At 35.5% G+C, this 144,179-nt stretch overlaps 6 protein-coding genes and 1 long non-coding RNA gene across 15 annotated transcripts; 3 read left to right on the top strand and 4 right to left on the bottom strand.

The window, feature by feature from the left end:
• Positions 1-2,797: 2,797 nt before the first annotated feature.
• On the bottom strand, positions 2,798-37,037 carry LOC125671577 (uncharacterized). The gene is made up of 16 exons (XM_056162037.1): positions 36,780-37,037; positions 23,949-24,200; positions 19,608-19,859; positions 17,475-17,732; positions 16,534-16,785; positions 15,231-15,323; positions 14,507-14,745; positions 14,326-14,407; positions 13,039-13,137; positions 12,793-12,960; positions 9,054-9,152; positions 7,617-7,882; positions 6,797-6,887; positions 3,765-5,777; positions 3,509-3,633; positions 2,798-3,435 (listed from the first exon to the last, which is right to left on the bottom strand). The coding sequence occupies exons 1-16, from the start codon at positions 36,925-36,927 to the stop codon at positions 3,352-3,354; spliced, it is 4,521 nt and encodes a 1,506-aa protein (XP_056018012.1). The 5' UTR covers positions 36,928-37,037; the 3' UTR covers positions 2,798-3,351.
• Positions 37,038-75,999: 38,962 nt separating this feature from the next.
• On the bottom strand, positions 76,000-77,544 carry LOC125671575 (cholecystokinin receptor-like). 2 transcript variants are annotated; one of them, XR_008802249.1, is made up of 2 exons: positions 77,166-77,544; positions 76,000-77,056 (listed from the first exon to the last, which is right to left on the bottom strand). XR_008802249.1 is itself a non-coding variant. In XM_048907365.2 (2 exons), exons 1-2 carry the CDS (start codon positions 77,364-77,366, stop codon positions 76,320-76,322), a joined length of 882 nt encoding a protein of 293 aa, XP_048763322.2. In that variant the 5' UTR covers positions 77,367-77,513; the 3' UTR covers positions 76,000-76,319. The 2 variants fall into 2 exon arrangements, 1 of the variants encoding a protein (XP_048763322.2); XM_048907365.2 differs by having other exon boundaries at positions 77,222-77,513.
• Positions 77,545-84,197: 6,653 nt separating this feature from the next.
• Positions 84,198-85,846, top strand: LOC125671580 (dynein light chain Tctex-type 5-like). Its single transcript, XM_048907370.2, has one exon. The coding sequence runs from the start codon at positions 84,460-84,462 to the stop codon at positions 85,105-85,107; it is 648 nt and encodes a 215-aa protein (XP_048763327.1). The 5' UTR covers positions 84,198-84,459; the 3' UTR covers positions 85,108-85,846.
• A 3,550-nt stretch (positions 85,847-89,396) lies between these two features.
• Positions 89,397-123,593, bottom strand: LOC125671573 (terminal uridylyltransferase 7-like). Of its 7 annotated transcripts, XR_008802248.1 has the most exons (32): positions 123,422-123,567; positions 117,919-118,288; positions 117,648-117,709; positions 116,867-116,980; positions 114,322-114,451; positions 113,989-114,062; positions 113,491-113,607; positions 112,659-112,842; positions 111,306-111,446; positions 110,931-111,127; positions 110,708-110,818; positions 109,936-110,016; positions 109,636-109,807; positions 108,448-109,160; positions 107,075-107,222; positions 106,142-106,228; positions 105,858-105,958; positions 105,545-105,706; positions 105,235-105,324; positions 104,619-104,732; positions 104,173-104,250; positions 102,852-103,029; positions 100,338-100,385; positions 98,032-98,123; positions 97,426-97,550; positions 97,066-97,289; positions 96,366-96,487; positions 95,365-95,535; positions 95,095-95,154; positions 91,913-92,174; positions 91,409-91,469; positions 89,630-89,691 (listed from the first exon to the last, which is right to left on the bottom strand). XR_008802248.1 is itself a non-coding variant. In XM_048907360.2 (31 exons), the coding sequence occupies exons 2-31, from the start codon at positions 118,271-118,273 to the stop codon at positions 89,579-89,581; spliced, it is 4,425 nt and encodes a 1,474-aa protein (XP_048763317.2). In that variant the 5' UTR covers positions 118,274-118,288; positions 123,422-123,567; the 3' UTR covers positions 89,397-89,578. The 7 variants fall into 7 exon arrangements, 6 of the variants coding, with proteins under 6 accessions (XP_048763317.2, XP_056018008.1, XP_048763319.2 ...); XM_048907360.2 differs by lacking the exon at positions 91,913-92,174 and having other exon boundaries at positions 89,397-89,691; XM_056162033.1 differs by lacking the exon at positions 91,913-92,174 and having other exon boundaries at positions 89,397-89,691; positions 95,095-95,535; positions 123,422-123,593.
• LOC125671582 (uncharacterized) lies at positions 98,994-104,666 on the top strand. Its single transcript, XR_007368688.2, has 4 exons — positions 98,994-99,095; positions 99,217-99,717; positions 99,979-100,009; positions 104,070-104,666. It is a non-coding gene; the product is annotated as an uncharacterized LOC125671582 (long non-coding RNA).
• A 131-nt stretch (positions 123,594-123,724) lies between the features above and the next one.
• On the top strand, positions 123,725-133,140 carry LOC125671260 (RNA exonuclease 1 homolog). The gene is made up of 15 exons (XM_048906826.2): positions 123,725-123,958; positions 125,073-126,736; positions 128,096-128,173; positions 128,450-128,560; positions 128,657-128,806; positions 128,986-129,120; positions 129,307-129,553; positions 129,675-129,824; positions 129,985-130,098; positions 130,212-130,285; positions 130,608-130,721; positions 130,881-130,996; positions 131,189-131,327; positions 131,693-131,813; positions 132,050-133,140. The coding sequence occupies exons 1-15, from the start codon at positions 123,850-123,852 to the stop codon at positions 132,145-132,147; spliced, it is 3,420 nt and encodes a 1,139-aa protein (XP_048762783.1). The 5' UTR covers positions 123,725-123,849; the 3' UTR covers positions 132,148-133,140.
• Positions 133,141-136,569: 3,429 nt separating this feature from the next.
• Positions 136,570-142,488, bottom strand: LOC125681639 (uncharacterized). Of its 2 annotated transcripts, none has more exons than XR_007372289.2 (2): positions 137,749-142,354; positions 136,570-137,145 (listed from the first exon to the last, which is right to left on the bottom strand). XR_007372289.2 is itself a non-coding variant. In XM_056162032.1 (2 exons), exon 2 carries the CDS (start codon positions 141,666-141,668, stop codon positions 138,051-138,053), a length of 3,618 nt encoding a protein of 1,205 aa, XP_056018007.1. In that variant the 5' UTR covers positions 141,669-141,761; positions 142,365-142,488; the 3' UTR covers positions 136,570-138,050. The 2 variants fall into 2 exon arrangements, 1 of the variants encoding a protein (XP_056018007.1); XM_056162032.1 differs by adding an exon at positions 142,365-142,488 and having other exon boundaries at positions 136,570-141,761.
• Between the last annotated feature and the right edge of the window lie 1,691 nt (positions 142,489-144,179).

Raw genomic sequence — 144,179 nt, 5'->3', positions numbered from 1 at the left:
CATTCCAACCCTTTACGGTTTCCCACAAAGCATTCCAACCCTTTACGGTTTCCCACAACGGATTCCAACCCTTTACAATTTCCCGTAAAGCCTTCTAACCCGTTATAGTTTCCCTACAACACTTTCTTCCCTGTTACAGTTTACCCACCATGCTTTTGTTTCCCCACAGCGCTTTCTAACCGGTTACAGGGTCGTACATTTTCTAACTCATTGCAGTTTTCAACAACGCCTTCTGAGCTGTTACTGTTACCCCACCACATTTTCTAACCCATTACGGTTTCCAACCACATTTTCTAACCCGTTACAGTTTCTCCACAAGACTTTCTAACCTGTCACAGTGTCCCATTATGCTTTGTAACATTTTACAGTTTCCTACAACGCTATGTGGTTCGTCTTGTTTTCCACAATGCTTTTTAACGCATTATAATTTTCCACAATACGAATCCACTAAACTCTCCCACAATTGTTCACTTCCCGAAGCAGTAGCTCTATTCCCTTTGGGATGTTTCTCTACCTGATCATCATGTATTGATTTTACAAAATCAACTTAGCAAACAAGCAGCCGTCACGTTCCGTTAAATCATAATATTAACAAACAGATGTGTTTGTATTTGCAAAACAATTATTTCAAATCCGTTCCCTTATGGCAATGGTTTGTAAACTTTAAAAGTACACGTCTCTTTTCCGTGGAAAAAAGGAAAAAAACCTATTTATATCAATACTAGCTATCAACACGAGTGGTCTCCTAGGCATCTGATCCCACCTCTGGTGTGTCCAGGGGTCCGTATCCTATACACTGATCAATTGAAAAAAAGGTGGGTTCTATTGTTGGATTCCAGTACATCTCTTAATATTGCTAACTTTTAAAATAAAATTCACATTACAATTTTTACCTATGAAAAATCAATTAAAGTTGAAAAGATGAACATAATCTCTGGCCAATACTTATGCCAAAATTGGAAGGTGTATAAAACCCATCTGTTTTTCAATTGTAATATATAATTTTTTTGTAAACGTATCTTACAGATTAGAACTACACTGTTAGAAGAAGGTTAATATATATACAAGGTAGCAAGTAATTGACTTCAAATACTGGTATATAGTTTGTAACACTATACAGCTTCTGGTCATTATCATTTATACTTTATTGAAGATAAAACAATAATTGCTTCATAGGAAATTCTCTTCTGGGAGAAACGGATGGCATATTCTGCATGTGAAAGTAAGACTGTCTGTCTTAACCTGAATCTGTAAATCGTGCGTTTCAATGCAGCTTCAGTTTCATTTTTTTCTTCTTCATCGTTTCGCATTAATATACATAAAACAAAATCTGGTATTTCCAACACCATAAAATATTACTTATAGACCTCTTTAATTCAAACAACGGTGTATAAATCTCGCATTATACGAGAATTTCTCCTAGTGAAATACCATGTATTACGTGATTGGAAAGGAAGCTTCTTTAATCAAACGAAAATTCACACACTGACACAAGCAATACCAGAAATATTTATGATGTGGTAACATGATTGACACTCGCTTTTTTAAAATGTTAAACACCCCTCCCCCCGGAAACACCAGAGTTGGGATCAGGTGCCCCGGAGAAGAAAGCATCTCCCACCGACCAGTTAATCCGCTCTGATCCCTGTTTGATCAGGTAAACGAGCAATCCGCAGCCAAAATCAGCTAGCAAAGAACGGTTTAACAATTGGCATGAAACACGCCATACAAAATTTCGCCTAATGACAGGATGAATCCGCAAACTTGACGATCAGAACGACCAGAGAACTTGCAAAACATCGACCCTAAACGAGACATGCAAATATCTTACGACATAAACCCACCTACTAGCAGCCCACCTCGGTCAAAAAAAAAAGCGACCACTCGCAGAACGAGCCCTTGAGCAATGTTTATAAATTCATCATCCGCAGAACATATCGAATCGGTTTGAGAAAATAAAGACCACAAACAAGTGACAACGGAATACCATCACACAAACATGGAAAGTTGACGACGGAGAAGTCGAAGCCTGCCTGTGTTAGTTTGTCATTAACGTACATGCTCTACAAAATCATCGAAATACGAAACAGACGCGGAAGACCCCGCGGGAATCTTTCACCTAAGTTCAAAGGGAGACCGAATCGACACACAAACGAAAACGAACATTGTCCATAAACAGAATGAATTAAAATGTTGAGTCGAACGCCATAGCAAGAGATTTCCAAACATATAGAGAATAATTGATAAGTTATATTTCTAACTTTCATGTCCAAAAACGAGCCCATTACTAATATTCCGCAAGTAAATCATTGAAGAAAATAACAGCTTTAACAGAAGAGTCTGTATTATGAACCGTTTTGCTTTTCTTCCAGATTTGTCCACACTATAGATGACACTATAAAAAGAATTGCAGTAGTATAAACTCCCTGTAATGATAAAATACCATGTTTAAACTTCCTGTGATGCTGACCATATGACGTTTATAATATAACCTAGATAAAACCGGTTTCACTTGCATCTGAGTAAAATCAAGGTTTGAGAGACGGAAGTTTTTCCCAAGTTTGCTTTCCTCGCTACCACTATGTGAAGCAACTATGCAATACGTGATGCGTCCGAGTTATTTCCCTTTAAAGAATCCTCGTACACAGTAAGGCGTGAAACGATTTGTTTACATGTGGGAGTAGGGCAAATACCCATCAGTACACAAGTGAATGAGTTCAGTAAGTTTTCATATGCAGTTCCATCACCCGAATTCGATTGATACACACAGTAAATAAGTGATAAGTATTCAGGGAGCAATTAAATAAATTTTTATTATATCACGTTATTTGAACTTATTTCATTGTTTATACATATCATATCAAGGAAACATTACTGACAAAATATGACATTGGTTTTATGTTTTCACTTTAGTAAAACATTTCTTTCGATAATATGTTATATTTATTTACATTTACATATCTAAACAGAAACAGTTTTAATACATTTTATCGTCTTCCTCACTGACTGTAGGCCCATTTTGTTCCACTTGGACATTCAAAATACCACTAAATCCACCTCTACACAGAAGAGCTCTTTTCTCAAAACTGGCGTATTCATGGAATGTTTGGCATAAACTGAAGAGCGTTGCAAAATGTTTTCGTACACACGAGTCATTGCTCATTAAAGGGCCATAATCGTTTTTCCCATTGAAAATTATGGTCTCTAATCTGCCATAAACAGACCATCAGTTTTCTTTATTTCAAAGGATGCTGCTATCCTTGTTTGGGTTTAGCGAAGTTTAAATATCTCATTATGCCAGTAACTGTGACAAAAGTATGAGGTAATGTCTCTTCCAAGAGACAGAAATAGTTATATGACTGTGGACTTGATACTGGAGTGTCCAATCCTCTCTTTATTCGACATTACCATTTGACTGTTTCGTGCTTGCAGATTCTGAAATAGCAGGAAATAACAATAGACGAGGAAGGCATGATATGTTAAAAGAATAATTTGCAACTGAACATACCTTTCTGTAGATCATGCTGAATGTGTATATGAATGGATTCAATGCGGAGTTTATCGGAAGCACTAAGACGACAACCCATGCATAAACATTGAATGAGATATCCAAGCCTGCATACACCATAATTCCTGAACAAAGAAATAAAAGATGTCAAAATATTGTTTCTACTACCAAAGCTTAATTTTCAAAGATATATGAATAGCGGCCTATCTCTGATGATGGTTATTCGTCCATCAAATCTTAAAAGTAGTTGTCTTACCAATCAATATAATTGGGATCCAGCAAAATGTATCCGATAAGACGACATAAGAAAGAGATTTCATCACAGCAATCTCCCTCTTCGTGTTATCCTTATGTATGGCACTACCAATGCGCTTCACTTTCACATAAATCAGTATCTGCCCCACAACCACGGCTATAAAAATCAGCAAATTAAATCCAATGAAAACAAAAGTGGAATATTCCCAACCTTGTACCCTCTCTGCTGTCAAAGGGAGAGATATACATACAGTAGATCTGCTGTAAAAGTCAGGGTAGACAGATAGAGGAAACACTGCAAATATGAAAGTGATAATCCACACAATTATAGTAATACCGTAAATCCCTTTCCTCTTTTTGAGAAATCCTTCAGAAAATGGGTATTTTAATGCTAGATATCGTTCAACTGTTATGAGAAATACGAAAAGCACCGATGCCTCACTGGATATAGTTGCTAGTAACCCAGCAATTGTACAGGCAATGCTGGACCTCCATTCGCTATCTTTAAATCCGTAAATATTACGGTACTCCAAGTCTGCGACTGCAATGATGTATAAATAAACACCCATTAGCAAGTCGGAAAAACTAAGATTTAGAATAAAAACGCCCTGTAATTTGTTATTTCTTCCGAGTGTCTCCTTTATGCGGTAGTAAATTACATAAGTATTTCCAATCAGCGAGAAAAAAGCCATGTACCATATCATTTGTGCCAGAAATCCCACATTTATCAATTGCTCACATGAGGAAATTCGGTCTCGTGGGGAGATACAGTTTGATGTGTCAACTGACAATGGCTTTGCACAGCAAATTATATAAGAGTCTGTTCGTAGCCAATGAAGGTTACAAAGACCTTGAAACATAGTTTTCGATACACTCAATTGATTATTGTGTATGTACAAAGACTTCACTTCTTCAAGTCTTTGAAAAGCATTGTCCTCCAGTATACTCATTCCATTATTTGATAAATCTAAAATATGGAGTTTTACTAAGGCTATAAATCTTGAGGAAGATAAAGTCATTAATCTGTTTCCTGTGAGGTTCAGTTTGGTAAGTGAAACCATGTTTTCCATAGCCTTTCTGTCAATAGTGTGAATTTTATTATATCCAAGGTTCAAAGTACGTAATGAGGTCAACGTAGAAAATGAGAATGCTTGTAGAATCTCTATATGATTGCTTTGTAGGTTCAGCTCTCGTAGCCTCTGTAAACCATTAAACATTTCGTTTGTTATTACAGTTATAGAATTAAAACTAAGATCAAGTTCAAAGAGCATCTTCATTGAGCTTGAAAAATAGTTGTCCGTATTCGTTATAGAGTTGTTGCTCAAATCCAATTTTGAAATAGAACCGAGCCAATATAACGATTTCGGCATGATTCTCCTTATTTTGTTGTTTCTTAGATCTATGAACTCAAGGCTAGAATTGAAATCACTGTAGATTTCTTTCGCGGGTATTAATTTTATATTATTATCTTTCATAATCAACCGTCGTAATTTTGGAATGACGTTAAGGAAATCCATTTCAAATCGGTTAACTTGATTATATGATATATTCAGATACAATAAATTTGATAACCCTTTGAAGGTACCCGGTTCCAAATGGCGAATGTTGTTAAATGATAGATCTAAATTTTGAAGACTCGGAGATTGAAGTTGATCTCCTAAATCTTTAAGCGAGAAATCGTCTTTCGAGCACCTGGAAATATTTAAATGTATGAGAAAGGTAAAATTCTTTAGCTGAGTGTTGTCAAATTTGTTTGAGCTGAAATCAAGTGCTCTGGCCTCTTTTGTGACGTTATCTGGTGATTTGCATTTGAAGACTAATCCTTGACATTCACAGTAGGATGGACAGGGGAGGATGCAGTCGCTTTCCGTCCTCAAACACACGGAGTTATTATATTTGCACAGGGATTCATCCTCTCCATTTGGACAATTGCGTTTTTCATTGCAAAACTGGTCAACACCCACACAACTCCCATCATCGCATTGAAATTGGGATTTCTGACAAGCATCTTTATCTAAATAAAAACAAAAGAAAGTCGATTCATTTTCTATTTCTTTGCATGTTTTCAGAAATAGGGTCCGTCTATGTTATTGTTACATATAGGACCAATATACATGTTTTTATCTTGAATGTATATTAAATATTTTAAGACCAAGGAACATTAAAAGGCAAGAAATTATTCACACTTATGATTGTTCAGAAATGTTGCTAAATCAAAAGATTGTTCAGAGTCTTAAACCTTTTTGAAACTCAACTGATGTGTTTCAAATTCTAAAGAAATACATGGGTTCTTGAGCACCATTTATAGGTCAAAATTTGTGACACTTCACCTACAGCTTTTGACCCTATAATTACTGAAAGATTATCAAAATGTGACGCTAAGCAACATACAAACAAACCATTTTCCAATATGTGAATTTTCTATCACATCCAGACCCCCAGGTATAGCCCATTGGTGGAGGACATTGTATTTTCATTCGTCTACGATAAATCCTTTTTCACAAGGTGTGTATGCACTCATAGACCCGCGTGTGACACTCAGTTCTGACGTCGTACTAACCTGCGCTCAAATACCTTCTGGTATTGAACTAACGTGTTCTTTTTTGCATGGGAAAGGATCAAAGTTTATTATTGAATATATTTGGCACGCTGTTTATGGCTATATTTAGCTCTAAAACTTCATAGTTATTTCGGATTTCAAACATTTCGGTTGGGCATCACTGAAGAGACATTATTTGTCGAAATGCGCATCTGGTGCATCAAAATTGGTACCGTATAAGTTTTACATATATACATAAAGGATGTTCAGTGATATATATATATATATATATATATATATATATATATATATATATATATATATTTGCTTTTAACTTTGTATTCCTTATATGAGATATGAGATTGATCGCCGTTCGTTATCTTAACCTTTACGTAAATCTTTTCAGCTTTAATGCAAATGATCGTGTGCTCCAGTGTATGTATCAAAGATTTTAAAAATTCAAAATTCAAAAATGTACTAGAAACTTAACTAACCTTTACAAAGTCCCTGCAAGTAACTTAATTTTCCAATTTGTATATTGCCAGTGCGGGCAGCACTGTCCTGGATAGTTGCCATTACTATTACCTGTAAATAAAGTATAAACAATAATATTTTCATTCATATCTCGATTCGATATATTCCCCTGAACTCGAAATAAAAAAAACAACCACATGGTCTTCCACATCTGCTTCGTACTTACATTTTTATTGAACATAGATGTTACCAGCAAACTAACAACGTAACTTTATGCTAAACGGGATGATTTCAGCTTCTCTATCGTTAATTTCTCATATTTATGTAGTAATATTCCATTATTATCATATCGTGCTTATGTCTCTCAACTGATTCGATACGCAAGAGCATCTGATAAGTTTTATATCGAGTCATGCTACTGACAAACAAGTTGATGTTACAGGATTTCAACAGGTTCGTTTAAAGTCAGCATTTCGCAATTCATATGGTCCTTATAACGATCTAGCTTGTCATTACAACCTGTCATTGGTTCATACGCTGCCTGACATGTTTCATACTGATTGTTAGGCCTTACTTGGCACACTGATTTTGACTACGGATAACTCCGTTTATCTGATCAACATATGGGGCTCACGGTGGGGGTGACCGGTCGACAGGGGATGCTGACTCCTCCTAGACACCTGATCCCACCTCTGGTATATCCAGGGGTCCGTATTTACCCTATTAATTTTGCATTCCTTATATGAGTTATGATATTGATCGTTATCTACACCTTTTCATATCAGATAAATTAAGAGAAACACCAATAGATTTCTTGGACAACGATACAACGTGACGTACCATATAAGGGACAGCAATGGGCGTCTGGAAACTTGTGGTGGCAAACATTTTAGTATCAATATTCTGTCGCTGAAAAACTGACACATCATTTGTCAGTATGGTACCTTGTGATACGAATACGTTTAAATTGACATTTTCTCCAGAATATGTCATTGTTACACAACCAAAATCGGATGAGGAGGGTTGTGATGTGCTGTATAAAACCGCTCTCTCCTCCACACTGTCATTCAGAAACGTTTTCCATTCAGCTGTGGTAACCATCTCACCTAAACAAATAAATGCACACAAACATGAACCAGGATGTGAGATGACAAAAGAGCTGCATTAAAAACTCGTGCCTATCTACAAGAGAGATGTTATTGTGTCGTCTACCGGTACGAAGATCATTTCATCCGTCGTCAAATTGTTATAATGTTGGTCTGTCACACCCTAGATCTTGTTGTAGCTGTAAAAGGTGACATGTGGTTTCATTGTATGATAGTCAAAATGTACAGTGTATGATAAGTTCGTTTCCTTCATTGCGAGTGATGGTTATATAAAAGATGTAGATACCACATAACTAATGTTGCTTACTCACTTCTATTTTCAATTTGGGGGAGCTGAAAATAATGTTACATTTTGGTAGAAATAATAAATGTCAGCGGAGACTGAAGGCGTTTATTCATTAGTATAAATAATTGTTATGTACTGAAAACAACGACAGAGCATCCATTCGTAACAATGTACATTCGCGGTCAATGATGAGAGAACAACTGCAGCTTGCTGTGTAGCTTTAATATCTGTGACTTTTGATCATGCTCCAATATTTTAAATAATTTTGACCTCTCTTGTAGGAATCTTACCACTTTATATGGAGGACACATGGTTTGTCCATTTAACTCCTCCCACATTTTTCTTCTTATTTACAGAGTACATATATATCTATTAGTATTGAAGAATGTGCATATCGCAAGGATTTCTATTTTTTTTTTATATTTGAGGAAAACGAGTTGTTGAATTTGGTCAGCTTTGAGGAAAAATTACATTATGGATACATGGTTTGTCCATCTAACTCCTTTCACAGTTTTCAAATTTACGTCTTTTGTAAAACAAAAAGATGTGCGTATTGCAAGGACTTTGATACCCAACAAATTCATAATTTTCTTTGATGTTTGAACAAATTGCAGGATGTTGACCTTAATCAATGTTAGAAAATATTTTACATACAAAGCTTTTTGTTTGTCTATCTACCTCTTGTCACAGCTTTTAAGCCAAGGCCTTTTATTCATACAATATGAATGCAAGAGCTAGTATGTCACTGTTTGATGATGGCTTATACTACCTTTCTTGTCATGTTTACGAATCTATGTCAAAAATAAACACCTTCATAAAACACCTTATATATACATGTAGCTAATAGCATGTGACCGGTACTTTTGTTTAATATTTTTACATTACCAATATGTTCTGCTATCTGACGATTCCATTTGATCCCAGGCAGCATCTGTTTCCAGTTGCACATATCGTGTTGAAAATCGCAATCCAAATTTCCTTTTTCTGCAACATATTCTCAAAATTTACAAGAAATGAATATGTTTCTCAAGATATGGCTAATATTTCATGTGATAGAGGTATCAACCGAAAACACAGCTGGAAACTACATTGATGCAGACAATTTCCCTTTAATGATTCGATATCCTGATCATCCGAAAAACATTAGAGGAGTTTCTTTTCATTCAATTTCCTCCGTTGAATTTAAAATAATCGATGCATAACGATGCATGGTTACTGTCTTGAAATATATAGGTAATATGTGGGGAAACATAAAGAGAGCTGTGAAAAGTGTTCCTCGCGTCCTCCACTCCGGCCCAAAAGATGCATATTTATATTTCAAAACCGTTACAGTGTATTTTGTTTATGTTGTAAAATTTCATCTACCGAAATTTACCCTAAAAAGCATCACCTCAGCGGTTGTGGCTTTCACCTTTATAACAAACACAAGGGCGTCAAAGTAAAATATAACAAAGGGTCATATTTATGAAATAAGATGCCATTTTTGAAGTTACATTGGGATATGACATGCAGTTAACAACGTAACCAAATTCTACAACGTCATGTATCAACTGTATGTAATTTCCAAATGCAAATTGTTTATACTAGTATTTTTATTCTGATCTGCACTATTATTGAGCTTCCATACTTCATAGTTCGTAAATAACACATTCACAAAACATAGTTCGTTTGAAATTTATCAATAAACTGATTCAGAATATCTAATAAAATCAATAAAACTGACTGAATTTAGAGTGGCAAAAAACTAAAAATATGTGAAATAACATACAAGAACCGCATCATATGAGAAAAAATACCTCCGGAGGTGATTTGGTAAATCCAAACGTGTAAAATTACAGTCATTTAAGGTATTCCGAATCACCCGCGATTCTCGGAATTTTACTTTCATGCTATACTTTGTACTACACATCTACACGTGTGACAACCAAACAATCAACACCAACAAGGTTCATATTAATTATACCCCCCTCCAATAATTGGGTATATATCATGCATTGATATATGAAAGTAAAATTAGCTGTCATTTTGGTGTCGACAAATTTTTGTTGTTGTAAAATTTTGATTTGCTATTTCAATGACGGATTTTTTTAAGCATTTCACCCGGTGATTCGAAATATTCGGAAGTGACCCGCAATACACTGAAAATGATGACTAATAATAATCCTCGTCGAGGTCGCTTAAACAAAAATGCACTTAATTCATATCGTACGTAGATATGTTTACTCATAGAATTGACTATCTGTTAATACCAAACAACAAATTAAAAACTTTCTGGTTTCAGTGTCTGTAGTCAAAATGTAAAAAGTGATTCGGAGTATAGTCATTGAGGTGGAAGACACAGTTATTTTAAAACAAAGATTTGTACAGAAAATCGGAAGATCTCGAATAATTTACAGATTGGGAATTAATCTTGTCGATGTTGAGCTCTTCAAGAGGACTGCGGTCTGCATTTTGCGGTAGTTAGAAAGGAATAGCCGCGTTTTCATCGACGGACTTGATATTGTTGCTGGATCAATGGCGGAGACAGGAATAGCTGAGGTGCAGTTAACTGAGGTGGGATGTCTTCTTCGAATACTAGGGAGTGTAAAATTGGATGAACCCCGACAAACAGTGGGTTTTTGTTCATTAGAAAAATTTCTGGTTTTTCTGGTTAATGAAGACTTGCAGCGATAACCAAAAACAAACATGATGTCTAGTCTTGAAACCAACTTCACTCCTAGCTGTAAGTTTTGTTGATTGTCACTTGCAAGCAGTGAAGCGTGTAGACATTTGGTGGATATGGCAGTGATTTTTTTTATTTTTCAAACTACCACCCCTCCTTTTGAATTGGGAAAAATTAGCGACATTTTCCTCAAATTGGGAAAAATCATTCATAGTAAATTAGAATGGTAAAGATGCATAAAATAATCAAATAGCAATTTTTTGTTGTTTGAGGTTTATTTCAGATCTGATTTAAAATCATAAAATAAATCATTATTTAACATTAAATATGTATTGGAAGTCACACCTTGCATAGATATTATTTACTTTTCCAAAGAAATAACTATTGTCTAATTTCATAAAGAAAATAATAAATTATCAATTCACCAGCATTTGTACCCATAATCTTGTAAATATTATATTAATAATCAAGTTTCCAGAATGTCTCTCCTTTTTGTATTTTTCGGATTTTAGTAAAACCCTATACTGTTAGCCACTTCCTGTTATTAGCCTGACCCTACATACAATGGCGGTCAAACTAAATTGTCAACAATATGGCTTAATGTGTATCTGGAAACTATCTATACTTCACTGCATATCTGCTTATATGGATGCCTCTGTTGTTTTACATATTCTTTACAAAACCTTTTGCGTGTGCAGTGGTTTGGAGAATAAAACTGAAGAAAAAAACGTATTTACTCTTTGTCAGCAATATACGGTAACCTTTTTCTAAATGGCCTAATTTCCCTAGATTTGAAATTGGGAAATATATATATATATATATATAATTGGGGGAAAATAGCTAATTTTAGTGAGGGGAAACAGCCGAATATCGGTGGCATTTTGGCCCCAAAAAAATCACTGTATGGAGATGTCGGAAAGGACACTAAAGAATGTTCTCTCTTGCACAGTGACTCTACGGTGCTCCAAGTATCTAGAGCTGAAGCTAAAAAGTTATGGCTCTCTTCTACACTTCATAAACAAATAAGATGAAGGGTTTTCTCTTCTAAAAGCAAACGCATCATGTTGAATTGACTGAACATATTTCACTTTCAGATGTACATGTAGGATGCATCCATATGCCACTAGGAATTTTCTCAGATTCCATTTCGCCCTAGATTTTTTTCTGTTACATATCATCGGCATGAAAATCAAAGAAATTACGATACAACAGGGATCCGCATGTGACAAAAATGATTAGAAGGTGATACCAGACTTCGATTTTAAAAACAAATTATTCACTTCTTCTCTGTACGCAAAATATAGGGCTCAAGGCGGGTGTGACCGGTCAACAGGGGATGCTTACTCCTCCTAGGCACCTGATCCCACCTCTGGTGTGTCCAGGGGTCCATGTTTGCCCAACTATCTATTTTGTATTGCTTGTAGGAGTTATGAGATTGACCACTGTTCGTTATCTTCACCTTGCATTTTTCAAATCTTGATTTGTGATTTTAGTCTCTATTTCTCTTTGCGTCAAGATGCTTTTGCAGGAAGACTATAGGAAGTCGTGTGATTGACTGAAATACTTTGAAGCGGATGTACATATCCATACTCATTGACCTACTCTGATCACGTGATTCAATGTTTTCCTTCGGATGTTGTCGTATGGAGGAAAACATTTGCAAATGTAACTATCGGGGCTTCAACTGAACATCACTTTGTTTTATCGGTTTACCTTTATTAAATCAATGTAGTTGCATTATGAAATACTTTTATTATTCCTGTGCTGTGAAGTTACTTTTAAACAATAAAGAGAGTTTTTAGCCGTTGCAGAGAACATCAGCATTTTCAACCAGTCACAATAGCTGTATCATCGTTTATATATTAAAAAAAGTATTTGATTTTAAAATCCAAGTTGTTCTTTTCATCAAATGGATTCATAAATTCGTTTAATCTTATTGGTATATAATGCATTAATTCTTACCACATTCCGGTATACTACAGATGACCCATTCATCTTCAGAGTTCACGAAACAACCCGGTTTTTCTTTACTTTGTTTATCAAATCTACAGGTACTTTCTCTGCATTTGTGAAAAAACTTCGTTTCTTCTCGAAATCCTTGATACACATTTTCATGGTAACACTCCAGGGCTATAGATTAGAAAAAATGTAAGATATTTTGTCTAATACAACTGTTGAATAAAGAATGTCACCTGAAAATGTGCTCACCGCAGTATTTCTCATCACTGTAATCGGCACAATCCACATTCATGTTACAAAAGCCCGAGTATTCAATACATAATCCATCACTGAGACAGGCAAAACAATCTTTGATAGGAAAATAAAAGTTTTATTAATTTTCTATTTAGATGATGAAGTCTATCGCATGTAGGTTAAGTCTCCGATCCATGGACACTCCATGCAAATGACATACCTTAAAACATACTTCGCTATAAAAAATATCCAGGTGTATGATACAAGCTTTATACCTAAATATGGTTTGTGTGTGTTGTATGCTGTGTACTTTGCTGTCACGAAAAGAAGCCACTACGACTAAGGAACATTGACAAACACAGATATAGTGCAATGCTATGCACACATTTTACAGCAAAGTTGGAAAGATAGAATGCAAAACTCTGTACCTAATAAATTACTTCTACGTAAATATCGGTAATGCATTCATTTTAGATTTCATGTATACTATTCAACAAAATGCATAGACTGGTATAATTTACTCAACAAGCAAAACCTAAAACGTATAACATAGGTAGTGACTGTTCCTTCGTCAGGCGCCCGCCATTAAAAGTGAGTGTCACGTGTCTTTTATCTTGTCATGATAAGCGTCAGCACAATAAGGAGCCCTCACTCCTACGGTGAAAATTTTTCAAATGTGATGTAAAACAATATACATTCAAAGGAAAGTACGATATGACAATGTCGCTAGTAGGATTTGTGCAGAAGTGACATGAACACACATTTATTTCGTAGTACCTATTGTATATGAACATTTTTGCCAAGACATTCCCATAAGATATCCTACCGCTTAGGTTGTTCATTGTAAATTTAATATCAGCAGTCAGTGCATAATATGATTAAGTGTAAATATTGTTTCTCTTCAATTTGACATTAAAATCAATGGTTCTGTATTTCTAAATATCTCATTTGCATTGAAATCCGACTAACCCGCTTTAAATCACATGCAGTATATTTTGTTTGTTATCCTTTTTCGCAAGACCTAAAACGAATTATCCGACTCAACAAGTAATAATAACATTTCTCCAGAATATATTTTGAATTTCAAACTGCTATTGTTTTTCAAGTAATTTTTCTTGTTTGAATTTTTCTCTTGTCAAAATGTAATCTGCTGTATAGAAATGAAACCATTTCCCTACCTACCCACTCCAAGGCAGAAATGTTTACTTGGAAAGGAGAAACGGATAACATTTGAATAAGGTCCTTCAAAAATATATATTTATGTACTGAACTTGAATCTGACACCTGTGCTTCTATGAGTACCTTCACAAGGTCCATTTAAAACAGCGATGTATCTTATTGCCAACTCCGTGGACGATTCAGTCGTATAAGGTGAAAAATACACCTAAGAAAAAAAAATATATAACATGAAAAAGTTTCAAACATATAAGACTACCTTTAGCAGAGTTCCTAAAACTTGAAAAGGCATAAATGATTGTCAAACCTTGTAGTTTTGTAGTTGAGGTCGTATATTAATTTTTGCAGTTTTCCACTCACGACTCTCTGGCAGCTCTGTCAATGTATGTGATGTAATACCTATCTTCAGCTGAATACCCACACTGCGATATTCCAGTTGTAAACAACTTCCGGTGTCTACGGAACGCAAGAGATGTGATCTCAGAGAAGGTAACAGTGATTGCGAGGTATGTCGATTTACCAAGAGGCGGAGAGCTAATGATTCGTCTGAAATAAAGATAATTTCGTTTACATATACTGATCACATAAGAATCGCTTAGTGTATACTGTAGATTGCGAAATAAACACGATGGCTTAAATTCCTCTATGTTTGAATTCACAATTTATCATTTTCCTCGCGAAATTAAATCTATTATGAATAATATATTAAAGATATCTCGATGCTTTTGTAATCGAAATTTTTAAAGCAGATTTTCCTATACCGTGAAATTAAAACCCGTGATTGTGCCATAGTAACAAATCGTGAAAGTTTAGCACCATGTACTGTACTGTCCTGTACCCCCTTCCCCTTAACGATTTCGGGGTTTCGACAGAACTACTTTTCCTGCTAACTAAAATAAATTCTGACAAATTATGAAGGGAAGTTTTTTCTCTCCGTTTGCCCTCAACCATTTCACTATCAAAAAAGACATTATTTGTCTGAACTCACTGATATCTGTAGTTACATGTGATTTTGAAATCATTATGCATACCATCAGCAGACTTGTTCACTACCCAGCTCGCCTCTGTATCATTCAGTTGTTCTAGATCACATATTCCTTGCGAAAAGTCGCACTGGAATGATGCTACAATAATGAAACGTTCCTCTCAGATATGAATGAAATTCTTTCTTACGCAATTGGACAAGAATTTCTTTTGCACACCACTTAACCTTTATATAATAATGTACAACTAATATTCAAGATAGATAGATAGATACATGTAGATAGATACATACATACATGTAGATAGATTGATTGATTGTATATTGTTTAAAGTCCCTCTCCAGAATATTTCGCTCATATGGAGACGTCACCAATGCTGGTGAAGGGCTGCAAAATTTAGGCCTATGCGCGGCGTTTATGGCCATTGAGCAGGGAGGGATCTTTATCATGCCACGCCTGCTGTGACCCGGGGCCTCGGTTTTAGATAGATGGATGGATGGATAGGTGATGATTTTTCGCAATCATCGGTAAAATATAAGTGAAAAGATAAAAAAGAAGCACGAAGATTGGCAAGCTTAAAAACCAAAAACATGTAGTCTGCGGTGTAAATACGGTTGTAGATTAGTGTAGTTGTAGTGCTGGGCGTATCTAATGTAGTTTTTGTTGCTTTGTGTAAATATCTACACAAGTAATAGAATAATAATAATTAAAACGCCGAAAATAACTCAACCGATTACATTTTCAATCTTCTAGAGATCGATCGATAGATAGATGAGGGTGGGGTATAAAGAATGATATTAATTTCTATATTGTATAGGTGGTTTGTAACACTTCGGTTTTGAAGTTTCCATGACCTTTTTAAGTCATTTTTTTTAAATTGATACTTTTTACTTGTACATTCTGATCCCAGAAGGAAATATTATTAGGACATTTCCGTGCAGTTTCGCAATATTAATTTCATAACTACAGTTGACAATTTAGTTGACAATTACTGAATCATTCTTTCAGACAGTTGACAATATTACGTCATCAATCTTCATTTAACCACGTGTTCTGTTATATATAGATATTGCACAAACTCTATAATCATTCTGCTATAGCTGTAATAAGCGATAATCTGCAATGTAACATTTCTAAGTTTTAATTCTTCATGTGACTTATTCCAGCCATTAACCTAGATCAATATTGATAAATGTATATAGTATGTGCTTTTGTTCCTTCTTCATTATTTTGTGATCAACAAATGACCCAAGCATAAAAAGCTATGTTTTTCAGAAAAGGCCTTTTATATCATTGTGTGTGAGAAATTTTAGCAATGAATAATAAAATGGTTGTGAATAAAAATACTTACAATTAACGCAGAATGGAATGTCACAAAACTGCCAACGAATATTAATATCCATAGTGTAGCACCAGGGAAATGGTTCGTCGTCAGGATTTCTACAGTAGTTCTTCTCTTTAAAGAGAGTTGATCCAAGAGATCTTACTCGTTCGTTGGGTAAGTGGGGGTATGTACTGTCCCAGTGCTGACACGGTGTTCCATCCTTGGTCACGTTTATTTTCCCTCGATATTTCATACCTTTCTCCGTATCTCTACAGTCTTCTAATATGTGAAAAAAGATCATATTTCAACCTTAGAATAAGTAATCAAGTCGTGTAAATATTTTCACCATCGGCGAAATTTCTTTAATTCTAGCTTCCATTGTTTTACAGAAATAGTATTATAATAGTATCACCCTTTTATCTTATCTACAGTTTTCCTCATTGGTTATGTTACATATATCAAATGTTAATTGTTCACTTTTCTGTCGCTTGGTTACGATACTGAATTTACTATAAAGCTTCATATATTTTAAAAAGTCTGTAGAGATATTTCCTCCAGATATTATTTCTAGAAGAATTATCCTAATTTTCACAATATCTTTTTGACAAATATCAGTTAATTATTGGTGAATATCTAATTCTCCATGGAAGTATCGCATTTTGTGCATCAAGGAATCATTGATTTTTGGTTTCTTGAGAAATTGTCCAGGATCAGTCACAGTCAACAGAACACAAAACTTGTAAGTGAAAAAAAATGGTATGAAATTTTTCATTGCAGAGTATTTATTCGCGAAAAGACTTGCGATCATTTCACTCTTACGACAATACTTTTGATCTTACGAAAAATTTGTGAATAGCACATCACGCGTTTGCCCAACTCTCTGTTTTGTATCGCTTATAGGAGATATGAGATTGATCACTGTTCGTTATTTTCACGTATACATGTAGAGAGTATGAAGCTCTACTCACTATAATCACATTGCTGAATATCGCAGTACTGATAACGGACGGTGGCATTCACAGTATAGCACCACGGCTTTTCGTCATAATCAGGATTTCTGCAGTAATTCTCGTGCTCTGATGAAACAAACCCCATGAATCCAGAAGAAAACATATGAGTATGTGGTTCCTGCTTGTCCCAGCGTTGACAATCTATGCCGTCTTCAGTTTTCGCCTCGGTACCAAAATATTCTAGCCCCATGACGCTATGCAAACATTCCGCCTTATCTTCAGAAAGAGAATAGTTATAACTTCATAAACTTAACATTCTCCCCCATCATAATGCTAAGACTTCAGGTTTTCATTCCCTATACATTATTTGCTGAATTAAAATAAAGAATCTGAAGCGTGCATGCTTGCCTAGTTCTTTAAAGAAATGACATTTGTGGAGAAAGCGAAACAGGCAGATAAACGAAAAACAAAATAAAGAAAACGGAATACTGACTTTGCAAACAAAATGGAATGTTACAATATTCCCAAGATACATCAGCTGATACAGTGTAGCACCAAGGCATGACATCTTCATTGCCTGGATTTCTACAATAATTTTCATGCATGCTGGCATTTCCTTCTAGTAGCTGGGCATACCATGGTCCGGGAGAAAAGGAGCTATCCCATCTTAAACACTCATAGCCGCTTGTCGTCTGCGAAAGTTTCCCTCTATATTCCTCGCCTCTAACAGAATCTTTACATTCTTAATTTGAATAAAAGTAACCAAAAGACATTAAAAGCAGCAGCCAAGCTAAGAATCATGCAATAAGAAGCATATCCACAAGGGTTTCATATTCAATATAGTTCCAGTGTGTATAAAGGTGTTCTATATTCAAGATAGTTTCTGGTACTTTCTTCTTGTATTTCATTGTAAAATTCGGAGTTTTCTGCTCCACTTGTAATATAATATACAACTTTGTGCCACTAGAAAAATCTGCTATTCTGAAGTAAAATCCTATATGAGTAAAAAGCAATCCTTTCTTTAATGATAAACTCTTTGTTTGAGAACTACAGTTTTGCAATTATTTGTTGTATGACTAAGGCATTATCATAAATACGCAATAAATAAAGTCAACTTATCTTCCTTAAATTACTATAGTTTACATGTATCATTTTTAACAATGACCTTTTATCAATTGTTTCATAACCGGTGAAAAGAATTGTCAATGAAACGAGCTGCACCTTTCTTTTGAATTTAATTTAATCTATTTAATTTATATGTACATTCTCAACATTTCAAAGTTGAAAGATCATAAAATTATTTATCACTAAATCAAGGCACGTACTTTGTAGATCATGATGAAATGCGTTGAGTATATGTATTTCAGTAAATCAAAGGACTTGACGACAATTTCTCATTACTCATTAAGCTCATCTCTGTATAGTTTATGTTGTACAATAGAAACAATGTGTTTAATACAGATTGTATGTATATAAAGCAGACGCACTGCACAAAAGTTAGTTAAGTTTAACTTTACTTCTAACATCTAGTTAATGCTATATAAATGTAAGAGTTAAGGCAAGTTAACTGTAACCGTTGTGCAACTGAGTCCTGAGCAATATATAATTTGGTATCCTTTATATCGGTGTCATGTTCTTTAAACATTCTGAGTTGACTTTCTTTGATTTTTAACCATTTGTATCAATAACTGCAAGTATATCCCTCTTCACAGAAAGTGCTACAAAGTACGAATAGACCAAATGATGTGCGGCATTTTCCATATTGATTGTATGGTCATCCCACTAAGAACTCAGTATGAAAGTAAAAGCTTATTGATAAGTGATATACATTTTCTACATATCTGTTTGAGTCATCTCATTCCGATGGATGGGTGACTATCTCAAATTGTATTTAATTCAATTTCCAACAACTATCATTGAAAATTTAGCAAGGTTTGAAACTTTCAGGAATTTTCGTGGATAGATTTTCTTACAAAATAGATTGACAGACATACTTCAAATTACTTCTGAACAGTATTTCAAATATTTTCACAAAATTAATTAACATTACAACGCACGGCATTCTGTTGTTCAACATGAACTAAATGCTAAGGTCTTTGTAGTGTCTGTTAAATGCATAGAAAACGTTTAATGACAAAATAAATTTAGTACCACAAAATGGAATATCACACAACTCCCATCGTTTCTTTGCATCCGTTGTATAACACCATGGACCATCGGCTTCTCCAACCTTTGGGTTTCTGCAGTAATTCTCGTGCATGCTCACGTTCCCCTTCAAAATGGTGTTGTACTTGTGTGTCCAAGGACTTTGCCTGTCCCACCTTTGACAAATCTTACCAGAATTAGTGATTGATATGTTTCCGCTGTATTCCAAGCCTTCTTTGGTTTTTTTGCAATCACGTGCTGAAAATTACAAATAAAATGCTTGATATAAATCTCCTGTAAATGATACATGTATATTATAAACTTTACAATACCTGTGATAAGGATTCCATTACGTGTCACAGACAGCCGTGTATTTGCTTTTGACATTACCGTGCATGACTGAACTTTCTTGTGACAATTATCCTATAGTTTCCTTTTAAAATATTATGAAAGATAGGAAGCATAATAGCACCAGATTAGTTTTTAGAAACATGTTATGGCATACCGTTGAAGATTTTTAGAAAGTAAGGCAAAATTGTATTTAAGGCTCATATTCTTACGATATTGACAAAGAGTCGTGCTCGCAAATCGGATTTTACTATTCCTGACACTAAATAATGCCTCATAAATGAAATCGATCCCTATTATTTCTTACAAGACATAGCGAAGGTTAAGATAACGAACTGATCGAACTCATAAATGTTATAAATCATGCAACATTGAACCCTGGAAACACCAGAGAAGGCCGGGTGCCTATGAGGAGTAAGCATCCCCGGTTGACCGGTCACATCCGCTGTAAGCCCTCTATGTTGAACAGGTAAACAAAATAATCCGTAGTCAAAATCAGGATGCAGAGAACGATTGAGCAATTAGAAACACATCTGACAGCATTCGACACGGTGACAGATTGTATTTGTAGGATTAGATCATTATAATGACCATAGAATTTGCAAAATGCTGACTGTAATCGAAACTGTTTCAATTTCTGCAATACCGTATTCACCAGTAGCATGATTCGATTTAAAAATGAATCGTATACACCTCCTAGGCTCCTAATCCCACCTCTGGTGTGTCCAGGGGTCCGTGTTTGCCCAACTATCTATTTTGTATTGCTTGTAGGAGTTATGAGATTGATCACTGTTCGTTATCTTCACCTTGCATACAGAACATGCGTCCGCGTATCCAATCAGTTGAAAGACGTGCATAAACCATATGAAGGTGATAAGGAATATTGCTACCTAAATAATGGAAGTTAACGATGGAGAAGCTTTAGTAATCCCGTTTGCCATAAAGCTAATTAACCGTTATGTTCCAATAACATACCCAAATATGAAGCAGATATTAACGACTCTATGGTGTCTTTTATTTCGAGCTCACTAGGATATATCTTATCGACATAATTATGAATATGAAAGTGAACATTGTTAATAGATAGAACGTCGTCGACATATTTAAATGTCGAGTTGTACGCCATAGTAAGAATTGTTTTCTTCTCATTGAATCAATTCTGTCTCCTAGAAATACAAACTTAAGTCAGCTAATAAAGGAACACAATTCATGCCCATACGAATTTCAACAGACTGTTGGAGTACCCGATCTCCAAAGATATGGTCAAAGAGGAACTAATTTGTATTAAAGAAATATGTTCCTATGATGTCAAAAGCCTAGTCTTTAATTCATCATGAGGAATGGTGACATAAAGCGTTAATTAGTTGTACGTTTTGATGACGTTGAATTTGGAGAAGTTTTGGAATTTCTTTCACTACAAGTTATCTGTGATTTTTGAGAATCCACATTTGATTTACACTACCTCTCGCATATGTTTTTTTTTTTTTACAATACGTCCGAAGGTTTTCCTTCACAGCAGTTTTAAATATTTCCGTGAGGAGTAAAGATAAGGGATTGGTAGAATACAATGTATTTCTGTCTGTAAGGGCTAATGTGAAGTTTTGGAATCCAGTATAGGTACGGTAACTCCAATCCATTTGTCCCATTGACTGTGATATGAAGTATGGTTAAAACTGGAATGTGATTGTGAAGAATCTCGTCTTATGAACGGGAACTTGGAGTATAAGATGGATGGCCGAATGTGGAATTAAAGCCAAGTTCTTTTAAAATACAGATCTGTTAATAAGTCTTACAACCAATCTTGTTAAAAGCTTTATCAGCTGGAACCAGTTCATATTCCTCATATAACCTATCTTATTCTTTCCCCACTAGCTTCTGGTTCAGTAAATGTAGAAAGATAGATGGTGGGCACTTTTGTCTTTACGCTTCCAATATGAAAAATATTCTTCTTATACATATTTTATCCATTCTGACAGTGTTAAGTTCTTCCTTTTCATATTCAGCGCATTGACAGAATTCATAATCGAGATGAAGTTTTGTCGGCAATTCAAAGATAGGGGCTCTCTGAATTTTGACCTTTTAAGATAAGTGAATTCTGGTCTTCATTTTCAATTAGATTGACATCACCGGTCATGACAAATCCAGCTGGACTATTGTTAAATGAAAAACATGTGAGAGGATTTTAAATGAGAAGATCGGTATCTGTATAGCTTGTAATTATAAAAGTAGGATACACTAATAAAAGTTTGTCTGTGGGAAACACAGGTTGTAGACTTGACCTTGAAATACGATGGATTACACGACTGAATATTTTTATGATCAAGAATGTACCTTATGTTCACGACATCTTTTCCTTCGTTAAAGAATTTAAAAGGGCCTTACATGTAGCTGTCATTTTGTCACAAAAATAAATTCAATGAAAATTACCCCCATCTTATATACATAATGTATTTCAGTAATAACACCAGTATTTAATGATTTTAAACACTTTTTAACCTCATGAATATGCAATTTTGGTGATTAGATAATTATTGTCTTGCAAAACTATAATTTTTCCTTATATATTTCTTTACACTAAGAGTGGTTATAGAACGTAGTTTTATTAGATTCCTCTTCTTTTTGTACAAAATAAATGTTTTTATCAGTCATTGATATATATTCCCATACCATTGAGTGATTTTGAAAAAACAAATGGTTCCCATCACTTTCACAGCTAGTGGCCCTTTAAGTCTAAGTACATGTAACTGATCATGACGGCGTAATTTGAACGATGTCAATGACTACTAGTACGTTTTGTGTATTTGGAAAAAGTCCCACCACATTCAAAATATTACCATGTGGATTGCAAGATTCTCCTCATTTTCCACATAACAATTGCACCCATATGGAAAAGCAGTGCTTAGTGTTTTGAACCAGTGATCTTCCCGTTTTCTTCGAAACGGGTACTTTGAGTTGGGCTGTTTCTTTTCTCACTCTCACGGAACATATAGAATCGTTATGGGAATTGAAATATTGATAGAGAAGTGGTTACTTCCATTAGTAACTTGAAATGTATGTTCTGGTGTTTTATTTAGTAACCCCTTAGTTTCCCCGACGTAAATCAATCAACAAAGGTTACATTGAAATGCGTAGACAGCATTAATAGAAGTATGGCGTATAGTGAAGAAGTTTTCATGTACGTCATATTTCAAAATTTCTTAAAGGTAAATTAGCTGTGAAAGTGATGGCAACTTTTTTTCTCAAAATTTCTCAATAGCGTAGGATTTATTATTAATGACTAATAAAAACATTTATGTTGTACAAAAACAAGAGAAACCTAATAAACCTAAGGTAGATAACGTTTCATTTAGAGTAAAGAAATATAATATACATTGTATATAAGGAAGAACGAATTATTGTCTTGCAAGACGATAATAATTATTATTTAATCACAAAAATTACATATTCACGTGCTTGCTTTGAGGTTAAAAGTGTTTGAAATAATCAAATACTGGTTTTATTACTGAAATATATAATATAGAGCAATTTTCACTGAATTCAATATTTGGTGACAAAATTACAGTTAATGCCCCTTAAGATTTCCACTTCAATACAAATCATCACTCGGTTGTTGCATTATTTCATCCTCTCCGAATTATATTCGTAGCGATTGGAAGCATAATTGGTGTTAGAGTGGAGGTATCGAAAAGGTGATACATCTCCTAAAGAAATGTCGAAATCTCCGGTGTCTCTTCGTCAATTCAAGCTGACCTATTTGCCATTGCTGATCTTGAAAAGAAGCAACCGAAGACATACACAGAGTTTGAATGTTCATATTTCTAATGGCGGTTTCGCTAAAATCATTACCCCATATAAATTATAGCAAACACATTAGGGAAGTATTTTAGTCCAGAATTTCTATACATGTATTTCAAATGATGAATATTACTGTAAATACATATAGCTACATGTAATATTTCATTTCTAAACTATCACCATCAACAACAAAGTAACCATTACCGCAGTATGGAATATCACACAGCTCCCATCTCGTGTCATTGTCCATTGTGTAGCACCAGGGGCCTGCAACTTCACCAGCCCAAGGGTTTCTACAATAATTCTCGTGATAGCTGGCGTTTCCCGGTAATGTGTCAGCGTAATCATGAGAATTTGGAGTCTGACTGTCCCACCTCTGGCATGATTTTCCGGAAACTGTCGTTGAAATGTTTCCACGATAATCCATACCCTCACTGGATATCTTGCAGTTTTTTACTGAAAAAATTTATAGTAGTGCAGTGTATGATACTACAAGTCTTCATACAACATGGAAAGGCCAGGTTATAGGCTACGCTGTTTTACGGAAATTAGGCAAAATGATCAAATTGATAAACACAAACAGTTTTATCGAAGAAAACTTCAAGAATTAAACACAGCAGCCAACATATTTTTGAAAATTGTTGATACACCTTTACAATTAGCAGTATGCTTTTTTCACTGCATTTGCTGCTCTTGTTCTTTTTTCATTGGTAGAAGCGCAGAATTTAGAAATATACAGCATTCGTGGCTGTCATCTTTTAGTCAAAACACTCGACATTACAAATGTAAAGGGCAGGTACACGTCAGCGTGGACGACCGTGAAAACATTGGATTGGAATACTACGTTTTGAAGTGAATCTCAATTCAGCTTGCAATTGCATGAATCATAAATATGTAATGGGCATCGCCTGTTTCCCAAATTATACTGAGAGTCGATCAACCACAGATGAAGAATTACATTTGCTTTAAAGGGGCATGGACAAATTTTATTTTTCCATTTTTATTGTTTACAATGCTTAAATAAAGTATTTCTAATGGTCAACCAAATTTGAATATCAGTTGTTGAGTTTCAAGTGAGATACAGCACTCGCAATTCTTTGGAATGTAAACGAAGCTCGTGCCATGTTTTTGTTTACATATAGATGGTTTAATAGAAAATAGCATGTTTAAAACAAAATGAGATGTGCCAAACACTAGAAACTATTTAATTGTATACAGAATTAACTTGAGAGTTGAAAAAATCTGCTTTAAATGAAACTTTTACTAATATATTTAACCTATGTAAACAAAAACAAGGCAAGAGCCTTGTTTACATTACAGAGAATTGTGAGCTCTGTATTTCTCATGTAGTATCTTGACAACTGACATTCAAATTGCTAACCATTAGAAATAACTTAGTTAAGCATTCTAAATATAAAAAGATTTTTTTTTTAATTTTCGGCTCAAATCGTGTTCATGTCCCTTTAAGAAGCCCTATCATACTGTGGGAATCCTTAATATGGAACCCGAGTTGAGTTTATTTTGTACACCTACCATTTTAATAGGACCTAGATCATAGTTGATTTGTAGTTTATGTTAGTTATGAATATGATGAGTCCACCGCCTTGTTGATGAGGTATGTCTTGTCGTATAATGTCATACCCTGGCATGATTGGTGACTTGTGCTGGGATTTCCTGTACACATATCACTGATGTAATGACTGGTTTTAATTTTTGTTGGTTTACAATACTGCTGGTGTTCCAGGGTTGTTTAGGTAGTCTGCAAAAGACTTGCCTTCCTGGGCATGCATTGTCATTGCATCGAATACACTTTATAGTATGGGCAACCTTTATAGTTGACAAAGTGGCTGCTTTTACAGTTTGGACAAGACTTAGTCTTCCTGGTATATAACTTAAGAGTCAAGTTGGCCTTCGCATTTGGGGCGTGACAAGGCCCTGTTACAGACGCCTGGGTGGTATCCATGGCATTTGTTGAACATTGTGGGCTGTGGAATGTGTGTATTTGAGTTTTGAGTGATGTTTGCTTCATCAATGACCTTTTCCATCATACATAAGTTTAACTTTGTTTTCATTGTCAGACTTTGAGAGTCTGACAATTGTAAGTATGTTACCCTTTGAGTAGGCTTTGTTGAGTTGATCCCGAGGATCTTAAGTTTTGTGTTTTGGGAACCACGTACATTTGTATCGATGTTGTTGGACCATGGCCACTTTTTAAGATCCACCAACATAGAAACTCTGGGGAGCTTATTCAGGATGGATGTTAGGTGGGCGATACCACCCACTTTGACAAAGAGACCCCCACTTACCGAAAGGGGTCTTGTTGGTGAACGACGTATCCCAGAAGTTTTAAAGAACTCCTTGACCTAGGGAACCTTTCTGGGCCGACCGGTCTGTTGTTGGCCCTTGAGATATTTAATTGATGTTTCATTATATCAAGTAACACTTACCACTTACGTAAACTAATGCTACGTAAGACAAAACAAAAAAGTTATGATAAACAAGAATACAAGACACACAGAGAAACACAATGAACATTGATTTGACGTCTCTGTTCACTGTTGAATCAATGAATGAATAATAATTCTTGTGCCTGATACCCATTATATTGGTTTATATGATACAAGCAATTGCAAAGTGGATTGAGATTCACTTCAAAAACAACGATTTCAATCCAATGTTTTCACGGTCGTCCGCGCTGTGTCGTACCTGCCCTTTTCATTTACGACGTCAAGTCGATTGACTGTAGAAGATGACAGTCACGGATGCTTTTCACATTTCCAATTTCGCAAATTAATCTTCTGTGGTCTTTAATGGTACTTGAAATGTATATGAATAAAGTACGATCAATGTTCATATTAGCAATATACCTAAGTGCATTGCACATTGATTTGAATCAGGCATCATGGTATAGAAAGCAAGTATCTTCCCCAAGAAACCAAGATAACAATTTTATGAGCCTTTTATGATATCATTTGTTTAAATGGTGGAAACACAAACTGATTTAGTACATTTATCAATATATTTCAGTCCACTAATTTAAATTAAGTAGTTTCATGTTTGAGTATTATAACGGCATAAAAGATACTAAAAGGATCATTTGCTTCTTTATACAGAATGATTAGAAACATCACCATCAATCATTTGATACATTATTCTGATAATTTTGAGTTCAACGTAATACTTTTTATAGCAAATAACAAAGACCCGTCTTCATGGTAGAATTTGCGTAGCCTTTTTCTCTGTAGTAAGTCACATAACAATACATGTGACTTGTACAGAAGAGATGACGTAACATCGTATAAATTTGTTTAGAACACATATGGTTATCAGTGGATTAAACATTAAGAATAACTGTTACCGACAGAGAGAGGTGATTGACCTTCTGTAACCATACAGCTTTGAAGATTACAAAATATTACTATGGCGATGCTACGATTCTACGATAAAACTCCATCGTGCCATTGCTTTGTATATTAAGAACGCGCAATACAGCGACATTTAATCGAGCTACATGTAGGTTTGGCACGCTGTTTTTGGCTATACTAGCTCTAAAACTTCATTGTTATTTCGGATTTCAAACATTTCGGTTGAGCATCACTGAAGAGACATTATTTGTCGAAATGCGCATCTGGTGCATCAAAATTGGTACCGTATAATTTTTACATTATGACCCCTGGGTCGAGGCCTCTGCTGGTGGACTGTTAGTCCCCGAGGGTCTCTACAGCCCAGTAGCTAAGTACTTCGTTACTAGCTTGAAAATACGAATGTATATTTAATTGCTGTTACAAAATTTAGAAATTCATTTCAAAATTAAGGATGATCTCCCTCACGCATAGCTCTTGTCCTTAGACGAATTTGAGTCCACCTTGTTTTTTTGTTTTTTTTTTGACACGCTGTTTTTGGCTATAATAGCTCTAAAACTTCATTGTTATTTCGGATTTCAAACATTTCGGTTGAGCATCACTGAAAAGACATTATTTGTCGAAATGCGCATCTGGTGCATCAAAATTGGTACCGTATAAGTTTTACATACATAACCTTTGCGTGATGGTGACGCATTTCTCTCAACACTAGTCGACTTGTCTGATCGTTTATGTTACGGTATAATGATGTCTCAGAAAATGATGCTGACATGCCATATGAGTATGTTTACTTGTCAGATCATTATGTTGACTTGTCAGAAAAAGATGTGGAGCTTAATGACATACGCATGTTTTATATATTGTTTTTAATACTATTACTGACAAGTCGACAAAGGAATTCATTATACTTTCATGAAAAATACTCGAATGTGATTGGTCGAGAAGCATTTGAAAAAACATAATATTTCCATAGAAAGCACGCGCTCCAGGGTGATAGTATCTAACAACGGGTAACATTACTTGACAACGGGTGATATTATAAAAATTACAACATGCGTCAAATTTATGCGCGTACGGTTCCCGTAGATTGTTAGACGACGTCGTTTGAGCATTTGTAATAAACGCGAATACCCAAATTGATATACAAAGCATCGCATGATAGTTATTGATTAAATGTCAACAGACGTCAGGTATTTTGTTGTTGGTGGTTTTTGTTTTTTTTTATTTATTTATTGGGTTTTTTTTAGCAGTATTAATTATATACTACTCAAAATTTGATAAGGATCATTAGGTTATATCTGTGTAATTTACCACTAACATAACAAAAGACATAAATTTGACTCAGAAACGTGTTTACTCAGGTTATGAATGAACGGCATGAACTTTTATTAATACGGAATGCTTGAAATCTGATAACAACACCAAAAGGCATTTCATTACAAAAAGTTAACAGCAAACCAGAGAAAGAATTACACAGTTTTTGGGGATAGTCCATATTTACACTTAGTCGATGAAGTGTCAATACCGGGTATGGCCTCCCCTTGCATCAATGACGGCATGACAACGTCGAGCCATGCTGTCAATAAGCACCCGGATGTTTCCAATGAGAAGGTTGTTCCACTCTTCCACGAGGGCGTTTCCGACTCTGCCAAAGTCGTGGATTGTGCTCTACGGCGTGAATGTTCCATACATGCTCAATCGGGTTCAAGTCCGGCGAGCGCGCTGGCCAGTCCATACGGACAATTGTCTCCTGCTGAAGGTACTGCTCCACCACCCTGGCACGATGAGGACGGGCGTTATCATCCATCACGATTAATTCAGGGCCAACAGCACCAGGGTAGGGTATGACGTAAACATCGAGGATCTCATCCCGGTACCACACCCCCGTCATTGTTCCTCTCTCCAGGACATGAAAATCTGTTCTTCCATCCCTGCTGATTCCACCCCAGACCATGATGGAACCACCACCATAACGGTCATGTTCACTGATGTTGGCATCATGGAACCGTTCACGTTGTCGTCGCCACACTCGGTGACTCCTGTCTGTAAAGTCCAAACAATACCTGGACTCATCGGTGAACGGAACTTGAACCCAATCGTTCTGTGTCCAAGTGGCATGATCTTCAGCCCAGTCCAATCGCTCCCGCCGGTGTCGAACAGTCAAAGGGACTCGAACACGTGCCCTTCTCGAGTTGAGACCTGCATTGTGAAGCCGATTCCGTATCGTCTGAGTGGACACATTCACACTCGAGGCGTTCAGGAGGTCGTTACGTAGGCTGGTTGCTGTCTAGAAGGGATGGCGTCGTGCCTGAAGAGCCACAAAATGGTCTTGGCGTTGGGTTGTCGACCTCTGACGACCACCCCCATGTCGGTGTGCTGATCTACCAAAAGTTTGCTGTCGGTTCCAGGCCCTGTTTACAACGCTCTAGCTGACGTTTAGTGCATTTGCAACGTCACGTTATGAGTAACCAGCGTCAAGCATTCCAATACATCTGCCCAGTTGTTCTGTCGTCAGGCGACGCTTTACATGTTGAGGGGGCATTGTGTTGATAAACGTAGTGTAAACACTCAAGTGAGTTTGAAATCTTAGAAATAATCAGACACCGATGCCCGAGTGAAAATCGTGCAATGGTAGCAAAAGCATAAACTGTGATGAGAAACGCATTTCCCATGGCATGAAATACACGTGCAAGTTTGTTTAAGACGTTTTTGATTTCATTTGGACACAATATTGCCAGTTATGCAGTTATTTAATTTTTTAAACAGAAAAATATCTATGATCCTTTTGAGTAGTATATTTAACATTCAGTGTAATAAAACAAATATTGCATGTAGTTGAGGGCAACAATGAAAATTTTCACCCCTCGAGAAACCCCTCGGCTACGTCTTAGTTGACAATGGTTTTCTCGGGGTGCAAATTTTCAATGCTACCCTCAACTACATGCAATATTTATATAATGTAAAACTTACACGGTGTCAATTTTGATGCACCAGATGCGTATTTCGACAAATAATGCCTCGTCAGTGATGCTCAACCGAAATGTTTGAAATCCGAAATAACAATAAACTTGCAAGAGCTATTTTAGGGGAAAACAGAGTACCAAAAAACATATGACAAGTTAAAGCTCTACTGACATCTTTTAAAAATAGACATAGCTGAAAGAAACTAATGAGGAAGTCCGCCAAATTTCTTTCAGATCATTTCTCTTCATCTACCCATATATACCCCAGAATCGTTTGTCACTAGTTTGACTTGAGCAGTGCACATCTCCGGTTCTACTGTATTGAGAACGGGAAATACATGAAATGCTAGTGTGAAGAAATGGTATGCATATATGCTCAAAAGATTCAGCTCATAAAATGCAATATTTGGAATACATACATTGCAGGATATAAATTATAATAAAAACGAGGAACAACAATGCAATGCACGCTAAGAAAACGCATCGAACATGGATAGATATTTACGTGGACATGCTGCAAGAGAGAGATATACATTGTACTGTTTGAAATCGGGTTTGACTGTTTTTGTTAAATGAAAGGTGAAGATAACGAACAGTGATCAATCCCATAACTCCTATAAGAAATACAAAAAAAAGAGTTGGGCAAACATGGAACCCTGGATATACCAGAGGTGGAATCCGGTGCCTAGGAGGAGTAAGCATCCCCTTTCGACCGGTCACACCCGCCGTGAGTCCTATATCTTGATCGGGTAAACGGAGTTATCGTAGTCAAAATCAGTGTGCCAAGAACGGCCTAACAATCGGTATGAAACACATCAGACAGCATTTGACCCAATGATAGGTTGTATTGACAAACTAGATCGTTATAACGATCATAGAATTTACGAAATTATTACTTTAAACGAGACTGTTGGAACCCCTATATAAAATCTCTATTGATATTCATCGAATGACCGGTTTTTAGAGCCTTTATTTATATCAAGGTTGTCCAGATTTATCTCTTCTATTATAAGTCCTTTTTGTAATTAAGAAAATTAAATCCAAAAGGCAAGACTGGACAATCTTGTGCTGGTGATAAAATTCATAAAAATAGATACAATAAAAATCTGCAAAAACTATTCGTTTTCTTTCTACCTCATTTACCTGTATTGACCTCGCGTAGTAATTCTGTAGTTTTCAGGCCGATGGTGACCATTTAAAAGTTTTCTTCCCTTTTTGGTGTCTGCCATCAACACTTCGTTAACGAAGGCAAAAGAAACGGGCAATAGTCCGACCGCTTCTCAAGAAACATAGCTTAGACATGGAATGGCTCAAAAACCACCGACCCGTGTCGATTGATTGTATATTGTTACACATCCCTCTCGAGAATCTTTCACTCATATGGAGACGTGCCCCGTATCGAACCTACCTTTCGTTTCTAAACTGATTGAGCGTGTAGAAGCTAATCGCTTAGAGGATCATATTGTGAAGAATAATCTACATGAGAATCTGCAGTCGGCCTATCGTTCTTGTCAAGCTACGAAAACAGCCCTGTTGAAACTCCACAATGACAGAACAACAGATCCGGACAACAATAGTTATGTAGGTTTAGTAATGTTGGATCTTTCGGCAGCTTTTAATTTGATTGATCATGAGATTCTTTTACATAGACTGGAATTCTCTTTCGAGGCCCCGTGTCACAGCACGTGTGGCACAACAAAGATCCCTCCTTACTCAATGGCCATAAGCGCCGAGCATCTAGGCCTAAATTTTGCAGCCCCTTACCGGCGGTGGTGACGTCTCCATATGAGTGAAATATTTTAGAGAGGGACATTAAACAATATTCAATCAATCTTTCGGCATACAGGACTTGGCATTGTCATAGATAACATCATATCTAGACAGCAGAAAGCAGTGCATAACTATTACGTCATGATTTTCTGGTGTTCAACAACTTTCCATTGCTGTCTCTTAAGGTTCAGTCCTTGGCCCCAAACTGGGCTGCATGTTCTCCAAACCGATAGGTCAGATATGACGTTATCATCAAATGAGATATCACTTTTAAGCAGATGATAACCAACTTTACCTAGTAATCAAACCTTGAGTGAAATCCTGAATACCCTTAGTGCTTGTCTTGAGGATATCAGTGATTGGATGAAGATCTGAAACTAAACCAAGTCAAGACAAAATTGACGATCTTTGCTCCTAAACATCGAGCCAACGATCTGGAAAATGTCGGCCTTGCTTTTGGATATAACATCATTTACAAAGCAGACACGGTAAAAACAAATCGTGTGGTATATTTTCACAGAACACTCATTGATTCATTGTATCTTGCTTAACGTCTCGCTCGAGAATTTTTCACTCATATGGAGACGTCACCAAAACCGGTGAAGGGCTTCAAATTTAGGCCTATGCTCGGCGCTTACGGCCATTGAGCAGTGAGGGACTTTAGCGTGCCACACCTACTGTGACACGGGTCATCCGTTTATAAGGTCATCTCCGAGGACCCGTGACATTCACACCTGATGCCGAGCGTTTGGCGATGGAACTGTCACTACCTGTTTTAACGACTGAGGTCTGTCGCGGCCGGGATTCGAACCCCCCGGCCTTCCGCATGCAGGTCGAACGCTCTAATTCCTCGGCCACAGAACTCTCAGCATGGAGAAGCGATGCAATACGATTGCTCAAGCATGATACTACCAAAATCGTCGAAAGATTGTTCACTACTGTCGACGCTAGCAGAATGCTTGTGAACTCTTTAGTGACATCGCGCATTGACTAAAATAATACCCTTATCTATGGAGTTCACAAGTCCTGCATAGAAAAACTTCAACCTGTACAGAACATCGCAGCGCGACTCATACCGAGAACAGCGAGAAGTTCTGAAGGAACTTCATTGGCTTCCTGTGAAATTGATTGATTGTATCTTGCTAAAGGTCTCGCTCGAGAATTTTTCACTCATACGGAGACGTCGCCAAGACCGGTGAAGGGCTTCAAATTGAGGACTATGCTCGACGCTTACGTCCAATGAGCATTGAGGGTTCTTTAGGGTGCCACATAACTGTGACACGGGACATCCGTTTTTAAGGTCATCTCCGAGGACCCGTGACATTCACACCTGATGCCGAGCGTTTGGCGATGGAACTGTCACTACCTGTTTTGACGACTTAGGTTTGTCGTTGCCGGGATTCGAACCCCGGCCTTCCGCATACGGGGCGAACGCTCTAACCTCTCATCCACCGCGGCGGTTCCTGTGAAATTCAGGAGTAAATGCAAAGTACCTCTATATGTTGTTAAATCTTTACATGGTCTATCGCCAAAGTACACTACCCACCATATATAAGTATACAAAAGCTTTTTACACATTTTGGCATGAAATGCAATGAAAAGGAACTGAATTCACTCTGTATAACTTTCAATTTATAACAGTAAAATATTCAATTAAGGGTACAACTTCAATAAATGTGAAACAATTAATGGACGTTCAATATTTTTGACAGTCTGAGATAATGTTGGAGCAAGATCTCGTACATAAATAAACTTAAATATGGCATTCTTATTCAGAATATGGTAGTAGCCAATATTGGCAAGAATAGACACGATTTTTATAAGAATGTAGGAAACTGTTTGTAATTTTGAAATGAATATCTTCTGATAGATAAGCATTGTGAAATGAATTTTTGATATGCATTATGAATTGAAATTTCATAATTTCTATGATTGTTGTGATGTATAATTTATGCATTAAGAAATGAATTTTTGTGATTTTTTTCCCCTGATGCATGGTGGATTTTATTTTGATGTATATATGAAATACACTATGATTTTAAAATATGATGTATGTACATTACAATTTTCTTATGCATGAACTATTATTATTATGTATGCATTATATGAAATGAAAAAAAAAAAGAATTTTCTGATCCTCCTGATGTTTGATATGCATTATGATAAGTATTTTTAATAAAACTTTATATTTATCAGTAAAAAAAACCAAAAAAAAAAACTTCAAAGTCATCAATATGATTGTGCTTTTAAGTTATGAATATATACCCATGTGGTTACGTTGTACATTTCTGTCTATCATTTTGTGACAGTTTTGGTTTAATTAACATTTAAATTGTTAATTCATTACCTATGTTTATGCTACTATACATCCTGTATATCATCATTTTGTGTAAAGTCTGAATCTGATGTAAATTGTTCACTTTACTATTTTTCTCACATGTGTTGTTTATACTGTTGAATTTGCCTCCATCTTGTCAATCATTCCAAAGTTAATTTGTTTCCTGACTTTTCATTGGTTTAAAGCTAGTGCCTTAAACTCACCAGAAATCGTTTGAGATTTTCACTCTGCAGTTTTCAAAGTATCTTAGAGTCCTTTTCATTGGTTAGAGTTAGTATATAAACAGTAACAGCGTCAGTTTCAAGTCACTTTGCTAGGGGCTAAAGAACCCACAGGTTCGAGCTCTCTCTATTCTTCTCTTGGGTTAAATCCCGGACTGCTAGCGCAGTCTTACTGTTTTTGTGTTTAGGAAATAGTCTAAATTCTTTAAGATGTAATTTAGTCCCTGGATAGAGTCAGACTGGTTCAAGGCTGAATTAGATATCCCTTTACAACTTTACCTTATTTAGCATTGTAGTTATTTTTTTTATGTAGAGAAATTATTGAGCTTAGTGCCTTATTGATACTTAGGAATTTACATAAGTTTTACTGGTATAGCGAGCCACCATGTGCTTTAGGGTTTGTTAGGTGTTGTATGGAAGCCTATTCTCTTCTCCTTCAATATTTTTTAGGCCATAATATTATTTATTTTTTGTTATTTAAATTCATTTTGGTTATTAATTACTCAGTGGTCAATTCATTTTCGTTTTCTAACTCATTTACCTTTTTTATTTTTTACATTTTTGAAGATTATTTTGAAAACTTATTTGTTATTTATTGTCAATCAAATTATTCAGTATTATTCTATAATAAATGATCTGTTAAAACTTTCAAACTCTCTTCTTATTCAAAGGTGTTGATCATAATCTAGGAATCTTATAGCTGAACCTGGGTTGAACAAAAACAGGACCAGTCATTGTAAATTGACATTGTCAGTGGACTTAGTCTGTCCCTTAGTATTACGCCCTTCAGTACAGAGTTTAAGGGTACTTTGATAGTTTTTATGCTTTGGGCAGACTGAGTGCACTTTACGGCCGGAAACAGACTGGTTCCCGTTACAATTTTATGCTGTTAAGCGCCTTAGGGTAACTTGTTAAATTTGGCGCTATACAATCTCTGTATTGTATTGTATTTTAGAACCTGGTGGACAATGCTCCACAACAAAAGAGAGTACCATCACCATTTTTCAGAGTGGTAGGGTTTGATCACTAATCTTATCCCCTTTTCAGGCACCAAAGTAGGGGTGTTCGATGCTTCTGAACCCGATGTTTACTCAAAAAGTGCAATGTATCAATAAAAAATGGAAGGGAGGATCTCCACAACAAAAGAAAGTACCATCCCCATTTTTTCACAGTTGTGGGAGTTGACCAATAACACCCTACCCTGAAAATTTCAGATCCCGGGGTTGGGATCTTTGATGTTTCCGAACCCGATGTTTATTTACTAGGTTAACGTATTTTAAAATAACAATTAGGAGTGTTGATCTCCAAAACCAGAGAGAGAACCATCACCACTTTTTGACAATAGAAGTACATATATAGTTTAACACTAACACCCTACCCTGAAATTTTCAGGCCCCGGGGTTGGGGCCTTCGGTTTTTTCGAACCCGGTGTTTATTCATTAAGTGAAATGTATTAGAGTATCATATCACCATTTTTTCTCAGTGATGGTCGTTGACCACTAATACCCCAGCCTCAATATTCCAGTCTGGTTTTCTTTTTCATGTATATACAATTTTGAATCGCAAACTGTGTTCTAGAATGCAGTTCGCTATTTAATTACGGATAGAGAACTGCAAATTGCGTTTTAAACTCTAATTGCCGATAGGTTTAATTTGGGACTGTTTCTTGCAGCAGTGTATTGATAAATTAATTTTGTTTACTACAAATTGTGACACATTTTGAGATATGACTCTAAAGCCACGGTGTGCGAGTGATTAATGACGTTGCCATTTTACTTATTGAAAATGTTCATGTCTCTATAGACCGTTCATAAATAATGATCTAAAGAGTTGATAAAGTCGTTCATTTCGGAGTAAGGTGTTCCACGGTATTAATTCATCAAATGAATGTCTACAAATATTAAGGTAGATATCTAATAGAGCCAAGTCATTCATCCATGCGTTAAAATACTGTCTCGGTTTGCTTACCAATGATTTATACACAGCAACGTGGTTTTTTGCCCCAATTAAATTTTTTTTTCAATTCTGGGACACAAGATTAGTAATATCAGCTTATCTGAAATGTTTGCATTTATTCACTATTTCCATACCATCCCAACAGTATATTTGATAAAGAAAAATGCTCGTATTCCTTAGTGAATCCCATTTTCATTAACTAAAACGTTTTTATCTAATTTTCACCAGATCCTCAGAAATTGCAAGTGATTTCCAGGTTATGTTGTTAGAACTTGATTTCACATCTCGTAAATAAGAACACAATAAACGTGTGTCAACGATAGGAAGAAAACCTCAAACAACTCTGTATCTTAAAAATGACATGCAAAAGTATCTACTAATATCCAATCATTGTTTATTCATTGAGTTGGTTAAAAGTCACTCACCTGCTAGAACGGTCCGACTCACTAAGTACAATATCAGAACCAAGCAATACATTTTTTTCATGTTCTGAATGTTTCCACAATTGTCCTTTAAATGATGCAGCCTTTGCACTCTCTCGATCTCCAATGTTCCTCTTGGATAGCAATCCATTTAATAAGTATCAATTTTGTCATTATACACAGCCAACCAGCCAACCAAACGATGATATCAGCAAAGGACTTATTTAGTATTTCACTTCTTCGCGGATGTTTTTCGTCGAGTTTAATGTATTTCCCGCATTCATATTACATTAGTTATTAACAATAGGTAAGAAATCAGATAATTCATAGATTTACAGTGGGGCATGTACCTCACTTCATCTTTTGAACTCGAATCATGTAACTTTTTAATTTGTAGTCGAAATAGATATTCAATCAAATGTTTTATTGTCCGAAAAATTCCGTCGGTTTAAACGTGCAGTTGATGCTGAATTCATGAATGGATGTTCAAATCACACGAAAATTTATAGAATATGACTTGATGGTACATACAAAAGTGGGTGAGGGACTTCAAATACATGACAAGGCAACGTTAATTCTTTTTTAAATGTTACATTTTATAATTTCAGGTCCTTGAACACCAATTATATAAACATTCACGGTGACAAATGCGCATATTTTACAGACGATTTTTGTTCCACTGTACAAATTATATATGATGCTTGGCTATATAAATTACGTATAGAATACGGCGCTACCGGTCGCAGTGTTTATTAAAAGGGCTGTCACAGCAAACAATGTGTTTTGAACCAATATGTATCATTATTGCGTGCTGGTAAGGTCTTACGTGCACAAACATCAACAATATCATAGATAATTCATTCACTAATCAATTAAGCTCAATAAAATGAATGATTTGATCATCAATTAAGTTCAGTAACCAAATATTATAGCATTATCAACATATTCATATTTGCAGATCATCAATATTGCCTACTGGATAATTGCAATGGCCAGAGTCCTATCAGATGACCTCAGATTGGTCGGACGTTGGGTCCACTCCTCTTTGTAAGTGAAACAAAATGCCGAGCTGCTTGTATGCACTGTGAGCACTTGTATGAACCGTGAGCACTTGTGATTGTTTGTTTCACGTTCCATCGAAAATAGCTGTAGGTGGAGTAACCACAAATTTAGACCTATGATTACCGCTCAGGACCGTAGTAGTGAGGGTTATTTATCGTGCCAACGCCTGCCGCGACACGGAACCTCCGTTTTAAGGTCATATCCGAAAGACCCGTGAATCTCAAATTTAGATGCCGCGCATTTGGCGAAGGAGCAATCACTATCTATATTAACGTCTTGGGTTTGATCGATCGATTATAGTTTTATGCCGTTTTGGCAGTATTTCAGCCATTTTACGGCGGTTCTTCGGTTTGACGCGGCCATGGCACGAGCGGGGTTCGAACTTACGACCTCCCTGTTACGAAGCGAACGCTCTAACACTGAGCTACCGCGACCGGTACTTGTGGAACAGCAAAGCAACCACAATTCATACAACTGTAACCATTACCAAGGGATTGTCAAGTACCATGTTGGCAACGACAGTGCCGCAACGCAAATCGTCATAGCTAACCACAACTTATCTTTATTTCGTTGGTAGGTACTAGTGCATTGATAACAATCAAATTAATGCACTCGATAAATTCCATCATTAACCTCGTATCGTGGATGCTTACTTATGTCCTGAAGTAATGATTCCATCAGAAAATGGTGGCATAAGTTGCTAAATTTGGGAAATTTTATTATAAACTAATGTACGTAATAAATCATGTTTAATAGTGCTGGTGTTTGCCAATTACCCACAATTTTACAATATGCAGAAAAGGGCCTTCTGTAGCTACTGTCCATAGGATAACTGAAAAATGCCTGACCTTTATCGGAGGAGTTTTAATATTCTCTTCTGGTAGACGAAGAAGTGAATATAAATATCATAAATCCTATTAAGAATACAAAACCGAAAGTAGGGCAGACACAGACCCTAGGAAACACAAGTAAGATCATGTGCGTAAGAGGAATAAGCACCCCCTGTTGACCAGTCACATCAGTTGTAAGCCCTAAATTTTGACCAGGTAAACGGAATAATCCATAGTCAAAACCTGCATGTAAAAAACGGCCTCTAACAATTGATTTAAGAAAATTCATTGACGCAAGCGTTATATTCGACCGTTCCCTCTTGGTAACCATCAAGACTATTTTAGAGACTTTTATTATTTTATATCGAATATGTTTTCCCTGTAGTCAGTCCTGTGTGTGTTGCGTTACGTTGCTACATGTATGACAGATAAACACGACTGAAGAAGACCGGAACACGATCCAAATATTTCTACAAAGTGTTTAGAGGGTTTTTATATGGGCAACGGAAAGGGCAAATATACATTTTTATAAAATCAATGGTAATCAAATTCAACAATCCAAAAAAAAACTATAATTAATGGTCCTAAATGCAAAATCAACTGTCTTCTTTGCAATGTGAATATACATTAAATCAACACAAAGTATCACTATATATATAAATCAAACAAAAAAGTTACACCAACAAACATAAATGCGAAACGAATTATCAAAAACGCAATCAACAGACATAAATACAAAACAAGCGGACGAACAAATAAATGCTAGGTGGCGTTTAAATTTGAGCATTCGGTAAACCTCGGATGATTCCCTACGAATCGGTTTAATGACTCATAAGCTATTCGGAACACATCTAGAGCATGTGCGCCGTTTACTGTGATCCAGACTAATAAAACGCCATATTCAAATTCGAAAAAATAATCATAATAAAATATTTTCTAATAGATATAAAATACCTTACATATCCAATTACATGACGCATTTTGCGAGGTACAATTGGAATGAAATTACACGGTATTTTGGTAGGCTATATCAGAGACATATATCGTCTATATTATTTCTTCAATCTAGGGCTAATATTGACTAAATCAAATTATTTTTTCATTACAGTATGCAAGAAAGTTGCCAGAAATTTGACTGAACTTCATTTTTGTTGCACATAAGAATCTTAAGAGCATTAGACACATAGCATGTTTTTTTTCTGAAGGGAATGAGGGGAGGATACATGTAACTCGTCTAAAATTCTTGTCAATCAAACGAAAATAAAAAAGGGACCAAATATCCCTAAAAGATGTTCTCTATTCCAAACTTCAACAGTATACATATAAAGAAGGGGCGGCTTCGTTCTACAATGCAATGTAGGGAAGGGGGGGACCAGTATATCTTAATTTGCAACCTAGAGGCTTGTCTAATGACATCAGAAGTGTTTCCCTCCACTTTTTCCGTGGCCATTTTGGGATGCTGAACCGAGGATTTCGCGCTTTATTGTGTAGAACACAATATTCAATGACGCATAATCTTTCACAAAGAACGCCACCTGGCGTTTATCTTTGTGCGTCCGCTTGTTTTGTGTCGATGTCTGTTCGTTTTGTATTTATGTTTGTTGATTTTACTTTTTTCGTTTGATTTGTATATACACACTTTCGGTTGATTTTATGTATATCTATTTTGCAAAGAAGACTGTTGATTTTGCATTTAGGGTCATAGTTTTTTGATTGGTGGATTTAAATTGCCATTAATTTTGGGGGGGGAATGTAATTTTTGCCCTTTCCGCTGCCCATACTTTTAGATCTTACTTTAAAAAAAGAGACATAACACATACATAAAATTAAAAAACAATTAAAATTAAAAAGCATTAGTCCTCTATAATAGATTTCAGCTATCTGAAATTGTTTTCAAAGACAGATTAACTGCATTATTGATATAAACATGAGATTAAACATAGTTATCAAAACTTGAGATTTATTTAATTCGAGCAATGTAGTATGTACTATGTATAATGCAGAAGACAAGCTTTTCAAATGCGCATGTACATTGCAAGGTCAGCTTTTAAGTAAACTGGAGTTGTTTTATTTCAAGTTCGGAAACCTATAAAATTTAAGACATTAAAGTATACATTTAAAACTTGTACATTTCATGCGAACAAATTATGTCTTGCTTTTAGAATAAAACACGAAAACTAAAAGCAAAGGGGTAAAGGTAAACTAATGAATATTGAAAAAAAAAAAAGAGAAAAATATCAATATGGGATACATTGTAAAGTCAGGAATGATGTGGCATATTTATAATTGTGAAGAACTAATTGTTGGATATAATGTAATAAATTCTTGTGAATACATTTTTAAAAGGAGTTCAATAGTCTTCCCTACCTAGTATCAACAATCTAGTTTGACCTTTTATCTATTTTCTCCAAACTTTATAGTGGTCTTCCTTACCTGATACCTTACCCACCCAACAATACCTCCAAATTTCAATTGATTCGGATTTAAACTTTTAGAGTTATCATGCAGATCCAGATATTTCTAAAATTTTCAATCTTTTTTCAGGACTGTGACCTTGACCTTTTTTCTCCAAAATCAATAGGGGGTCTTCCTAACCTGCTATCCAACAATATAATCAAGTTTCATTTGATTCAGTTTTAAACTTTTCGAGTTACTGTCCAGAAACCATATTTGTCTGAAGTTTTCAATCTATTTTCGGTCACTGTGACCTTGACCTTTGACCTATTTTCTCTAAAATCAATAGGGGTCTTCCTTACCGGGTACATAACAATATCTTTAAGTATCATTTGATTCGGATGTAAACTTTCTGAGTTAACATCCGAAAACCAAATTTTTCTTAAATTTTCATTCAATTTTCGGTCACTGTGACCTTGACCTTTGACCTGTTTTCTCTAAAATCAATAGGGGTCTTCCTTACCTGGTACATAACAATATCTTTAAGTATCATTTGATTCGGATTTAAACTTTCTGAGTTATCCGGAAACCAAATTTTTCTGAAATTTTCATTCTATTTTCGGTCACCTTGACCTTTGACCATTTTTCTCCAAAATTAATAGGGGGTTTCCTTACCTGGTACCCAACAATATATCAAAGTTTCATTTGATTAGATAGTAAACTTTTGGAGTTATCATCCGGAAACCAATTGTTGACGCCCAACCGCCCGCCCGCCCGCCCGCAACACTAAACCAATAGCCGAGTTCAACTTCGTTCCAACTCGGCTAATAAATCGCATGATAGAGAGAAAATAAAAAATAAAATTGGATTACTTGAAGGGAAACATGCATGAGGTTTTTTAATGTTCTCTTTCGGCACAAAACTGTATAGTACGAGTCAGCAGATTCCGTTCAGTATCCCGATTTCAATAGCACAAAAAAAATACATTTTTATCATGTACATGTAGGTCTGCAGTTGATCGTGGTCGTTTTTATATAAAACCATACCATTTAATCAACCATCTCCTGACGGTCCGATAATGAAATATGTCAGCAGCATTCGACCTAAATGACAGGTTGTATTTGCAAATTAAATCATTATAGCGACCAGAAAATCTGCTAAATGCTGGCTTTAAACAATACTGTTGAAACCCCCTGTAACATCAACTTATTTGTCGTTCCTTACCTCAATTAGAAATATTGATATTCGAAAAACTATCGTTATGCATGAAACTATTTCAGTGACAATTCAAGCATATAACAATTAGCAATACCAGCACGAATAATATCTTGATGTATAAATCTTGAAGTTGAGCTGGAACCAGTAACTTCACCCCAAATTTATCATACAAATCAGGTTTGTCTCAAGATCTAAAGTAGATAGCAACTTACAAGGAATAAAAGGGGCTTTAAAAGTCCATTACACTTGTTGTGTCTTTATATATAGCCACCAAAAACATATGTGAATGAGGGGATCCCCAGCCCCCGCGTAGACTGTTAGTCCGGTGTATAGACCCTATGTATAGCGGATAAAAATTTGCCTCTCTCTCTCTCTCTCTCTCTCTCTCTCTATATATATATATATATATATATATAACGCCTCCATTTCTAACGAAATAAATCCCAAAGATTTTTACTTTGAAGGACTTTTTCTGCAAGACTATTATGTAAAAAATCATAACTACACAGAAAATGGGTCCTTACCATCGTCGGTTACCCATGGTCGGTAGACCTATCACGAGTAACGATGAGCCCTTGCATATTTTTCTTACATACTTTTTTTCATCGTCATCGTTTAAATTACGTTGTTTTATCATAGATGAAGACATCATGTGGATTCTTTTAGCTCCTGTTCATTGGACGCATTGTGATATTTTGTAGGACACAGCTATAGAATGAATCCATTCGTTTGACACATAAAAGAAGATGTCGCAGTTGTCAATGTCATTTCCAAGTCACACTCTTTTTATAGCAAAGAATCTTGAAATACCATTACAAAAGATATAAATTATGTATACCTTTGATTAATTTCAAATTTTGATTCAAGTTGTATGGTCCGAATGTTGTCCACCTTGTAGAAACGTTTTTAGCATTGTTAAATTATCGCGCGCACGTATTTATGAGGCTGTACAACTTGTCATACATTACTTCACTTGTTTTAATCAGAATTATTTGGTTTTAAATCGGTGTTGACAAACGATTTCTATTGCATATTCAGAATATAAATCAAGTGACAATCACGTGTCCAGTTCAGACTAGTCTGTGTATAGCTGTGTATTTTGTTACCGTGCCTTAAGTCTTTCACGTATTTGTTCAAATCGGCGAAAAATGACACCAATCCTAAAAGAACAGATTAATCGTTTGAACAAAGAAGGAAAAAAGTTGAGATAGCAGAATTAACTAGATGTGATCCGGACGCCATACTTTACTAATTGAATCGAATTTGATACGCATGCGCATGAGATTCAACCATAAGCGGCAAATGTATTTATGGGTTCCCACTAGGGCTGGGACAATTCAGGGTTAGCTTCATTCGGTTCGGTTTTGATTCAGAACAGCATGTTTCGGGTAATTTTTTTTTTATTTTTTTTGCCCGATTCGGTTCATATAAGGTCCATCTTGTCTATTGACAGTACAAAAATTAACATTTATAATGATTAACATACAAAATCTAATTTTATTCAAATTTATATAATTATATGTCATCATTTGTAAACATCTTATCCATTTATAACTGCATATCATAACTTGATAGAAAAAAGAAAACAATGAAAGTCTATTAAAATTTGTAATATAAATCTGCAGCATAATTTTTGGATTATTAAACAAATCCATAGTCTGTATAGAATGTATGTGATATTGTTTTCATTTATATGTCAGATTTCAACAATTCTATCAGTTGAGAGTCTTTGAAAATCTCTCCTCTATTGATCTACTTCTCTCTCATATTAACTGTAAAAACAGTTAATCTGTGTCACCATCTACGGTGTTGATTTCACCCTAGCATTGACAGTAATATATATGCCAAGTAGAGATAAACTGCAATAATCTGGCGGACCGTATTCTGTTGGTATCTGAGTGTTGAAAATGCTCAATCTCAACACAGTAGCGATTTAGATATCTGTTGCATAAAAATCCACATGTTCTGTGGTATTTTACTACGCAGCATTTCATTAAAGGAAAATATTGGACTCAATTGAGAAATCCTGGATAAAAAGTTACATTCTCTACGATAAATTGTATTCATTTAATTTTTTTTTTTTAATATAAATTTTGTTTTTTTGTTTTTTTTTCTTCTAATGTTTGTAATAAGTGTCGTTAAAATATTCAAGGGTGTCTAAAACTAATTGGAATCGTACGATTGATACACTGTATATAATATTACCTGAAATAGTTGAGTTTTCAATTTTGCACAATAAATTGACACCATCACTCTTCAATAAGCTCAATAGTCTCTGCGATAAATTCGCAAATCTCAGGCAAGCTACAATATGTCTTACTATTGAATTCCACCATATGCGACTGGGTCAAGGATATTGCACTATAACCCATTTGTAAACAAGAGGTACTGTGAGCAATGCTCACTAAGAATACCTCCCGCTTACCTCAATCTCCCAAAGGGTGTTGGTAATAGGTATAAACTACCTCTTTTCTGAGTGTAAAAAACAAATGGCATGACAAACCGAACCATATTGCTACTTCGATGTCCAGTGCGCGTGACCTTTGACCTTTTGACCCCAAAATCGATAGGGAACATCTTCATCCCATGGGTAGTCCATATGTATGATATGGTGACTGTAGTTGGAAAGGATAACGCTTTAGAGCCCGGAAACCATATTGCTACTTCGATGTCCAGTGCACTTGACCTTTGACCTTTTGACCCCAAAATCGATAGGGAACATCTTCATCCCATGGGTAGTCCATATATATGATATGGTGACGATAGGTGGAAAGGATAATGCTTTAGAGCCCGGAAACCATTGCGTCTACAGACGGACGGACGGACAGACAGACGGACAACCCGATTCCAGTATACCCCCCCCCCTCCCCACAACTTGTTGCGGGGGGTATAACAATGGATATAATTTGAACCACGAATATTTCTCTCCGATCTACGATGTCTCTTTTTACATCTTTTTTTATGTTTCAGGAAGCTTACCTACGTGTATTATTACCACAGAACACTGATTTATCCATGTTTTAAAAATGTCTTATCACACTGGTTCATAATATAATCATTATGAATCATAGGCGCGAGCTTCGTCGTAACAAAAAAGTAATATTGAAACTAATTCATCTATTTAGTCATAATATTGTTTTCTATATAATGATTTGCTAAAAACTGTTTTTAATTTTATAATTATACAATTCATTTTTAACAATTGAGTGTTTAAATAATATATTGCACATCAGAGTCTTATTTTTTGGAACTTAAAATTACTATGAAAGCAACTAATGAATCAATTACCCGGAACTCCTAGCGTGGCTTCCTACGACTTAAAATGGTGACAGCCGAAGATACTGATAATTGGTCAAAATGTCGGCACCCTTTCGATTCGCAGAATTTTCATTGATAGCATGTAGAGATTTTTCTTTTCTTTTCTTTTGTCTGTTCCCTTTACAAATGTGTTACATTTGGTGCTCGCTGCGTTTGTTATTATACTTCCATGTAAAATACACAAATCTAAATAATCGAAACACGATTGATTGATTGATGTTTTCCGCCACACTTAACAATTTTCAGTTATCTGGTGGCGCCCAGTTTTTATCGGTGGAAGAGAGAACCCAGATACAACGTACCTGGGAAGAGGCCACCGACCTTCCGCAAGTAAACTGGGAAACTTTCTCACTTACCGGCGCGAGCGGGATTCGAACCCGCGCCGACAGAGGTGAGAGGCCGTGTGATTTTGAACGCGATGCTCTAACCACTCGGCCAGCTTCCCTGTGGGAATAAAAACCATACACCCCACCCCCAGGTGAGAGTATCTAGCAATGGAAAACATAAATGTTACGTGACAACGGATGATATATAAAACATCACACCCGTCTATTGATAGGATGGTTACATTGTCTGACGTAGGTTTTAGAAGGACGTCACTTGTGCGTTTGAGACAGATGTTGTCTCAAGTGTTTTAAATAAAATAAACAATCGGGTAGTACCGTATAACAATCACAGAAAGTAATGTTTTGAACTTGTTAACTTTGAATTAATTTCATTATATCGAAAGTTTCTAGTTTCATGTTTACGACAATCTAGATTTTTTTCAAATCAGTCGCATTTATATGTCAAATAAATGCATGCTATTCAGTATAATAAAACAAGAAAATGTTCACCTCTCGTGGTGACAATTTTTAATGTAACCCTCAGCTACATCCATTATTTGTTTGAGGATTTATTCCAAGGAGTCTCAACGAAATTGTCTAGTCTCAACGAAAATATTTAGTATCAACGAAAATATCTATTCTTAACGAAAATATCTAGTCTTAATGAAAATATCTAGATTGTATAACGCTGAATTTTGAATTAATCATAAATTTAATTAATTTAATCTAATTTATTCATCACTATTTTTGTGAGACTCATTTTGCAGGATCTATATTCTAGTAGATATACGTACAGCTTCCCACCAATAGAATTTTAACCAGTGAAATTGATTGTACATGTATTTTGTATTCTATTTATCTTACATTCATAATTATTTCTTAAGTTTATATGTATTCTACTTCTTTTAATCTGTGTTTATTTTACTAATATCTGTCTGTATGTATGTTATATGCAGGACCATATTGAAAACTAGCGTTATCGCTAAATATGTAATCCTGGTTAAATAAAGGTCTTATTATTTATTATTATTATGTATTACATGTGTGTAGCAAACTTTCTATTACTTTAATTAAGTTGTACTTTATCATTTATCTACTACCTTACTCAAGTTATTTCGGAGAATCTACGTAGGGTTATTGAAATGAAAAGGAAATTGGCTTTTATCGCAAACAAAATCAGATAATGATAGATCTCCGAGAAGGTTGACGCCATCAAAGTATTATTTGAACACATCCCTATCCATTTTGTACAGAACTGGCTGTGTCCATCATTTTCCACCATAGCGTTTAAATCAACACCAAAAATACAATCTGGGCCACGTTTTACAAAATAGCTCACAATTTGAACGAAATGCTTTCCAGTTTATTTTATTCTTTACGTTTAACTTGTGATTTTAATGTCAATAAGAATTATTATTATTATTATTATTATATTCATTTATAAAGCGCAGAATTACCTATAGTTTTTATGCGTTGTACAATGTTTGTGCTAATAATCATTGATAATATGCTAATAAAAGACCTGCAAGAGCTATAAAGAAAATGATGAAACAATAGAAAGAATTAAAATAAAACATGGTAGTAAAATGACGAAGTGGTTGACTTTGAGTTGACAAGATGCAATTGGCATACAGGTATTTTGTATGCTGGATCAAAATTCAGTTTGCAAGAGCTTGCACATGGAATCTTGATATTACACTGAATTTTACATTCACAGGGCATATTCACGCTTGAACAAGAGTGTTTTTAGGTTCTTGCGGAATGCTCCATGTGCTTCAAGCTCTCGAAGTTCCAGTGGCAATTTATTCCACAATTGTGCACCTAGTGTTTTTATGGCTCTTGCGCCATATTTGTTTGATGACTTCTTCACTACCAGTTTCCATTGGTCGGATGATGATCTCCAGGTCCTATGTGGCTGGTAAACAGGACATAGCTCTCTCATGTATGCTGGTGCTGAGAAAGAATGTAGTGAATCCATATTAGAAAGAGGATAGTAAATCTCTACTAGAGAGTGGATAGTAAATCTGTAGTAAAGAGATGGTAGTAAAGAAAGGATAGTAAATATGTAGTAAAGAAAGGATAGTAAATCTGTAGTAAAGAAAGGATAGTAAATCTGTAGTAAAGAGGGGATAGTAAATATGTAGTAAAGAGGGGATAGTAAATGTGTAGCAAAGAAGGGATAGTAAATTTGTAGTAAAGAGAGGATAGTAAATGTATAGTAAAAAATAGATAGTAAATCTGTAGTAAAGAGTGGATAGTAAATCTGTAGTAAAGAGAGGATAGTAAATCTATAGTAAAGAGAGGATAAGTAAAGAGAGGATCGTAAATCTGTAGTAAAGAGTGGATAGTAAATCTGTAGTAAAGAGAGGATAGTAAATCTGTAGTAAAGAGAGGATAAGTAAAGAGGGGATAGTAAATCTGTAGTAAAGAGAGGATAGTAAATCTGTAGTAAAGAGGGGATAGTAAATCTGTAGTAAAGAGGGGATAGTAAATATGTAGTAAAGAGAGGATAGTAAATGTGTAGTAAAGAAAGGATAGTAAATCTGTAGTAAAGAAAGGATAGTAAATCTGTAGTAAAGAGTGGATAGTAAATCTGTAGTAAAGAGTGGATAGTAAATCTGTTATAAAGAGTGGATAGTAAATCTGTTATAAAGAGTGGATAGTAAATCTGTTATAAAGAGTGGATAGTAAATCTGTAGTAAAGAGTGGATAGTAAATCTGTAGTAAAGAAAGGATAGTAAATCTGTAGTAAAGAGGGGATAGTAAATATGCAGTAAAGAGAGGATAGTAAATCTGCACTAAAGAGAGGATAGTAATTCTTTAGTAAATAGGGATGCAAAATTTAGGCCTATGCTCGGCGCTTACGGCCTTTGAGCAGGGAGGAAACTTTATTGTGCCACACCTACTGTGACACGGGGCCCAGGTTTTTGTGGTCTCATCCGAAGACCCACCCTATTTAATCGTCTTCTACGACAAGCAATGGGTACCAAGGGCCCTATTCTAACCCGGATACCCATGGGAAAAGAGAGATGGTAAATTTGTTCTGTATATAGGATTATAAATACTAGCTGCAAATATGTAGGTACATGTATGTTTGGACACAAGTATAGTGAGAAAATATGTTAGAAATGTTTGGATATTAAATTTTTGAGACAGCGATGCAAGAATACATCGATAGAAGGTCTCAACCGTGCGCTTTTTATTCTTTTTTCTGCGCCGTAAGTCGTCGAAGGGTATATATATATATATATATATATATATATATATATATATATATATATATACATGTATATATAAAGCACAAACAAACAATTATAACACCCAACCTTACGTTTACCCCTAGGATCTAAACGATACATGTGAAAATCAATTAATTAATATATAAAGCACTAAATAATCACAACTAGGTACTGAAAATTTTCGCCCCAGCCCGGGGTCGAACCAGCGACGTACGGAACCCACCGCCTAGCAAGATTGTCAAACCAGTGCGTAAGTCCATTCGGTCAGGGAAGTCGTTGTGGCCGAGTGGACTTACGCACTGGTTTGACAATCTTGCTAGGCGGTGGGTTCCGTACGTCGCTGGTTCGACCCCGGGCTGGGGCGAAAATTTTCAGTACCTAGTTGTGATTATTTAGTGCTTTATATATATATATATATATAATGGATCTGTAGTTCTCAAAGATCAGATGGTAAATTCGTACGATTGAGAGGTTGATAATTTCGTCCTATACTGTAAAACGAGACAATTTGACGCGCTATTCAATTTAGAACATTTAGCGCAAATGACCTTTAGCGCCAAAATTCTAAGTGCATCAAAGATTTTCCGTTTTAAAAGTAGTTTTTGGAAAAGTTTCCGATCCTTTTGTTGTTGACGTCTATATCGGACTTTATTGTGGATTTCTACGTTGGAAGGTATTTCGTATACACACTAACAGAGGTGAACAGAGATGATTTATCATTTGAATACTAGTACGGGTCGACTTATTTTCTTCTGAGATTTGATTGTTTTGGCACTTATCATTTACATTGTACCCCATCTTCACAAGTCAAGGGTTATTGATTCGTTATCTCGCACTAACCATCGTTTACTTTCTGATTTTGCTATTACCAAACTTGCATCTAATGTATACAAGGAATCTCATCGGACGATTTAATTTTAGCTCATTGCGTCATCTTCTGTCCCAAACCTATGTTTTGAATGGTGACTGATGTCAAGGGTTAGTGCGATGTAACGAATCAATAACCCTTGACTTGTGAAGATGCATTTACCCTACAAAGCTTTCTCTCCATGGTACTATTGGGTCTTTAAGTACCTTGAGGTCAAACGTAATGAAGCTTGTTGATTGTCCTCGCTGACAATACGAGTATATGGGCCTACGTGTACATTACCACTGCAATTTATTTTTACTCCTAACGAAACATTGTTCGAAACATTACGCCTGCACAATCATTTATTCGACCAAATTTACATGTCTTCATATCATAGAGAGAGATAAAATAAAAAAAAAAAAAAAAAAGAATCTCGTCACTTACTAAGAGTCTGTAATAGAATAATTTGTATAGTCAGAACTATACGCACGTAAAAACTACATAAAGTCTTCATCAATGCATTTAGATTTCTCGTATTTTGAAACGAGATTATCAAGTCCATTATCTCTTTGGTTTCGCTTCGACAAGCCATACGACATGGACTGGCTCCTGAACGAAGAGTATGGACGAGGCGGAAGACACACTGCCTTCGGCATAGCGATAATGAAATCAGCGAACTAAGTATATAATTAAACTCTTTATGGTTTCTGGTTAAGGTACTATAACCCTTCCGTACTTTTTATCCTCCAGCATTTATCTTGATTGGTGCAATTTTGTGCGGGCTGGGTTTGGTAATTAGTTCCCTCAAGGGGAGTTTACCTGTGTTCAACAACCACGCGGGTGTCCACAGTGAATAAGGTTTTTTCTAAACATTAAAAATAGTTTGATCCATGTTTCAAGAGTGTCCGTCGTGTCTTGTTAAATGGTTTTAAGTTAAGAACATATTAAAGGGGCATGGACACAGTTGTGCTGAAAATTTTATTTTTCCATATTCATTGTTCACAGTGCTTAACTAACGTGTTTCTAATGGTCAACCAAAATTTGAATATCAGTTTTTTAGTTAGAAGTGAGATACAACACTCAAAATTCTTTGTAATGTAAACAAGGCTCGTGCCCTCTTTTTGTTTAGATAGAAAATAGCATGTTTAAAACAAAATGAGATATGCTAAACACTAGAAACTAGTAAATTATTTTCAGAATTAAGTTGTAAATTAAACGAACTATTACTGGTATATCTAGCTTATATGTAAACAAAAACAGGGAACGAGTCTTGTTTACATAACACAGAATTATGAGCTCTGCATCTCCCATGCACCTCGACAACTGACATACAAATTTTTGATGACCATTAGAAATATATTAGTGTAGCATTTTAAACATTAAAATGGGGGGGGGGGGGGGGGAGAGATTGAAAATTTTCAGCTCAAATCGTGTCCATGTCCTTTTAATACTATTCTTTTGGACATTTTCGGGCATGAATGACAGAAAAGACTTCCATGCGTTTTCTAGATATCATTTTTGAAAACGATCTTGAAAACAGAGAATATGTTTATGACCTACATGTAGGCAACCAACAGAAACAGTTCAGACAAGCTGTTAGAGGTTAGAGTGATATAAAACTGTCCATGTGTCTTTTGAATTAGTTTCAAATGACGAGTTAGACTGCTGGGTGTGTCGCCGAAGACCGAAAATTAGATGGCGAGTACTCATTTTATACTATTTTCAAGAAATGTTATTGATGGGGCATAAGAGATATAAGAGAGAGAGAGAGAGAGAGAGAGAGAGAGAGAGAGAGAAAATCGTAAATATATTCATATCGCTCTATCAGCATGTCTGATCTTGTTTTTGTTGGTTGCCCAAACCAACCAAACTTTTGTCTGTTTAATTTTCAATGATCCATACTAATTCTGTTGACTGAAACACCATGTTCAGAGAGCGTGACGTCCCGTCCTTGATTGTTACCAATAATTGACAATTTTTGGATTAATAATCATAGAGACAAGGTATGGTTACCCAACCATGTAGCTTGGACGTAGAGTGTACCAAGTGATTAGGCACAGGCAAAAATCTTGTTCGAGGTATGAAACATAGAATAAACTTGGAATTCATTCTTAATGCACCCTATCTTCTTTATTCACAACTTACCTAAATATTAGTACCTGAGTTAGAAATCGATCGGAAGCTATTGAGCGGTCGCTTGATTGACCATGGAGAGATAAAAATAGGCATGGATCAAACTCATCGTCGGTACGTGCGCTAAATTTAATTTACGCCAAGGTCTTGGCAGTTGTGTTTGCGTAAGATGCGTATACGCCAAATTTTCTCGTTTTATGATATAAAGAATGGTAAATCCGCAGTACTGTAAAGAGAGATGGCAAATTCGTTCTGTAGAGAGGATGGTAAATCCGTACTATTAAAGGGACTGGTTCACGATTTTCCCTAAAATTTTCTTTTTCACTTTTAATGATCAAAATCTACTGTCTAATGTGTTTAAAAGAGTTCACATAAGAAATAAGGTTATACATTATCACAGAAGCTCATTTTAGAGAGTTTATTATTTGTTTTGTAAACAAAGATTGTGGTATGTTGTTGTTTACGAAATTTTTAAAAGAAATGGATATCGATCTTGGTGTATTATATCTTTCACATTTCAAGCATTTTGGGGGCAAAATGTGTCATCTAGAAGAGAGTATTCAAAATTAAGATGTTTTATATTACAAAATCAATGTTTCACTTGTTTGTTTGTATACATAAAAAGACTCGGGTCTTTGTTTACATAACACAGATTTAAGGCTAAAATATTGCTATTATTCTTGCATTCAGAAGGTCAAAATTTTGGCTGTCAGCATTAGATTAGTTATATTTTTAATGTTTACCATAAAAAGGAAAAATATTTTTATCAGAAATTGTGAACCAGTCCCTTTAAGAGGCTGGTAATTTCGTCCTACATGTTCATGTATATACATGTATAAAGATTAGTAAATTCATAGAAAGAGCGGATGGTACATTCATACTACAGAGGGAATAGTAAATTCGTCCCATAGAGAGGAGGATAAACCCATACTAAGGAGAGGTTGGTAAATTCGTTCTATTAAGAAGCTGGTAGTTTCGTCCTTCATGTATATAAAGATTGGTAAATTCATACGAAGAGTCAATTCGTACAAAAGAAGTATGGAAAATCCATACTAAAAAGATGTTGGTAAATTTGTCTAATAGAGAGCATGGTAAATCCGTAGCATATACTAGGTGGTAAATTCATAGTATAAAGAGAAAGCTTAAGCAGTGGAAGAGAGAGGATGGTAAATCTATTGTGAAGAAAAGTTCGTAAATCCGTAGTAAAGAGGAGGTGGTAATTTCTTACGGCAGAAAGGATAGTACATGCAAACCGTAGTAGAAAGAGAATGGTGTATTCGTCCAAAAGGGGATGATAAATCCGTGTTATAGAGAGTACGATAAAGCAGTAGTACCGAGAGGATGGTAAATTCGTAATATAAAGAGGATGGTAAATTCGTCATATAGAGGGGAAGGTAAATTTGTAATATAAAGAGGAAGGTATATTCGTAATATAAAGAGGAAGGTAAATTCGTCATATAGAGGGGAAGGTAAATTCATCATATAGAGGGGAAGGTAAATTCGTAGTAAAGAGAGGATTGGAAATTCCTCCTATAAAAAGGATGAAAAATTCATAGTAAAGAGAGAGTGGTAAATTTGTTTTGAAGATAGAATGGTAAACCCACAGTATAAAGATAGTAATTCGTCCTATAGGAAGGTTAGTAAATCCGTAATAAAGAGAGGGTGGTATTTCAGTTCTTTAGAGAGAACGATAAATCCGTCCCACAGAGAATATTGTAAATACATCATGTTACCACAGCAGGATGGTAAATTGATTCTATAGGGAGGATGGTTAATCTGTAGCAGAGAGTCGGCGGTAAATCCTTACAATAGAAAGGATCGCACACCTGTCCTATATAGAGGATGGTGATTTCGTCCTACAGAGAGAATGCTAAAAACTAGTACATACTATAAAGAGAATGCTAAAAACTAGTACATACTGTAGAGAGAATGCTAAAAACTAGTGCATACTATAGAGAGAATACTAAAAACTAGTACATACTATAGAGAGAATGCTAAAAACTAGTACATACTATAGAGAGAATGCTAAACACTAGTACATACTACAGAGAGAATGCTAGAAACTAGTACATACTATAGAGAGAATGCTAAAAACTAGTACATACTATAGAGAGAATGCTAGAAACTAGTACATATTATAGAGAGAATGCTAGAAACTAGTACATACTATAGAGAGAATGCTAAACACTAGTACACACTATAGAGAGAATGCTAAAAACTAGTACACACTATAGAGAGAATGCTAAAAACTAGTACAAACTATAGAGAGAATGCTAAAAACTAGTACACACTATAGAGAGAATGCTAAAAACTAGTACACACTATAGAGAGAATGCTAAAAACTAGTACACACTATAGAGAGAATGCTAAAAACTAGTACATACTATAGAGAGAATGCTAAACACTAGTACATACTGTAGAGAGAATGCTAAACACTAGTACACACTATAGAGAGAATGCTAAAAACTAGTACATACTATAGAGAGAATACTAAAAACTAGTAAATACTATAGAGAGAATGCTAAACACTAGTACATACTATAGAGAGAATGCTAAACACTAGTACACACTATAGAGAGAATGCTAAAAACTAGTACATACTATAGAGAGAATGCTAAACACTAGTACATACTATAGAGAGAATGTTAAACACTAGTACATACTATAGAGAGAATGCTAAAAACTAGTACATACTATAGAGAGAATGCTAAAAACTAGTGCATACTATAAAGAGAATACTAAAAACTAGTGCATACTATAGAGAGAATGCTAAAAACTAGTACATACTATAGAGAGAATGCTAAACACTAGTACATACTATAGAGAGAATGCTAAACACTAGTACATATTAAAGAGAGAATGCTAAACACTAGTACATACTATAGAGAGAATGCTAAAAACGAGTACATACTATAGATAGGATGGTAAATTCTGACGACAGTAAATCCGTAATAAAGAGAGGCTGGCAAATACGTTCTATAGGGTGGATTGTAAATTCCTAGTTAAGAGAGGCTGACAAATGCGTCCTGTACAGAGAATGGTTAATCCCACTGATGAGGTAACGAAAATATGGTGACAGTCTGTGAAAATAATGGATTTTTCTCTGTATCACCCCATAGTTTTGAAGAACATTGTTTTCAGCGATCAGTGCACTACTGATAGGTCAAGCATTTGGTCATGGAGACGGTGAGGTATTGATGACCACTCATTCAATATCTAACCTGTCAAGCATTTGGCCATGGAGACAGTGAGGTATTGATGACCACTCATTCAATATCTAACCTGTCAAGCATTTGGTCATGGAGACAGTGAGGTATTGATGACCACTCATTCAATATCTAACCTGTCAAGCATTTGGTCATGGAGACAGTGAGGTATTGATGACCACTCATTCAATATCTAACCTGTCTACATCACCTTGTTTATTTCTAGCATCGTTTGAATATACATGTATTTGAGTTTACTAGAGTGGTTTGAAACAACAATGTCAGAAATAGTTTTCCTTCTCAATTGTTTCCACCACGCTGGAATGAATGTCATGTGGTGAGTAAACAAAGATGGAAGATTTTGAATGCTATAATTTAGTCCCATTAATTCGCAATTTAATGAAATGTCATGTTACGTTGACTGTTCACAATAAATATACAGACGATGTTTTCATCTGTCCTGTTAACATATCAAATCGTCTGTCCTCTGAATCAACATCTGAACTCTGTAAAGTTTGGGTTTTATTTTCTTTTTTGAGCACATCAAAGAAATAAATAACTAGTCTAATCAAAGTACTGAAAGTACTGAAACGAGGTGAGGAACAATACAAAACCAAATGAAAACGTTATATATTGTATATTTATTCTGTTATATTCCTACGCTGCTAGGGGAGATTTGAAGTCGTGAAGGCGAGAAAAAAAACCAGGAAGCAGATCTATTCCAAGTTTGAAAATCTATATACATGTACTGTTAATAAACCAGCATTACTCTGGATTTGCAATAGCCTCACTATCCCGTGCAGGAGGATCGAAGACAAAAAATTTCAAATCCACTGTACATACATGTATAGCGATTAAACTGTCTTTGCATGTAACATTTGCACCAAACCCTTTTGGCATATATGCAAAACGGAAATTAAAAGACAGAAGCAAAGGGGAATAAATGACATTGTCTTCAAAATTATCCATCACATCAGCCGATTAAACACTCGGTAGTGGTACGTCCAGGAGTTATGCTCCCAGTAATTGTTCATTGACCTCTTTATGAGCAATACAAGCGAGTGAACTGATGACACATTATTTACCTCTGCTTCCTGCAGAATAAAATATTGGATCTCTAGTGAATTAAGCACTTACACATTTCTCTATACATGTATGTAGAAATTTCACACACAACCCCCCCCCCACCCCACCCCACAACCCCCCCCCCCCCCCCAATTTCTCTTCATGGATTGTCCTTTTATCCGATTCTTCTTATACAATTAAGCAATTAAGGTTTCTTTTCACACCATTCATTCCTCGTTTTGAGGGCATTATCTAGAAAAGAGCAAGGTACGTTTGGGGCCAAATTTGGCCCCGCGTCCAAACTAAATGATATTCCTCAAAATTCTTTCATATGGTGTATACTTCCATAAAATGGTTATGATCTATTTGTAAAAAGCTTTGCTTATGTATAATACATATGTAATTACAGTATAGTTTACGATAACGTTGTGCCATTTTGACGTTACTTTATGCGACGTCATGAACAAGAGGGCTATGTCATGAACTCAATATGAAAATAATCCAATTTATGTCGCCATATGCTCAAAGTTTTAATAAACAAATGTACACTATGATTTTTATTTGAAAAGTTTAATTGATTTTTTCCGAAAGTATTAATCAATTGTAGATGATACGATGCAGCGGATGCTGTGATTTGAAGGACGATTAGTGTAATTGTGTCTAAGAATTGTAGAGCAATCCATATATATTCATTCAATTTTACCTTTGTATTCACATCCAATTTGCATTGTTTTAATCTAAATTAAATGAATAGCATATATGTACGTAGCGCATGGTTACCTGAAGCTATTCTTGTGTGTATATGTACATTTTGTTCTTTTTTTCCGAGCGCACTAAATATGTTTTCAGCGAAGGTACACATACTAACCAATGCTACGTTGGATTGTAGTAAAAAGAACAAGAAATTCATTCAGAAGTTATGTGAAAAGAAATATTATAAAACGAACTTGAAAAGTTTTTTTTAAATTAAACACACCGCAATAGGACCGAATTTGAACCTTATAGGATGTGATAAGATTTACAAACAATGTGATAAGTTCTACACAAGATTTGACACTGACACCATGAACAATCTACCAAAAAATAATCTTGTCGGTATTATATTCAATGTTTTAGCATATACACTTGCATCTATTTACACTCATTATTTGAAGAAAAAAATCGCTAAAACGCATCAAAGGTGCGTAAGGCTGAGTTGCAGTTTGGAAAATTATGCATACTTGCATTCATGAAGTAAAAACATGCACGTATTTAATATAGTTTATAAATATGAAGCTTTGAATGGCCGCAATAGGTATTTTGTGTGATAATGACCTTGACCTTTGGATTTCAAAAGCAACATGAATCTTGAATGTCATCAGGATTTGAAGTCTGATAAACATACAACAGCAAGTACATGTATAAAAGAGGCAAGTTCAAATCTACAGTATATAGTGAAAAAGAGACCTTGACCGTTGACCTTTTGACCTCAAAATAAATAGGATCCTTCCTCTTTTGGATGTGATCAAAATATGCAAGTCTGACAAAGACGCACCAAGTAGTATGAAAGTTAGAGACCGGACAAGCTCAAATCTCTGGCATTTAGTGACAAAGTGACCTTGACCCTTTGACCTAAAAATAAATAGAAACCTTCCTCTTTTGGATGTGAGCATGTTATGTAAGTCTCACAAAGATGCACCAAAAAGTATGAAAGTTAGAGACCGGACAAGCTAATTGTGGACGTCGCCCGCCCGACTGGACGCCCATCCTTCGCCAATTTAAAAGTCGGGATTTGTTACGCAACTCGACTAAAAATTATACAGGCTCCTGAAAATTACTTTTATATAACAAATCTCGTTTTCAACTGTATCGAAGATACAGGGCGGGGCTCGTCTCGAGCTGTCGCTCTCGCCTTAAACCCCGCCCTGTATCTCCGATACAGTAGAAAACTCATACTCTAAATATAACTTATAGCAGGGTAGATACATTCATTACCATATATCATGAAGCAACCTCTCCTAAATGAGTTTGCCAACTTTGTAATATAAACGACAGATCGGTGAAATTGGAATTGTTTTGATAGGAAACATGCATGTCATAAAAATACATGTACTGCAGCATGTAAATTATGAAAAATATATTGTAATGAATTGATTTTTAAGTGTATATATCTAAAGCCTGTATATTTGACTTGCTACTAATTCAATTTTTACGGGGAAAATATAATCGAATTTTGCATTCGAACTCTCGCACTATTATGCTCTGATGTAAAGGTACCAATTAATTAAGCTATCGCGCTTTCATTTTCGATATTTGTAATATTAAACTTTTTATTTTATAAACAAAGATTGCATCGGTTGCAGACGTGCATTTTTTTTAAAAAACCAGGCGAAAGTCATAATAAAATTCTAACTTAATAACATACATATTATGTATCATGAGTGGGTTTTTTTTTCTTTTCTTTCAGATGGACAATCGGTAGATGTGTCTGACATATTGTCTGACATATTGCTTAATATGATATTAGAATAGCATTTGAAATTATACATGCAACATACCCAATAAGTTATAATTAGCCTACATGTACGTTAGAATATTATGACTGGCAAGGCGTAATTAGACATGTATTTAGATACGCATTGTAGACGGCACAGTATATGTACACAAATTTAGAGGGATAGCTCATATCATAAACTATCTATGATAAGAAAAATATATTTGATTGAACTTTGCCAAGTGTTACATTAATTGCGTTGATACCATTGCGTATCCATATCAAACATTAAACGAGTAAAATTGGAATCGGAAATACATGTAGCTCTGTCGAAGATTCCAATTCTCTGTACACACACTATCTTCTTCAAAGAGTCTTATGAAATTTAAATATGTTGTACATATGGTTATTATTTATTCATTAAACTTGTATATATGAACACCATCAACGTTGAAATTTGTATTACAGATGAACGCGGGAAACGGTTTACGTTAAATTTGATAGTCTGCGCATTTATCAACCACGTAGAAATTTTGCTTATTACTGACTTTCAACATGATTAAAGTGCACACAAAACATATTTATGGTTGACGCACATGCTCCATCTTAAAAATGGTTTTAAAGTCATTAAAATTAACCCAGTCAATTTCGCCGATTTCGGTAAATCTTGTCAATCGCAGATGACGAAAATGACGTCACAGAACATTACGTCACTAATTTCCATATGTATCATCAGGGTCAATGCCCTAGTGCATAATCTTAATGATTAAACCAAGTGAAAGCTCATTTTAGTTTTACCCTAATTTTGAGGCGAAAATTGGGGCTTAATGTACCTTGCTCTTTAAGTACCACCCGAACTTACATTGCAAAAAGAGGACTATGGATCGAGTTATCGCCATATTCAACTACAAACTAGTAAGAATGGTATAGCACACTAAAACTGAAGTCTTCCCTTCCATTTTCCATAGTTAAAAAACATTTTAGGGATTCTCTTTAAAGTGGAAACTTAATCGTTACAGTACATAACAGTCACCAAAATGTATATGCGCTTCAAAGAGGGAACAGTGTTGTGAATAGCTGATAGTAAATTAAACTTATGCCTTAACAATTTCAGATGTCTGACATTTACTTTAGCCTCAGTTGATTGATGGTTAAATGTAGACAACAGTGACCCATTTTCAATTCTATCATTTAACCTTTACATGCAAGGTGAAGATAACGAACAGTGATCAATCTCATAACTCCTACAAGCAATACAAAATAGATAGTTGGGCAAACACGGACCCCTGGTGGGATCAGGTGCCTAGGAGGAGTAAGCATCCCCTGTTGACCGGTCACACCCGCCGTGAGCCCCATATCCTGATCAGGTAAACGGAGTTATCCGCAGTCAAAATCAGTGTGCCAAGAACGGCTTAACAATCGGTATGAAACACGTCAGACAGCATTTGACCCAATGCGAGGTTGTATTGACGAACTAGATCGTTATAACGACCATAGAATTTGCGAAATGCTGACTTCAATCGAGATTGTTGAAATCCCTGTACCATCAACTTGTTTGTCAGTAGCTTACCTCGATTTAAAAACTGACTATACCCAGAACAAGCTCTTGCATATCGAATCAGTTGAGATATATAAACACCATATGCAGGTGATAATGGAATATTGCTACATAAATGTGGGAAGTTGACGATGGAGAAGCTGAAATCATCCCGTTTGTCATACAGTTGAGTTGTCAGTTTGCCGTTAATGTCTACTTTCAATAAAATATCTAAGTATGAAGCAGAAGTGGACGACTCTGTGGTGTCCTTTATTTCGAACTCACAGGGATATATCAAATCGACATATGAATGAAAGCTATCATTGTTAATAGACAAAACGTCATCGATATATCTAAAAGTCGAATTGAAGGTCACAGCGAGAGATTTTTTCTTCTCACGTAGAAGTTTTTGAATAAATTCTGCTTCATATGAATATAAAAACAGGTCAGCTAATGTCAAGGTCATCAAAATGGCACGCGACACACTGTCTTACCGTGGTATATCAACATACCAAATATCAAAGGTCTATGTCAAAAGACAAAAAAGTTACGGTCCGGACCAAAACAGCCCAAAGACTATTATTTGACCTTTACATAATAGGTCAAGGTCAACTGATATAAAAAAAAATGTACGCAACATACTGTCTTATCATGGTATGCGCACATTATCAAATATCAAAGGCCCATGTCAAAAGACAAAAAAAAAAAAAAGCTATGGCCCGGACAAACTTTGTATGAGAAGCGGAAGAAGTCACACTAAAACAATATGTTCCCCTTCTAGGAGGGGAGGCATAATAAAGATTATGAAAATGGGTTACTTTTGCAATTAAATTTGACTACACTCACTAGGGCTAGATACAAATTATATATACATGTTGGTATTAAAGGACTATTGGCCTACTCAATGTAAGGAGAAAACGACGATTTTCTAATACATATTTATGAAGTAGTGATGTTTACGGTGTTTGTGTGCAAGCGCACAAGAAAAATATTTTAGATATATCATGAAATTTACGGTATACAATGTATAGTCGTACTGAATGGTGATTTCATATTAAATTTAACCCTCTTCCATTGCTCAAATTGATTCTCTCTACGCTGTTTTCCGTCTGACTGTCCGTATCGCTAAATGTGTTCAGTCAACAGCCTGCAGACCGTACATGCTTTCACTGCGACAATGTAGTTATTCTGCGTGCAACGTCACGTGATAATAAATATCTCGAAATGGGGCGTTCACTATCCGACTCGGAAAATACATGATTAGATAGGAAATTAGCTTGATTACTTTTCAATTCGATCGAGTTAAATTGCATAATTTGCATAAAGTGTATAATTGATATAGCTTCCTATAAAACACGTGCTTTTTATTCCTACGGTGATATCCAAAGAATATGCTATATATAGCATTAATACACAGTGGTTTCGTGAACCTACATATTTGCATTGTCGATAAAGTACAATTTGGAATTTGACAATGCTTGAAAGTTCTTACTTAATACTTAGATAGCCTTCTCATCAAAAAATACTTCTTTCATAAGGCGTGTCAAGGAACTGGGTGTATGAGGCTATGATCCCAGTCTGCAGTTCCCACTCCGTTCAAATTTTGGGACGGGTTCTCACATTTTTGGTATCGAATGTATGTATGTGTGTGTGTGTGCGCGCACAAGTCATGAGCAAGGTTTAAGTTTTGAAATTTGGTCCAACTCCATCGTGAAGTTCACAAGTTTAAAGTTCAGGTTAATCATGTTGGTGTTGAGGAATCCTCATGTTGTGTAAATTTAAGTTCGGTTATGTCGTGATCATTTGGGGCTAGGTTGGGGCCACAGGATGGAGTAAAAAAATCATGGGAATAAAGACTGAGAAAAAATTAAGAATCATAGCAGTTGAACAGCAGGGCCAAAGTGACTCAGGTGAGCGAGTGGCACGTGGACCTCTTCTTTGAAAGTACTTTCAAGTTTACGATAAACTAGCATGTACTTTTTCATAACGTTTATGAAAGGAGAAGATAACGAACAGTGATCAATCGAATAACTCTCATAAGCAATACAAAATAGATATATGTATTTAGGCAAACACGAACCCCTGGACACACCAGAGGTAGGATCAGGTGCCTAGGAGGAGTAAGCATCCCCTGTCGACCGGTCACACCCGCCGTGAGCTCTATATCCTGATCAGGTAAACGGAGTTATCCGTAGTCATTTTCATTTCATTCCATCAGAATGCCATCCCTAATACTTGAATATAGTACCTAGATGATCATTAATAAAACACCGAATTATTCATTATTTCTGCACTTCTCTCTGCAACATTTTGTAAAGTTGGGACTTCCGTGTGAAAAGTTACGAACATAAAAATATTAACGAGCAAAAGTGACGGACATCATGAGGTACTCTTCAAAATAAGTGATATTCTAATAAAGGAGTCATAGGTCTGTGTATATTTACCAGTTTTCGCGAAAATAACAAGAAATGAACATATCTATTTCTGCCACCGACACCTTGGGATGACCACAACTAAGTTACGGATCGACCCCCCCCCCCCCTCCCCGTGACACAAACAGCTTTACATAATGGAGTGTCTATTTAAGGATTTAAGGCGGTGGATTTAAATTAGGCTCCATGAACTGAGAACAGAAACTGAAAATTTGTGTATACATTTGGCTTCTTAAAGTTTCACAAATACGTTATTGGCATTTTGAAGTTCTATGTTTCAGAATGTGCCAGTCTGTAGAACACCGACTTTCTCTATGACAGTAACGCGCTGAACATTACTTGATTGAGCTTAAAGACTTGAAAATGAACATGTATAATATGATAATAAAATATTTACCGAGTGAGGTGTATTTAAATGTGCCTTGTTTCGTAGCGTTGAATAAAACATTGTTTACGATCTTGCAAGACTTTTCTCTTTTTGATATTTATGGTAGGGCTGTTGAATTAATTATTATACGTACAAGGCATTTATCAGTGAATCCCATTTTAACAAAGGCTTTATTATTCAGCTATGAAGCTTTAATTTGTATGCATCTGAGGTTTTAATATCTTTGGTGTGGCTTATTTTCTCCATGCATAAATGATATCTTTCCACTGGGACAATCATACAAAATATAATTCATTAGCACTTTCCATTAAACCCAGTAATGTCGATGTTATAGAGGAGAATTTCGTCCTTAACCAGACCCCCCCCCCCCCTCCTTGCGAGACGTATAATGACATGTATATTCTACTCTAGCGTAGCATTTTCCTGCACTTTTTTGTTTTTCCACATGAACAATTCACTATTTGTTCCAACCAAGTCAAGTGAACCTTTAATTGAGACAAGCATTCTAAGAGTAATCCATAGCAATACATAGTCCCCTATCGGTAGCAAAAATTATTGGACTGCAACAATATTCGAAGTTCATTATATAGGTTATGGTAAAGGGGGAAATTGGGGAACCAGGATAGTAATGGCAACTAATTCTCAGGTACAAAGACTAGACCAGGAAAAACGACAAATTTATAATTAGGTTTAGGTTCATTTATTCATACTTTATTCCCTTAGGAGATTATAAAGAAAATACCATTACAAATACATACAAAGAAGAAAAACTATGTACGCAATATAACCAAAATAGAATAGAAAAGGATACTCCTAGTCGTACACTTTAACAGATGAGTAAGTACGGTAGCAGCTGTCCCTTTTAATGCCAAGAAATATTTTTAAATATATATAGTTATAATTACTGTGGTGAGCATCTGTAGTATAGGGCTGAAGTGCTGCGCACCAATTTAAAGTTCAGCAGACGGAATGATGTAGCATCCATCTAATTTAAAGGTGTAGGTATTTGGCCACCAAGTACAAGGCACCATTCAGATTCCGAGAGCCCACAGACTTCTGCACACAGTTCGACACTGACGCTATTAACGATGCCGTTCCACGTTCTCGTATGGATAATTTAGCTACATTGTTGTATTACACATGTGCAACGGGTTGTAGTGGTAAATGATAAGATGAATTGGTATTTTCTATTGGTTTATTCTGGCATATAGTTATTCATTTTCTTATTTGGATTCTGCATCATATAAAGAGAAATTAAGTACATGTATATCAATCAGTACATGTACATAACATCATAATATATATTTACATTTTAGACTAATTTGTCATAAAAACAGACACATACATTACTAGACAAACAGTAATGCTAGAGTTATTCCCCTTTACACAATATCATTCAAATACTAAATAGTTTGAACTTATTTACATACTGTTTTACATGGAGATAACTTTTATCATTTATATTAATTCTTAATATAAATACAAATATACAAGTGTATGATTATTTTACAAGTAACCTACCAACTATGGGCTGAATCCTTTTCCAATAGATTCGAATGATATATTGGTAATAATTATTTACTTATACATTATATACTTATTATACATGTATACACATGTATGTATATATAATTATAGAAAATGTTATTATGCGCAATTATTTGCATTATATATTATTATATCAACGTTTAAAGTGGCATATAGGCCCGACGGGCCGGGTGTTTATTGATTTGTATATTGTGATGAAATTGGATGTATGAATATATGTACACATGCCACTATAATAAATAAAATTACTTACTTACTTAATAATCTCTAAGTAATACGATCTACAAACAATATCATACACTTTACTACAGTGTCTTATAATACAAACGTATATACAAACTTTTAAAAATATCCTTGATCACTGAAACCCTATGACAATAAAATGTTTAAAACAGTAACTAATTTATCTCTCTCATACATCTCTTTTCACACTATTAATCATAAATTAATATTATATTCGTTATATCTGAAATGTTAAAAGTATGAAATGTCAAATTCAACTTACTGTCAGTGATTCCAAATCCTGTAAGAAATATCCTTCTACCACTACCTGTACAGTCTAACCAAATGTGGAACTCTATTCATAGACAAAGGGGTTAAAGGCTTTGGCGGGGGGAAAACTAACCAATGGGTTTTTTGGAATATTTAATTAATCAAGGGTTAAGTGTAATTAATTATAATTCTAAGCGGAATTAATTGTTTTTAAAATATAGTTACATATTATTGAAAGTTATTTCATAACTTTCAATAACATCTGAAAGAAATTAAAATAAAATAAAATAAACATCAACATCACACATGTACTATGCTAAAAGTGTCAATGAGTGTAGTACTCTTATCTACAGAAATAAGAAACTTGGATGTAAACTTTAAGCTGGAGTGGATATCATTCCACTAGTACTTATCAACTTTGTAGAGGCGAACTAAAACTGTACCAAGTATCAAATGAATATCTGCAACAGTGCAAGCACAACAATGGTGGATGGGGACAGTTTCTTTGGTTCTGAAACATGTGGGTAGGGGGTATACATCAAAGTCAGATTATGACAGACTACTGAAAAATCATATTTCCCTTTTATGTAAATACTTGTATTTCATATTGGTGTAGTGAATAAATTATGACCCTAAATTACATGTAATCTATAAATACTGGTGCTGGTCACATAACATGCTCTGAGCAGGTGCCCCTTTTTTCCTTTGATTTTCTCTCATTTGGGCTATTCCGCACCACCTCCACACCATCACAGTACCAAACATGGGGATTTAGACACTGTGCACAATCAAGAACCCTATCTGCCCTTCTCAAAAATCTACCTTTCATATGAGGCCATCCACCTTCCCTTTCAGCTACAAACCTTTTGCTGGACCATGCATGTTTTCACCGGAATTTCTTCAGCAATTGACCACGTGTCTTAGTTTCGTATTTGCATCCATCTATATGCTAAGAATCATGGTGACACCAACATGTTGTACATCAACAATTTTTATTAAGCACTAAACTACATTTGACGTGCATCCTAAAATTATTGTATACATTCTTACACATGTAATAACACTTCAAATATGGGGTATTTCCTTTTTTTTTTTAAAGTTGCCTATAGTGCGAAACTGTCCCCTGCTACCAATAGTCCGACAAACTAATATTTCTGTGTTCATTGGCAATTAGTGAAAAATCAACGGACCGAAACAAAATCCGAATTTAATCTGTAACTTGTTAAGAAAAAGAAAAGTATCAAATATCAAATAAATATCTGCAAGCACAAAAAAGTTCGGAAAGCTGATAACACATGCCATGTTTCTAAGCCTAAAGGCCATAACTTTGAGAAAAATCAACGGACCGAGAAGAAATTCGAACTTGATCTGTAATTTATTATGGCAAAGCAATGTACCAAATATGAAATAAATGTCAGCAAGAACAGGGGGAAAAGTGCAGAAAACTAATTTGACGGACTTATGTACAGAAGGACAGAGTGCAAACCTAAAGTCTCCTTCAACTTCGTCGGTAGGGGACTAATAAAAATAAATGTTGTCGGGTTTTATGTCGAAGCAGGGTTAATAGAAAGCGTCCTCACTTTCCAAGAACAGTTGACTTTCTGTCACATAGCACCACTCACTGGCACTAATGGATGGGGGTATGTAGATTAGGTTTTTCCTCACCCTGGCCAGATTATGGGAGAACCTGCAGGTCTCTGTAAATCAGCTAGGTACCTGCGTAATGACGTCACCGAAGGAGGATACAGCGGAAATCAGTCAGGTATATATCATGATATAGGAGAAATTGGTCTCTTTTGATCAAGCAAAATTAGGATTATCTGAAATCTTAGGAGATATTGACCCAGATATTTTAAGAGATATTGACCCAGATACCCAGGTTTAAGAAAACTTGTTCGAGAGGGACAAAGGTTTCTAGCTATCGGGCATCGTGTAAAATGCAGAAATTGCATAAATACACGCACTTCTAACTGTGTAGATCATCTTCGTTACAATATTGAAAGTTTATTGATCTTCTATACCAGACTGTCTTGAAACCAGCAAGTCATGCAGAGCGTTCAGATTCGAAATCCACAACTGTAAATATCAGATCGAACATTCATCACAAACTTGTGAAAGCATTATAGCAGTGTGTTTCAAATGTAGATAATCTTCAACTGTACGTCATTACTAGGCGTAGTGGAAGAGAAGTGTTACTAACGTCTATTAGGATGATATATCAATACATTTAAAAGGCATGATAAAGCCATCATACAAATCAAAAATGTATAAATGCGAAGGTGTCATAACACACAAAAAAATAGAAGTAATGAAAAGAAAAGGAATCAAAGGCATAATGAAGGTAATGTGTGTAATATTTAACACAAATGAAGGCGTCATTGCGCGAAATTAAAAGGATTATTTTGTTTAATTTACGTCCCATTCGATAATTTTTGACCCGTGTATAGATGTGACCAGCTTTAGGTAAAGTACCACAACGACTGGCGTTAATGGGGGTTCGTTACAACGACTGGCGTTAATGGGGGTTCGTTCTCGTGTCTACGACTGACACAGGACTCCGTTTTTAAGGTCATATCTGAAAGACCCGTGGCTTTCACTTCTTGGCGAAGGAACTGTCACTACCGTTGTTAAACGCTATATGTTTGACGTGAAGGGATCCAGCATCCCTGTTGCTAGCTGCATATCTGTAACTCTTGGAAAGTTCAGGGACAGAGTACTGAGCTACAGATCCCCTGTAAAGACTTGCGATTTACGGCGCAGAAAAGTGTACAGGTGCATGTTTGGGGCCTTAGAGATTTTTATTTTCGGCAAATAATTTATGTTTGGAAATTTTATTGTTTGTTTTGTTGCAATACATGATAGAAAGATAGATATTCAATAAATAAACCATTGTTAGTTAAAGGGGTTTGGATAATGTATATAGTAATAAATAATATAATAAATACATGTACTCAACTTTAAAAATAAAATGATTCGCCGCATGCATGCATTTGATTATTTTCATTCAATAAAGGGTGTTTATTCATAAGATATGAATAAATATAATGTAGTTTACAAATTGTAAAAGAATTTATACTACGTGACTTTATTTATGAGAACATAAATTTTCCCGCGCAACGTCACGGAAAAGAACGAATGCAAAGAAATTATTTTTAATCAAGGCGAAGTATATCGATCGATCGGACAAACTTGCATAGTGTACAGCCTGCTGTTCTATTACCAACACAGGGGCTAAGCATTTCTCGAGTACCAAGAGATTTGGTGCCGAACGAAGCGAGGGACTAAATGGAGTGGCGAGACGAAAGTTTAACAATATATTTCACACGAGTAATTTTAAAAACCCTGTCGTTTCTGTCTAAATGTATTATGAACCTTCTATGTTTTATCATCAGTATGGTGCAATTTCGTACTGGATGGGTTTGATAATTAGAACCCTCAAGGGGAGTTTACCTGTACAAACTGCCCGATGAGGGTCCACAGTGAGCAGTTTTCAAGAATAATTAGATTTCCCTACACATTCAAAATATCTTCATCGACGTTTCAAGAGTGCCTGTCATGTCCTTTGAATAGTTTTAAACTAAAAACTTGCTCGTACTATTCTTTGGGACATTTTCGGGCACGATGGAAAAGACTTCCATGCGTTTTCTAGATATCATTTTTGAAAACGGAGAATATGTAGATGACCTAGGCGACAGACAGAAACAGATCAGACATGCTGTTGATGATATAAAACTGTCCCTGTGTCTTTTAAATTTGTTTCAAATGCAGGATGTGTCGCTTTGTGACTGCAGGTAAAAAGCTAGATGGTGAGTACACATTTTATTATTTTTATGTCCCGCCGTGAATATGGCCAGGACATATAGTGTTTGTCATGTCCGTCTTTTCGTCACACTTTGAAACGTTTAGCTTAGTTTCAAAGAAACTATTCAAGATTTTTTTTATGAAACTTTATATGCTGGTACGTATTGGCGACATCTATTCAATGGGATCAATATTTTTTACCATAACATTTCCTTTTAACTTTACCTCGCTTTCCCCTATCAGCATATAAGGTTTCATAAAAATACCTTGAATAGTTTCTTTGAAACTGACCTAAACGCATAGTGTGACGGAAACTACAGCTGAATATGTCCCGGCCATATTCATGTTACATCGGGCGGGGCATTCATGTCCTATGGACATATTTCTAGTTTTTTCTTTATATTTTTTTTTATTTTTGTGCGCATACCTGTACATCAGATATACATTAATATTATATCAAAGAAAAACAAGAATATCAGTAAAACTGATGGATGCTCCCCAAAATGCATCTAACCAACGAACTACTTCATATGACGATTGACTTTTACAATGATCAATATTGATGAAATTAATTTCATATATAAGGTATATGTTGAGTGACGTTGGCCTTAACAAAATGACCTTGAGTGACCTTTGTCTGAAAGCCATTACCCTATTACTTATATGTGTGATATATGATCAATACCTGTTCAAAAACTGTCAAAATAATGCGCTTTTTCCTTAAATAAGGTATGTTCTGAATGACTTTGACCTTTCAAAAATGACCTTGGGAGACCTTGGTTTCAAAGATCAATAACTGTTGAAATATTTTTGAAATGAGGTATTTTTTCATAAATAAGGTATGTTCTGAGTGACCTTGACTTTTATATAATGACCTTGAGTGACCTTTGTATGAAGCCATTTTCCCATTACTTATATGTTTGATATATGATTAATACCTGTTCAAAAACGGTTGAAATAAGGTACTTCTCCTTATATAATGTACTATGTTTGAATGACCCTGACCTTTCCAAAATGACCTTGAGATACCTTGGTTCAAAAGATCAATAACTGTTGAAGGATTGTTGAAATGAAGTATATTTTTCATATATAACGAATATGTTATGAGTGACCTTGAACTTTACAAAATGACCTTCGTCTGAAAGTCATTTCCCTATTATTCATTTGTGTGATATATCAATATCTGTTTAAAACTGTTGAAATAAAGAACTTTTTATTCACACCTGATGTCGAGCGTTTGACATGGAACTGTCACAACCTGTTTTATATGAGGCGCCGTTTTAATATTTTTGAAGTATTTTCTGATATCAAAAAATGATTTTTTGATATCAAAAAGTCTATTTTTTTTATATCAGAAATGATTTTTTGATATCAGAAATTCGAATTCTTTGATATCAAATAATAACAGTCATTTTCTGATATCAAAAATTTGATTATTTGATATCAAAAAATGATAATTTTCTGATATCAAAAATTCGAATATTTGATATCAAAAAATCATTTTCTGATATCAAAAAATACATTAAATTTTCTGATATCAAGAAATATAATTTTTGATATCAGAAATTCGAATTTTTGATATCAGAAAATGTCTTATATTTTTTATATCAAGAATGTGAATTTCTGATATCAAAAATTATATTTCTTGATATCAGAAAATTAAATGTATATCGGATGATAATATTGGAAGGTTTTAATTTTGAAAAAAAAATTAATTTGACTCATTTCTACGAAAATCACGGAACGTAGAACTTTACATACATATTCTAGAATAATTCTATTTTACTACCAAGAACCATTAATGCTGACCGTCTAGAAATTTATTCTTTCCAATCAACCAAGTTTAAGAAATAAAAAGAAATTGTATCCACTGACCTATGATTTACAATTTTTATATCCTCCAAGGTATGATAATAATATATTACAGTGGGTAGTGATTGCATATCGAGTCATTATTTTAAATTTGGGGGGAAGAGGGATGTTGAATTCCAACAACAAATGTTTTAGCAATCTTTCCTTTTACTTTGTATGGGAAAATTTTGAATGATTTAAAATGTAATATTCATCTGAATTGTTGGTAAATTTCAACTCTTGAAAGACTGGACTACTTACTATCTGGTGATTTCGTTCCAGATTCCTTTCTTTTCTCTCCGAAATGATATCACTAGAAACTTTTGCAGAAAATCACTATTTTTGCGAATTGATGGTGTTAGAACTTGCTATTCATCATCCGTCCAATTAGCTTTTCTTTTACTGATTTCACTCTGTGAATTTGAAGACGCCATTATAGTTTTGTCTTGAATACTGAATCAGACGACAGTAGGAATGCACGAAATTTACATGCTTTCCCGCAATGCACTGTTGAAATGTAGACGTTATACACGCAATATACATGCTGGAAAAAATGTAATATATATAGTCCTACCTTACGTAAATGCATGTTGTCTAGTGATTGTAATAACATAATTCAAGTCATGAATTATTTTAAACTGATAACAATGTAGGTGACGTTAATGCATGTCTTTTTTTGCAAACAGTGGATACAATTGTAAAGAATGCTATGTAGAACAATCATATATTTAGAATGTGAAATCAGAATATTTCGTGCTTGAGAGAACATTAAAAGTTTTTTTGGGTTTTTTTCAGTCAAAAACTTTCCGACCGCCAAAACAAACTGTGCCAATGTTCTCTGCTTCTATTGCACTTAGAGCTACCAATGCAGTATATATATGTTCCTGAGAAAATCCTTCTAATATTGATATAAGTTATGTGACAATTCGTTATTGATAAAGGTGTTATTTATTCGTTTGAACTTTCCTTTGTGTTGACTTTCGTCGTCATTTTCCCGGGTCAAAGTCACATGATTCGCCACCGTGAGATGGACAGCGTCAGCATATTTTATTCCCATACGAAGAATATTCTGGAAAATTTTGATTTTTAGCATGCGATCCTAAAACATTTTTTTTAGTTCACCTGAGCTGTAATCTCAAGTGAGCTTCTCTGATCACCTGTTGTCCGTCGTTTGTCCGTCTGTAACCTTTCCACATTTTTGACTTCATCTCCAGAACCACTCAGCCAATTTCAACCAAACTTGATACAAAGCAACCTTAGGTGAAAGGGATTCAAGTTTGTTCAAATAAAGGGTCACGCCTTTCTATAAGAAAAGATAATGGCGAAATAGTGAAAATGCATTGCTAGGAACTGCTGCTCAGGTGAGCGATGTGGCCCATGGGACGGGATTTTAAATAGGATTTTTTTCAATGTTCCTTTGAAATGGGCACATCGAAAAAGCATTTTGGAAACTATGGATTGATTGTTTTAACTAGAATGTAAATTTTTCTTTTTCTGAAGTGTTTCAATTTTAATTTTCATATCTGTCCTTCTGTGGGTTATCGGCTCTATAAAGTCACCCATCTTCTTTGTAAGTCTAAATGACAAAAAAGAAGCAATTTTCATGGAATATTTTTATTTTTTGAATACCACTGGAACAATTGCGTTGTAATGTTTTTCAATGGAGTCATATTTCTTTATCATATAAATACTAAAGCAAGTTACTTTAGCTTATGAATGCTTATAAAGTTACACTTGCATCAATGGACTATTTCTTGCTGTAGAATTACCACCACATTGGGCACGCTCCCCCCCTCTCTCTCTCTCTCTCTCTCTCTCTCTCTCTCTCTCTCTCTGTTAAAACACACAGAAGATTTTGTGCATCTTTATTATTAAGTTTTTGATCATTTCCACGTTTTACAAGCAATCAAGACTTTAAACTCTGTATTATTAATTAGTCAAAAATACTCTACTTTGATTAAATAGTTCCCCCGATGGAATATAACTGATGTATACTGTGGGAACACAAACGTAGTTATATCACAAAAATACTCTTACTTTGATTAAGTAGTTCCCCCGATAGAATATAACTGATGTAATGTGTTTACCGTGGGAATACAAATGTAATTATATCATTGTATGATGTAAAAGTTTTCAATAAACATAATAAAGTGGATAAGAATTATTTTCGATGCATACTCCGTTTATTGAAAAACTCAATTAAAAGGACATGGACACGATTTGAGCTGAAAATTTTCATTTTATTTTTTGATTTTCAATGTTTAGAATGCTCAACTAAGGCATTACTAATAATCAGCAAAAGAATATCAGTAGTCAAGGTGCATGTGAGATACAGAGGTCACAAGTCCTTGTTATGTATACAAGGCTCGTGTCATGTTTTTTGTTTACATAGGTTAAATAAACTAGTAAAAGCTTTGTTTAAAGCAGATTTAACACAATTAAATATTTTCTAGTGTTTAGCACATCTCATTTTGTTTTAATAAACACTCTTGCGAGTGCTGTATCTCATAACTAAAAAACTGATATTCGAATTTTTGCTGACCATTAGAAATACTCTAATTAAGCATTGTAAACAATAAAAATGGAAAAAATATAATTAGAAAATTTTCAGCTCAAACTGTGTTCATGTCCCTTTAAGTTCACAATCTCCTGCCCGATGCAGTAGTACCAGATAAACAGTTTTCCGTGTTCGGTGCGTTTTCTTGATGTGCATGCCAATGTTGTTCCCCAATCGTAACTACTCGGCCATTTCCGCTACGCGAAGCTAGAAAGGCCGAGTAGTTTCCGATTGTGTTGTTCCCAATACTTTTATGCATGTATGTCCATTATATGTGAAGTTATGTTTTCTAAGTATTTTATCCTATCAGTAGATCGTGATAAAAAAATTTTTTTATACATTAACGAAATATTTTGACTTGTTTACTGAAATTGCCTGCACGCATGTGCAAACATGTAAAGAAAGCTATTCTCTATATTTTCGACTGGTATGAATATCCATATTTTCAACATTTTAATTTACCTTTTGAGCACATGATAAATAGTGCTACATAATTTTGTGTATTTCCCGTCTTCGATCCCTAATACAGTACTATCTGATTTATGGAGCGCCAAATCAACATTCAAATAATACGCTGGTTTCAAGATCCGTCCGAGTTATTTCCCTTTGAAAAACTCTCGTACATATCAGCCTAGTGAGACGCTTAACAACCTGTTTACATGCGGGAGTGGGACAAATATTCAGCACTGCATAAGTGAATGTGTTCAGTAAGTTTCTTGTAAGCAGTTCCATCACCCGAATTCGACAGATACACAAACTAAGTAAGTGATAAATATTCAGGGAATAATCAAATACATGGAATTCTTATCATATCACGTTATTTCGTTGCTAGAATCTAGGAGTTTACTTGCAAATGTGACATTGTTTTTATGATTCCACTTTAGTAAAACATTTCTTTCGATCGTATTTTGTATTTCCTACCTTTTCATATTTAAAGAGAAGCCGCTTTTAATACATTTTATATCGTCTTCCTCACTGACTGTAGGCTCACTCTGTCCCACTTGATTAATTAAACATTCAAAGTCCACTAAATGCACCTACTACACAGAAGAGCTCTCCTCTCAAATCTAACGTATTGAAGATGTCTTCAATTAATTGAAGATATCATCAATTCAATTATTGTGCGCAATATTAGTAACTGAATTTATGTACGCAATAATTGAATTATTGCTCTCTTCAATTGAATTGTAGTGCGCATTAATTTGATTGTTGATATTATCAATTCATTTGAAGAGAGCAACTACACAACTATAGCGCTCATCAATTTACCAGAATAAGTAATGTTATCAATAATTCAATTAATGCTCTCAATAATTCAGAATTGAAGATATCATTTTAATTAAAATTACTTGAAGAGATCTTTAGCAATTGTTTTAGTTAAAGAGATACTACAGCTCATTTTGCGTAAAAATCATGAAATCACAATTTTCCCAGCGCTTTTTCAATTTTTGTTGCATTGTTGAATGTATGAACTTTGCGAAAATAACACTTATTTAAAGTCAAAAATTCTCATTTTAACGTAAAATTTAATACTTTTTAATGACCTATACAAAAAATATCGAGTCTCCTCCTTTCGGTCTTCAGACGCATGCGCATAGACAGTAAACAGTGCAGCATGTCGTCCATGAGAGAAAGTGTAGTGGATAGATCCAGAATTGTGACAGATTCTGTGAGAAAAGAGGTTAAAATAAAATGAGATAAAACTCATATGTGAAATAAAATTGACCTTGCGATCAGTATGACTGTTGGAAAACAAAGGCCTAGGAGAAACGATTGTAACTCAGTGGTGGATCTAGGATTTCTGAAGGGGTGTGTGAAAATCAAATATTAGCCAAAGTAATCGGCTTTCTGGGTGCAAAATTTGGATTTTCACTCACAATTTGTGGCGAGAGGGAGGGGGATCCTATCGAAAAAAATGTTTTACTCAAGTGGAAACATAGAAACAATGTCATATTTGCAAGAAATATCTTGGATATGGTACTTATGACGAACGAAATAACGTGATAGGATAAGAATTCTATGTATTTAATTACTTCCTAAATACTTATCACTTACTTAGTTTGTGTATCAGTCGAATTCGGGTTATCAAACAGCGTATGAGAAACTTACTAAGTACATTCACTTACGCTATGATCAATATCTGTCCCACTCCCGCGTGTAAACAAATTCTTTAGCGCCTCACTATGTACGAGAGTTCTCCAAAGGGAAATAACTCGGACGTATCCCGAAACCGGCGTATTCATCACTATATTACCATAGTCACAACGACACGAATGAGAAAGCCCGTGAAAATATTGATTGGATGACTGTACAATGTTGATTGGATAATAATTTCGTTTCTGATTAGTTCATCATAAATCATGTTTTAATCCACTTTACAAAAATCCATCCCAATATTATTTAGTTTCAATTACATTTTGCCTCAATGACCATTTATGTCCTTCAAGCAGAAAAAAACAGCCTAGGCATGCCGTTCGTTGATGTTTAGAAAAAAGACCAAACATTTCTTCCGTGTTAAAATATTTAGGATACTCACATTATTTCCAGAAAATTAGAACAATGTTTTGATAAAGAAGATGTCTTTTTTCTATTCACAAAAAGAAGACAAACAATTTTCAACTACAATATATCGTATGATACAGACGGCATGTTGCGATACAGTGTAGTTAAAAACTATGCGCTGGAGTATGCATAAGATTTCAAGCCAATTTCGCTAGGATTCGACGATGATCATTCTTTGATGCACATATTCCAATCACACCTCACCATGTCCCAATACTGTAACAGAATTTTAAGGAACGACAATAGGTCAATCCAGAACATCTATGTACTTTTTCCGCAAAGTTTACCTAAAGCCTTCCTGAATTTCTTGTCGTAGTACCAATAAATGAATGGGTTACCAATGTGATTGAAAAAACTAGCAGTGTTAAAGAATCTCCATATGTTAAGTCCTGCGTTCGTAAGTTTGAGCGGATCAAAGTCTTTATGAGTCTGGTTAACCAGAATTACCAGAAAACTTGGAACGTAAGAGAGTGTGTACACTGCTATAACGATGAGGAACATTAGACTGATTCGGATTGTGGATATACCGCCATTAGTCTTGGATAGAACCGCCTCCCCTGTGTCTCTGTTCTCATCGCCTGCATGGTTCACAGGATCGGTATTTTGTATCGAGTTTTCTGGATTCGCATCAGCTTGTGACCGTGGTCTCCTCCTCATTAGCTTTGTCGCCCGATACACGGCTTTACAGACAGGGGCATACAGAAATGATGTCGCGATCAAGTTGACCAGTGTCAGAATAAAAAGAAACGTAATGTATGTGATTGATGACGGAGAAACGTCCACGACCATTCTGCAAGTGTAGGCCGTGAAGTTCTGACCTCGAAATGAAATGTTTTCTTCCTTCACTCCACTGTATATGATAAAGGGGATAGCATAGCCACAAGACGCCACTGCAATGGTCACTAGGGACACACGATTGCTAGTACGAGACATCTGTCGGCCAAATGGTCTGCATATCACAAGGTAGCGTTGCAACGCTATCACTAAAATAGAGTGGGCTGAAATACAGGACAAGCTCGTTAATACGAAATACAATAACCGACAAGCTATATCATTTTGAAATGTAAATGCATATTCGTCCGTCAGAAGATAAAATGTGCCTTGCACCAGACTTCCAAGAGCATCCACCAGTCCTAGAAATGGAATGAAGTAGCGACTGTCACCTTTGTCTTGAATCCAAAATGTGTACAGCAGAAATACCAGTATGTTTCCAGAAAACCCTGTAACGATTCCCACTCCTTTTATCGCTGTATTTGGAAGTACTATGGAGGCATACTCGCTGTTCTTTTCCCTGGTAACGGTATCCATGCTGTAGGTATATTTATTAAAACCTTTTCGTTTGGCGTCACATGCCGACTTACAATGATGAACACCAGTAATTATAACCCCTCGGCTTGCCGGTGTTATAGATAAAAAGTGTACGTACAAGCAAACGTTTCTGGTGAGTCAATTTGACCATCCGCTTCTCGATAGGTACTCGCCTGCATCCTCTTCTTAACAAAAGCATGTACATCTAGTGCGTGATGAGTAGCCCACTAAAGGACATCATTTTCTAGTACCCTTTCAAGCATCTTATGTAATGTGGTTTTCGACAATAATATCTGCTGAGATGTTTAGACAGTGAGATTTGTTTTGTGCCTGTTATGATGTAACTTAAACATTTGTATCTGTCAAAAAGATATACCGGTATTTAGACAGCGATGTGTCTGTTGATAAGGTATTTAGACAGTGATATGTCTATTGATAAGGTATTCAGACAGTGATATGTCTGTTGATAAGGTATTTAGACAGTGATATGTCTATTGATAAGGTATTCAGACAGTGATATGTCTATTGATAAGGTATTCAGACAGCGATATGTCTGTTGATAAGGTATTTAGACAGTGATGTGTCTATTGATAAGGTATTTAGACAGTGATATGTCTATTGATAAGGTATTTAGACAGTGATGTGTCTGTTGATAAGGTATTTAGACAGTGATATGTCTATTGATAAGGTATTCAGACAGCGATATGTCTGTTGATAAGGTATTTAGACAGTGATGTGTCTATTGATAAGGTATTTAGACAGTGATGTGTCTGTTGATAAGGTATTTAGACAGTGATATGTCTATTGATAAGGTATTTAGACAGTGATGTGTCTGTTGATAAGGTATTTAGACAGTGATATGTCTATTGATAAGGTATTTAGACAGTGATGTGTCTGTTGATAAGGTATTTAGACAGTGATATGTCTATTGATAAGGTATTTAGACAGTGATGTGTCTGTTGATAAGGTATTTAGACAGTGATGTGTCTGTTGATAAGGTATTTAGACAACGATATGTCTCTTGATAAGGTATTTAGACAGTGATATGTCTGTTGATAAGGTATTTAGACAGTGATATGTCTGTTGATAAGGTATTTAGACAGTGATATGTCTGTTGATAAGGTAGTTAGACAGTGATATGTCTATTGATAAGGTATTCAGACAGCTGTATCTCTGTTGATAAGGTATTTAGACAGCGATGTGTCTGTTGATAAGGTATTTAGACAGTGATATGTCTATTGATAAGGTATTTAGACAGTGATGTGTCTGTTGATAAGGTATTCAGACAGCGATATGTCATTTGATAAGGTATTTAGACAGCGATTTGTCTGTTGATAAGGTATTTAGACAGTGATATGTCTGTTGATAAGGTATTTAGACAGTGATATGTCTGTTGATAAGGTATTGAGACAGTGATGTGTCTGTTAATAAGGTATTTAGACAGCGATTTGTCTGTTGATAAGGTATTTAGACAGCGATTTGTCTGTTGATAAGGTATTTAGACAGTGATATGTCTGTTGATAAGGTATTTAGACAGTGATATGTCTATTGATAAGGTATTTAGACAGTGATATGTCTGTTGATAAGGTATTTAGACAGCAATGTGTTTGTTGATAAGGTATTTAGACAGCGATATGTCTGTTCATAAGGTATTTAGACAGCGATATGTCTCTAGATAAGGTATTTAGACAGCGATGTGTCTGTTGATAAGGTATTTAGACAGTGATGTGTCTGTTGATAAGGTATTTAGACAACGATATGTCTCTTGATGAGGTATTTAGACAGCGATGTGTCTGTTGATAAGGCATTTAGACAGTGATGTGTCTGTTGATAAGGTATTTAGACAGTGATATGTCTGTTGATAAGGTATTTAGACAGTGATATGTCTGTTGATAAGGTATTTAGACAGTGATGTGTCTGTTGATAAGGTATTTAGACAGCGATGTGTCTGTTGATAAGGTATTTAGACAGCCATGTGTCTGTTGATAAGGTATTTAGACAGTGATATGTCTGTTGATAAGGTATTTAGACAGTGATATGTCTGTTGATAAGGTATTTAGACAGTGATATGTCTGTTGATAAGGTATTGAGACAGCGATATGTCTGTAGATAAGGTATTTAGACAGCGATATGTCTGTTGATAAATTATTTAGACAGTGATATGTCTGTTGATAAGGTATTTAGACAGTGATATGTCTGTTGATAAGGTATTTAGACAGTGATGTGTCTGTTGATAAGGTATTTAGACAGCGATGTGTCTGTTTATAAGGTATTTAGACAGTCATGTGTCTGTTGATAAGGTATTGAGACAGCGATATGTCTGTTGATAAGGTATTGTGACAGCGATATGTCTGTAGATAAGGTATTTAGACAGTGATATGTCTGTTGATAAGGTATTTAGACAGCGATATGTCTGTTGATAAGGTATTTAAACAAAAATATGTATGGAGCGCCAAATTAATATAAACTCAAATAATTGAAGATATCTTCAATTATTTGAAGATATTATCAATTCAATTATTGCTCTCTTTAATTGAATTAATGCGCGCATTAAATCAATTATTGCTCTCATCAAATAAATTAATGCGCGCATCTATTAAATTAATGAGAGCAATAATTGATTTAATACGCGCATTAATTCAATTATTGCTCTCTTCAATTCAATTGATGCGTGCATTAATTGAATTAATGAGAGCAATAATAGATTTGATGCGTGCATTAATTCAATTATTGCTCTCTTCAATTCAATTGATGGGAGCATCAATTTAGTAGAAATATTGCTCGCAATAATTAATTTAGAGCTCGGTATAAATAATTTGATGATCTCTTTAATTCAATTGAAGATATCTTTAAATCATTTACAATGCTTTTGTATACGGAATTATTGCGCGCATCAATTCTTTTAAAGAGAGCAACAAATCAATTAAAGATACCATTAATTCAATTCTGGATATGATGAATTGAAGATATCTTTAATTATATAGTTGCTCTCTCTAAAAGAATCATTGCTCTCTTCAAATGAATTAGAGATATCATTAATTCAGTTGAAGAGAGCAATAATTAAATTAATGCGCGCATTAAATCAATTATTGCTCTCATCAAATGAATTAATGTGCGCATCAATTAATTATTGCTCTCATCAATTGATTTAATGCGCGCATTATATCAATTATTGCTCTCTTCAATTGAATTGTAGCGCGCATCGATTCAATTGTTGATATCATTAATTCATTTGAAGAGATCATTAATTCAATTAAAGCGCGCATCAACTCAGCTGAAGAATCAATGCTATCATCAATTCAATTAATGCGCGCAATAATTCAGAATTGAAGATATCATTAATTATTTGAAGAGATCTTTAATTCAATTGAATTGATGATATTTTCAAATAATTGAAGATATCTTCAATTATTTGAGTTTATGTTAATTTGGCGCTCCATAGATATGTCTGTTGATAAGGTATTTAGACAGTGATGTGTCTGTTGATAAGGTATTTAGACAGTACTGTGTCTATTGATAAGGTATTAAGACAGTGATGTGTCTGTTGAACTGATGAATTCAACCTATGTAATAAAAGATGAACGCTCCCTCCCCCTCAAAGGTTGGTGAGGGTTTTTTATGGTGGGGGAGACTAGTTGTTTTCACGATTCACAAGCATTTAGTTTCTTCTAATATGTAGGGATTTTTTTTCAACTGTAGTGACTTTACGCAGCCGTTCTGCAGAGAGAAAAAATTGTCTCGACCTATCACTCACAGCAGCAATGCAACAGCACTTCTTCTGGACTATGTCAGAAAAACTTTTGGATCATGGTCTATTTTGACAAGTTCTATTCAATTCGACAAATCGGAAGTCATGTTCCTTTCTAACTGCTTCCAATAAGCTTTTAAGAACCTTTGATGGGACTCCTGTGTCTGATTATCCACAAACAAAACACACAAACAAACAGAATTTACCTGGAGCTTAATCCGTACACCCAGGAGATTTAAGGTGGATTCCGGACTAGTTACCAGGTCACACTTCAATACATCCGCCAGTATCAAATACAGTGTCATGCACCATGAAAATTTTAGAAATAAAACCTAAAATATTCGATTTTTGTAGGGTGTTAATCTTCGCTGTTTTCATAATAGGGACATACCTACGCAATCCATCCTCCACGAATAAGACAAACTAAAGAAAAACAGCTCTTCAACCACGAAATTATTTTTCCTACACCACGAAGACTTGACCCTACGAAAATATCTGATATTACAGAATCTAATTTTACAGTAAATGGTCTTGATACACGTTTAAAGACATGCATGTAAGTAAAAATTTCAAATCACAATTAATTGGCGTTTTTAGATCAGAATGTAAATTTCAAGAAAGCAAGCTAACCAAAATATTTATCAAGCCATATGAATTCGCAAGTCCAACAGAGTTTTTATTGTATCAAATTCCACACTTGAACGTGTACAGAGAACTCATGTCAAGTCTCCATTACATAACAATAGATGAAGCTCAAACAAACCGAAATGGTTGGGAAAAGCTTGTAGCTATGTGTTGCCAAATATAGATGAGTATATTGCCAATAATGAGCCCCTGGGAGCATAAATATGTATAAACCAATCGTTTTAAGAAAAGGCATTTTATAACCCGAACGTGTTGCAACTTTTTACCAAACTGCAACAAAAATCAATTTCTCCTGCAAGCTGGGTCAGAAAAGTCAATTCTTTTTACTTCTGAATCCTGGAGCCCTGGGGGTAATAACAATTTCATCTCCCACGATGATGTAAGGAAAGGAAAACTTCAGATTTAAATTAAATATCGTAAATTTTATGTAGAATTAAAACCTGACATTAAGCATTCATTGACGATGTTTCTTGTCAATTCGGGATTTTGAAGACTGGGTTTAAGAGGGGTGCATGCCTAAGCGTCGTTGCACATTATGTGATTAATTCGTCGGATTGGATTTTTAAAGACAGGGCGAGAGAAACACAACTACAGGTACTAAGAATCGGAACTATTTCAAAAACATTTAACATACATGTTTGTGCTGAAATGTAAAAATGGTGTGTTTGCTGTACAGAATCCTCATAATATTAGACAAGCAAAAATGCATATCTTTAACATTCGAGAAAATCTGGTGTTTATTTTGGTATCCTTGAATATATTTTACCTTATTACGTACAAAAACTTGAATTCTGTTTTAAATACTACAGGAAAAATGTTTGTTTCTCTTGTCTTTAAATCCACATGCGACTTTTGTGTACCCACAATACATTGTACGTTGTCTGCACGTTAAAAGGCAATGCGTCAATAATCGGCAAGTTCCTCCGCTGAAACGCGATCCTATTAAGGACAAGTTCACGTGTGTCACCATGACAACAAATTTATTGTTTCAAATAAAAGCATTTTTTAAAAATGTCATTATTTCACTCCCGAGTTTAAAAGTGTTAACGTAAGAGCAAGATAGAACGGCCATTATCACCGTTATCCTGGTTTTCTTTGAAGTCAGATTGATATTCAATATTATTCAATTGTCCCTTTATAGGTATTGATAGTATACAAACTAAATGAGCATCCTAACAATGGAGCAACTCGGATGAATCGCATCGATACGGTCCGCACTGGCTGCTGATGAGCGAACCTGGTAGTGTATGAATATACCATCGATAAGAGTACTTATCAAGATTTTGAATTAAATGGGATCAAGCGACAAATATTGATATGAACACACCTGCATATACATGGTTAAACCCCGGAAAGCTGTTATCTTAATTTAATTGCCAAAACAAGAACCGGCATTTAAAGCCAAGGACCTTGAAGACAGTCATGCACATATATCCCTAAGTTAAAGCCAATGGCCTTCTAACGACTTTACGCCATTGCGGAATTAAAAGAATATCAAAGTAAAGTTAATTTTCATCTCAAGTTACACCATCTGAATGAGTAGTACCAATTATTCATATCATAGTTAAATGCATTGGGTTTTGCTGTTCATACAGTTCCAAATAGCAACCTTTCATTTGCTCTCTCTTTCTCTCTAGCCGACGAAACCCGAAGTGAGGAAGTCCTCACAATGTCTAGAATGTCATTGTAAAGGCAAAAAGGTACTATGTTAGGTATAGCTAAAGGGACATCTAGAAAATTTTATCTAGTACCAGGGGCGGATTCAAGAACTTTTGAAAGGGAGGGGATTCTACCATTAGTTTTGGTTTTCAAAGAGGGGTCCACCCTCAAAACGCGTTTATTTTTACCTTTGCTTTAGCAAAAAGTTCTGACAAAAGAGGGGTGCAACCCCCGGAATCCCCTTCTGGATCCGCCAATGGGTACTCTCTCTCTCTTTCGAATTGTGAAAAAATGGTTATGAGAGAGAATATCAGTAAGGATATGTCCCCACTAATTTAATATCTTGTATCCTGAGATTCACGTTTATGGAGACTTAACTGTAAGGACAGGATTTTTGTCCTCATAGTGCACTTCTGTCCTCAACTTCTGTCAAATGGTCCTCACTCTACATCTCTCTTTCTCTCTCCATTTAAGTTTACAATGTTCAAGAGAAAAAAAAATACTAAATGGGCTATGCAAGAAGTTAGTCTTGACAATTATTCGTACAATATCTGTGTAGAAAATACAAATCACAAAGAGCCGGTATACCTCGCTGGATGTTATTTTAACTCGATCAAAGACAATGCAAATCATTTCTACCTGAATACCTTCCGAGAGGAACTTATCTTGGCTTAATTACATTGTCTTTCAACCTAGCGCATTCATCGCGCATCCATCAAAAGCGGTGCTTTGGTACTGTTACTCTTGGTAACTAGTGACAAATCAGATCATTTAAATGTCTAAGGGATCGCGCAATGTCAGATGTTCAAATGTTAAATTGTTACCAGTAGCAGATCATGCAAATGGTATATGCACGTCAGCTTTGTGAGGATCTAGTCTAACAGAACAGGTGCTTTGTCGCACTTCAACCGCTGGTATTAGGACACTATCCTTGTCTTCAACTTAATGAAAAAAAATATAATAATACTTCTTAAGAGTGTTTTAAATGATCATTGATCGGATAAGGGACATACGCTGGTTTAAGGGAAATTTAAAATCGATATGAGTACAAGTCTTGCCAAGAAAGAGGGCGGTCCTCTTGGCCGAAAGCAATCAGTGATGCCGGATCCCACTGCACGGAAACAGTCGATGATACCACCGGACGCCAGACGGCCGTCCGTACTTCCGTCGACTCTTGATCCACAGCACGGAGCGACCGGTCGCCGGGCATCAGTCATGATGATGGATCATCCCAGAAGACCGTCTCAGGACCGCAAACAGTCCATCGTCGAATCGACGACTGGACGGTCCACGATGATTATGACGTCAGCTCACACACATCGACCGAACGTCCGTTACGAAAACACATACAAAACGGAACCCGACGTCAAATTCAGAAGCTTCGATGTGCGGAATGCTATCAAGGAGATTTTTGAACGTGAACTTGGAACCATGAAATATGATAAAGAGAAATGCATAAGTTTGACTACAACTCTGTCAGAAAAAATTAAACATTCTGTGAAAATTCTGGGATTCCCGCGGTACAAGATTGTGGTAGTTGTCGCCATTGGGCAGCAGGAAACACACCCTTCTATTGCCTTTACTAGTCGCTGCATCTGGAACCAGGGTACGGATAATTTTTCCGAGTACACATTTAATAACGCCTCACTGTACGCTGTGGGATTAGTGTACGCCATGTACATGGACTAATGTGGAACTAATGAGCGCAATATACACATGGACTACCGACGGTGCTTCGTCATTCAAAACATACATAAATGTACCAACGAATTATCAGATCTAATTATATCAGTGGCCATATTTTGTGTTGTTATTTTGCGTAGACGCACAGGTAAAACTAATGGATTTTTTCCTTGGATGAAAATGTTTGCCGTGTATATTGAAACAAGCTGTGATTTCGTCTATTACTTACAACTGAAAACCTATTGGAAAAGGAATTATCAAAGCAATGTGCTGTCAAGAATGACTGTATAATTCATTTATGTCTATTTATTTCCTATCTGTGTGTCGGATTTGGTAGAGACTCATATATTCTACCTTGAGCTGCTAATTGAAATTGGAAGCTTTTGAAGTCTTAGTGCCGACAGGTTCCTCCAGCAATGAGCTTTAGAATTATTTTTCGTTTTCTTTGGCTGTGTAATATTGTGGTCCACTTTGTCGATCATATAATATGCAAGCGAAGATTGCTTCAGTAAATACTTTTACTATTATATCGGAGGAAAAAATCTATATATCGCATTATTTGACTTGTTCCTGCAATAAATAATTTTATTCAAATGAAAACAAAATATCGGCAAATCTTTTCTTTACCCGACATATAAACCTCACTGTGTCGAGCAGATGGAGCCTCTGAATAGAATTTTTTTTTTTTTTAATTTTTTGTTTGAGGAAGTTTACAATGCTTTTAAATAAATCAATTGGAATAGATGGGACATAGTTAATAACTAAGGGATTGGATTTAAATTCAACAACAAAACACCCTCCACGTCTCGGAAATGCAGGGGATTTTAAAAGTAGTTTTGTGAAACAAACCCAAATCTAGCTTCGATAATTTTTGGAATTCTGAATTTCCAAATAGCTTGTGGTTGTGGTATAGGAAACCGATATTTGTGCGCGAAAATGGAGTAAGCCTGACGCATTGAAAATATTTAGAGAGATCACGCGATAAATTGGTGATCAAAAAGAGAAAATGGGGTTCTTAGTGCCTGTTCAAATTCTAATGCCTCCTCATTTCTATAGGACTTTATTTTGGACGGATATGGATAGTATTCTTATAATACAGCAGCATGTTTTAAACATGTATTTCATAGTCAGTCCTCCTGCTGTGGAAGGCATCTCGTCTTACAATCGCTTCTGCAATGGTGGCCTATACATTCTATGTAATCTTCAAATTAATGAACTTAATTTGCGGCTGTTGAATTACATGCAGGGATAAATACAAGGCGTTAGAGGGAGGGAGAGTGCTTACGTCTTTTAATGGATTAGCAGAAACTTTTATCATATTACCCTTTCTAATCCGCCTAAAGATTAAAAAGTCACTCAATATGAAGAAAAACGATCATATCCTTTATGTGGCATAAAGGAAGTCTCGCGTCTAAAGTGGCGTGACTGACGGGTGCATCACACGGAGTCCAGACAAGACGTCCGCGTCACAAAAGATGCTTAGGAATAAAAACTAGGGCCATCGGGAAATGTTTTTAAAGTTCTTTAAGAATATGGAATGTTACGTCTTTTATAGAAACGTTTAAGATATACCAACCAAGGTCAACTTTCTTGCAAACTGCCTTTCCTCTCGGAATTTCAAACATGCTAAATATTTTTTTAAACTTAGCATGGATAGAATTTCATTACACATCGGATAGAACAAAATTGTCGATAATACTTATTTTTGAGTTTTAAAAAATAGTTGCCAAGACAAAAGGATCCGTATATCCCATACTCTTGTGTTGGTACTATAACTAAATAAATAAAAACGATTTTCAAACAAAGAAAATATTTCAAAAAAGACTCGAGTCAAAAGATATAGAATGATAAATGCATTTAAACCATTATCATTGTGGTTTGTATGGAACCCTACATTTTTTTTTTTAAAGAAGACAATCAAAGAAGTAAATCATTTCCAGGATTCCGTGTTTCTCAAACATTTAGTACATGTAACTAGTAAAAATTAGGTACCAAAAAATGTATCTGAATGTGCATATCATAACATTGTATATTTCTTCCCTTTACAAACGAAGTTGTAGGGGTTTTTTGGGGGGTTGGGGGGGGGGGAGATAATGAAGAATCACACTGTCTGCTCATCCATTGTTGTACATTTTTGTCTGGGCCATAAGTTTGAGACGAAGAGGTAGTCTTATCGCATACCAATTCCGATCTATGTTGAACTATACGCCGACCGTTTGGCAGAGCCTAAACATAGACCAAGACTCTGGAATGCTAGAACCAGACACATGTTTAATATATAAAGATTGTTTATAACTTGAGGGTGTGCTAGGACCCTTAACTGGTCACTTAGAAAATATCAAAGCCACCGGAAGAAAATAAACGTCTAGCCACAACTGACAAACACCAATGGATGCGCAATGCCATATCCCAACGCAAGGTAATGTAGTTAAGGGCAAAGTCAATAATTGGGGAATACATAGAAGTTGGTCATCTGAAAGTGTCTTATTTATGGCTTAAAATAGGTCGGTTTTAGTTTTATTTTGAAATCACAGAAATGACAAGATGGGATTATAATCTGATGGTTAAAAAGTCTCCAAAACGAAGCACTTGCTTTATCTAAGCTATCTTTATAAAACATGTAGCAGTTGTGTAAATCAGTTTGTAGACCCAATCATTTAATCATTGTTGAAGATCCCATATCTCTATCCGTCCATGTTCTGAAGATATACAAGCTTTTATGACCAAGGTCATTGATTAAGGTCATTGGTGTAACTTGTTCATAGGTTCCATCATCCAATCCTCATTGTTGAAGATCTCATTGCATGTCTCTATCAGTCAAGGTTCTTGAAGTTATGAAAGTTTTTATGATTAAGGTCAAATGTCAAGGTTATAGGAGTCATTTGACTAACACTAAATTAAAGGTTTCATCCTCCTATGACCATTGTTGAGGATCCCATGCCTATCTCTAGAGATTCTGTAGATATGCAAGTTTTTAAGATTAAAGGCCAAGTTCACTGGAATTACTTAACCTTGATACTAGTTTGTAGTCATCATTATCCAACTATCATTGTTGAAAATTCCATGTCTCTATCAGTTCAGGTTGGGAAGTTGTTATGATCAAGGTCGGAGGTCAATGTAACTGGAGTCACTTGACCTTGATAGTCATTTATAGGCCTTCATTGTTGAAGATCCTGTGTCGCTATCAGTCCAGGTACTGAAGTTATTCCAGTTTACTTGATAAAGATCAGAGGTCAAGGTCAAGGAGTCTCTTGACATTCATTCTATAGTTTTTAGTTGTCATCCCCGTATCACTGATGACAATTCTAAGACTGTATTTATGATATTTCTCAAATCATATCTCAATATGAAATTAATTTTGTCCCATGGAGTCCCATGCTAGACCTCACCCCCATTTGATCCCCCCAGAAGGTACCTAAATCTCCTTCAATCTGTAAAAACCATTCCTGCAAAACTAGATACACTGAACTATCATATCTTAAATTTAGAAATACTTGCATCAACCAGTTACAGAGAACAGCCATTGACATTTCTAGATGTATGAAAAAGAAGAAGAATTCGCAAAAGAATGAACTGAGCAACAAGAGGCCCATGAGCCACATCACTCACCTGAGTCACCTTGGCCCAGTTTTTTTTTTTTTTTTGGTTAAAAATTCAATCATATTTCCCATGAAACATTTCAACTCCATATTATGGCCCTACATGTACCTTGCCCCAAAGGATCATGACATAACCGAACTTGAATTCACACAATATGGTGATGCCCCAATACATGTAGGACTGACATAACCTTGCTGTTCTGGACAAGAGGACTTTTAAAAAGATTTTCTGCTCAAAATATTTGTAATAATTCTATTAAACAAATAAGATGAAGATTCTGTAAGTCAATACAATTGAAACAAGAGGTACTGTGAGCAATGCTCACTAAGAATACCCCCCACTTACCCCAATCTCCCAAAGGGTGTTCCATGCGATGAAAAAAGCCGTTAAAGAATTTAAATGAAAACCATATTGCTACTTCGATGTCTAGTGCACGTGACCCTCACATGTTTACATATTCATGTATATCTTAGTTTATTTTCAGATGAGAGCCTGTGCAACATCAGAGGCATTGAAATATTCATAGTTCATCTTCTTCTCCAGCAATTCTGTGTAATTACAAGCACTACACTGTCTGGCAGTTCTCCATAACCACTGTTGGGCTACACACAATGAGTGCACCCTGTCAGAACCATGTAGCCTTCTACATCAATTATCTATCAATCCAATAATCTGATAAATCATGAAAATGCAAACTCTTTCCCTTTTTTAATGGTTTTCATTTTGTTTTATCATAAAATACACCATTTTCTTTTCACCTAAAATGCCATTTAAATATTCATTTTATATGATATAATCGTTCAAATTTCATGATATAAGTCCTTGTGAATTAAAACGCTGAAATAAAAAAAGCTACTAAATAGTTTTAAAACCCTGTTCACTTTCTGGGAGACGGTCGATTTAGTTGTGTCTGCCCTCTGTACTGTGGATTGGTGAACCTCTGCTGTTCTGCATTGCCTCCCCTGAAATACTCATTCTGAACTGTGATTCCTGAAAGTAAATTACACAAATGACTTGTGTATTCAATTCAAAATAACTATTTCTCGCATTATCACCAGTGTGAGATCAACTTTACCCATGTGAGATTTTTCTGTCTCGCACTGCTGCAACGTCATTTGATTGAGACGTCATATATTTTCTATGATTTACGTTACACGGTGAAGATTTACATTACACGGTGAAGTAAAAATATTTTGCATTGTTATCTTTAAATTTTAATGTAGTATAGCTTTCTGGTGGACAACCTTGGTTTTTTTTAGTTTACACTATCTAATAAGTATTTGCATTTAAGTTCAAATAAGGATTTTGATAATTTAGAATTTTCTCAAAGCTCTTAAGTTTATGCACTAAACTGTAGGTAAAATGTGAGAAAGATAATTCTTCATTATTTACTCGTGTGGGATAAGGATATTCCATCTCTGGAACAAGATTCGCTGTCTAGGACTCTGAAAAGCCTCGTCCTAGACTGCGAATCTTGTCCCCTTGGTGGAATTTCCCTATCCCACACTCGTAGTAATGAAGGATTCTATTAATATGCAATGACATTTGTTCAGATGACAAAGCTTTCAATATGTGACCTGAAGATCATAGGTTGAAACAGGCTCTAGCCATGTATGTCCATCTAAGACTTGAAAGCAAAATGTTGAATATTGCTGGTGTTTCGCCGAAAGCTTTGCAAAAGTGAGAGTTACAGACCATTTTGATAAGAACTTTAATGGTAAGGCCATATGTAACAGAAGACTTTTGAATAGCATCTTGTCATTGGTGTTCTATTGATATTAATGTATTTTTTTTTTTTTTTACAAAAGTACTTGCAGCTTATTGAAATTGAACAGTGAAGGTCAATTATGATAATTGCTATAATAATCACTTCCTTCACTTTTATTATACTCAAACTGTGTAAACATTGGATTTTCTATGTAACTATGATTTGAACCAGCTAGCATTTACACAAACACAAAGATGCTTAGTAAACAATAATAACAGTAGCCTTGTTCTTTAAATGAGATTTTATCTTGGTACTGTATATAATCTGTAAAACTTTGTGGTCTCAATCTGACAATGTTGGCAAAATGATTTGAGGAAAAACAAGAAGTTCATGGGCCACAATGCTTACCTGAGTTGTACACAGATACTAATACTTTAACCCCCTAATGTAGCAACACCCTGGCTCCAGAGTGAACCAACTCAAATCTACACTACACACATATGATCCCGACATGATATTTGTACATGTTATATGTATACAACATAAAATTCAAAATTGAGGCCATGGGGATTTACCTTCGGTTCAAGAAACACCATCCCCCCAAGATGCACCAACTGACCAAGGTTGACAGTCCTATGCCTCGAAGTGTGAAAGATATGATGATCCAGACATGCCTGAGTATGTACATTTTAAAGCCATACAATTCCAGACAGAGGCCAGTGACCTATTTTTTGTTTGTGTGTCAACTGACCAATTTACATGGTCCTAGGCCCCACAGTGTGAAAGATATGATCCATACACAATTTGAGTATGTGTAGCCAAGATGCCACAATGAAGTACTGTACAGTGTATGTTTGGTTCGCGACACACCTTCCACCTCATGATACATCATATTTTAATAAAAACTGCATTACTTTGTCCTGAAAGTATTAATAGAGTTAATATTTAATAGTTTACTGAAGTTAAAATTTATCCTGTTTGCCTAATGAGTTGGCTTACCTAAGTTCATTTGATTCCTCGGGTTAACAATTCGACCTTGCTCCAGTCCTGAACTAGCAACCTACAAAAATACCAACAAGAACAGTGTTTACACAGATCATTATGTAGCAATGGTTAGATACGAACATCTAAAAAAACATGATGTTAAAAAGAACGCAAATGCAGATCAAATATGCATCTACCTCAGTATCCGTCTATAATACAACTACCCATTTATGACCTAACAAATTTTATTCAAATTTGCTATCATAAATTCTCTACAGTATGTAATATTGAATTTCTTTTGTTATCTCCCAATCAATAATAACAGATGTATAAAATGTATGATACTGCATGCATCTTCGCTAGACAAGGGCGATTGCTCCAGTGTTTCTCTTCACTCTTGAAACCCTGTGGAGAAGCAAAGATGACAAGAGTGAACCATGCTTGATTGGTTGTATGATGGAATACATTGCAAACCACCTGACCATGATACTAAGGGTACGTTGAATATTTTGTACAGACCAATATTGATTATGTTGTTGAATATCTTCATATTGCCTTTACTTCATATCCCGTGGGGATCAGGGTTAGAATAGGTCTTCAGTACCCCTTGCTTGTCGTAAGAGGCGACTAAATGGAGCGATCCTTCGGATGAGACCATAAAAACCGAGGTCCCGTGTCACAGCAGGTGTGGCACGATAAAGATCCCTCCCTGCTCAAAGGCCGTAAGTGCCGAGCATAGGCCTAAATTTTCCAGCCCTTCACCGGCAATGGTGACGTCTCCCTATGAGTGAAAGATTTCTCAAGAAGGATGTTAAACAATATTTAATCAATCAACCATAAACTAGAAATCATTTTGTTTTCATACAGTTTGCCACCTGTTTGCAAATTTTAGAGAATTCGTGTCATCACAGATTTTGTAAATCCCTAAGAACAAATTTAGAAAATATTCCAGATGAAATCATGATTTGTAATAGAAGATTTTCAAAATCTGTTGTAATTTTGTTACAAATTAATTATAACAAATTAAATTCATTATAACATATATATATATATATATATATATATATTCTAAAATTTGTTGTAACAAAGTCATAATAAAGTTTACAATTTGTAATTAGGGCTGTTCCATTAAAACATATGAGGTACCCGGGGAAGGCACTTTAAAATTTGGGTAACCACCCATAGAAGCATAAAAATGTAATGAGGGACCACTCACAGAAGCAATTTTATATAGTGCGGCACCACCCATAGAAGTGAAATAAATGTGAAATACACTTTTTCTTTAAATTCAATATGTATGAATTACTATTTATAACCCCTGTATAGAGGTCTATTTTCAGATGTTCCCAAGCATCATAGTAAAGAGAAGAGTATCTTGGGTCTCATCACCATTCAAATAATTGGCCATCAATGAAGCTTGATCATAGAACCATCAATTTATTTTATCAAGACTGTCTTTCTTAAACATGATGAACTAAATTAATTTTATAAGTCTACCTGTTCATAAAAAGTCTAGTATTGTAAATGTTCAAAAACAACTATTAAAAGTTTTAAAATTGACTAGTATTTTGAGTATTAAAAAACAAGAAAATGTGTCTCTTTACGTAAATAAAATGATATTCTATGTTTCTTAGTCAATATATAAATTTACAACCTGCAACTTAAGATTTGTGAGGCTCTATTCTACCGTTTTCAACAATTGCGATAAATTCCAATTTCTCGATTCATATTTGTGCGCCATGTTTGATGTACTGAAGTTTCAACTTCCGATTGTCAAGTCATTTGCATATGTCATATAAGGTAGTATTTACATCAATGGACAAGTATGGAGACGAAAGATATTTCGTCGGTATTGAAAAGGTTTGAATTTAATATCAAGTTAAAAACCGAACAGCAGAGTGTAAATTCTTTCTGCAACAATATGATTTTCCTTTCTTTGTCGAAGTGGATCAAGTAACTACATTTTCGCGCTGATTGTCAATGTTTAGCTTTTTCATTAGATCCACCTACGAGATTTCGCGATAACAAGCATGGAGGAGTAGACGAAGCTGAATTGTGCATGCTGTACATTATATTTAATGAAAAACACCTTTATTAGACATGCCCGAGCACAAAGTTGGTACTCCTTTTGGTGTAACTGTAAACAACATTTGGGACTAATACACAGTGCAGAGTTATTATCGGTTATTCATAAAATTATTTTGCACCATTACGGAGATCCTATGGAATTGTAGCCTCATCCCGAAAACATCAGAATAAAAAAAAATTGGATAGGGCTAGCTACATTATTGCAGCTAGAAAAAACAAAAACCGTTTCAATGGACCACGAGCACGGTTCGTTTTCCATTTTGGACAAGGGAGATAATCCTAATTTCCGGTCGCTATAATTTTAGAGTCAAACTGGAAACGATAACCGGATCGCGGAACCTCATCGACCGAGATAAAATGAAGACAGAAAATGGCGTTTGTTTCACATTCTACTTTCAACCCTTCCCTTCTCTTGTTGCATTCCTCTCAGTTTCGGTAAAAAATAAAGATTTTATCAAAACAACCACCCACAGATGCAGTTTTCTGGCATTAGGTACCCACCATATATGCAATTTTCTACCAATGACAAGCACCCATAGATTTTTTTTTAATTGCCGTCCCCGGGTACCTCATATGTTTTAATGGAACAGCCCTTAAGAATTTTTTTTAAAAGGGAGTAGTCCTAAATGGGCATCAATATACAACATTAATGCACTGACTAAATGTTTAAATATCTGTTGAATAATAACGTTCTTGCTGCACAAGTTTATCAACTTACAATAAGTTCCATTGAATATCAAAAAATCAATACATCATGATATACATGCATTACTATCATCTGTGAGAGGTTTTAAGCAATAACAAAATCACATGCCAAATGAACAATTAAGCAGCAATGTGAATTTCAACGTGCAAACAAAATGTGTGGAAGACAAGCACCATTACTAATGCCTTGGGTGAATAGGCAATGCATGTTTTAGGACATGTGTACATTTTGTTTAGATGAGCCTAGTAGCCTCTTTCAAACATCCATCTCTTTCAGATATTAATCTACATAGACATCTAACAAAATCTCTCTAGCACCAAGCAAAGTAACACTTTCCTTGTCAGATGAACAAACAAAAAGAGAAATAATCAGTGAGAAAGAAAAGTAAATTACCAGTAGTACTTTAAAGTGAATTTTCCTAGTTAAAAAACAAATTTAATTCAAGAAATTTCAAATAAGATTAAATGACTTGAATAATCGTTTACAATACAGAATGCATGTTGTTTTTGAGACACATGCTTTGAGTTACATACTTCCAGTAGAGGGGTGTCAATTCTACATATTTGTCAGCCATAATTGCATTCAGTGCCATCTTGAACATGAATGGGGGACATTAAAAGTTACGAACAGTATCCTATATGTATATATTGCCAATCAGTGAGATATCATGCACATATCAAAAGGTTAAAATTCCCCCAAAAAGACCAAATCTTTTTAATAAGTTTTAATAAAGCAATGCAATTTCATTAAATCTACCTCCGACAGGACTTCATTCTCTTCGAATAGTTAAAATGTCCACACATAACAAAAACACAGAAGTTTACCACACTTGCGTCAAGGTGTGTGTGCAGAGGGAAGAAAGTACCTGTCAGCTATAAGCATGCAACAAATAAAGATGTAAGCCTACCTGAAGGGGAGACAACACCTGCTGGTAACCAGGAAATTGTCCCTGTAGCAGTTGTGTCCCCTGATGAGATGGATTTAAAAACAATGGTTGGCCCAACATGGCGGGCACATTGTAAAATAAATTGGAATTGTTAGTGGGAATAAAACCAACAGCGGAACCATCTGTAACCTCTGGATTATGATTGCTTGTACGTGAATTATATGGATGCGTCATGTGCTCCTGAATCCACGGACGTTCATGCAAATTGATCGTAGGTGAAGCTACATGTACCTGCATTGAGGAGCCATGACTTCTGGTTTGATGCATTCTGGGATCTTGATTCCTAGGAGGCATCCTGTAGAGCTGCTGATGAGAAGGTGGACCAGTAATGTTTAAGCCCATTCTGGGTCTGTATGGCTGAGACATAGATGTAGGTGGGTTATGAAGAAGTGGTCTGCTGTCCTGAAGTGTCAAAAGCAAATTAATTTATTGATGACAAAGAGCTTGCAAACAAGCAAATTCGGGGGGGGGGTTAGAAGTTTTGAAAATATTTTCTGTTTTCCATTGATTCCTTTAATGAGATATTTCATTTTAAGCCAAATTATATGGTTATCTCTCTTCGTTTTGTATGAAAATTCATATTAAAATATCTGTATTGGCCTAAAAAATCATTTAAAAATTATAACTTTTCAAAATTGACCAGACAGTAGGCAGCAAAACAATACTATCGTTCACAGTTCTTTACTGAATTAAGAACACCTGAATGGATAACATCTTCTAAACTGTGATGAAACTTCAAAGTTCATGCCAATTTGAATAATCAAATTAAAGGCAAGTTAACTGTCAGTTAAAGTTAACTAACTTTCGTGCAACTGGGTCCAGACATATGGGGTTGTTACGCAAAAACATGAATTACAATTCATCGTAAAACCGATTTCAAACTGTATAATGTCTCCATAAGAAACCTATCCCACAGACAAATACTAGTGGTGATTGGTTAAAATCTTTTTAAGCCAAACAATTCAAAATCTATATCCCACACACTTTTACTAATAATCAACTTGATCTACTTTTGCTGAAGTGGGATTGAATAATCAACTTGATCTAACAGTATCAATTCTTTACTATAGCACATGCGATATGCACGTACTTATAAAAATATCAGTATAATTATATGCATGTGTACAATTCATTCTGTATAATACCGTCTGTGTTACCTACCCTCTGAGTGACTGTGGGAGACATGTACCCGGGTTGATATTGGGGTACTGATGGTTGTCTGTGTTACCTACCCTCTGAGTGACTGTGGGAGACATGTACCCGGGTTGATATTGGGGTACTGATGGTTGTCTGTGTAGGGACTGCCTTGTATGCGGCGAGTAGTCCTGGCTCTCAGAGTTGCTCCTTCTGTAAGCTGTGTGAGAAAAAATACTCTTTTTTAATATAAATGGATATGTCTGGCAGCACATACATGTACACAGCAAACCGAACATAAATTCATAGGCTAATATTTTTTACTTTAAAATTAAATCACTGATTATTTGAGATATCACCCTGGTAATACTAGTATTATCACAAATATAAGTTGTTTTTTTAAAACAATATTGAAATGACCAATGTCATTCTTGTACAATGTAATATGATACAGAAATAATGACTGTTATGCTGAAGTACCAGTAGGAGAGTGAACATACCCTTGTACATGAAAAATAAACCTATAAAACACTCCTCTTTGATCCACTGTAAATTATAGGCAAATATTAGGTCCCTGGGTCAGAACAATGTGAACATCATTAAATGATAATGAAGTATTGTCCAAATTTCAAGTCTATTGGATAAGCCATATAAGAAGAGAAGTGTTCACAAGCTATTTTACACCCTCCACCCCTTCACAAGATTTTGTGACAGACAGATGGACAGAATGTAAAAAAACAATATGTCTCCCCCAGGAAGAAGGGAGAAATAACTGATGTTATCATAACATTTTATCACCTCTAGGTATATTATTTCCCTGCTGGTTATTATGATTGCGGGGATGCTCCCTCTGGTGGCTATTCTGATTGTGAGGATACTCCCTCTGGTGGCTGTTCTGATTGTGGAGGTAATCCCTCTGCTGGCTATTTATCAGCTGCATCTCTCTCTGCTGGTTGAACAACTCTAGTTTACCAGCAGCATTTTTCTCTTCCATCAGTCTTCTTTCTCTTTCTTTTTCTTCCCTTCAATTACCCATCCAAACTTTTTTCAGTTTATTCAGAGAAATGTAGTTCACAAGAATATAACACAACTATCCCATATAATGCAGATTTACTGAGGGGGGGGGGGGTATGAAATTCCTGTATTTGCTATCCCTACCTTTCTTTTCTGTTCAAAACGATTGGACATTCTTTTGCAATGTGTCCAATTTTGTTACACACTCTACAACCTCTATCATTTGGTGGACTTCCTTCTGTTAATCGAGTCTTGTCAAAGAAAAAGTCCTAAATGAAGAACAATATTTCAATTAACTATCATTCCATCTCTACATTTACATTATGCACATGTAGCTGTTCTTACAGTAATACATGTATCTTAAAGGCCAAGATTTTTGTACCAGCGGAAAACCCCAAGTAAAGAGCAGAGCTTATTTTTACAAATATGATGCACTGTGGCAAAGATGGCCATGCAGCCTGCTAATCCATATACACAAAACACTATGCACTATAGTGGTCTCAGTAAAAAAAACAGTGATAAACCAAGCCGAACTTGTAATCTGAATGAGTTTTACAGATTTCATATGCAGCGTTAACATATGAGGCCACCAATGCACAGTCACACTTGGGTGGTTATGTAAATCAACACTTATTCTGTTGTTATTCAACTTGCTTGATAAGCGGCAATTCTTTCAACCTTGACTGCTTAAATTATAGTTCGGGGCTTAAAATCTCAGTCTTTGATTTCTACATTGTACATCATACTTACAGCTGGGCTTGAGAACACTGTTGGAATTTTGTTCACAGGTGTGCAGTACAGCAACCTCCCATGCACAAAGGCCTTCACTATGTACTGGTGCACTGTGAAGATAACATTGAGAGTCAATCACAACAAAACACAAAACTCTTCCATATACATCTATATTCACTTAGTCTCAGACAACAAAACACAAAACTCTTCCATATACATCTATATTCACTCAGTCTCAGACAACAAAACACAAAACTCTTCCATATACATCTATATTCACTCAGTCTCAGACAACAAAACACAAAACTTTTCCATATACATCTATATTCACTCAGTCTCAGACAACAAAACACAAAACTCAGACAGGAATGTTGCTCTCTCATTGAATAAATTGTGTTGTGTGACTGCTGACTATATTTCTAAAGACAGTAAGAAATCCATACAAGACAATATGGCAGTTTGTTGAAAAACCATTACAAAGTCTAGATTTAAAGTTTGCCTCGCCATATATTTGGGCTTTATCAACCCAATATATATCTTAAGATGATTAGTACAACCCTATTGACTATAATATTATTACATCATATCGCGAGAACATAAATTCACTAGTGCTCTGTTGATCAAGGGTCTTTACATGTATTTTAGCAATATAAAAATAACAGAGAGTAATTTCAATTTGCGAGTGATGCTTCTCGAGAAATTATGTAATAATAAATTCCTTGTGCATATTTATGAATTTACAGTATATAAAGTGATCTTCTTTTACAGTAATATGAAGAAACACTGCTTATAACAAGATAATGTTGAGGTCTCAACTCAATCCCTTCATGCATCTTTTATAATGATGAGCAACTCGCATGCTGCAAACTACGCCTGTCCAATATATTCAGTGATGCAGCAGTAATAAAAGGTTTAACATACAAATAAACCACTCTTTGGTTTACAAAATGGCTCTGACAGTGTTTTCTTTTACACTTTCTCTATATATCTTTTTATCTGACCCACAAGGTGCTGACGGATGGTGAGACATGCAGTTGAACAGATGCTCTGTGCTGCACCATAATATGACCAGTCTATGACGGGTATGAAAATTATGGGTATAGTGAGATCGGTTATAAAGAATTCTGCTTATAATGAGATGCTTTTCATTCCCCTCTTATAAAATCAATTTCTAATATAACAAAATCTACTTTTTTTTGTCAGTTAAGACCTTTATGGAGATCTGGAAAAGTTTCCCTTGAAACTAAAGTAAAGATCTATAGCAGTAATGTCAAGTCCATATTACTTTATGGAGCAGAGTGCTGGAAACTCGTTCAGAGCGACCTTAAGAAGCTGTCATCCTTCCATAACACCTGCCTTAGGAGAATCTGCAAAATCTATTGGCCGAAAAAGATCTCTAATAAAGACCTATGGAGTAAGACATCTCAAAAGAGCATCCAATTAGAAATTAAACAACGCAGATGGAGGTGGCTAGGGCACGCCATGAGAATGAACAAAGCATGCGCAGCAAATGTCGCTCTCAGATGGACTCCTGAAGGGAAAAGAAAGAGGGGAAGACCAAAAGAAACCTGGCGAAGAATGATAGATGGAGAGTTGAAAGAGATGGGACTGACCTGGAAAGAAGCGGAAAAGAAGGCAAGGGACAGACAAGTGTGGCGGGAGCTGATTTCAGCCTTATGTGCAGACATGCACGAAGAGGACTAAGTAAGTAAAGTAAAATCTACTTTTAGAGTGGTTGACTGCACCTGCAGAGATTAAGAGGGCTCAAATAGCATTAATGCCTGCTGCCTAATCTTATTATGTATTCAGTACATAATCAAATATGACTTAATTTTTTTTTGAAAGTGCATTGTATGCATTTAATATATCAATTAATTTCAGTGATTAATTTGTGAAATTTATAATGATGTGTTTAGTGTACTATTGTACAAAATACTATTATATTATACACAATATTCATTTTAGGTCATGACCTCAAAGGAGAATCAAAATTCAGGTACCAAAGCCGAAATAATTTACAACTTAAAAAGTTGAAAAAGAAGTACATGTAAAAAATTATGGACTAGCAGTACTTTAGTAGCACCATGATTGCAGATATAAAATTTTAAGTCCCATAACTCTAGCTAATAAATTTGAAAGTGGAAAGGAGCCTTCCTCTACCTAATCCAAGTTAATATGTATTGTGTATAAAATTTATGAAAATCTCCAGGAAACTTAAATTATCACATGCCACAGAAAGTGCTGACTGATGGACAGATTATAGGACGTCCTCCGCCTACTAAATCTAAAAGTCCTGTATGTTCTAGCAATCAGGCCTCACTTACTTTTTCTAGACAATCCTCCACCAAGATTGTGGCTCAAATCAAATGGATCTGAAAGAAAGAAGTAAAATTTGACATAATTTATACATGAAAATAAAAATGACTTTTAAAAAATTGTATCTATAGATTTCCTTTCTTTCTATTGTTAAAGAGATTCTTACACTTAATTCCAACAGATTTTCTAACCCTCTACTGCTATAGATTCTCTTACCCTCTACTGCTATAGATACTCTTACCCTCTACTGCTATAGATTTTCTTACCCTCTACTGCTATAGATTCTCTTACCCTCTACTGCTATATATTCTCTTACCCTCTACTGCTATAGATTCTATTTACCCTCTACTGCTATAGATTCTCTTACCCTCTACTGCTATAGATTCTATTACCCTCTACTGCTATAGATTCTCTTACCCTCTACTGCTATATATTCTATTACCCTCTATTGCTATAGATTCTCTTACCTTCTACTGCTATATATTCTCTTACCCTCTACTGCTATAGATTATATTACCCTCTACTGCTATAGATTCTCTTACCCTCTATTGCTATAGATTCTCTTACCCTCTACTGCTATAGATTCTCTTACCCTCTACTGCTATATATTCTATTACCCTCTACTGCTATATATTCTATTACCTTCTATTGATATAGATTCTATTACCCTCTATTGATATAGATTCTATTACCCTCTATTGCTATAGATTCTCTTACCCTCTACTGCTATAGATTCTCTTACCCTCTACTGCTATATATTCTATTACCCTCTACTGCTATAGATTTTCTTACCTTCTACTGCTATATATTCTATTACCCTCTACTGCTATATATTCTCTTACCCTCTATTGCTATAGATTCTCTTACCCTCTACTGCTATAGATTCTCTTACCCTCTACTGCTATATATTCTATTACCCTCTACTGCTATATATTCTATTACCCTCTATTGATATAGATTCTATTACCCTCTATTGCTATAGATTCTCTTACCCTCTACTGCTATAGATTCTCTTACCCTCTACTCTATATATTCTATTACCCTCTACTGCTATAGATTTTCTTACCTTCTACTGCTATATATTCTATTACCCTCTACTGCTATAGATTCTCTTACCTTCTACTGCTATAGATTCTCTTACCCTCTACTGCTATAGATACTCTTACCCTCTACTGCTATAGATTTTCTTACCCTCTACTGCTATAGATTCTCTTACCCTCTACTGCTATATATTCTCTTACCCTCTACTGCTATAGATTCTATTTACCCTCTACTGCTATATATTCTATTACCCTCTAATGCTATAGATTCTCTTACCTTCTACTGCTATAGATTCTCTTACCCTCTACTGCTATAGATACTCTTACCCTCTACTGCTATAGATTTTCTTACTCTCTACTGCTATAGATTCTCTTACCCTCTACTGCTATATATTCTCTTACCCTCTACTGCTATAGATTCTATTTACCCTCTACTGCTATATATTCTCTTACCCTCTACTGCTATAGATTCTATTTACCCTCTACTGCTATATATTCTCTTACCCTCTACTGCTATAGATTCTATTTACCCTCTACTGCTATAGATTCTCTTACCCTCTACTGCTATAGATGCTATTACCCTCTACTGCTATAGATTCTCTTACCCTCTACTGCTATATATTCTATTACCCTCTATTGCTATAGATTCTCTTACCTTCTATTGCTATAGATTCTCTTACCCTCTACTGCTATAGATTCTCTTACCCTCTACTGCTATAGATTCTATTACCCTCTACTGCTATATATTCTATTACCCTCTATTGATATAGATTCTATTACCCTCTATTGCTATAGATTCTCTTACCCTCTACTGCTATATATTCTATTACCCTCTACTGCTATAGATTTTCTTACCTTCTACTGCTATAGATTCTATTACCCTCTACTGCTATATATTCTCTTACCTTCTACTGCTATAGATTCTCTTACCCTCTACTGCTTTAGATTCTATTGACCCTCTACTGCTATAGATTCTCTTACCCTCTACTGCAATAGATTCTCTTACCCTTTCCTGCTATAGATTCTCTTACCTTCTATTGCTATAGATTCTCTTACCCTCTACTGCTATAGATTCTCTTACCCTCTACTGCTATAGATTCTCTTACCCTCTACTGCTATAGATTCTATTACCCTCTACTGCTATATATTCTATTACCCTCTATTGATATAGATTCTATTACCCTCTATTGCTATAGATTCTCTTACCCTCTACTGCTATATATTCTATTACCCTCTACTGCTATAGATTTTCTTACCTTCTACTGCTATAGATTCTATTACCCTCTACTGCTATATATTCTCTTACCTTCTACTGCTATAGATTCTCTTACCCTCTACTGCTTTAGATTCTATTGACCCTCTACTGCTATAGATTCTCTTACCCTCTACTGCAATAGATTCTCTTACCCTTTCCTGCTATAGATTCTCTTACCTTCTACTGCTATAGATTCTCTTACCCTCTACTGCTATAGATTCTCTTACCCTCTATTGCTATACATTTGCCATTCCACAATTTCTCAAACTTGGTAAGCGTTTCCTGTTGTCTGATGCATACAACACACTCATCCATTTTGAAGTCCTCTGTATAGAATCTGAACAATCCGGTCCAAAGCTCCCCTACACTGGCGTTGTTTTTCCCATGGTGCTTCCATAGTTTGGGCTAAAACAATGTTTCCAGTAGACATTGATTTAAACAACTGCACTATAAGTTCTTTTACCAGTAGACATTGATTTAAACAACGGCACTATATGTTCTTTTACCAGTAAATATTGATTTAAACAACTGCACTATATGTTCTTTTACCAGTAGACATTGATTTAAACAACTGCACTATATGTTCTTTTACCAGTAGACATTGATTTAAACAACGGCACTATATGTTCTTTTACCAGTAGACATTGATTTAAACAACTGCACTATATGTTCTTTTACCAGTAGACATTGATTTAAAAAAACGGCACTATATGTTCTTTTTTTTAAAAGTAAACATTTGAAAATACTTTGAACAGTATTTTTATGCCCCTGTAATTGGGGGAGTATAGTGTTTAGTCTGTCCATCCTGTCTGTTTTATTTAAAGACATAGTCTAATAATGTTCGATAAATATGCTTTATGCTCCCCTGATTTATTGACAATCCGATGATAATGACAATAACCAACCTACAAAGTTCCATGCTACATTGTTATAAAATCCCTGATATGACATTTTACCCCCCTCCATCCACCTTAATATCTTGTGTAAAGAATGGTGAAAAACCATTAAAGCACCCCCACTGTATCACCATATCAATTTCTGCAAATTTCAAATTGCCCATTATCATGCAACCTAATGTTCAGAATATGTCTTCTGGGTATCAATGTTTTCAGTAAATATTTCTTTAAACTAATTTTTTTTTTACATTCCATTGTGTAGATCTATTCATTACAAGAACAGTCTGAACAATAATCATATGATTTTTAAATAGAGGCCAAAACCTGAAAATTATCACATCATTATCATCAAATGACACTGGATTTGGATCCCAACATACTAAAAACAATGCCAAAAATCAAGGAAGCTGGCAGTATATCTGGAAGCATTATAATATTGTTATCCTAGGTTGAAATTATGACATCTTATATATTCTGTAGTATCAATTATTTTTGTTCAGTAAATTTTGTGATTTGAAATATTTTGTGGTTAAATAGCTGTTTTTGTAGGGAACTTCAATTTGTTTCGTACCAAGAAAACAAAGAAAACTGAGAACCAGCCATCCTTCCCTTGAAAATAAAATTGTGATGAGACAATCCATTAGATACATACTAAAGCCTCAATGTCATCAAAGTACCAAGCGTTCCAACCCTCCACGACGTTTTCCGGCTTCTCCGATTCCGAGTGGAGCTACAAGGAAGCACGAGATTGTTTTAGACATGCTTAGATTTCACAGGGGGTTGTTTGTTAGACAGCCACCCAGAGACATTCAGATATACAGGACAGCAGTTTGCAATTTTTAGACTTGGCAATTTAATTTTGTTGGATGTCATATACTGTAAAAGTGGTTATTTACGCGTGGGGAAATTTACGTGATCACATAATTAGTGTATCTCACATGTGTATAGTTATAAATATTTGATATAATATATTCAGTTACCACGAATGTTTCCACCACGCGTAATGTTGGAAGTGGAAAAACGCGTACTTAACCCCCAGCGTAAATAACCACCTTTACCGTACTGCTATTAGACAATCTTTAGGATTGCGATTTTCACCTCTTGTAGAACAGGAAGTACAGGCGGGTTACATTGCTGGAGGTAGTAGATCAGCATTAGAATGTAGGCATAGGAGGACAAACTGCCACGTGATGCATCACCAATCTCACATATCTGTCAAGGCAATCGAGTTAATGGTCAAGTGCAGTATAATATAGATAGCGGTCAAGTACACCAAATATATGTTTCATGACAAAGCACAGTACAATACAGTCATAAAGCATAATACAACATATTTGATAATCAAGTACTGTACAATATACATGTAGTTAATGGTCAAGTACTGTACAATATAATTAATGGTCAAATACTGTATGATATTGTTAATGGCCACATACTATACAATGTACATGTAACTAATGGTCAAAAACAGAACGCAGTTAATGGTCAAGTAAAATGTGATACAGTGATGGTCAGAAGAGCAGAATCCAGCTAAGTGGGGAAGTCATCAATATCTAAATCCTTGTTTGCTTCCGTACACGGAGGTATCACATCTTTATGTGGTATGGAGTGTACCAATTTTACATACATGTGTATTAGAAGGAAGTTTTGCTTTTTCTATGTATATTTTAGAAAACAAGAAAAGGTAAACTAAAAGTAATAAAAATAGATTTACCTTTGCAAATACTTTAAAAGCATAGCCCAGAACTTTAACACGGCTATCCATCATGGAGTACAAACTAATCATCCTAGTATTGTGTAAGGCCTGAAACAAAATTATTTACATTATGAACAAGTTTTTTATGATTTTATTTTCGGTGAGAGAGAGAGAAAGAGATGAAGGAAAAACAGACTGGGACTTTATAGTATTGCAGAAATGATTTTCATTGAAATAATTTATCCTGTTGTTTTCTGAATTGTAAATCTTTTCATTTTCTCCAAATTCGTATGCAAAAATTTATTTTGTGCAAAATCAAATGATTTACCAGTAGATTATAGAGGCTGATGTCACCTTCCAATTGAGATCTTCTGTGTCTGAATTTGATGATAGGAACTTTGGCTGTTGTTATTGGAAACACATTGTATAAGCCTTTATGTGTTTTCAACTTTTTGGTGACTTTTTCAATGCAGTCTACATAGTTCAAGCTCTAGTGTAGAAAAACAAATATCAATCCTTAATTCAAAATACTGGTGTATACTCTTATTAGCTTTTAAATCAAATACATTGTTTCAAATTTGTTTTAGTGTATTCTTTACTGTGCTTTCGTTTAATTAAAGACCCAATGAGAGATGTTCTACCTCAGGTATTCGTAGATCATCAAAGGTCATACAAAGGTCAAGGTCACTATGGCGAAAACCAAAGCCATTGTTCGATGATCCAAACAATTCAAGTCTGGCAGCTGAAAGTGAAATTTTGAAATATATGTAGCTCTGTGAAAGAAGTTACTCTTGAGGGTTGTGTTACGTTTCTGTCATTCTTGCATATTGATACTTTTCCGAGATGAATTTCACACCAATCATCCTGATACTGGTATCAAAGCCTTTCCATTACAAAGATTCACCGTCTGATTGATAATACATACTGGGATAAAGTTCCTGTATAAACTGCTCTAGTTCCCTCCGGATGCTTTCCCGTTCTCGGATTTCTTCACGTGATGGTGCAAAATCCTCTGACAAGTAAAATAAAAGGATCAAAAGGTAGAATGGATTTAATGTTACCTCTATTTCAAAGTAAAACAATACACTACATGTGTATGTAAGCGGTGGTCAATACTTCTTTGAAACAAGATGCATCTGTGACACACACACTTGTGGATCTGTAATGCATGGTTTTATAGATCTGTAATGCAAGGTTTAATGAATCTGTAATGCAAGGTTTTATGAATCTGTAATGCAAGATTTAATGGATCTGTAATGCATGGTTTTATGGATCAGTAATGCAAGGTTTAATGAATCTGTAATGCAAGGTTTTATGAATCTGTAATGCAAGATTTAATGGATCTGTAATGCATGGTTTTATGGATCTGTAATGCAAGGTTTAATGAATCTGTAATGCAAGGTTTTATGAATCTGTAATGCATGGTTTTATAGATCTGTAATGCAAGGTTTTATGGATCAGTAATGCAAGATTTAATGGATCTGTAATGCAAGGTTTTATGAATCTGTAATGCAAGATTTAATGGATCTGTAATGCATGGTTTTATGGATCTGTAATGCATGCTTTTACACATCCCTAATGTCCCAGCTTGATACTGAATGGAGGGAATATAACTTACAATGTTAATTTTCATTATTAATTGTTGATAAGTAACTGATAGAAAAATTGACAGTTCTGCTTTTAAACAAATAACTTCAATATGCATGCTCTGTGTGCAATATCTACTGTAATCTACATTGAGTAAATTCCAATTCATTGTACAAGAAGAAAGAATAACAAGATAACATGCAATGATCCTACATTCATCTGTGTGCTTGTAAAAAAAAACATTATTAAACAATGCTGCTGTAACTCTTACTTGGCACTTGTTTCATGACCTCTGTAACTAGCTTCAAGTGCTCTTTTGTCATGGGAGGAAGGGGACGTAACTCTGGCAATGTATCTTCTGGACAATTCATCTTCAGATGACCCTCTTTCTCACACACCACACACAACACTTTTGGACCCTGATGAAAATTAAACGTCACACAATATCTAAAAGAAAGTCAAATACAATGACCATGCCTAAATATGTTACCATGTGATAAACAGGAAATAAATATTGGAAACTTGAGTTTCCTTAGTCCCTCAGAGAGTTAGAATGTGCTAAACTTCAAACTACACTATGTAAGGATTCTGTCACTGTAAAATTGAACTGAATGTTTCTTCAGAGAAAACATTTATATGATTTTCCATCTATAGTTCTATTTAAGACCCCACCTTGAACTTGAGATTAATGACTGTATGAGATTCCGGAGTAAACTCCTTATGTATATGATCCATATTGGAACCAAATTTTATTTCAGCAATGAAATGGAAGACTTCTTAGATCCACGCCGTATACTCTGCGTAAGAAGATCTGACATAACCCGATTAGGGGTCATGTTCAGATGAACTTTATATCAGCCAATCAGCGTGTCGGCTTTGAAATTGTCGGTGTTTACAATTCAAGGAAAACAGCTGCGATTGTTTGGTTTGAAAGAAAACACATCCCAGTTAGATGCGACGTCGCAATGCACCATTTACGTCGACTGGCATTATATTCCTTGCATTAATCAAGTAAACTATTTTGAAAACTATTCAAATCGTACCCATCCCTATTCATACATAAATCGCAATTCACAATTAATTTGATTTGGGTGTATTTTATCTCTTATGTTTTTTGGTTTGTATGGACGGAATAGATTAGGCCTTATTGCGAAAGTTTAAAATTCCTTATGTGAGAATATACAATTTTATAGTGTGCAATAAACTTCGTGGGAAAGCGATTACTGCAACTTGTTTATGAATTGCTGGGAACCGCCTGAATAGCCATCATTGTCTGTATGGCGCAATATAACTGGTTGATAGTTCTCATGAATATTCCAAGCGAAAGGTCATGTGGACATGACCCCCAATGGGGTTATGTCAGATCCTATTATAGTGATTGTGAGCGTATCCTAGGATCTGATTTTAATTAGATTGAATGAAACGGCAAATCACTAAAATAATGGTATTAGTTTTTACAGAAAGGATTTTCAAAATGATAATCCAATGATTAAAAACGTTCCTTAAATTTTGCAAATGAAAATATAACTAAGTCTTCATAAATAACAGCAATAAAAACACTTCTTTTTTTTAAGGTGAGCTTAGAAATTGCTATTCATAAAGTACACAATGTACAACATTTACGTCATTTTTAAGACAACATACCTTTCCATCAGAAAGAGTGTCCAAGGTAAATTCGTAATTGTAATCTAATTTCTCATCTGTTTTTGGCAAAGAATTATTTAATTTGTTCACATGAGTTGTCTCCAATCCATGCTTCCCTTCCTTTTCACTTTTTCCTTTATCATCTTGCAATTGAGAACATTGGGAATGCAAAACAGAAAAGGCATTTCTAAGGACAATGTCTACAATGCCTTTAGCCACCTCCTCTACAGAACTGGACTGACATAAATGCTCAGACGATATGGAATTTTCTACCACAAAAGTCTCAGTCTGAGTGGGTCTACCCTCCGTCTTAGAAACTTCCTGACTCTCACTAGAGTTATGTGAACCCACACTGCATTCTACAGCTTGTTCTGAACAAACTGAGTGAGTGGCTTTTTCTGACATTGAGTTTGTTGGTTCCCTTTTCACCATTTCACCAGACTCAGTGACAGAGTTTTCCTTCTCATCTTCTTTCACATTTGCTTCCTCATCAGCTGAAACTCCAGACCTGACTTTTTTATTCACACTGTCCTTTGTAGTCACTTTCTTCCTTGCTTTTGATATTAAATTATTCTGTTCCTCGTCAGAAAAATTGGAAAAATTAGATGGTAATCCAAAGTAAAGGTACGATATTCTCACACAGTCCAAAATGTATTCAAAAAGTTCAAAACTTTTAACTGAGCGAGCAGCATTTCTTTTTGGTGAAAATGGATCTGAAAAGATGTCCATGTATGTTAAATTACTTTTTTCTGAAATGAAGATGAACTTCTATCTGAAATGACACTGCATGTTAAATTACACTGTCTGAAATGAATTTGTATGTCAAATTACTTTTTTCTAAGATGATGATGTTGTATTCCTATTTATCGAATTAATCTACAAAATTCTGTAACAGAGAACTATAAACAGAATACCCTCCATATAACATTAAATTTCAAATAAAAGGACAAAACTCCTGCAAGACAGGTTGAAATGGATCAAAATTGCAACATGGTCTAGAGTGACCCACAAAGAAGCTACACAAGTTTCAGTTGATATGCTATGTCTGCAGACAGACGTATAATAATGAAAGTATGGGTATCTCATACATACAATGTTTTTATACCCCTATCATACAAACAACCTTGACCTTCATTATTAAATACCAAGAGGTATGAACAATGGTGATTTTGTTGGGTTTTTTTTTACCTTCAATGGCTAATCGTTTAGAGTTCCACTTTCTCTCTGCTCTGGGAAGAACTTCCTGCTGCCTGACACTAATGATGTTAAGCGAATGATCAAATCTGAGACTGTAAAACTCCAACAATTTCAGCCACAAACTCCCTACACTCTCTGTGTTCTGTGAATGCCAACATTTTGCCTGCAAAAAATATATGACAATCCTATGTTTAATAGTACTTTTCCTTGTCTGATAAGTAATCATGGTGAAGTAAGTATGGACTCTGTCCATCAGAAGTTCAAATGAAATGAGAGAAACTCAACACATACATGAGCCAATGCCTGTTCCACATTCAAGTGCTTGGGAGCAGGTGCTTTCTTAGAATGGGACTTTGTGTCTTCCTCATATGTCTAAAATGTAACACAATACAATCTTACAATTTCATGAAAACTGCCTCCATTATTTATCATAATGAATACACATGTACATTTGTAAGTGTCTGACAATATGTTTACGATGTGACCGTTGAGATGAGCAAAGACCCATAACATCTTACAACACAACTTGAGGCAATTCATTTAATGCGAGAAATATAACGGCGTTGATGTAAACAGTGCATTGTGATGTCATCATTAGCTGCGGTTGTTTTCCTTTCAAATCAAGAAATTATCCGCAACAAAACGTACAAAGGTATGGGAAAGCTTGTCTGGAATTTAAAATCGTTTGTGGTACTTTCCAAACTACTTATTTGTTTTATCAACAGGGTTGTCAATGAAGTATACCGCAGTGACGGCAACATTTTTCCAGAAGCATTATGGGTAGTCCCCATCATTTTTCAGCTGATGAAGAGCAAATCACGTGACTCAATTGTGTAATCATTGGAGCGAGCTCGTTGTGTCGCTTCACTCGCTATTACATAAAATCATTTGCTTTCATGGGGTCAGAATTTTGAGGTGTGATGAAAATAAGCACATTTTGTGGGGACTTCATTTTGTGGTTGAGGACTTATAATTCTTAATTGTAGTTCCGCTTCTCTTGCTAGCGGAGGATGTATATTTGCAGTATTGACAAAAACATTCAAAATTGCATTTTTAGTATCACCTCTAAAATAGGCAGCACAGGGGAAGACAACTGCTGCATGAAATAGACTGTCATCAGGCTGAAACAGAAAGCTGGTACCGTCCCCTCTGTCTGGCGATCCACTCTACAAATCTGAAACAATTACAGCAACATACCCTGTAATGAAGTTCAATCTGACGACTCAAGTTTTTACAAAGCATAGATATTTACCATGCCCATTTTTTTAATGCCAAAGCGAGCTTACCTGTGCCCAGTATCTGAACACCACAGCAAGTCTCCTGAAGCGTGGGTCACACTTGGTGTACATGAGCAGAAGCAAGTTGGTCTCCCTGGCGAGTTCACTGCCAATGGTTAGCTGGCAGGTCAGGCCCCGCTCTGAGTCGGTAAACAAGACACAGGGAACTTTGGAGGAAAAGTTACTTTGCACATCTTTGTACTCCTCTGCAAAAATTGTTACATGTAGTATTGTTTCTTGTACATTGAGGAAAAAATACATGCAAGTTGTATAAAATCGTCTAACTTCCAATTCATTTTGTTGTAAAAGAGAAGCGTAACAATTTGCTAAACTAAGAAAAATATACATACACATGATGAGCACACAACACAAAGAAATGCATACCTAAAGTTTTCATCATTTTAAAAGCATGAGTTAAAGATTTGGCTTGATTGGTCCTCTGGGGAACAACCAGGTCAATGTTAACATTACTGTCCTTGATACCAGTGGTTGATAGAGATGAGCCGTACAATACCAACTTCACATCTGTCAAAACAAAGTAAACTCAATAACTTCAGCATTTTTTTCTTCTTATATAACTGGTACCAATAAATGGTACCATTCCAAATACCAAATACTATTGATTTTTCCCAATTTTAAGGCTAAAAAATGCCCAGTAACAAACTGATAATTCTTTGTATTTCAAGGCTCATAATTCGCTTTGTATGAAATGTTGTACAAGTTACTGTGGAATCATCATTGTTCGTGGGGGATTGATGTTCATGGATTTCGTGGATCAGTCTTACCCACGAATTTACATGTCCTCGAACATTTTTTAAACCAAGTAGAGTTATCTCTCCTAGTGACATCGTATCGTTTACCCACGAAATTACATTCCCACAAACCAGCAAAATTTTGCTAACCCACAAACATTGGTCCCCACGAATTACAATGATTCCACACTACCTAATTTCTTCATTTCTTCTTTAATAGAAAGTAGAGGTCAATAAAATGGCACTCTTGTGTAAAATTGTAATCGATGAATAATTGTTTATTCTTTAAAATACAGTTCATCTAGTGTTAATTTTAATATAAATGCCATTTGTTGACATGAAAAAATATTCCCTATATATTTTATTTTGATGCTAATTTTCCCAATTGAATGGGTATCAATGCTATTCCAATATGGTAGAAAAACTTCTGATCTATAAATTAGGCAACGGTCGGATAAAAAATAACTCTTCAATGACGATATCAAATTATTGTCAACAGAGGGTGTGTACTCTTAGACACCTAATCCCAACTCTGGTGTCTCCTGGCATTCATATTTGCCCTAGCTACCTTCAGTTTGTATTCTGTATATGATTTATGAAATAAATCTAGCATAATGTATAAAAGTATAAAAATATAAGAAATAAATGTGCACTTAAGTGTTCCTGTATTTATGAAACCAATCCAATTTTGAAACATATCCACAAAAAAGTACCATCTGTTTACAGCAGGTTAAAAGATTTTCACATCCAAAATGAGGTTTAAAGAGTTGGATAAAACATATACAATGGCTAGCTTCTAGATAGTCTATTCTGTACAATATCAATTTTACAATCCATATTGCAGGATGAATATTGATTGTGTACAATTACTTTCACTTGTATGTGTTAACCATCTATCCACAACTAGTGATGCAGACAGCTTGTCCTGGCAAGCTAAAGATTACAGCCTTAACACTCTAGCCTCTGTGAAGCTTGAGTACATTACCTTGGAGTTGTTCATCCTTGGTCAGTTTGTCCTGCAGTGTCCTGGTCAGCTCTTCCCTATACTGCACATCCCCCTCCGACAATCCCTCCTCTGTGTATATCCTCTCCAGCATTTCATTCAGAGCTGCCAGATGTCTGGTGGATGGACATGGAATGTTTTTCAACTTACTCTCAAATTTACTGATCTGAAAAAAAACCCTCATAAATTACATTCATTAAAACTAAAAGAACATCATCACATAATCTGACCATCATGTAGCAGCTATTTTCTGTGGTTGGAAATTTTTGCAATTTGATCCACAAAAGATAGTAAATAATATTCTGCGCTTCTAATTTCTGTGATTGCATTCTACCTATATGTTTCTATATATATTTTTTGCCATTTTAATTTTCCCAGATTTTTCCATATTTCATTAAAAAAAGATAATGGACAACTGCAAAAATACTTGTTATGTAGTATGTGATGGTGGGACTTCGGGTTTAAAAAGGGGCTAGACATATACCCTCACCTCATTCCTAGAGCTAGACTAGACACATACCCTCACCTCATTCCTAGAGCTAGGATAGAAATATGCCCTCGCCTCATTCCTAGTGCTAGACTAGACATATACTCTCACCTCATTCCTAGAGCTAGACTAGACACATACCCTCACCTCATTTCTAGAGCTAGGCTAGACATTTACCCTCACCTCATTCCTATAGCTAGACTAGACACATACCCTCACCTCATTCCTAGAGCTAGGCTAGACATATACCCTCACCTCATTCCTAGAGCTAGACTAGATATATACCCTCACCTCATTCCTAAAGCTAGACTAGACAGATACCCTCACCTCATTCCTCCTCTTGTGTCTGCTATCTCTGCAATGCTTTTTGCAGTCCTCTACCGCATCCATATGATAATCACACAGTCGACAGAAAAACTTGGCTTTGGGGAATCTCAATGACTTCTGAAAATATATCAATATTACCATTCTATGTCCCTAACAGTTTTTTTTTTATTTCAATAGCTAATTTCATAATAATAGTATTGCAGAGAAAAATTTGTAATAATCTGTAGAATAATCTGCAGCAATTAATGTCATCTGGTAAAAAAAAAGCACACATCAAAACCTGAATTAAGATTACTTTAATTATGAGAATCTAATGACTCATTTAAAACCTGAATTAAGATTACTTTAATTATGAGAATCTAATGACTCATTTATTCTACATGAGATGAAAACCATATAGAAAGTAATTTCATGTATTAATTCAAAAATTGTAAGTCATGACAAATACAGAAATAACTTTTAACTTTGACAGAATTTAACCCAGAAACTGCATAGCACCTTCTTTAGAGGGAATATTTTCTCCTTCTCCAAAACACTGCACAGATCCTCGAATGGTGTCCTCCCATCCATTTCTAAAAATTACAGGTACATCATTTAACTACTGTAAGAAAATAAGATAGGGATGAAATTTATTCTATCAATAGAAAACAATGAAATTAAGCCCGTACAAAATCATTTTTTGGATAGAAGTCCATGACATTTTATTCCAAAGAAAATTTCTGCTTCTACAGTGATGTTCTTTGAGAAATTACATGACATAATAAAAAAAAACCCAGCATTGCTAGCATACGGTGACTGTTTAAACTGGAACACTTGTCATGAATAATGTACCTTGTAAGGATAGATCATGAGAGGGAGTGGGTACTGCTACTATCTCTGTCTTTGGCACATGTTCACTTCCTTTCTTTGTCTGTAGTTTATCTGGAGAGGTTTTAGGTATCTTCAGTTTCTTCTTTGGGCTCTATCCAAAGAATACAATACTTGTACAATTATAAAAATTTCCATTCTGAACTTTTTATGTTTTGTATATCTGCAGGGGTGTGCAATTAAAACAAATTAACTACTAGCCCAGGGGCTAGTGGCAGTAACAAAGTTACTAGCCCACGATTGTCTGTTACTAACCCATAAACTACTGATAGTAATATAACAAAACACCTAAAAATGGAGTTGATATATATGCAAGCTGAAATATAAATATGTAAACAATAGTCAGTTTCAGATCTTTTATTATCAAACAATTTCTTTGATAGCTTCTGGCCAAGTGGATTCAGTTTAATTATAATTTATGGTATTTCATACTCTCCACATGGAATGTTGACATCCTTCAAGTTCAAGAAAGTTATAAATTTTCTCTGGACCTTTGGATTTTGCAATATCTTGATCTTTTTTACAGTACTTGCAATGCATGAGATTTTTCTCATCTTCAAAGTACAACAGTCATGGGGTGTTGTCCACTAATACAGTGGACAACACCCCATGACTGTTGTCTAGCAAACATTTTCTCTTCATAATTGTCAAGTGAAAAAAAATGAAAAGATACTGAACATTATCCTACAAAGAATATAAAGCAGAGCAAACAGCAAAACACGGACCCAAGGAACATTGATTTAATTCTTCAATTTGTCACACCGGTCTTGGTAGCACAGTGGTAGAGCGTTCACTTCGTAACCAGGAGGTCGTGAGTTCGAGCCCCGCTCATACCATGACCGTGTCAAACCTAAGACATAAACATAGGTAGTGAATGTCCTTCACCAAACACTCGGCATGTAAGTGAGAATCACGGTCTTTAGGATAAGAATTAAAAACAAAGTCTGTGTGGCGGCAGGCATTGGCAAGATGAAGAACCCTCACTGCTACGGCTGTAAGTGATAAGTGTAGGTCTAAATTTGTGGTACTTCACCAACAACTACTGATGTCTCAATATGAGTGAAAAATTATCCACAGGATGTAAAACAACCTATCAAATCAACCATTCTGTCACTAAGCTGACAATTACCATCACTAAGCTGACAATTACCATCACTAAGCTGACAATTACCATCACTAAGCTGACAATTACCGTCACTAAGCTGACAATTACCATCACTAAGCTGACAATTACCATCAATGCGCAATGCATTATACGTTAGACATGACTTTGTCACTAAGCTGACAATTACCATCAATGCGCAATGCATTATACGTTAGACATGACTTTGTCACTAAGCTGACAATTACCATCAATGCGCAATGCATTATACGTTAGACATGACTTTGTCACCAAGCTGACAATTACCATCAATGCGCAATGCATTATACGTTAGACATGACTTTGTCACTAAGCTGACAATTACCATCAATGCGCAATGCATTATACGTTAGACATGACTTTGCAATAAAGTTAATTCGTACATAAAGTCGGTCAACATAACAACAAATAATGCATTTACTTTCACTTTAGATTTACTAGCCCGGACAGGCTAACACAGCATTGATTTTTACTCGGCCGATCTCTAAAATCGGTAGCCTTAGTCATCGGGCGATGGTAATTGCACATCCCTGATCTGAATGTCAATCTAAACTTCAATCCAGAATGTTATGTTTTACAGGTTTGAGTGAATTTAAACCTTCATTCTCACACTCTTCCTCATACAGTATTCCTCTACCTTCATTCCCACATAAGGTTCCTACTTTCATTCTCACACAGTACTCCTATACCTTCATTCTCACACAGTACTCCTATACCTTCATTCTCACACAGTACTCCTATACCTTCATTCTCACACAGTACTCCTATACCTTCATTCTCACACAAGGGTCCTACCTTCATTCTCACACAGTACTCCTATACCTTCATTCTAACACAGTACTCCTATACCTTCATTCTCACATAAGGTTCCTACCTTCATTCTCACACAGTACTCCTATACCTTCATTCTCACACAAGGGTCCTACTTTCATTCTCACACAGTACTCCTATACCTTCATTCTCACACAAGGGTCCTACCTTCATTCTAACACAGTACTCCTATACCTTCATTCTCACACAAGGGTCCTACCTTCATTCTCACACAGTACTCCTATACCTTCATTCTCACATAAGGTTCCTACTTTCATTCTAACACAGTACTCCTATACCTTCATTCTCACACAAGGGTCCTACCTTCATTCTAACACAGTACTCCTATACCTTCATTCTCACACAAGGGTCCTACCTTCATTCTCACACAGTACTCCTATACCTTCATTCTCACACAAGGGTCCTACCTTCATTCTCAGACAGTACTCCTATACCTTCATTCTCATACAGTACTCCTTTACCTTCATCTCACATAAGGTTCCTACTTTCATTCTCACACAGTACTCCTATACCTTCATTCTCACACAAGGGTCCTACCTTCATTCTCAGACAGTGTTCTTCCTCCTCAATGTGAACGCTAATTTCTCCTTTAGATAAGTGAGTGTTGCACAAACGACAAAAGAAGGCTGGATCTGATTTCCTCTTTGATTTCTATAACCAAAAAAAACAAGATGTGTTTGTGAAACACAAATGCCCCCGATAATGGCCAATTCCGAAGATGGCCAAGGTCACAAGGGCAAATATCTTGGTACCAGTAAAAAGATCTTGTCAAAAGAAATGCTCATGTACAATATGAAAGCTCTAATATTTACCATTTAGAAGTTATGACCAATGTAAAAAAAATTAAAAGTAGGTTAAATGTCAAGGTCAAAAGGTTTAATACCAACAGAAAGGTCTTGTCACAAGGAATACTCATGTGAAATATCAAAGCTCTATCACTTATTGTTCAAAGGTTATTAGCAAGGTTAAAGTTTTCAAAAAGTAGGTCAAACTCCAAGGTCAAGGTCACAGGGTCAAAAATGTTGGTACCCACGGAAAGGTCTTCTCACAAGGAATACTCAAGTCAAATATCAAAGCTCTATCACTTACTGTTCAAAAGTTATTAGCAAGGTTAAAGTTTCAGACAGAATGACAGAATTACAGAATGACAGACAGGACAAAAACAATATGCCCCCCAATCTTTGATCTCGGGGGCATAAAAACAATAGGAACAGAGTTTATCCATAATTTGGGCTTCCTTACTTTTATTATTTAGTAGAATATTTGAATTCAAAATTTTGTTTATTTGTGGTCAATCATTCAATATTCAAAAACATACAAGTTTCAAAGGGAAAATGCACTCTTTTTCCAATGCACTCAGGTATATAGCATCCTCCTCGTCTGAAATTCAAAATCAAACTTTATCAAAAGCAACTCAAGATTTCCATCAATGTACAAGAGATCTGTAAAGCACTACACTATAAAGGTTGCATTTAAAAATCAAATACAACTTCAGATACCAGATTTACTGTACTTTATATGTGAATACGTTTAGTTGTGTTCTACAGTGTGAAAATGAAGCTCTAGATTAATACATGTATAAAATATACCGTCTTCACCAGCATCTTCTTTGTCCTGCACATTGCCTTTCTTCTTCTTCTTCTTCTTTTTATCCACACTGATCACTTCCACCATATCTTCTGGAATAACATAGCTATATTTCTCTGCTGCCTTATTCTTCTCCTCAGTGGATACTGACGTTTTGCTGAACTTTTCTAATTTGACGGTTTCTTCTGGTGGTTTTTCTTCCACAGAGCTTGTGTCTTGGGAACAGTTCTGTGTATTTGTCTCCCCCTTATTATCATTGGGTGAGGGGTTGTCTTTCACATCAGAGCTAATGTTCAACAATTTCTTGATATTGCATTCGATTTCGCCTGTAGTTAAAATTTCTTGACTTTCTGCCATACCTGCTCATTCATTCTAAAACAAATGCATTCATATTACAAAACTAATTCAAATAAAACATGCATGCATAAAGTCTTTTATGAAAAAAAACCTAGTATTTTGATATAAAATTAATGCCACCATTTAGTACCGTAGCCAAGTAAAAAAAAAGTTAAACTTTGTCAATTGAAATAAATATGCTCAATCAATCAGATCATATTCTTAAAGTCCATGGACCATGATCCTGGTGTAAATGGATCAATTGAAATGAATTCTAAACTTCACCTGCAATGCTCTATCATATGAATTATACAGGAACCAAACATCAGCATAATATACACATGAATCTGCAAACAAAGTCCAAAAGACCTAAACTTGATGAAAGTAGGCCAACAGGAACAAAACCTAAATTTGATCTGTATCTTTCTAGCATACAAGTACACACCAACAAGAGACCCATGGGCTGCAACACTGACCTGGTTCACCTTGCTTTCACAAGCATAAAGGACTTCTAAGTTTGGGGAATTAGAATTGTAGACCTGCTTGAGCTCATATGAAATGGTCATAGAATGAAGAAATGGTCATAGAATGAAGAAAATTTAATCTACATGACTCGAGAACACCTCCATATTAGTTAAACTAACTGTATCTAAACTTTCTCCAATAATACCGAGCAAAGCTCGGACGGGCCGAAGTCCCGTCCGCGAAGCAAGGCTCTAAAGGTAACACGTATGTAAAATTTAAAAAATGAGAAAATCAGCAAATGAATATATAATCTCTACATACGTTCACTGAAAATTTTGTGATCCATATGGGCACCGCCATATTGCTTTGTTAATTAGTTGCTTCTAGAGTTATTCATGTTTTAATTTTGAATGCCAAAAATACAAGACTGACGTGTAATTTGTAATTCAAACACCCAGTTTGTTAAAAATGAATGGTATGATTATTATTGTTACAGTTTTTAGCCAATCATCAAATAGAGATACAGTAATACGACTAAATAGATGAACGAGTTCATGAGTTTCTTAAAAATAAGAATATACAATATACTTATGGTTTCTTATTTACCATTTTGAATTTATTGGTTATTTTTGTTTAGTTTTAACAGCCTTTTTAATTGCAAACGGGATGTATTGTTGTTGTTTATCATTGTTTGCTTTGAAAAAGAGAAAAAAAATTGAGGCTAAATGTGACGTCACAATGCACAGTTTACGTCGCCTTGCGTTTTATTTCCTGTGTTCAATGAATAGGTGGGTCCTGTAGAACTGTTGTCCCCATATAAACCCCTTTAATATTGAGATGTTACTCAATACTGGGTGTTTAGCGCAAGAAAAATTTCAATATATATATATATATTAAATGAATCACAATCTACTGTCCTTAACGGAATTATGATTACCACTTGGGACACACCAATGACCATTTCATCAAATTCATACTTCGCTCGGTCCACGGTCACACCGTATACATATTATCTATATAACACATATATTGTGAGCTCTGTATCTCATTTGAAACTCGAAAATTGACATTCAAATTTTTGCTGACCATTAGGAATACCTTAGTTAAGCATTGTAAACATTAAAATTGGAAAAATAAAATTAAAAAATGTTCAGCTCAAATCATGTCCATGCCCCTTTAAATACTAAATGTCAGTCCTTAGTTTTGATTGGACCCCTTTAAAGGGGCATGGACACAATTTGAGCTGAAATTTTTTCAATTTTTCCCTCCCATTTTTAAAGATTAGAATGCTTAACTAAGATATTTCTAATGGTCAGCAAAAATTTGAATATCAGTTGTCGAGGTATATATTGGAGATACAGAGCTCATAATTCTTTGTTATGTAAACAAGGCTCGTGCCATGATTTTGTTTACATATATTGAATATACTAGTAAAAGTTCATTTAAATCAGATTTTTCAATTTACAAGTTACTTCGGAACACGATTAAATAGTTTCTAGTGTTTAGCACAAATCATTTTGTTTTAAAGATGCCATTTTCTATTAAGCAATCTATATGTAAACAAAAACATGACAGGAGCCTTGTTTACATAAGAAAGAATCGTGAGTGCTGTATCTCACTTGTAACTCAAAAATTTATATTCAAATTTTGGTTGACCATCAGAAATACTTTTAAATTAGTTAGCATTGTAAACAACAAAAATGGAAAAATAAAAAAAATTATTTAACCATGTCCATGCATGGGGGGGGGGGGGGGGACTGTCTTTTCCGGTTGAAATTTTTGGATCCGCTCATATACATGTATATGGGGTCTGTGGAATTACTGGAAACACTGTAAATATCAGGTAATTCCCGAAAACACCAATAAAAGTCCGAAAAACACCAATGTATTATCAAAAAACACCTCTATTATGATAGTTCATGTCTGTAAATACATATATCCAAAGTGTCATTCATATTGGAGGAGAATTGAATGAGCTATGGCTAATTTTATATCTTGTATTTCAGACTACATTTATCGGCGCCATTGGAATCCATGTTAGCCAATCAGAATGTTGTTCCCAGCGGTTAATTCAAATTGAAGCTTTGGGAGTTTTTTTTTTAATTGGTTATATATAATTTATGGATAATTTTCATCACATATAAGATCATTAATTTATAGCAACTTCTTTGTACATATCAATTCTGTATTTTAAAAGTCAGTATTCAATTTCTCACTTTATTTCACAAACATGATAAGATTCCACAATTCGTCTGCAAATACCTACATAATGTGAAATATAAATCAAAAGCAAACCTTATCCAAATACATTATTTATCAGACTTCCCTGCAAACGTTCACACCTTTTTATAAAACGCCAGCCCAAATTCTCGACATCCTGTATACAAACACCTGTGTTATTTCCACCACTCGTCGGTACATTGTTTCACTGCACGTGCAGCATAACTTTACCAAATAAAAGAAGGGTCATGAACAACGACAATCACATGTCAATAATTTCAATTTGATAAATAGCAGCTCAAAGAAATGTGTACCATAAGCAGTGGGGTTTCTTTAACGTATGGTTTCCATTGTAATTAAAAAGGTGATTTAGATCTGCTATATACATGTTTACACAGTGGCGGATTTAAGGGGGGGGGGGGGGGGGGTGTAACCGGCGCATTTTCAAATTTAAGGTAAATCGTGGTATCTTGTTTAGATAGATGTACTAAACAATAAAAGAAGCAATAATATCTTCCAGTCACGGAGAAATAAATGACATAATATTTTGATTTCTTGAATTATTTTATTGGGAGAGCTTGATTTTTTCCAAAAATCCTTAAAATTTGCGACATTTTACTAATTTCACCTTATTAGAAATGATGGAAAATAGTATAAATGACTTAGATAGGAGATATATTCCAAGCCCTATAAAATCTGTAAAATCCGGGCGCTTCACCTACTGGGCCCCCACCTCAAGGCGGCCCCCAGATCCCCTGCCTCATAAAGTGGCGCCTCCCGTAACTGCAATTCCTGGATCCGCCCGTTACATGTAGTCTTGAAATATCACAAAATATTCAATTGACAACGATTGAAATAAAAATGCAGACGTTTTCTCGTTTATTTATAGTGACTCACAAACTTGCCCGTCTTCTGAATGAAAGTTGTAAAACAAACGTACTAGGTTTTGGTAAGTTATAACATAATACAGGGGTAAAATTCATCTCATCTCGGCTAGCCATGGATTTTGGGTCAACTGTGCCTTTGTGGACGAATAATCTTGGCTAGCGAAGATGGAAAATAAAGGTTATATCGAAAAATTATCCAGTACCGGTAAATCCAATTAAGTTGTAGTATAGCTTGTATTTATTTTTGACTGAGAGGGAGATAGACAGCTTAGCATGTAACATCGATTTAGAAAGGGGGGGGGGGGGGGGGGGCACTCCGTCATTAGTCCTAACCCGGTCCGGGTTAGGACTAATGACGGAGTGCCCCCCCCCCCCCCCTACTCTTAACAGCCGTAAAATTTAAAATGTAAAGAAAACAAATTGGGAAATAAAAAGAATTATTAGAATGAAAGGGGATGGATAATTAATCACAAAGAAATTGTACGTAAAAGATTTATACTGAACTTTTTAAACTTCCCGTATCTGCATAATACATGTATATTATAATCAATAATTACCGATGTTCTCTCTCTCGATGTTGCTTTCATTATTCAATACATCTAAATTAAAAATTATTTCATATAGAAATTAAAACTTTTGATAATCAATAGCGTATATGAATAGAAGCAACTCAAATGCAAATCGTTTAAGTCATTTTTGTTTATATTAATATTAGTCTTTTTTTCATGAACTAGTTGCATTTGACACTGAGGTTTTACATCCTTAAATATTGATTACAGGCACGTAGAATCGGAGTGAGTAATATGAAAGCTTGAAAATTATCCTTGTAGCGACCTACCCACTGCACGATTTAATTAAGAAATTGAAGTCAGAAGGGGAAACTGAGACAGTTTGAGCGGATGAAAACTATATCCGCATATATAAGTGAAAGTGCTTGCATTCGAAATTTAACTGCCTCTCTCTCTCTCTCTCCAGTGATATTGGGTTAATAAATATAACTTTTATTTTGGATTTATGCTTGTTAAAATACATAAATCATAGTCATGTCGAATTTGAATTCGCCAATGGCGCCGATAAATGCAGTCTGAAATACAAGACATAAAATCAGCCATAGCTCATTCAGTTCTCCTTCAATATGAATGACACTTCGGATATATGTATTTACAGGCATGAACTATCATAATAGAGGTGTTTTTTTATAATACATTGGTGTTTTCGGTACTTTTATTGGTGTTTTCGGGAATTACCTGGTGTTTACGGTGTTTCCGGTAATTCCATGGACCGGGCCGTGTATATGCAGCAGCGCTCGCTATAACGGTAGAATATTGTCAACATATTTGATATAAATATTATTAACTACGTACATGTACACGACCCTTCCCAGTCTTATTTCACAAGACTTGTATCAGCCTGTTATTGAGGAACGTAAAAAGTCCCTGCATCAAGATAAAATTTTAAGTTTTAAAAATCATTTTTTGCCTGATATATTAGTACGAGAATAAAATGAAAGTAAATCATAAAAAATAAATAATGATCTGGTCTGATTCATATGTTAAAGAATAAACTAATACAATTCCGTTCAAATAACAAAACTTACTTAAAGATGGCAATAAATCAATAGTTTGTCTATATCATTCCTTTCTAAGAGGAGATGTATGTGAAAGTTCTTTCCAAGAAAATCGACGGACACAATCGACCCCTGCAGATTAAAATATCATGGGCGCTGACATTTTTAATAATGCATCGTGGGTATAGAATTTAAAAGATATGAAATATGAAGAGATTAAATTGTTTGAATACTTTTCTTCAATATTTCAAAACAGGATCGATTTATGGAAATTTAAGAAACTGATAGTAATTGGTTTGACCTACATGAACAAAATTTATAAAATACGAAACTACTACTTTATTTCCATTACTTGCTTGTTCATCGTGAAAGCTGTCATTAGTATAAATATGTAGTATGTAAGGGGGTTTAAATCTAAAGCTTATGTTATATCTGTGCATGTGTTTGACTACAGAAGCATGTTCTCCAGTGGGGGGTATTTCCGCGGCTTCAACTGTCCATTTTTTGCCAGTGGACTCTGTGAACGTCCATATTGCCACTACCGACATGTGAAAACGGAGGAATTAGGTAGCAGAACGCTTACAAGTTTTCTTGTCATTCATTGGAGAAATAGTGCATAAAATAAATAATGTTTGCAGACTGTTTTTCTATATTATTTCACGTAAATGATTTACAGTAATCTATACAATGTTTAGAATTGGCTTTATGAATTGGTGGTTATTCATGGAACTGATAAGAGCTGAATCCATGACAAAGATAATTTGATAAAGGCATTTATTTATAGGAAATTAACAAATTCAGATATTCATCATGATCCATGTATGATGTTTCTGCATGAAAAGTCTTAAATGCTTAGTAGAAGTCGATTCCTCTGACTCTTGCCCCCACTTTTATATTGTGACATGTGCGGGGGAGAGTCGGAGCGGACTCCATATTGAAAAGTGGGAATTAAGCAACACCAACTGGTGTTGCTGCTTTACGTACCTCTTATAACTTTATTTCGGGGATCTATCATCCTAGATGCGAGGATTCCTTTATCGGAAGATTATTCTACATGTAGATCATGATTGATACAATGCTATCGCTGTTTAAACAGCCATAACACCGACAAATGAAGCATCACTTGAATTAGGTCACCGCCTCGCCATTCAATTTCTTTGCACATGATGTCAGCACATGAACACATAAAATTCCATTGTTTAACGGCGATAGCATTGTATTAATTACGATGTATATGTAGAATAACCTACTGATAACTGAATCCTCGCGTCTTGGAAGATAGATCTGTGAAATAAAGTTGTAAGAGGTAGGTAAAGCAGCGACACCAGCTTGTGTCGCTGAATTCCTACTTTTCAATATGAAGTCCGCTCGGACTCTCCCCTGCACATGTCACAATATAGAAGCGGGGGTAATAGTCAGAGGAATCTCGGATTAGGGGAAATAGTTGACATGTTCTTAATAGTAGGTTGGGGTGCATCATTCCAAATACTATACATAATATATTGTTTGAATTTAGTGTACATAGAATAGATATGCCTAACTTAAAATTCAGATGAATTTCATTATTGATGTATATATCTCCACAGTTGATAATTGGATATTTGCAATTGTTCTAGAAATTATGATGTCTTACAAAATCTACAGTAATATGATCAGTATGGTTGTTTTGTTGAAATTTCAGAGAAACCTCAAAGTAAAGCTACAAGCAGTGGGTATTCTGATGCACAGTATGACTGTAACTGGACTCCAGGTAGTGGGCCATCTGTTTCAACAGGAGAGCAGGTTAAAGTGAACAAATACACTGGGGAACCTGAGGTTTTACCCCCAGAAAAGACATGTGTGGAAGTTCAACCAGGGGAACATGAAACTGTGAACAAGTATACTGGTGAACCAATGGTGGCCCAATCATCCTCAGAGTACACAGTAGAAGTGAAATCAAATTGCAAGAAATACAAACCAACAGACAAAATATCTCTGAAGTCACAAAGACCAAAATTAACGATACCCAAACCCATTCAGAAAGTGAACAAGTATACTGGTGAACCAGTTGTTGACAGTGTTGAGAAACAAACTTACACGCCAGAAGCAAGAGATGTCCCCGAGTATAACCCCACACCTATCAATCAGTTGAAACCTAGTCCCTCCAAATATCAAGCACATGCTGTAGAAAATGAAAATGATCAAGAATATGATCCACAGAGTAACTTCTCTACAGCATGCATACTTGAGCCTTCCCAGCCGATGGCCATTAAACGACCCTTTACATATGACCCCACCACACCAGACTTTAATCATCCTGCCAAAAAAGCCAAAGGAGATTCAGAGGCACTAATGGCTGACAGTGAGGAAGGTCAAAGTGATATTGGAGCATTTAGTAATGATGAGGAAGATGACGAAGAGATTAAACATCTAGCAATGGAAGATGAACGAGATAGTTCAGTTGAAAATGAAGAGGAAGATTCATTAAAGAATTCAATGATCACAGATGTGAAAGTTTTTGAAAGTTTGCTTATGCCAGTTATGGCCCATAAACCAAGTGATACAGACAAGAATTTATCAAATTCAAAAAAATCATCATCTGAAACAAAAACTCGTGCAAAAAAATCAAGAAGTGAAAAATCTTCAAATCATGACAAATCCTCAGAGTCTTCATTGAATAAGATGTCAAAGAAAAATGGTCATCACCCCAAGGAAAAGGTTACAAAAATAGAATCCTTAAAGTCCTCAAAACACAGTTCATCTTCAAAATCTAAAGAAAACTCATCGTCTAGGACATCTTCAAGCAAGGCTTTAATGAATGGTTCCTCTAAATCATCTGAGAAACAAAGATCCTCTCAATCATCCTCAGACAAATCTCCTCACAAGCACTCTCATAAAAAATCCTCCATGTCGTCCTCATCTTCCTCCAAAGCAAAATCATCCAGTGAAAAAGATGCGTCGAAAAAGCACTCATCCTCACGTGATCATAAACACATCAAACAATCATCGCATGACAAAAAGTCCAGCAAAAGTGACCACAGTAAACATTCTTCAGACAAAAAGAAAGAACATTCGAGTAGTGGGCATAATAAACAGGAATCTCGATCAAAAGGTTCAAAGGAAACACATAAAAACTCTACAGAAAAAGAGAGCAAGAAAAGGAATAGATCAGTGTCACTAGACAGCAATGGGTCAAAAAGGAAGATCATTGACTTAAATGTGGACTTGTTTGGTGCAGACAGCGATATTGAAGATGATGTGCCTGCTCTTATCAGCGATGAAGAGGAAGATCCATACGAGGAATGTCTCAGGATTTATAATGAAAATAATGTCTCTAAACCATCACCTAAGAAACATAGTGAAAGGGTATGTTACCAATGAATTTATTTTATAAAAAGTAATGAAACAATACATCACAGTTTAATTCCAAACAGGGTTCAGACATCAGTATTTATGATCTTATTGTATGTGTTAATTGAATGCCTTATTAGTGTCAGCATTCAAATTGGACACCAATAACGTCATACTTGGATCTGAATTTTGTCTCAACATCCTAATTCATGTTTTGATCAACAGAAATAAATATTGTAACATGGAAAATGGGGCTGAAACGATTCACCGAAATATCAAAACTGTTGAATATAAACCCTCAATTCAACGTTCGATTCATTGCCTCAATTTTCGGTTTGATACGTTTAATACAAACTGGTTCATTAGAATACATCAAGTTCGGCCTGTAATGATTATTTTTACCTGCATGAGAGACAAAATAGCATCAAATAACGTTCAGACTGTTGTTTACTTCGAGTCTTACAAAAATGATAATGAACATTATTAGTTTAAACTACAGAGCCTGAGATCCAACATACTATTACATCTTACCGCTCTCGGATACACACGGGTGTCAGATCTCGTTTTTTACTCATCAAGACGAGATCACCCATGGGTATCTGACGATGCTAACCACTTTGCAATTTGGAAACATTTTGCTTTTAAAATTATGAATGTGAATCTTGGTAATTAAATTTTTCTTCAGTGTTATTATTGGTTTCTTCTGTAAACTGTATTGTATTGAAAAAATTAAATCGTGGCACAAGTATTGCAATATGTACCGTATCGTGGAGGGGGCGTATCGTTTTAGCCCTAATGGAAGAGAATGTTCCTGTTAAAAGGGAAATACAAATCTATCCATTTTTGAATAAGACAAAACAATACCTTCAGAACCTCAAACAAAGGATACAGACTCTGCTGTAAAATGAAACTGTTATACACAAACTTGTATTTAATTTATACAAAACTGTTGATAAAATTGAAACAAAATTGCGTATCAGATTGATGTTGTTTAACGCATCGAACCTAGTGTCATTTAGTTAAATATGCACTTGAGTGTGTCATCACTTATTAAAATTCACCGTTTTATCAGCAGGTAGTAACACGTAAGATACGGATTATCAAACACCACAAATCATTCAGGCAGTTTTTCTTGTTCTTGTATTGAATGGAAAATACTAACATTGAAACTCCAGTATATTGTAATTCATATTGAATTGTGAAGGCGCTGTATTGTTTCACTGTAATGATAAGTTTTGAAAAGTACAATATCTGTTCACAGACTGAACTAAATGTAGAAGTACATGATACATACCCTTAGAAAGTACAAGCACTTGTCTTTAAAAAATCATATTCACATTTCTTGGTATTTTAACATTTTTGGCTCTTTTTAAGAAACAAAGTGATGGTGACCAAACTGAAAGTATGTCGATGCCTGGGAAAAAGAGGACTGCTCACAAAGGAAGCAAAGAGGTGTGTGAATCACTTGTCATTATTCACTCTGCACCTGTTTTCAATTCATTTGATCGTGGTGATATCATACAACTATATCAATCATTGGTGTGGTCTGAAAGTTTTAGGTATTGATCTGTTAATACATATAACGTATTGACCAATTTGACTGGCACAGTGTACTAAACTGTTAAACGCTGTCATTATTATTGCAGATATCTGTGATAATTACTTTTATCCGAGTAAATTGATTGCTCAAATTTCTTGTTTTATTAAAAAATGTTATTTTTCCTCTAGGTACACAGAAAGATTCCTGAGAGACCACTTAGTAAACTATCTCCTGCTCAGATTATGCACAACCGATTTGTCAAAATTCAAAAGCAGGCACAAGAAGAGGCTGGAAGTTCGGTATGTACTAAACAGTTTGCTAGCAAAAAAACAATTCAATATATTGTCCAATACATAAAATGTAATACAAGCAAGTCATTACATATGCTTTCACAGCAAGAACCATCAACATCTTCATCCACTGGAAAGCAGAGAGTTGCTCATTCAAGTAAGAATGGAGGACAGGGGACCAAAGTAGTTGATGGAAAAACAGTGATTTCCACGGCATCCAAAACGCAGAAACGCACAGCTCACTTACCCAATGTGGTAAGGCCTTTCATTATACCAAAACACAGAAACACACAGACCACTGTATACCCAATTCCTCTTATCATAATTATACTTTTGATATTCAATAATAGATACTAAATTTTGTAAAAGAGGATGCGATATAAAACACAGTATCTAGTGATTCATCTTTTAAAATGAGAACTATCTGATTGTAGAAAAATTTGAAACGTCCTGCAATTCCAGCAGAATACGGTAGCAAAGTGCCAGTCAGTGTGAGACAGCGATACCTCAACACAATTATTGATGAATGTCTACCTCTGTATGATAATGAAGAAGACGTTTTCAGAAGGGTATTATTTTACTTGATATGAAGTAAGATTAGTTGTAAACTATGTCCGAGTACTGACCAATCTAATTAAAATTGATCCTTTGATCCGCTCGCGTATATCGCTACACACCTACTGAATAGATTCAAACCTGTAGATTTGATTACCAGTGTAACATGTCAGGCATGTAGCTGTGTACTTTAATTGTAGGGTTTGGAGGAAGAACTCTCGGTGTACAAAAGAGCTAGCAACAAAAACGTGTACCTAAATATAGCATGTAATACAATCAAACGACTCCGAACGGAAGCAGCAGAATCCTCAGCATCTTCAAAGAAACCAACTTCACCGCAGAAAATGTCACATGAAGCGGTTCTTGGAGGCAAAAATGCCACCAGAACCACCTACACCCTCAACAGATCTGGGGGTTCCCATAAGGGGCCTATTGAAGACTTCAAAGGTAGGACCTTGCCTGTCATTTCTGGATTTTAAGGTGATGTCGGTGTTTGAGCACTTTTTAAATATTTGTAACATTATACAGAAATTTTTCATTGATTACTTTTCTGAATTTGAAATATCAGGCAGAGAACTTTATGACAGACTTGCTAAACACAAGCTGACAGAAGAACAGCTCCGGGAGAATGGTTTTCCGAGGCCAGATCCTGACAATAGCTCACAGGCCAAAGTTTACACTACCAGTCAACAAGAACAGAATAGTGCCAAACTAAAAAGTAAGAAGATATCGGAATAAATCATGTTCAGTAATCCCATGATGATTAATTACATAAAAACTGATGGACTCAGCAAAAGGGTTGAATATCACCAACACAAAATACATCTGCTCACATTCCTTTACAGATTATTGTTGTTGTAATGTGATGTATTTTTCAGCATATGAGAAAATTTGTGTGAGGTGTGGGAAGCGGTTCATGGTGTTCCCCAACGGGACCTATGCACATGAGGAAGAGTGTTGTTACCACTGGGGAAAAGCATGGAAGAAGAAAAGTGTGTATTTTTTATTTGCCCGTCGGTAAATAAAACAACCAATGATAGCGGATATAACTCGTTACATAGGCTGTGTGAACAGGAAGACTTAATCGTGTGTTATTATATTTTAGTTGCTGGATACATCGAAACGAGGTATACCTGTTGTCAAGGAGATTTGGGAGCAGAAGGATGTCAAATTGCTAAGGTAAATTTAGAAATGGTGCAACAGTATGTATTATAACAACTGTTAATGATACAATGCCATTATACTGATACAAATGTTACTATAATTACAGACCATTCTAGGTATTAACCAGACAAACTAGTGATTGATTCCGTACATATGAAAAATTTCATATGTTCACATTTTTTTTAATACTGAACTTGGAGTCTTTTCATGTTGAAATAAAAAGTTGGCAACAAACGAATACCAGTATTGCATGCAATTACTACAACAATTTTAAAATGTCTGGCTGTCCATCATTTTACGTGTACCGATGATAACTAGAATTTTCCAACCTTTATAGTACCATTGTCATGAGACCAACAAATGGGAGAACCGGACTGGATACATGAGGACTCTTCCTTGTTCACCTGTACCCGATGGTGACTACGGAGTGTATGCAATGGACTGTGAAATGGTCAGGTCATCTGATTTCTTTTACATTTTTACTTTAGATGGATTTACAACTGACAGGAGTTTAACAGCTATTTCTTTGTAATTACATCTGTGTTTAGTGGAATTTAAAAAACCCAATGATTTACAGTGTAGGTTCATGTACATGTTACCTTTATCACAGGTGTATACTCAAGGTGGCGTGGAGCTCGCTCGTGTCACTGTCACAGACAGTGAGAATCAATCAGTATTTGAGACATTAGTGAGGCCTGATCGAAAAATCATTGACCATAACACAAGGTACAACTAGATTAACAGCTTTCTTATTTATAACTTCCAAACAAATTGAATACCTGGTACTTTTCAAGTTCGTGAGGGATTTTCATGTTCAGAGCTCTTCAGATGAAGATTAGTTAATGCGTACTATTTTTCTTCACTAAAATTCCTTATTCAATACTGATAGTACATTAATATGCATGTTATTGCCTTCAGGTTTAGTGGAATAACAGCAGAGGATATGGAAGGGGTAACCACCAACCTCAGGGATGTGCAGGCAGTGCTCCTCAGCCTGTTTACAGAGAAAACCATTCTGATTGGTCACAGCCTGGAGAGTGACCTTGCAGCTGTTAAGGTCAGCGTCACCATCATATCTACAAGTTTCTAAGTCAGTCGTGTGTGTGCCGTGCCCCCCCCCCCCCCCCCCCCCCCTGTTATAATGATAAGAAGGAATAATTCTAGAAACCTTTGAATGATGTTGAGTTTATTGGGAGGAGGGGGGGGGGGGGGGGGAGAGTGGGATAGGGTGTATTTAATATCTCCCTCTTTTCTTGCTGTTCTCACGTGGACTTTCCTCTGGTATGTACATATTCCATACAAATCAAATGAAACTGATTTAATATTATGTGCATTGAAAGATGAAGTGATGAGAATTGTCTAATGTTGTTAATGTTGAGTGTCAGTGTAAATTACGGGAGAATTATGAATTCTGATTTACAGATTATACATGACACCGTGGTCGATACATCAGTAGTGTTCCCACATCGTCTTGGACCACCATACAAAAGAGCACTCAAAACACTGATGGCAGAATATCTAAAGAAAATTATTCAGGATGATGGTAGGTTTGTTTGGTAACAGAGAAGTTCCATTGAGGTTCTAAGAGCATTGATATAATTATACAAAATGCTGCCAATTGTGCAAGTCTTTATTTTGATTGAAAGAATTGCAGAATTTTGATTCCAAAACTGTATTTGGTCTGACAGAAAACTTGGATGTGTGAAAATGAGATTTGCTACAGTAATAAGTTACAAATGCACTGTGTGTGTGTGTAAAGCTGTTTCTTTTCCCTTTGAGTCGGAGGCCATGACAGTCGGGAAGATGCTGTTTCCTGCATGGAGCTGATGCAGTGGCGTATCAAAGAAGATGCTCGCAAAGAACCGAGATGTAGCTGATCTTGTTGGAGAAAATAAAGGCCATAGCTGATCATTTCCTATAAACAGTGAGAAACAGTCCTAGGAGGGAAAGGCATTGAAAGCAAATCAGGAGACCACTGGTTCTAATGTCAACAGTAGATAAATGAACATGGCTGCATAGTAAATTTCAAAGCACAATGCACATGTATGTCACAAAATGTTTCATGATTATAGGACCAGCATTCTGCTCAAGGTCCATCTTGGAAAGAGCGGAGATAAACTAAGTCTCTGGGTGTCTAAGACAAGGTGTCTAAGGATCTGTAACAAGTGCAATGTAGAGAAATGTGATAAAAATATATTCTGAGCCTACAGGTCCCATGAAGATACTTTGTGTGTAGAAAAAAATTACCTTGTAGAAATTTTTTTCATTGGTTTAAACACTGTTAATGCGAACAATTTCTTTCTTTCTTCCTTGACTTTCTAGTATTTAGAATACAGGGATACATTTGTCGTCAGATTAAAATCTAGACTTGCTATAATTTTTCTTAATCTGTATATATACTAGAATTCCAGACATGTGCATTTATTGTATTTACATGTACAATGTTTTGGTTAAAAGCATGGGTGCATTAATTTATACATGTTATAATGTATGCGTAAAATCCCAGCAAAACAGTTGAATTTAAAAGATTTCCTAAGTTTAATTTATGAATAATATCAAAATTATTATTTTCAGATAAGTTACTCTCAGGTTTTTCTATAACAAGTTTGATTTCAATTCTGTACCAACATGATAGCTTTATGTCTATGAAGATTTATCTTGCACTTTAAAATGTGACGATGTTTGATTGCTAATGAAAGAGTATGTGTTGATATGATTTGATAGGGGAGTGTTTGTTGTGTTCTGTGCATTTACTGAGATTATTGTAGAGGATAGGTGCCATCTTTACAAATTGTGTGCTAATTCATATCTTTTGAATGTTATTTCATGTCATACTTGATATCGTTGTGCTAATAAATCTTGTTAAAGTCTCACGATTTTGATTAATTATCACCTTCAATCTGGTTTCAGAGAATTTCTGTAGGTTTAAACTTTTCTCTCGCTCTATGAGCTTAGGTGTATTTTTTTAAATTACTGTATACTTAGTGAAAGTAAAAGGTTACACTTGAAATACTTAGGATAGAGTCTCCATGATAGAATTTTTTTGCATCAATTCCGCTTTGACCTTTGGATATCATTGCTACCAGCCAATCATAAATGGAGCTTTTTCATGTTTAATGAATAGAATCCTCCACAAAAATGTTGGATACTAAGCATATCCTTGTGGTGCTGGTTTGTAGTGTTTTGCTTACAATATGTGAAAAACTTGGATGTACTACAGGTAGTATGCTGCAGTTTTAGGATAGTGGCAGCAGATAACTTTTCAAAAAAGTTTCAAGTGCAAAAAGGTCAGCTTCTAATCATTTACCAGTCGTATAAATTTCATCTACTTCACTTTCATCATTATTTAGCAATAATCGTATATGTTGATTTAAATTCTTCAAAATTGTTCATTATCCTTTCATTATACAATGAGTACCTTAATTTTAAAAAAAAGATCTCGGTAGTTTTCAGGGGTTCCCTTTATTTTTGGACTGTCTCATGCTGAATACGATGAGAATGTCGTATCTTGCCCATTGTAGTTGAAAATAGACATAGCATGTGCTATCGAAAGCTGTGTGTATTTTTATCTCACCTAAGCTGAAAGCTCAAGTGAACTATTCTGATCACCTGTCGTCTCCCTCTATCTGGCCATCTGTAAACTTTTCACGTTTTCATCTTCTCCAGAACCACAGGGCCAATTTCAATCAAACTTGATACACATCATCCATGGGTAAAGGGGATTCAAGTTTGTTCAAATAAAGACCATGTCCCCTTCAAAGGGGAGATAATCACGAAAATGCAAAAATAAGATGGGTTCATTTAAAAATCCTAATTCTAAAGAAACAATGGGCCAGAAAAGTTCAAATTTACATGAACGCTTCCTGACGTAATGCAAATTCAAGTTTGATCAAATCATGGCCCCCAGAGATAGAGTGGGACCACAATGGGGGATCAAAGTTTTACATTCAAGTATATAGGGAAAAATCTTCCCAAAAACATGTTCTGTAAAGCCTGTCTAAATTTTGCAGCCCTTCGCCGGCATTGGTGACGTGTCCTTATGAGTGAAATATTCACGAGCGAGGCGTTAAAAAATATACAATCAATTAATCAATCTTGGGGTAATCTTTTAATCGCTCCATTGTTGTCAATAAAAAGATACCCAACAATTTGTTGCTTGGTCAGCAGATTCAAAGTGTGACTGACGGTACACATTGTTCTCCGGTGTCGCATGATTTAGTTATGGATAGTTTAGCGTTCCCACCGCAATGCCAAATAGCTATACTGTTAGTTCCGGTATATAATTTATGTTCCAGCCCACGTAAGTTTAGTTCCCGCTATAATTTTTGTCCCCGGCACACACTCTTAGAAATATAAAATATATATGCATGTTTACGCACATTTCTTATGGGTTTTATTTCTTTCATCGGGTTTTACGATAATTAAACACTAATACCATTAGAGCCGTATTATTTATACATCTATTTTTGTGTTTTCAAAAACCAAACATTCTCAGATCGACAGGATTTGATTCTTGTTTTAAAACATTTTTGTTACGCAATCCTTTGTCTTTTTAAGCTTTTATATAGAAGAAAGTCCACTTGTAGTGAAAAGATTACCTGTAGGTGTCCAATAAGTTGACAACTGCTGTCCATTCTTAAAAATAATGGACAGTAATTGTCAACTTATTGGACAGTGCCAGGTAAACCCAATAACTTATTAGACGTCTTGAAGTAGGCTGAAAATAAGAGAAAGACAATACATTTGTCAAAGAGATACAAATTTAATTTTAAATTCCCTACAAGTAAGAATCAACACAGATATCGGAAAAATCACTGAAACATTTAAAAACGATATTTCCCTTTAGTAGAATTCTTTGCTTCAACTCGTAAGATTCGCAGTTTTTTAATTCCATTGGCCATTACTATATCGCATCAAAACTTAAATTTGAAAGACATATTTCCATACTGTATTTGAATTTCGCTGGATTCAGAGGCACATTCCGAAACTTCTTCACAGCGCTTTTTTATGTTTTCTTTATTAGCATATCCTAATTCTGAATTATTATTTTCGCTTTCATGAATAATTTCATTTCACGAGATAGGCGTATTGGGTTCTTTTGGCTGGCGTTAGTTATTTCCTCATCCAAATATTCGAAAACAATGCTTTTCAGATCAAAATTTGGCTCCATAACTTTCTCACCCTCCATATTCAGAATATAACACATATTTGCAGTACTTTCACTAAAATCCTTAAATTTTAATCGTGCAATGAAAATGCTCTTCCCATCAGAGGAAGACATGTTGATATGGCTCAGTACTATAGAAAGAGTGAATATAAAACCTACAGTACAAGACTACTTACCTGACACTGTCCAATAAGTGAACAAAAGAAACAGAAGTCTACGCAAGACTGGTTATATTGTCAGACTTTTCAAAATAGCTTTATTCATAATTATCATTGTCAATGGGTTTACCTAGACTGTCCATTCTTAGAACAAAAGTTTAAGATGTAATGTTTTAAGTAGGATATAAGCCTCAAACTGTCCATTCTGTGAGAGAAGAACTGAGAACCTACGGGCCTCGATCAGTTCTTTCTCTCACAGAATGGACAGTTTGAGGCTTATATCCTTTACTTATTACGGAGATTGGATCTCCATTTCAAGGAATCGTAAAGTGAAAGTGTGAAACCTATTTGACTCCTTCTGCAATATGTACCGACACAAACCCTTACCAGGGCCGTAAATTACATGGAGGCGGAGGAGGCAGCTGCCTCCTCCAACTTTTGAGCCAAAAAAAAATTAAAATTTAAAGTTCATTAGAATTTATGTTGTTTCCAATAACTAAGAACATGATACCTCCCTTAAAAAGCATTCCAAATCTTTCTTTTAGAATGAGTTAGTCAAGTAACATCTTAGAAGGCCCTAGAATCAAGGATTTTGCACGAAACGTGTTCAGTGTGCACAAAATGTGCTCAGCGTCTGGGGGCCTGGGCGGCCCCCAGACCCCCGCCTAATTTCCTGCCTCCTCCAAATTGAAGGTTAATTTACGGCCCTGCTTACCTATGTCCATTGTATATGTAGCATCAGGTACTGATCCACATATCTTGATTATGAATATGAGTTTAATATATTGAAACAAGTTTTGATTTTGATTTGATTTTTCACATCTAGACTGTATGTACAAATGTTTGCAATACCTTTTCTTTTTTTTAATATTCATTAATGCCATCATATATCTTTAATGATCAAACAATTTCGTACTAGTTATTTATAAGATATTGAGTACGAGCGCAGAGAGAGAGAGAGAGAGAGAGAGAGAGAGAGAGAGAGAGTTATATGTACTTGTCCTATGCATGCATATGCTACAAAAAAAGTTATATTTTCATATCAAAGAGGTTCGCACCTGAGATTTTAAGTAATGAACATTTTTTGGGAAGTGTATTTTTTATTTTTACATTGAAGGAGATCTAGGAAATTAAAAAGGAAAACTAGGGTAGCAACGCTTATTGTTGAGCAACAGTGTTCTAAACATGACCTTTTTGCACTTAAAATTCATTAAATTAAACTTGATTTGTCTGTTGGTGTCAACACAACATCAGCAACACAAATCAATAATTACATAAAATAGATACACAACGATGTCTTCGAACACTACAGATAAAAAAAAATTTAATACTAGTAATGAAAATAAATGATGACATTTTTGCACTCGATAAACAAAAAAAAAAAAAAAAAAAATCATGGTATCAAATTTGAGAGTTTTTGAATATTAGGAGTAATGTCAGTTTCTAAAATTTCACATAATTTTCAAGGTCTTGTATTCTGTCACAAGAAAGACGATGTATGTTTCTTTACTTTTAATGGCAGAGAGACAACCTCCAGGAAGGGTAAAATACTGTAAACAAAAATAAGATCCTATTACAACAGGTTCTGCACAAAAGATAAGTGGCATGGTTTATAATAAACATGTAATATGTTATTCAGAACATATCTACACATTTCATGCTAAAGATATCAAATTTCAGTAAATCAAGAATAACATGCACCAAAAGCTTTACAAAGTTATCAAAAATCTTGAATTCTAAATACACACACTAGAAGACTTATAAAATATTGATACTGATATGTGAAAACTTAAATGTAATCATCACAACCTTTGAGAAAAAATTTAAACTGTGAGCAATTTACACAGAGCGATTTACATATCGAACACGTGAAAGGTCAATATATAGTACGTTCAGAAAATAAGCGAGCGTGCCCCATTTACACAGAAAGAAATAATAACAGCAATGAATAACATCATTAAAGATCTATCAGAGATAAGATAACCATGAAATATCAATTAATCAAATTTAGACAATATAAACTACCTGCTTGTCATGATATACTGGCTGCTTATCACATCGGGGTCAACAAGTGTACAATAACAAATATGCGTATGCATTCTTAATATGACTTGCATTTAACATAAAAGTTAATAAAGAGATAAAAAACTTACACTTTGGTGCCATGAAGTTGTGGAAAGTTGGAAGTCAAAATGCATGAGTACGGGTACCATGCCGTGAACGTGCTGGGAGCTTTTTGTAACATACAAAACAAAACCAATCCCGGACAAATATAAAAAAAAAAATCCGGAATCCAGCACACTCCCCTCCTGATTTTTATAAAAAAATCACTACATCAAATTCAATATGCTAAACTAGCAAATCATACATACATAATACATAAAATCAAATATCAGTCATTATCCATGAAAATTGAGTCACTAATCATCTGAAGATACCAACAGGACAAGATCGACTACGGGTCGAACGAACACACAAATCGTAAATAATTGCGATGAGTTTCGTCCACCTTGAAGTTGTAAAACATGTGCTCCACGTCAGCTGTAAGAGCTATAGCTTCCTTCCGAAATCGCAAGAGTACTCCCAATAAATTATTGGTTAAATCCGGTCCTTTCATTAATACGTCATTCAAAGACGTTCCCCTGAACACTGCTGACGAATCGAAGACGACTCTAACTTTTCCAGGTTTCTTGGGATGATAAATTCCGAAAAACGGTAGGTACCATTGTTCACTAAGTGTTGGCAAAGGTGGTGCTACCTCAGCATGACCGTTTTCGAACATTTTTCCCATGAATTCAACAACGTGTTTCTTCTTGACTTCATCTTTCTGGAGTGAACGGTCTAATGATTTAACACGCTGCAAGGCTTGAGTTCTGTTGTTAGGCAACAGCTTTCTATTTTCGCGAAAGGGAAGTGGTGCAGTCCAGCGATCATCACAGTCCTTCGTAACCTTACTTTCCATGAGACTTATAAAAAGCTCGTCTTCCACTGATGGACCAAGCCTCTCATCCTGTGGCGTTTTCTCGAAGATCGAGTTTTCTTTGATGGTTAACGTGTTAACACATGGTTCCAGATAGGTTGCTCTACCATTAGCAAGAATGTGAGTTTTGCTAACTGTGATTGTTTGAACAGATTCACGTCCATGGAGAGCTCCAATACAAGATTCACCAACCACAACCCAACCAAGATGTAATTTGTGAGCGTAGGGTAAGTTATCACCGCCTAACCTCTGATCCACAACATGGTGTGCTTGTATAACGTCACGACCTATCAAGAGTTCTATGTGTACACTGTCATCAACTGGTGGTATGTACGATACCAAATCACAAAGATGAGGAAAGTTTTTCACTACTTCCGGAGAAGGTATTTCATGTCTATTATCGGGAATGTCTGAACACTCGATAAGAGACGGAATCTTAATCCTGACACTATGATCTGCGGACTCAACAACATAATTGTTGCCTTTTCTGCCAGTCGCGGAAACTTTCCCTGAACAGGTTGCTAAAGTGAAGTTTATGTGTTCCGAATGATCATCAAAGTTGTCAAACAGTTCCGGTTTTCCAAGGGAGTAATTGCTTTGATCGTCGATCAATGCGTAGACCTTGCGAGCCTGCATGGGTTGGTCCTCATTGTAGACATACACTTGTAGAATTTTTGCGCATGACTTGCTACAAATTTTGTCAGTCCCACAAACCTGTGTACATTTTGTATTAACACCGGTCCGTGACTCCCCTCCATGCCGATTGTCATCTTCTGTAAGATTCTCATCCTTGTTATGAGAGGGTTGCTGTACATTTTGAACACGCAATACATGAAGTCCAGTCGGGTGACTTGTCTGATTACAAACATCACATCGGATAGTCTCTTGGCATTTTTTCTTGGTGTGTCGTTTCAAACTGCAGCAACGGAAACAAAGTTTGTTTTTCTTTAGAATCTCCATTCGCTCTTTCATGGGTTTCTGACGGAAAGTCCTGCACTGATTCAAATTGTGGTTTGTGTTGTGCACGGGGCACATCAATTTGTGGTCAGCTGTAGAGTTTGTAGAAAGTTCCGTTTTCCTTGCGTTCACGCGAATTTGGGGTTGATTATTTGCTGACTGTTTCTGAGAAGATAGTGTGCTAGTGTTGTACTGAAAACTCGGGTCAGTGCGCCATTTTGCCATGTCGTAGATGAAGTTGACAAAATAACTGAACGGAGGAAATAGCATTCCATGTTGATTTTTGTAAGTATTGGCGCGAGATGACCACTTTTCTTGTAGATTGGTCGGCAAGCGAGATACTATTTGGTTTACTCCTGTGGATGAATCATACATTGCAAGCACTGAAGAATAGAGCGGGTTGGCCTTGACACACTGAATTTCACTCAAGAGGTCGTACAAATCATAAAGTCGTTTGCTGTCAGCCGGAGTGTTTGAAAGCTTTGGGAAGTTCGTAAGTTTGTTTCGTAAGCACGCTTCTATCAATTCAGGACTGCCATACCGAATGTCAAGTCTATCCCACAATTTGTGTAATGCATCCACGTGATTTCCTGCACTGGCCGTTTTTATGCATTCAGCCTGCCTGGATGAATCTGGACCCAGCCATTTGATCATGAGATCCAGTTCCTCTGATGGTGTAACTGCAAGTTCTAACATTACAGCTTTAAATGTTTGTTTCCAAGACAAATATTGGATGGGACTATCATTGTATTTAATGAGACGCGAAAGCACTACATCTTTTCTGGCCATCATCCTAGTCATTATCTGACAAAGTTCAACCTGCGAATTGTCTACATGTGGCATCATATTGACTGATGTGTAGCGATTACCGTATTGTGATCCTGAGGTTTGAGTAGTCACCGGATTTGGCTGAGACGGTAAACTCGAATATGGCACAAAGGTAGGCGTTTGAGTAGTCACTATAGAATTTGCCTGAGATAGTATACCCGAACGCGGCATAAAGGTTGGCACTTCAGTATTTAATAAGTGATTCGGCTGAGGCAGTATGCTCGAATGTGGCACAAAGGTTGGCGCTTCAGTATTCAATAGATGATTCGGCTGAGATAGTACGTCTGAACGCGGCGCAAAGGGTGGCGGCAAATCATACACATGACTTGTTTGTGATGAAGTTGCAAGCAAGGGACTAGAGTGTACCATGGTTTGCGTTGGTTGATATGCTGTACGCCAATTTTCATTCGTAGGTGTGGAACATAAATTTGCCAATGTCGATAAAGGAACAAATGTTTCACTAGACTGCATAGATGTTTGCACAGTTGACGTGAATGCACTATCAGTGAATTGCACACGAGGTCGCACAGCTGATGTGAACGTGCTATCAGTGGACTGTACAGGCGGTTGCACAGCGGATGTCAAAGTACTTGTAATTGCTTGCACAGGTGGCTGAACAGAAGTGTTAGTGGAATTCACAAAATGTTGTTGAATAAATTCACTTGTCCTTGCTTGTCGAGCTTCAGTAATAGATTCTGTTTCTATATCATCTAACTGTTCTGCATTTTCCATCACATTCAGTGCTGATTGTAAGGCTTCGGTTTCTTGTTGGATTTCAAGTAGACTGATTTCCGCTTCCAATGCTGCCTTTTGGGTCATAATGGCAGCTTGTTTCTTGACGTATTTCATTTTCACTTTCGCAGCCTCAAGTGCAGCTCTTTTCTGAATAATCGCAGACTGAGTAGATGAAAGGATTGATCGGCCTGATCCAGATTTAACGCTTTGTCTGTCACAGCTAGGATCTTTTGTTGCAACTTGTGTGCGTTGAGTGAGAACCTCGGTAACAGCCCTCGTTACATTATCTCTTAATTTCAAATGTGAAATCCTTCCTGTTTCGCTTTCAACTGATCTGTGTTTTACAAGAAAGTCAACATAATGATCTGAAAGTCTTTTAAAATCACCACTAGCTTGTTTTATCTGCTCATGTACCATCTCTGCATCCGATATTTCTGGATATTCCTGAAGAGTGGATATTAGGACATCAATTTCCTTTTGAATATGTTTTATTTCCCGATCATATTTCCTGCATCTGTCCATGAACAACTCGGCTCCAGCCTCTGTGAGTTTCCTTTCCCGTTCCATAGCCATGTCGAAGTTATTTTACTATTCTGTCACAAGAAAGACGATGTATGTTTCTTTACTTTTAATGGCAGAGAGACAACCTCCAGGGAGGGTAAAATACTGTAAACAAAAATAAGATCCTATTACAACAGGTTCTGCACAAAAGATAAGTGGCATGGTTTATAATAAACATGTAATATGTTATTCAGAACATATCTACACATTTCATGCTAAAGATATCAAATTTCAGTAAATCAAGAATAACATGCACCAAAAGCTTTACAAAGTTATCAAAAATCTTGAATTCTAAATACACACACTAGAAGACTTATAAAATATTGATACTGATATGTGAAAACTTAAATGTAATCATCACAACCTTTGAGAAAAAATTTAAACTGTGAGCAATTTACACAGAGCGATTTACATATCGAACACGTGAAAGGTCAATATATAGTACGTTCAGAAAATAAGCGAGCGTGCCCCATTTACACAGAAAGAAATAATAACAGCAATGAATAACATCATTAAAGATCTATCAGAGATAAGATAACCATGAAATATCAATTAATCAAATTTAGACAATATAAACTACCTGCATGTCATGATATACTGGCTGCTTATCACATCGGGGTCAACAAGTGTACAATAACAAATATGCGTATGCATTCTTAATATGACTTGCATTTAACATAAAAGTTAATAAAGAGATAAAAAACTTACACTTTGGTGCCATGAAGTTGTGGAAAGTTGGAAGTCAAAATGCATGAGTACGGGTACCATGCCGTGAACGTGCTGGGAGCTTTTTGTAACATACAAAACAAAACCAATCCCGGACAAATATAAAAAAAAAAATCCGGAATCCAGCACATCTTGTCTTAAAATTTAAATTGGAACTAAAGGGGGGGGGGGGGGGGCTAGAGACCAAACTTTTAAATTATTGGCGAAAATACTGAATCTTTAAACAAAATTTCTAGTAAATTAATTTGAACTTTTTTAAGAATCGGTGTTCTGTTTAAAAAAAAATATCAACCAAATTGATGAATTACAACATTTGAACTAGTTCCAAGTCTCAACTACTTGTATCATAAATTATAAACTTGAAGTACATGTATATAGGAGTATAAAAATAGAAGATAGAAACTACAAATTTAGAATTTTTTGATTAATCAATCCTTCCGCCTCAAAACATAGTCCCTGCCAAACCCTTTCAAGATTTGAATTGATACAAAAACAATTCGACTGGAGAGAGTTCAGTAATAGATAAGTAACATGTCTGCACCTACTGAAGCAGTAAATACTTGGTTGTAGCATCCTGTGCAGTTGTACTCAAAAGCTCAGGACCTAACTTCCTTAAATATATGTTAAATATTGAAAATTATCAACACATAAAATGAAACATTTCAAACGTAATCATTTTTAATGAGATTAACAACAAAAGGCCCACAGGCCTTAATCGGTCACCTGAATACTAGTGAAAAGGTATCACTACTTCCATGGGCTATGAAATCTAGAGAAAAAAATTCCTGTTCTGAATATCTAAGCTAAATTTTAATGTTCCGCAACAGTATAAAACAACATATGTGTTCTTAAAACTTCACTGCCCTCAAAAGTGCATACACTGATGAAAGGCTTTAGATGATAGGTGTTTTAACATTAAAACATCAAAAGATATGACTAATTTGAACTCATCCTAAAGTCATAACCCTGGGTTGTGAAATTCACCATTTTTTGTACATCCTTTTCTGCTATTCTTAAGTATGCATTTAGATTTTATACAGTATCAGCAAACTTACACATACATACTATATACTAAGTTTGGCCCTACCCTGGGGTCAAAATCCTTACTCTGGGGAAAATCAAATTTACAATTTTGGTAAGACTACCTGCTCTATCCATTTAGTTTCAATTTAGTATCAAAAGCACTGAAGAAAATGTTATTTAAGTGTTTTACACATAAACACTATATAACAAGTTTGGCCCCACCCTGGGGTCAGAACCCCTACCCCGGGGATCATGAAATTTACAATTTTGGTAGAGGCTTTCCTGGTCTACATTACTATGCATTCATTTTTGCCCTGCCCCTAAAGCCCCAGGGGTGCAGGAATCCTGAAATTTACAATTTATGTTCCCTTTGTTCCAAATGTTTCACACCATTTGAAAAGAATTGGAATGATAGTTATCAAGAAGAAATTAAAAATGTTTATTGTTTACACACTTGATAACTGACCATTTTGGCCCCACCCCGATACCAAAACCCCTACCCCTGGAATAATCAAATTTACAATTTTGGTAAAGGACTATCGGTTCTTTCTAAATATCTACATGCATTTACTTTCAATTTAGTATCAATAGCATTAAAGAAGATGCAATTTAAGTGTTTTACATATAAACACTATATAACAAGTTTGGCCCCGCCCTGAGGTCATAACCCCCACCCCGGGGATCATGAAATTTACAGTTTTGGTAGAGGCCTTCCTGTTCTACATCACTATGCATTTGGTTTTTCTTACATGTGTGTGGTTCTTGAGAAGAAGA

The sequence above is a fragment of the Ostrea edulis genome, chromosome 4 (genome assembly GCF_947568905.1).
Source record: "Ostrea edulis chromosome 4, xbOstEdul1.1, whole genome shotgun sequence".
NCBI lineage: Eukaryota > Metazoa > Mollusca > Bivalvia > Ostreida > Ostreidae > Ostrea > Ostrea edulis.
The sequence above is the reverse complement of the archived record's forward strand: the minus strand, read 5'-3'. Positions and strand labels throughout refer to the sequence as shown.

Coding starts and splice junctions, on each gene's coding strand:
- LOC125681639 (XM_056162032.1), bottom strand. CDS start 141,668: ATGGCTATGGAACGGGAAAGGAAACTCACAGAGGCTGGAGCCGAGTTG.
- LOC125671573 (XM_056162033.1), bottom strand. CDS start 118,273: ATGGCAGAAAGTCAAGAAATTTTAACTACAGGCGAAATCGAATGCAAT. Junction 114,452..116,866: donor AACACTGTCTGAGAATGAAG/GTAGGACCCTTG, acceptor TTCTTTGGATAG/AGCCCAAAGAAGAAACTGAA. Junction 109,808..109,935: donor TGGAACAGGCATTGGCTCAT/GTATGTGTTGAG, acceptor TATTTTTTGCAG/GCAAAATGTTGGCATTCACA.
- LOC125671575 (XM_048907365.2), bottom strand. CDS start 77,366: ATGGATACCGTTACCAGGGAAAAGAACAGCGAGTATGCCTCCATAGTA. Junction 77,057..77,221: donor ATTTTGGATTCAAGACAAAG/GTGACAGTCGCT, acceptor CCTGTATTTCAG/CCCACTCTATTTTAGTGATA.
- LOC125671260 (XM_048906826.2), top strand. CDS start 123,850: ATGTTCTCCAGTGGGGGGTATTTCCGCGGCTTCAACTGTCCATTTTTT. Junction 123,959..125,072: donor TGTGAAAACGGAGGAATTAG/GTAGCAGAACGC, acceptor TTGAAATTTCAG/AGAAACCTCAAAGTAAAGCT. Junction 128,561..128,656: donor AAGAAGAGGCTGGAAGTTCG/GTATGTACTAAA, acceptor ATGCTTTCACAG/CAAGAACCATCAACATCTTC.
- LOC125671577 (XM_056162037.1), bottom strand. CDS start 36,927: ATGGATTGCTATCCAAGAGGAACATTGGAGATCGAGAGAGTGCAAAGG. Junction 14,746..15,230: donor AGTGAACAAGTCTGCTGATG/GTATGCATAATG, acceptor TCTTTATTTCAG/ACGAATCATTAGCTCTCCGC. Junction 7,883..9,053: donor TCAGATAGCAGAACATATTG/GTAATGTAAAAA, acceptor TTATTTGTTTAG/GTGAGATGGTTACCACAGCT.
- LOC125671580 (XM_048907370.2), top strand. CDS start 84,460: ATGAGTACAAGTCTTGCCAAGAAAGAGGGCGGTCCTCTTGGCCGAAAG.